General features: G+C 37.6%; 2 protein-coding genes across 4 annotated transcripts; both read left to right on the plus strand.

Moving 5' to 3' along the window:
- The first annotated feature begins 24,543 nt into the window (after positions 1-24,543).
- ZC3H15 (zinc finger CCCH-type containing 15) lies at positions 24,544-37,310 on the plus strand. The gene is made up of 10 exons (XM_030018603.2): positions 24,544-24,749; positions 27,233-27,334; positions 29,815-29,926; positions 31,688-31,840; positions 32,951-33,042; positions 34,107-34,289; positions 34,981-35,127; positions 35,318-35,422; positions 35,658-35,784; positions 36,511-37,310. The coding sequence occupies exons 1-10, from the start codon at positions 24,672-24,674 to the stop codon at positions 36,702-36,704; spliced, it is 1,293 nt and encodes a 430-aa protein (XP_029874463.1). The 5' UTR covers positions 24,544-24,671; the 3' UTR covers positions 36,705-37,310.
- Positions 37,311-37,592: 282 nt separating this feature from the next.
- On the plus strand, positions 37,593-103,491 carry ITGAV (integrin subunit alpha V). 3 transcript variants are annotated; one of them, XM_041124529.1, is made up of 30 exons: positions 37,593-38,292; positions 56,379-56,506; positions 68,702-68,793; positions 69,298-69,412; positions 70,702-70,763; positions 72,361-72,406; positions 73,923-74,048; positions 74,784-74,828; positions 75,019-75,062; positions 75,149-75,205; positions 75,692-75,744; positions 76,135-76,337; positions 78,430-78,621; positions 78,735-78,780; positions 79,374-79,475; positions 80,234-80,292; positions 81,343-81,497; positions 83,062-83,199; positions 83,922-83,989; positions 85,188-85,335; positions 86,524-86,616; positions 87,658-87,737; positions 89,952-90,032; positions 91,086-91,191; positions 92,135-92,293; positions 93,707-93,820; positions 95,394-95,507; positions 95,596-95,703; positions 96,737-96,859; positions 97,237-103,491. In XM_041124529.1, coding segments are annotated over exons 1-30 (2,955 nt in total). In that variant the 5' UTR covers positions 37,593-38,290; the 3' UTR covers positions 97,333-103,491. The 3 variants fall into 3 exon arrangements, with proteins under 3 accessions (XP_040980463.1, XP_029874882.1, XP_029874881.1); XM_030019022.2 differs by lacking the exon at positions 37,593-38,292 and adding an exon at positions 50,544-50,762; XM_030019021.2 differs by lacking the exon at positions 37,593-38,292 and adding an exon at positions 51,310-51,783.
- The last annotated feature ends 3,104 nt before the right edge of the window (positions 103,492-106,595 follow it).

The following is a 106,595-nucleotide window of genomic DNA, read 5'->3' on the forward strand; positions in this document are numbered from 1 at the left end:
ACACTTACTAAATACTAAGCACAAGAGGAATGCTGAAGAGGGTTTAAGAAGCTAATCTTAGGCCTTAGCAGTTCGCCCAGGACAAAGCATACAAACTACTGATCTTAAACAGGTAAATTCAGAGAACTTAAGAAGTGCTTCCTGCTCATGTGACTGAATGCTAGGAATTGTTTTCCTCCAAAATTTAAATAAGTGGAACCAAGCCTGGTACTAAACAAACAAGAAATACAAATTAAATTTACTTCATACAATTGAAGTCAAGGACAGGAAGGTGACTTTATTCACTAGAAGAACTCATATCAGAATCTTCTTGGCATCTTTACATCTAACAAGCAGATGACTAAATAACCCCACAAGCAATATGTAAGGCTGTGCAGGTTTCCTGGCAAACCATGGAAAGAGTTGACTAATTCCAGGAAGCAGACTTTAAAATTTATAAGTGGACTTTATGATCTACGTCTGTTTTGCAGGTGCTGAACTCTGGCTATTCAGTTCATAAACGAATGCCTCTCCACTGTCTTGTGTTTGCGTGAAGTTTGCACGCTCTTACTTTCTGTAATTGTTTAAACAATTGATTACGTGGCTCCTTATTCAAATGTCATTTTGATTTTAATTTCTTAAGACGTTAGGTGCACTTATAGTTACAGACTCATCTGAAGAGATGCATTTCAATTTCTACATATTCAAAAGACTTAGATGTGTTCTCTAAATAACTTGGGAAATTGCAGCATTTTTTCTGTCTGTATTTTCAATTATCAATTATTTCAATTATCATCTACTTGAGGAATTTCCCAATTTTCATACTGAGTTTGATACAGAATCATTCTATCTTCTTACATACTTTTCTGACCATGTTACAATTTCAATTAAGTGGATAAAAATGAAGAAATCAATTTGCAACATAATTAACCCAAGTCTCTTAATCATAGAGAGAAGAGTACTATAAAATATGGAGTATCTTCTTGATTGCTGATTATGAGTGATAAACAGAATCTAAATAAATTATTTTTTCAAATGTACTTCAATACTTCTCATATTTCTTAAAAGTACTCTTGTTTTCTGATCTCTAAATTATTTTTATGACCTGACATAATGATTAACTTTTAAATCATACTTTGTAGAAGTAGAGTCTGTTCAAGCAAAATAAAATGGAATAGTTATGCACAGAAAAATAATTTAAAAAGCTAACACATCATCATTGGCAAAAGAGAAATTTTTGTGCCACCTACCTCTCCATCTTTCTATCAGCCAATAGAGTCATACGTTCTTAAAAAAAAAAAAAAAAAAAAAAAAAAATCTGTTGTCCGTACACAATATGAGTGGGTCTGAAAAAGCGATACAGGTGTGCAGGCATCAGCATCTAGTGCTGTTGCGGCCAAGTCCTGTCTCACATTCACTTGCCAGTCCAGAGGCATGCAGGTCTCCTGAACTTTGTGCTCTATCTGCCAATTCCATGCAGATGTCTTGGATATCCTAGGGCTTCTCAAATGGCTGTAGACGGCAAAGACACCTCAGTTTTTCTTATAATCTTTAAAATGATGCTATTACATTTACCATTTAGTTCCTAGCACATTAATCTGACTCTTTGCCTAGTTATGTAAATCATGAGAATCTTAACTTTTTTATTGCTGCTATTTATAAAGATTACACCATTTCTGTTGATGGAAGAAGAGGCTTCCAACCTATTTTGCACAAAGATTTGCTCAATTTGACAAATGAAATAAGAATGCAGTTGGAAGTGTATACTATTTGTTAAGTACTTGGTGACAAAGCTCTATATTGTGAGGACATCTGGGTCTGTCAAAAATAGATGGAGGTTATATTGTTAGCAATACATAATTATTTTCCAACTTACAACAGCCATCTAACAGGACCAGACCTGAATTATTTGCACATCAAAAGTTTATCATCTGCAGGACAAGCTTTGGTATGGAACATATTCATGAGAAGACACCTTAGAAAAAGTGAGAATTTATTTTTTTTATTTAAGGGATATTTGAGTTCAAGATGATGCTTATCGAGAGTCTGCTCAGGTACCATTTGTGGGGGGATCAATAGAAGTTTCTTTGCTGGATCAGCTTTTTACAGCTCATTCTGTTCCCATGGAAGTGAATACAAATTTTGCCACTGACTCTCCTGTGAATATGATGAAGCACCAGAGGTAAGGGAGAACTGCTATTCTTTCTCAGTCATGAAACCAGCATCATTTCACCGTAAGGGCTGTACAAAGAAGAGGTATATAAAAAGAGAACAAAGTAGGATCAAATGTGCTATGAAATCCACATCTGGACAACTCCTAGTCCATTACAGTCTTTTCAACAGAGCTGTTTCTTCTTTGTCAAATCACAGAAAGCAGGAAATATTGCTGATGGATTGCAAACCCCCACAGCTTCTCCTGTATTTGGCATCAGTAGTGTTACAAAAGGATTTCAGAGAAAATTGAGATGGGGTGAGCAAAGTCACTACAGCCCAACTAATGTATAGCCTACCAAAAATCTTTTAACTGTAAAGCATTTGGTATTTGGCCCATGGTTCATAAACTATGGCCATGACTGTTGCCATTGCAGTATTTTAATGTATTTTTTCAAGATTTAATTAAAGAATATGATTGAGTTATTTACAAATTTTCCTTTCTAATGTCATGGAGCACAGTTAACCCATTATCAAGCAAGATACTGCTGTGTCATCATCATACCTATTCTATTACTCTTCAGTTTTTAAGTCATCCTTAATTTAAAAAGTTCTAAACAACAGTAATTAAGAAACAGAGAAGATAGGTGATAGGACTTTTTAGTTTTGATCCAATGAGAACTGTAAGGTTTACTCTAAAGGCTATGAATTATTCTGACTGCCTCCAAATAGACTACAGAATGATTCATACTGTGTATGATATTTCTTAAAAGTCAAAGGTAGGGAATATGCTTAGGCTTATAAAAATTTACAATCTTGCATCCATTATTTTTATGAACATGATTAGTTTACCAAGTGTCAACAGTACAAGTCCAAACTGAAATGAAACATATATTTTGCTTAACTAAAGTCTCATTACTCATCTAATTGCAATGGGCACAAGCTTGAAAGCTAGCAAAGGCCTCCAATTTCTACTAGCTTCACTAAATACTGCACCTTAACTCAGCTTTAGACAGGATAAGATCCTTAAGGAATGCTACAGTGTTTGACAGTTCTATGATCGCAGTCTTCCTTTTGAAAATATCTGAAGAACTGTGCTTTAATTGTTGTTTTCCACATGGCCTCATGCTACACAAATCACAAAGCAATCTTTTCATTCCCACTGGATACATGAAATGTTATCATTATCAGTTACTAAAATTAACTATTGGACACTATCATGTTCTTTAAAAAGGCTGAAAGTATGATCTTTGTTCCCCTTTAACTGCAATATTCTGAAGTGCAAAATTTAAACAAGAATCAAAGAAAAGCATTAGAGGAAAGGAGAGTAAACAAAGAGCTACTCTTATTGATGAATGAAAAATAGCTTGATTCACTATCGTAAGAGTGGTAACTATGAATGAATTGTGTTTACTTTACACTTACAAACTAGATGTGTTAATAGGACTTAGCCAAATAACACCTTAGATCAAAGCTTGCAACATCATACCTTTTAAATAGTTATGCTTGGTGGTTTTTTCTTTTTTATTCCTATCATCAATTATCTTTCTCCACAGTCCTCCTTCCACCTCTGACCATCATTCATTGCACACAGTCTTATACTCCATATGAAGTCCCCATAAGAGAAAACAGTGCATTCATCAGTGAATGATCACATTCCAAGTCCTCAATGAAGCTGAATTCTATAATACAAAAGCTTTTTTTAATGTTATAATTTGTCTGCTGTCATTACTCCCATGTCATGGAATCAACTTTTTTTATTTCAGCTTCCAGTTAATGAATTTATTTCCTAAGGTCTTCCATTGTTCTCCTAAGATTTGTTTTAAAGCTAGTTATCCCAAGTATTTTAGCAAACAAAACATCAAGACTGCGGTTTTAACTAAGTCATTATCTGAAAGCTAGCTAAAGAAAAGAGAAAGACATCCTTTCTTCTGTAACCAGCAGCATAGAAAGGAAAGTGCATGTGCTTTCCTCACTCCTCTCTTTGCAGTACCTCTGGTCTTGTCATCAAAATAAAGTTGTTCCTTTTCCTCTTCACTCACCATTTTCCCCAAAACCAACAACAGAATGAACATCATCCAGGTCAACTTTGCTTTGAGAACTGCAGTGACAGAAGATGGCTACCTGAGCCTTAAAAATGCATAGCTCGATCTTAATCCTATGCTAATCCTTCATGAGGACAGGTATATTCTTTCAGATACAAAATGGCAACCTGAACCACATTAAAAAAAAAAATATCTTTCATCTCTCTCCTTGAGTGTATAGCACCCAATATTTTGCTCTGCACTTTTTTGTTCAAGCAGTCAAACATCAAAACTTTCTCCTCTAGAAAATAAATGCAAAATACGAAATAAGAAAGAGGGCTGTGGGGAGCAATAAAAGGACAGAGTCCCCATTTCCCATCTAAGACATTCTCATTCTCTGATTATGCCTCAACACATTTTTATTTCATCCTCCCTTAAAAAGAGTGTTGGGGGGTTTTACTAGCCTGCATCATTAAGATGGGGGGGTGGGGGTGGTGTTTAAAGAAATGTGCTATATTTTACCATTAACTGATTTTAAAGGCACATCCTCTTCCAGCTTCCCCACCTTCAGTTTGATTTTGACAAACAAGATGGATCAAAGGAAAAAAAAAAAAGTCAACCCAAAACTTCCAAAACTGAATGTGACCTTTGCAGATAACATCCTGTTTTACCAGCTGCTTCATCAACACCTGTGCACCTAGGAGTATGGAAGTGTAAGACACTCTGAAGGACACATCTAATGCTACTTTTTATTCCACTATAGTAAAAATTCATTAAGAGATTAGAGAAAAAAAGACCGTGGGAAAAACAGTCTATAAACATTTGAGTGGTATTATGATACAGCACATTAATATCTTTAATGGGAAAAAATTAAACTGGGGCAATAAAAACCTTTTTATTCCCTCTGTAACACCTCTGCATGACTTGACCATCTGTACATTGATAAACAAGTAAAAATACATGAATGTGTTGTGCCAAGGGACTTACAGATTTGTAGTAGCTGACTACATCAGCACCATGTTGAGTACACCCCTTGGACATCCTTTAGCTGTGCACAAGCAGTCAAAGCTTAATATTTCTCCCTTCAACTCTTTCAGAGTCATACTGACTTAACCAACCAAAGAGTATGTGTATTTTCAAAAAAACATTTCTCTGACCTAAAACAAAACGTGAAAAGAAATCAGGATAGTTTGAGGAGAAAAGAATTTCAAATTATCTTTCCTCGCTAAAGATGCTACTACATGTCCAGTCAGCTCAAAACATGCAAACTTGTTAAGCATTTTTCTTTCACCTCTCCACTTTTTTTCCTTTGAATAAGCTATATGTACTCCTAAGAAAATAATTTGAAGATTACTGTTGTGTGCAAGATGTACTAGAAAACAACATGCTTTGTACATAAAATCTAAACCTTCAGATTTTGTCTAAGTTCATATTCCACTTTTAATATAACATTTCACATCCAGGTTCTCCAGCCTTGGAAGTATGGAATAAGATATCAAATATACTTTGCATCAGCACATGTAAAGGGAAATTTGGAAAATAGCATTCCATCTAAGACTTGTATTTATTTACCTTTGTCACAAGTGAGCCTCTTAAAAAATAGATTGCTATGGTCATTGGTGGCAGAACTGGAAAATTAAGCATATTACCAAAAGCTGAACCCTATGCTGAAGTCTATTTTGCACTCAAAATTTCACCTCTTGATGGACTGGAAGTTTGTGGGTTTTTTGGTTTTTTTTTTTGGAAAAACTGTATGACATTCTCTTCTCAGAACTCAAAGAAACTTCAATGGAAAATAAAGAGACCAAAAATGGAAAAATATTTATGAATATTTTAAATGGGTCTAAACCAGAAACTATAATAATTCCTTTTCTTCTAGATTCACAGCAGAATATTTTTACTAAGAAAACTATTTCTATACAGACTTGAACTGAGGCTTTTACCAATGCAGTGGTGAGAGATAGTTACTGTAAGTTAATGTTAAACCTTGGGCTGCATTATGCACTCCAGCAAACCGCAGGCTATCAGGAGCATCTCTAATCTCAATATTTTTCCCCATATAGTCCTTCTAGGATTTCATACTCATTCAGCATACAGTAAGGACTAGAGTCAAGCAGGGAAGATTCTCAATATCCTTTTTTGAAGGAGGAAGAAAGTGGCCCTTTTATGTCTTTACACAGTAGTCCTGTTTTTACTGGGCCTGAGTTACCCTATGTTGCCTAAAAATTTCTGACTTTACGGCTGAAATTAGAACTGCAAAATCCTGAAAACCAGGGGCACAGTGTGGCCTTAAGAATAGAGAAAAACATCAAAAGCTAGTACACTTTGTGCCAACTTAAAGGTTTCAAGTACAGAAATCTAACCACAGAAAAGTTAATCTATGCTAAAAAAACAACAACAACAAAAAAAATTAAGTGTATCCACAATCCAGGGGTTGAAAATTATTCGTTGAAGTAAGTCCCCAGCCCCTGAAACTGCTTTGGCTTTCTTCCCTTTTGATCTCAATGTGAAACAATTTATAACATCAAAATGGTGTTATATTTCAGAACTTTTTTTTTTTTTTAAGTGTAATGCCAGCATTCATAATAATTATAATTTGCTTTTCAAACAATCTTTGAGAAGAAAAGCATCTTAAAATTATCATAATAAATCCACTGGAGGATTATTGTTGCACTGCAATATCAAAGAATTTAGGATGCATTGAAGATTTATTGTCATATGAAACATCAAAGTGTTAATGATATTAATCTGAAACTGGGTGTTCTTCCTTTGATTAGATGCTATACATCAGTCTTAATACTTTCTGGTTAGACTGATAAACAAAATCAATTTTAAGTTACATTACTCAGTATGCCTGCTAGTTAATTTAGAAATAAAATTATTTCCTTATAAATTTTAAATGATAAACTATAGATACGTAAGCACAGCACAACTGTTCATTTTGCAGTGTACATTGTATTATGAAATGGGATTAAGAAATGTGTGCAACTCCGCCCCCCCAACAGGAGAAAATTATGGGAGTTATTCTTCTCAGCTGATGTTCCTCCTTCTAAGAAATATTTCAGTTCAAAGTGATCAAGACATTTAATATTTGAATAAGCTTACTGATTTAAGTAACAATAGTATTCATATGCTTACAGCCAGGCATATGTAGACCATATATGCCTTGCTGACTGAGCATGCAGGACTTGCAAGTCTACGATTATGCTGGAAAAAAAACCAAACCAAACCAAAACAAACCTTAAAACACATACCTAAGTGAGCTTTTCAGCACAGATGTAAAAAGATATGTACATTGTTGCTCCATCTGGTCTCTATTACCAGATGGGGCAATACAAAATTATAGAAGAAAACTCATCAAATCTTTTGCTCACATGGCTAACACTTACGACTGCAGCATTATTTAGACCTTGATGACCTTCAAAACTGAATTGTTTACCAGCAGCTTTATCTCATGCTTTTTAGCACTCAAAAACAGCAAAAACAATCACATCTGTTTTCAAAGATGAAGAGTCCTTGCTAATTCTTCATTTATCCTTGCTAAAAAACCTCGCAAACTAAGCTTTATATTGTAAATGGCTAAGCAAAAGGAGAGCACAAATTTTTCCTAAGAGCTATATGCAAATAAACCCACTTAATCCATTCCAGATTACTTCATGCATACCAAACCTGGCAAAGCAGGCATGAAAACGTTCATGCCTAGGCACAAAGTATTTGTACTAAGAAATGCAATCTTTCACTTACACATCAGTATAAGTTAATAAAAATCTTTCAACAGCTTCCTCAGTGTTTTTCAGTTTTCAGATATACATTTAAATAACTATCCATCAAGAATCCACATATACATAGATCAGACACAGCAATAGTAAATGAAAAACCGACTCTCTGAAGGAAACAATTTAGTTCAGACTATGCAAGATAATGCAAACAAAATTAAAACCAATAACTAGAAACAAGCATTATTTTCTCTTTTCATCAAGAGCCGATTACAATCCTTTTAAGAAACCAGCATGATCTACACAGGTTCCATTGTCCTATGTAAGACATAGTGGCATTCATGACTTGTGGGTTTGTGACCTGCTTGGACATGCTATGGCAGGCAGAACTGAGCAAGCGTGGGAGGTATCTGTAGCATCTGTTAAGTCATACATAGAACACATGCTCAAAATGTAAATTTTTGAAGGCAAATACACATTGTCACTGCAAGACCACACACGTTATTTATGTTTCCAACACATGTTTCTACACATGCTGTCATGCCGTGCAATTTGTACCAAAACAAAGAAAAGCTACAATCGGATGACTTCAGAGAATGATTGCTGATTTAAAAGGTTAATTAATCTACCATATCAGCATCTAGGCAGGTTAGTGAACTCTGATGCATCTTCCTTTCACTAATGGAATAGAATAACATGCTGACAGAACTGGTTGAGAATACTAATTTTTTCCCTCTTTCATAACGATATTTAATGTGACTTTTACATGACCCAACTGAGAAACGCAGTATGAAGTGAGGCATTCCTTCTCTAAAACTATGAAAAGGATAAGAAAAAAAAGTTGTTTAGAAAGCAACACACCCATAAACTATTAGCTTTTTGCCATCAGCCTTTGAAATTCCTATTGAACAGAGGACTAGTATCACAGAAAGAAAGAAGGCAGGCAATTCCATATTCAAAATTAAATCTAGGAAAACAAAGGAGGATCCAAAATTTGAGATTCATAAATTTTATGAAGTTCAATTCTCTAACAAAAAGATACAAGTTTTCTAAATCACTGTGAGGTAAGAAACGCATGTTCTAGGAGTTTCCCACCCCAAAGAAAAAATTGCAGTCCTGCCACATGCACTACTGCAGATCCTGTCTCCTGCAAATACCATGCCACAGTGGTATTAGATAGAACATGACAACAGCTAATGTTTGCATACATCCAAGAGTCCACAGGAAATGCCTTTGACTTCTGAGACTATGAACACCACGCTTCTTTGAACAGAATGACCAGCACGGTATTCTTAACTGTACAAGCAGGCAGCAGCAGCAAGAAGACAACCAGGAATGAAAGAAAATTCAAAACGCAGCCTCACAGAGAAGCTACCTGCCAGCTCTGTATTACTTTCATTAAAAGATGTCACAGACCAAGGCATTTGTTATGAGATGCTGTTCAGAAAAGTACTCCATATGTAAAATTCCATTTAAATGATTGCATGGAGAATCTGAATATACTGTAATTACAGTAGAAGTTTCCAATTACAGTAGAAAATTAGACATTTAGCAGTACTGAGCAAATGAAAAACTGTTTATCATATATAATATTTACAAGTATTTTTTTGTAATAGACTAGTATCACACTGCCCTGCTTCATCAGGCAAAAACCGAACAGTTCGGTATAACAATGTCTCATAGTATGCCTGCTCAACTCTGCAGCATAATACTAACTACAGAATTTTCTTTTAAAGTTGCCCTGGTTTTTGTTATTATCACTCTGATATCAGTCATTAACTGCAACTCATGGAAATCAAAATAAAGCTGCCTAAATTAACATTAATATTGCTTTAATGTTGGTTTAAGAAAAACAACTCCAAAGAACTTCACATACTCTGAATTCATGTTTAAGTGATAACAGCAGATCCTTTTTGCCAGTATGCAGATATAAAACTTGCCCGAATCTAGTTTATAATAATATAAACTAGTAATATACTTCTGTATGTGTAAAGTAATATACTTCTGTAAATGACATAACTTTGGGTATAGATAGGAACTTTTGTATCTAACTGTGCTGCCAAGAACTTATGGGAATTGCAGTGACTGAAGACCTTCTGCAACTGGACGAAGTCTGACAGTTTGCGTCCACCAAAAAGCCAGAGCCACAGAGGTGGACTTAACCTAACATGTCTGGCTTTAACAGGCTTAGCAACTCAACTTAGTGCTGCACCAACAGCAGCTCCTCAACTTCTGGTTCAGACCTGACCTCAAGCCAGCCACCTGGAAGCACCATGGGCAGGGGGAGGTTGCACACAGAAAACACCTTTAGATATCTACCAACATTTCCTGAATTGCTACGAGGAGGTCCAAATACCAAACCCAATACACATTTCTGGGGCTCTGCATGGTTTGGATGCCATCTATTGCTTTATGTTTCAAGACAAGTGTACCAGGAGCAGACTTTGCCTGAAAAAAAAATTTTGGCTTATATTTTCTAGAAACCACATGTTTCCCCGGCCTTCCTCAGAAGTTCTTCCATACTCCCAAATGCCACCAAAAGTGTGAGACATCTGAGCTACAGTTTGCTTATTCAGCAAGGCATGATAGATTTTTTCCAGATAACACATTCAAATAGTCTTTGCTGAATACAGTAGGATTTCTGACTACAATTACTCTTACTCACATGAAAAAAAGATAATATGTTGCAGATTTAGACATTATTGCAAGTTCTGTCTTTTAGGATCTCTTAGGATCAGAGTTTTCCCAAGAATGCCCAAGCATTCACCTGTAGCAACAGTCTTTTGAACTCCCTCTCACAGTCAGTTTGAATTGGCCTTGGTTCATCTTGGAACTAAACAAAACCCCTGGTAGCAAAAATGAAGACTAAATCAAAACCCACACTCTTCTTTTTCTGCTACCAACTTCCTCTGAATCTCTTCATTACTCTTTGGACACTCCTTTACCAACCTCATTTTCTTTTTCTGCATCAAGGAAAAAAGGGATGGATCCTCATTCAGTTGGAGTACCTTCAGACCTAATTTCAGTAGAACAACTCATGCTTTATTGTCACCTGTTTTATTTAATTCCAATAAGAGACAATGCAACTCACTTCAGAAAGTGGTTACTGAGTAAGTAGTTACTCTAATTCATACTCTCAAACAAGCTGGTTCTCACAAATGCTTCAAAATAAAACACATCTGAAATGAGAGTCTAGTGGCTTATTCCAGTGTTTAAAAGCATGCATGTGAAAAACTTCTGTTAGCATTAAGGAAAAAAAGTTTAAATACATTAAGGGAAAGTGTGCATATTTCCCTTTATTTTCCAATATAGTTCAGAATACGTATATATATACACACACAGCATGTACCTATATGTATCAAGTTATAACACACAAAATGCTGTAAACTGGATGAACCCATAGAAAGTGTACCAAAAGCAGACAGAATGACTAATGCTTTGATCTTAGATCTCAAGTCTTATTCTGAAAACACCCAGTCAACAATAGTATTTGATAACATGGTTCAAAAGTATATCAAAGTAAAATATATTCTTTTATTTCCTTTTAAATCAGTTACAAAAACATCCAGATTCATTCCAACTAGATATAATGCTTAAGAGATTGCAGAGTACTCAATGTGAATGTATGTCTATATTGTGTTACTGGAGACGCTGCTCTTTTTCTTAAATGAGACACACGTATTATAGGAACATCTCTAGGGTCAAGCAAAAAGTTCCCCTTATCTTTCTATGTATAAGAATTCATGCTAATCTTGAGCTTCATTCATGGATATACTTCTGTTTAATGGTATTTTTCTTCATTTAAAGTTAAAAGAATCATCTTAATTTCTATGAAGATCAGATCAATCTCAGATGCTATTTATGACACTGAAATTCTCATGACTACGTCACTCCCAAGTTACAGCAGTGTTTCTACAACAAATATCGAGCACCACCCTTTACAAAAGATACCCAAGAGGTCCTGATAAAGCTGTAATTTAGACATGCCCAGATGTACACAAAACTAGATTGTTTTAAAGGTAGAGCAGCATGGCATGGTCAATATTTCATTAGATATGAGACAAAACATCTTTTGTTGGTGTTCTGTTTGATCGGTCAGTTTTGTTGGTTTTGGGGTTTTTTTTATTGCATGCTCATCTGTTGCCCAGCTGGATGACAATGCACAAGTTACTTCAGCTTTCTGTACTTGTAGAATAGGGACATCTCTGCTGCCTTGTGTTGTAAAGTACTGGCAGATCAATTGATACTGTCTTAAAAATGGGTCTCACCTAAGAAACAGAGCATTGCCATGCTAAGATTTTCTCAGATGTAGACATTTTGTTATTATTACAATTCCTTAGCTTTTCTACTCCTGTAGCTACTAAATTGGAACTTAACCAAGGTAAACATAGAACACCTTAGGACACTATATATAGTCAGAGAGAGGATGTGTCACGTATGTCACTATGCATAGCAACAGAGAAAAATTCTACAGAGCATTTCAAGAAATATTTAAAGCATGGCCATGTCTGTATCCACAAATTCAGTTTTCATTCTTATATTACTGGTATCCTTATACTGACAGAATAAAGTAGACAGTAACTGCAGTATCATCTTGCACTAGCTCTAAACTTTTCTTTCACTTACAGAAAAGCTGTTTACTGCCATCTTCAGGAGTGCCTGTTTGTCCTAACCTACAACAGATTGTTCTTTACAGTATGGATAGAGCCATTACCAAAGATGGAGGGAATCAACTGTCCTCTACCAAAGGTACAATAGAAACAAAGCTAACAATGCCTTTTTTCTCCTTGCTAACTAGACCTAGGTGAAGCATTCTGATATAAAACCAAGATCAAACTTCATGGAATTACACCAAAGATTTTAAGAACTGAAAACATTTTTCATTTTGAAGTCAATTATACAGACACTATTATTTCCAATACAGTCAAAATACAGGAATGTCAGAAACTTCATAAGAAAGAGCACGGACTCCAGTACAGTACTTATGACATTTCTTAAGCCAGCCTGAACTCTAATACAGTTGAGATTCACTTTTTAAGACAATAAAACTTTGAACTTATATACAAAACAGCATCCTGCTCTGCAGAATTTTCTGACAGAAATTTAGTCCACAAACGTGCTGAAAAAGAAATCTCGAATACTTTCATTCTACATATGCAGTATGAAATATTTGTGCTGCACTAAAAAGAAAAAAAAAAAAATCATTAAAGAGAGCCACTTACACCATACAAGGTAAAGTAAAATCACATATAAGATTGCACCACATTTTTTCCCAGTTAGCATCTATACCATACAAGGGTTACCGAGTGCAGAAGGTGCATAGAAGTGGAGAACGAAGAATCCTTGCTTAATTGCAAGCAGTGTATCTTGCAAGAAAAATCAACAAAATGTTTTACTATTTGTTTTGTCATATCCTTTTAAAAGAAATGAAAAAAAGCTGCAAGTGACTAAGAAAATAAATCAAAGTAGAGGAAGGATGTCCTATTATATTTTTAGTAACTGCTAATAAGCTCAAATATAGGAGCTCCCCCAGGTCTCAATGTGAGACCAGCAGAATTCTAATTCCTATGGGCAATTATTAATTTATACTGGCAGCTAAGTGTGTATACGCTAATCACACATATAATTATACATTACATTTTATGCATTCCAATTAACAAATTAGTCTCCAGAATTCTGAAACATGTTTATGATTTCTTACTACTTTTTCTGAATGCTTTTAGAGGAAGTTTGGTGTCCAATATGGATGTCACCAATACAGGCATCAATAGCACAAGAGTGGGTTAATGCGACATAAAAAAATTCAAGTAAACTTAGTTGAACAACAGCAACTAAAGACAACTGCCTGAGCAAGTCCATATTGATGCACTCCAGATTTGTGACAGCTCACTTAGGCAGAGCTAAAAGAGGCACGGCTCTTGACTAATTTCTTGCTATGGCAAGAACAATTGCAGGAAGAACGCCAGGAACACAAATTCCTGTAATAAAGAAACAGAGTAACTACATAGATTACGGGTAAGAGTTAATGGCTGCACTGTACGCATTGGAGCTCATTTCAGGAGCCTGACAATCTGTAGGACAAAGTCTGGCTCCTAGGCTTACAAGTGATTCTCTGAGCTTTTGGCTAGGAAAAAAAAGCAATTAGCCTGTGATGTAAAGAATGTTATGCTAGTACAGTTTATTCCCATCTTGAATCCAAATAACTTGCATATAACTAACTTACAATTTCCCAAATGATATCCAGATTTAATGGAAAACAATTTACTGCATTTCTACTATAAATGTTATGTTTTTTTCCCAGCTGCACAATAGTTACAAATTGAGACTCTAATTTAGCTCCAATGTCCAGCGTTTTCAAAGTAGAGTTCCATTTAAACTCAGGATTTCCATCTTAGGTTTATACATAGGATGTAAAAATAAGTATATAATGCATTCAGTTCCCTTCATTTTTATATACTAAAATTAAAAAATAGACTCGAACTTTGTCACCATTGGAGATGTGCTCTTCAGAGAGTCACATTTCCTCCATTTCTTGACTGTTCACTCTCTCTCCCATTGATACTTTTCCCATTCTTTTCAAAATCCTTTTACAGTGATTTAACTATTTAATTGGGATGTCACCAATACTGGTATCAAATGTCCTCCCTGCTACAACTGAGTTCTTCTCTGCTTATGCATTTAGCATCACTTGGGTCATATTTGCCAAAGCGTCACACCAAATATTCATGTTGAATTTTTAAGTATTGCTCAGAAAGTAGCTTGTGACCAAAGAAAGCCATTTTTCATAACCAGTTTTCTTGTTTCCAAGAAAAAAATTATACTGGGCAGTAAGAAAACATTTTGTATTAGCACAGCTCACTAAATGGTGCAATTACTCTGCATAACTGCTTCATCTTTCTCATTTACCAAGCCATTTATTTTTGTCATCCATAATATTTATCATAAAGATGTTATATTTATTTCCAGTTCAACAATGAAAATATTCAGAGAGGTCCTCTGCTGGTCTTGGCAGATGATCGTGTTTCCCCACAGACACCTACTTTTGTGATCCCTTCTTAGTCAGTTCTTAACACCATTTAATAAAAGTATAGTAAAAGTACCAGAATAGTTTCAGCTTTGTAAATTAGAAATTCACATATTATTTAGACTCTAGGGAAATTTATGAAACAGTTTAACCTTTAAATATCAGAATTTTTTCCCCCTAAGTCCACCATGTTCATAAAACTCCCTTCTCTGCAACACCAAATGCTGCTACTATCTCTAATATTCATTAGCTTATAAAGGGTAGTCCTCCAAAGACCTTATAAACCCAATACCACTGACACTGGATCACCATAATTTTGAAAGCATTTGATTTTGCCATCTCAAATGACACTTAAACCAGATGTCTCAAAATCGCTATGGTATCAGGAGCTGACAAACGTAATTTGTAATACATGAACCTTAGACAACAGCTACCATTTAATTCTTAAAATTGATTCATATTTTAAACTCCTATTAAAAGTACCTCCTTAATTATTTATTCTTTCATGTTTAGGGAATGTTATCCTCTAATAGAATTTTGAATTTAATATACAATTCTGTAGAGAGATAATTTTCTAGGATTCTTCTACAGGGACAGTGCAAGCTCTGAGAATCCTAAAGAGAACACTTAGAATTCCACAGCCTTGGTTAGGAAAATGTACAAACATGAAAGACAAGGGTTACAGCATACTTCCCAGAGCACAAACCTCGGAAAGGCAACACCATCCAGTGCATAACATGGTTATTCCAGACATGGAGTTGATGCTAACCTAGTGCAAATCCAGAGAAAACAGTGCTGCTGCCTCTGGAGACACCTCCCCTCTCCTTCACATCCCTGTATTAGTACTGGTCATGTTGCCAGTACAATATATGTGGTTCCAAGATGAACACGAAAAAAAAAGAAGGAATAATGTGCAGGTTTACATCCCTTTGGATCTTTCCCACTAAACCTGTCTCTGAATCTTGCAGTCTTTGAGATTACTTTGTTGAATTCTCACTCCTTTTGTTATATAACAAGCAGCTATCCATTGTCATTTATTTTTGTCCCTCATTCCTGGTGTGAAAAGACCTTTTTTAAAAGGTAAAATTTACTTAAAGGATGAATATATCTATGGCAACCACATGACTTCTCGGGAATTTGACTTGCAACCTGTGAACCGTTGTAATTATTCTGTAAATGGCAGCAGAATTTGATGGTACAAGCTACACAGTTTTCTGGGCAATTTACTTTGAACATGGGGGAATTCTGACACCTTATGGCTGTTCTTGTATATGACCTATGATAAATCCTTAATAAGCACGGCCCCAGAGTTAGCAGAAGAAAAATGACCAGCTTAAATGCTACTTGGATTCCTGTAAGTTACTTTACATTGTCACACACTTGGCAGAGAGTCCCTTGATGCTCAGATAAAATTATCTCAGTGTCTTTCTGCTTAAGATGGAAGTTTTATGATCCTTTCTGTTCCCCTTCTTGATTCACCTATAACTGTCCTCATTCACTATTTCTAACACACCAGATTCACCAGCAGCAATGACAAACAGTGCCTTCTGTTAATTAGCACCTGTTTCATCACAGCCATTCCAAATCAAGTCAGCAGATATGGCGAGTGCATCTATAATACATGAGATCTAACCACATATCTGCACAAGGCATAAGCATCTCTCACTAGTACTTTAAATAATCATTGAGCATACTTTGCTAATTCTAAAGTCAATTGCTAGCACATGACCAATGGATACAGGATAGCTGACTTACCAGTTTTCCACCACAGAATTAAAACAGTGCTTCAGCCTATACTCACAATTCCAGCATCCTTTTCCATATCAACTTTTGCCTGATCTCACAGTGCTCATTGTGCAGGACTGTACTCTTCAGCAAAATGGCCAAAACTCCTCTGAAAACTTCTGAGGCTTCTTCTCCCCTCAGTTAGCTGCAATTACCTGGGGAAATGGAAATAAATGAACAAAGGGTTAGTGTGACACATGGTCCATTGTTGAAACAGAGTCATGTAGCCGTGCAGCTCCTCCCAGGAAAGCTGGCATACACTCAGTCCTGCTTCCAAAAAGGTCTAGATTTGTATATAAATGTAAAATAGTGCATTTCACCTAACAATACATGAATAAAGTATTTTTCATGGTAAAGGCCAATATGTTAACCTCACAGCTTTCCAGAACACCACATGGTCCTCATTTCTCCCATTTCATGGAGACAATGGACTAGATTGCTTGTAAAGGCAACTACCTGCTCCATGGATCATAAAAAAGTAAGCACTGAGAAAGTAAAAGACTTTCTAATGAAAAGCTGAAATGTAGGGGGAAAAAAAAAAACTTTTTAACATCACAAGGCATAGTTAATTTAAGCAGGTGTTTTGGGTTCTAAGACTTAGCTAAAAAGCACAACTGTTGATGGGACAGGTAAGAGGGCATCCCAACAGACAGAAGTTAGGGAAAAAAAAAATACTGTCACCTAGAGTTAAAGACAGGGGAATACTCTGACAGTATTTAATTGGAAGGCCTTGTGGATTTACGAGAGCCCATACTGAGAAATGGAGAGTACAAAGTAAACCCCAGGAGATGCAAATCTCTGTTTATAAAACCGTGCAAATGGGGATGTAAGTAGGTAACTCTAGGTGCTAAAGAAGAAATTTAGCTGCAAGTTCATAATCGGCATAAATTAGTCCAACCATAGGTTACTAACAGCGGAGTTATTTCTCCCTAATGCCTTCCCTTGAATTAGCTCCAGCAACTGCATGGTTGAGAAATGGCTGTTAGTAGACATAAAAATAATTCCATTACTTGTGTAGCAAGGCATGGTCTTTCCAACAGCATTTTGCTTAATAATGCAATTAGTATTGATACCATGAGATTACACCTTCCTAAAATGGATCCTGATTAACTAGGGAATAATGTCTTCCTGCCGTGATCTAGGTTCAGACTTTAGTACATATGTGACAAGCTATCACAAAACTTTCCAATAGGAAAATTCAGTGAAGAAAACCAGAGCTCATTTGATGTGAAGAAGGTACAAGCACAATATTTGGGGAAAAAATAATAATACTTATTCAAGCATACTTAAAGCCAGTGCATTTATAGACTTTTCATTTCTAGTGGGGCTTAATGAACAGAACCAGATGATTGCAAACAATGACAGACATAATACTAAAAATCTATATTTATACAAATGCTATGTCTTAACTGTGTGTTGCTGGAGACTCTTTAAGTGAGCCTATTGCATGTTTCAGAAATGAAATAAAAATAACAAATGCTATTAATTATCACACATCCTAGGCTGGAATGCACTCTTGACCAAAGTCAAGCTTATCTATACACAGCACCATCTTTTTACAGGATTTCATTCCAACTGAAAGACTACTTCCACTTTATTTCCACCTACAAGAAAGCTAAAAAAAAAACACTTCAGAAAAAAAATGTCGTTGAAGTACTTGAAATGTCATTTATAAAGTGCAATATACCATGAAAGCAATTTATTTCTATAACACTATTTTTCAGAGGTACACTCTTTGGTTATCTGCTATTGCAGTAAAAATAATATTGGTCTAACAATGAAGAAAGGAGGGTATTCTAACATGTATGGCTCATCGTAATGGTACAGCACTTTGGCATAATGTAGGAAAAGATGTTCTTTTAAGTCCTGACTCCAATTTCTAAAAATTTTGCTGTGGGGAAAATCAAAAATGCCATGATCTTGTCAAGTAATAGGATTTAAGAACAGGCCTGCAGTAAGAGAGACACCTGTTGATCTCAACTACTTCTCAGGCCTCTAATTCTCTTTTCCCTCACCCTCTTGTGCAAATGAATGTCTCTATTCAGCTGTGTAATTCTACACAAAAGGTGTTATTCTAACATAATAAACAAATGTAAGCACAGATGAAAATGACTTGTCTTGAAAAATCAGATGATTGGTATCTTTGTCTTAGGTTGTTTGTTTATAAATGCCTAATTGTGTGATACGATAACTGTAAGCCAGTTTCCCTCAAAACAACCAGTGAAGGGGCCTTCTCAGAGGAGAGTTGTTGACAACCTGCTTTCACAGCACTTCTCTCCAGGCTCAATGTCTCACCCTCACCAGGATTTCAATCTCAATATCCAGCAATCCCGTGGCAGTAGCCCAGCCCCAGAGAAGGCAAAGTTTCCCTCTTCCAGGCCACGCAGGAAACCAAATGCAAGCGAACAAGGACAAAGGCACAGCACAAGGGCACGCATACGCTTACCAGTGCACCCTGACTAACAGCTTTGCAGCCATGCTGCCCGCTCCGGCTCTGCGCTCCGCGCGGAGACGCCTGACAGCAGCTCTTGCTGAGCACAAGCCTCTCTCTACACAACGCGTTATTTTAAACCGAGCCAAGTCCAACACGCCCGAGGTGCAGCAGGACGGGGTTTTGCTACGTCTATTCCACTAACCTTGCTGGTGTGTGGCTCGCCCTTTTGTCACACCACCCTCTCGTTTTGAGATACTGAGAAATTGTTGGCGACCGTTTGCTTTCTTCCCTTTCCCTCTTCTTCCTGAAGAACCCAAGACTTGGGAACCCATTTCAGGAGAAATATCTGACCTTACTGGGAGAAACAGTCAACACTTTAAGGGTAGGAAGGTGGAAAGTATAGACTTAGGAGTTCTAAATTCTTGTTTGGTTACAGGATATAAGTAACTCACCCACTGCCAAAGCCCGGTTCGCAGAAGGAGCTCCTCTGGGGCAGCCCTTCCCACCAAGATGGTTTTGTACCTGAAGTGCCTCCTCAAGCCTTCCTTTGTACCACTGGAAGAGCACTCAGCAACAAGGCTGTTATGGCTAACTTCTAGCACAAGTGAATGGTAACAGGCTGTCACCCCCAAATATATCCAGGAGAGCTGTCTCCTGATGAGTGACATCACAAGAAAATGCCATAGTTGATCTATTATTACCACACTAACACAAATAAGCAGTCCCATCTGCCTAGCACCTCCACACACCCTTCACCCAGGGCTCGTATAAGTCCATCCCAGCCCCTCCTCACATTTCCAAATAAACAAAAATAGATTATACATAAATTACAATACAAAAAATCATAACTACTCACTTTTTACTCAATTTCTAGCAGGGATTCTAAACCACTTACTACTCCCCTCAAAATACTATATATATCCTGCCCTTCCCTCAGGATTTGAACTGATAGATAATATTATCCAAGTGGCTTTCACCATTAGCCAGAACATCTCCAGCTGACTTAACCAATTAAGTCAGGTTTTATCTTATAAAACCCTCCATGGGAGGCTGGTGAGGAAAGATGTGGTGTGGTGGTTTGAACAGGTCTCTGTCTCTGTTTTGGCTATGTTAGAGGAGGGTCTCTTAAAAGGAGAAGCGACAACATTTCTGTTGTCTTTGTCAGGCTCTTTCTGATGGCTTTAGAATCTATTACTTGGTTTCTATAAAGTCTGTTGGAGGGATAGAGGCTTAAGATGTTGTTTTAGCACAAATGTTGTGAAAATAGGTAGCTGGGAAGATCTAAGAGGATTAAATTAGTGTCTTTGCTGGGGGGGTGGATTATTCAAATGCAAAAGAAATACTCAGGTGAGCAGGAGTTACAAGTCCACAGCTACTTTTTGACAGAGAAGGAAAGATCTGAAAGCTGCTCCTTCTTCCAATTTGGATGCAAACTGTAGTTCTTTGGCTGTACTTTTCTAAGTTCATATTCACTTAACTTTCTCACTTAGAAACATGTGGTGGCAAGATTTGTATTTCTGTGGAAAGAACAGTACCATGTATTAAACTTGGCTTATTTTTTTAATTGTGAAAGATGCATGTATAATAGTGAAACAGAATAGTTAGTCAAGTACAATGGGCTCTTGGACTACCCATAAACACCTAAAGGTTAATTATTCACTTCTCATTCATTCAATTATTCATAAAGTGATTAATAAGAACTAGAGTAATGGTCTCGATTTTAAGGTACAGCAAAGAAAGTGGAAAAAATAAAGAAGCTCAAGTCATGTTAAGCCTGATATTTCTATTGTTTAGGATTTTTTAAATGAAATATTGTAGATAGTGCTGACTTGTATTTGCTTGTAACTCTAGCCTCAGCTAGTTCTAAATCTAATACTGGATGTAAACTAGAGCCAAGTTGCATGAATTCCTAGAAACAAAATACTGTTCTTCAGGCTTTGATAAATCCTGGATGGATAAATCTTTCAGTTATGTGTTATGAAGAAGTACAATCTCAACAAAGATTGCTCAAGATTGCCTGCTCAGCACTGAAAGTTCTGGATATGATTGGTTCCTACAATGTATTTTAGATCAATTTATACTTTTTTTTCCCCTCTCCAATATTTAGGACAAAGCAATTTTCTTTTTAATAGCATTTTTCAGACATTCAGCTGTCAATATACCAGATATCACTGGCAAGAAGTTCTTTCTGCTCTTCACATTTATCTGAAGAACCAGTTGGCACGTAGGGATCTGCGGCCTCTGCTAAAAAGGAACTTGCACCAAAATTTATGGCAGTTCTGTATATATTACTACTGATTTGAGCCTTAATGATTGTTAAGTTTTGGGGTTTTTTTCTTTGATTCTGAGTCTCAGAACTGGCTTAATTATTTCTTAGCTGAACAAGAGATCAAAATACAAAATTCATCATGTGAACTTGCAACAATGAAGGACATGAACTAATTAAATGAATGGTTGAATGTACTCAGACCACAAAGCAGGCTTTTATCATCTCTATCAAATAAAATATTGATGATAATCTTCATTTCCACTAATTCTTTCAGATCATGATGGGAATATTTTTTCCTTTAAGTTGGAAGATACAATGAATTTTGCTGCAAGTGCAATCCATTTCACAGGAGAGGAAAACATTATTGCCTGGCTCCTCATACAGTGGAATCGCAATGACGTTAGTGGGAGCTTGACTGACTTAACGCAGCAAGTTGTCCCAATAGCTCAAACAAAATACACTCATTACTAGACTGAAGTCCTTCTGCGTTAGGTTCCAATTATTGTGTGCTGCTATATATTTTCTGATGGATCAAGAAATCATTAGTTCTTACAAATCTTACCTGATATAATAAAGTTTGCATGTTAATCATTAGCCTGTTAGACCGTCCGCTGCCTCATGCTACTTTGTGATTCTGATATTAAAACCAAAATCTGAAATTGTTCTCCTGTATTTTTCAGGCTACGTACAACCAAAATTGTAGAACCAAAATATTCCATCCTTTCACAGCACAGAAGTAGTGACATGTGTAGCAAATGGCTGGTACAGTTATTTAGCTAAGCATTCTGAAAATTAAAATATTTTATTGGACTATTTGGATCTCTTGTGTTGTAGATCTGTAGGTGCTCAAAGTCTGGTAAGAACAGCTTGCTGTTTGCTTACAGAACAGCCTGTTTTGTTACCTCTGGCCCATGAGATCATTTTAAAAACATGCCTTGTTATTAAAATATTTTTTTGGACGTGCATTCTACCAGAAAGTACTAAACTTGGTGAGGAACAGCAGAATTTTTACTTACTATACAAATTATGAAAGGACATCATAGCAAGCCTTAGGTACCTTACTCAAAATGACAATGGAAATTTGTGCTAATAGTGGCTGAAACAGATGGATCTTAAAATCTGTTATCAGCAACTAGTATTTTGATATTGGAACATTTTTCAGAAATCGGAAGTTGGCAAATCTGGATAACATATGTCCCCCTATACATTCCACTTTTTTCAAAGCCTTTTTTTCTAGTTGTTTTAGAGGGAACAGGTACCACTCACAAACAGCAAAGGTAGTACCAAAGTTTTGCATTTCTTCCTGTTGCAGAAACTCTTCCACACGTGGGAAGGAAAGAGCTATGAAAGCCCATCTCGTGAAACCAACCTAAAAAGTACACTTGTGGTGCGGTCAGAGAACAGGCATGGAAGCCATAGCATGAGAAAGCAGCAGTACGTGTCAAGGCTAAGAAACTCCATGGGATTTATATACCAATGATCCTATTAGGCATTTGGATTCAATTTGGGATTGTTCCACCTTTTCTACGGAAAGATTTGTGCCATTTTTGGTGGAACCCAGACCCAACCTCGGCTCTTTGAATGAAAATGAAGAGGGTAAATGGGAAGTTTATCTTCCTTCAGGCAGACTACCATTGCTTCACATGCTCAAACCTGACCCACTTCTTGTAAAGTACAGCATACCTTCCGCAAACAGAGACTGCTTATTTACAAGGGATGGTTGATTAGCAGAGCTGCCCTGGGCAGTAGGCAGCTAATGTTCAAACAGCTGAGCCCTCTGCAGTACCAAATTCTCTCCCATTAATCCCTAGTGAGAATGTGTCAGCGCACCCGACACAGAATCAGAGTTCAGCACTGTAGTTGCTTTTTGGAGGAAGTCTTTAGAGAAAGATGTATTTGTCAAGTGGAACTCAGAGGGAAAAAGACGACCGTGCAAGCAGCTGACTTGAGTTATATTTATTATTTGACTGTTGAAGTAGCCTGGGAGAGTCTGTTTTTCTCCCTGACATTTGACTGTCTAGTTTGTAGGTTCTCTAGGACGCTATTTTGTAACTGATCCTAAGGAAATCATTGCCGTTAATAAGCAGCAGAATCTCCTGTGTCCTCATACGACAGTTGCTTTCCCTCCTCTGGCAAAGAGACCGCGGCAAAAAAATAACAGCTACGTACACACACAAATGCACTATCACCTTACCCATCCCCACTCCCTCCATAGAATACATATCCCATACGGGCCACCGGTGAGCCAGCGCGACCACCACCACCACCACAGCGGGTGCCGGCCGTCGTCCTACGCCCACCGCTCAGAAACGCGCTGGCAGGCTGTTCACCGCCCGCCGCCTCCCCAGCCGCTCCGGCCTTAGGAGGGCTGTGCAGGGGCACCCCTACGTAAGGCTGCCCGACCCCACAGTCCCGGGTTTTCCCTCACGCCTCTGCAGGTCACACGAAGGCGTCCCCAGCCGTCACTGCGCATCCCTTCAGGCAGCAGTTAAACCTGCTGCTTTCCGGACTGCTTCCTCGAAGCCTTGGAGCTGGCAGAGGCAGGAGCGGGCTGCCCAGAAGGACCGCCGGTGCCGAGCGGGGTTCGGGCCCTTCGGGGCAGGTCGCCTGCTCGCTGGCAGGCCGCCGTCTGCCAAGGGGGTGGCAGGAAGCTCACCTTCCCCCAGCCACCGCTCCGGAGGGGAACCGGCCACCCTTCCCGCTGGGGAACCCCGCCCTCACCGCCGAAAGCCGGCTTTCCCAGCGCCGGACACGGATTCGGCCGGGGAGCGCGCCCGGTGACCGCCGTCCCCCCTCACCCAACCGTTTCCCCGGCCGGCGAGGCACGACCCCCGCAGAGGGCGGGGACGGGGCGGGGGGCACGTCCGCGCCCCCGTTACTGCCGACAGCCGCCTCCCCAGCCCCGCCGGGCTCCGCAGGGACGCGGACTCCACGCAGCCCCGCCCACCGCCGGCCCCGCCCGCCGCGGGGAGGGGCCGCCCGCCGCGGGGCGGGGGGGGGGCAAGCCCGGTGAGCGTAGGCCCCGCCCCCGTGACGTCAGGCGGAGCGCCCGGACGTCGCTCCGCCGCGCGCTGCCTGCCGGGAGGCAATTGGGCCGTCGCGCGCTGTCCCGCTTCGAACGCGCGGCGCGCCCCGCGTTGCGTTCCCAGCGTGCCCCGCGGCCGGGATCCGTTGCGCCTCCCCGGCGGCGGCGGCGCTGTCCCGTCCCGCTCCGCTCCGCCCCGCCCCGCCCTCCCCGCGGCCCTGAGAGCCCCCGAGCGAGAGCCGAGGCCGCTCCGCCCTCCCCGCCATGCCCCCCAAGAAGCAGCAGCAGCCGGCGGGGGGCAGCAAGAAGGCGGACCAGAAGAAGAAGGAGAAGATCATCGAGGTGAGGCGAGCCGAGCGGGGCCGCGCCGGGCCCAGGGGGCCGCGGCCCACGCCGGGCGGGCCGCTCTCCCGCCGCGGCCTTGTCCCTGCCCCTGCTGGGGCCTGCCGTTTCCCTTCGCAGGCGGGCAGCTCCCTTTGCCGCCTCCCACGGCCGCGGGGGCACGGAAGGCCCGCCGTCACGGCCGGCGGGCCGCCTCTTCGGCTGAAGCGGCCGCCGAAGCGGTCATAAAGCCGAAAACTTTTGTGTGCGCCGAGGGGTGTGAGCACGCACGCCTGGTGGGTGCGGCGGCCCAGCCCGGAGCGCCGTTCCGGGGGACGTTGGTTCGTTCCCCTGGCGGCCCCGGCGCTGCCCAGATCTGTCAAATCACTGACCGTCGCCCTTTACGTTGTGCTGGTGGCCGCTGCGCTTTTTGGGCCGGGATTTGGGGCTTCAGCCTGGACGTTTTCAGGCCGGAGCTGTCTTTGAACTGGAGGTGATGTGTCAAGAGTGCTCTTCGTTTTTTTCTTTCTCACCCTTTCCTTTCTCCATTTCTGTGTTCTACGTGTACCTGTATTTTCTGAGTCCAGCTCTTTGGGGTGTAGGTTTGCGTTTCTCACTCTGTTTAAAACACGTGCGTGGTTTGTTTGGGGGTGGGGTTTTTTTTTTGATACAAATTGATCTGTGTGGCCGACGAGGCATTTCCTGGAATAACACCTTAGTAAATCTTTCGTTGAAGCTGAATGCGAAATAATTTGAAGATTAATCAGTTGTATCTCATATTCTATTTAAACTTCTGAGGCTCAATTCCATGATAAAACCAGACTTAAAAACACTGCTAGTGTTCTAATAGTAACACAACTAAGTTTAAGGTATACCTGAAATTATACCTGAAATTAAATTGTAGAAACTGGCTATCAGCAAAGTATAGTTGTACATTCCTTCTCCTTTTTTCTCTTTAATTCCCACCTAATCTAAGAAATAGTGAACAGTTAAAAATAAGAATAGTTGTTACTAATGTGTGTTTTAGTTATTAGGATAGTCATACAACTCTTCTGCTATATAAAACAGAAAAAAAGCTATGTTAGGAGTACAAGGAGAGAGCAGTTATACAAAATTAAGTGTTTGCCTGCATCTGTTCGGCATGAAAGATAATAGCTGCTCAGCTGTTTAGGCAGAGTATCTGTGTAATGCAGGTGTTCTTTTAAATCTAGGACTCCAGAATATTGTTTCTGTGTTCTTTGGAAACATTAGGTGAGACTGGTTGTTCTCACTCTCGGTTGGCCTCAGTATTTCTGATGTTCTTGCTGAATCCAGCTATATAGGAAAATTCTCCTTTTCATTACAAAAAAAATGTAGCTGAAAGGGGAAAAACTTGCATTGATTATTAACAATAATTTAATACATAATTCAAATACACAGAGGTTATGTGTTCCTGTGGCATTTGCCACAAAAATCAAGTGTGTGAATGATATATTTTCTTTCCCAACTAGTTATTTTGAGAAATTATAGATGTAACAGAGGACAAGTTGCTGTTGGTATGGGATACATTGTAAATGAAAATAGGGTGACTCAGGAAATTTGGAACTCTTTTATTTTATAATTCTTCTGTAATATATTTTTGTATTGTTAGGGTTTCTAAAAGTATGTTTGAACTGAGGTATTATCACTGGGTGAACATCTGGTACTTGTTCCTGGAAGGAAAAAAATGTTGGTATCAAATACAAGGCATGGATAGGTTTTTAATGTAGCTATTTCAGTTAAAAAAATAATTTCTGCTTCAGATACTTGTGTGAAAGTAAGCTTTTTTAAAATGAAATTTTTAATAGGTGTGGTATAGAAACCTGTCTCTAACAATAAAATTGGAGATGTAGAGGAAGAATTGGTTCGGGCAGTAAACAGAAACTTCTTGCAGTGGAGTTGAAGTACCAACATCTCTCTGGACTTGACAGGGAAAGAGTTCTCTTCAAAGTAATACGGTTAGAAAATGAAAAGCTTAAAATATTTGAAAATAAAAAGTAATATGTTACATATGGCAGTATTCATCTGCATAACAAATATATAACACATATATGAGTGCTTGAAGATAAAAGTAATAAGTGATTTCAGGTAGATAGGAAAAAAAAAAAAGCAATATTTATGGCTATTCATGCTGCATATTTTCTTCAGATGTTACTTGGATAGTCACCAAAAATATCTTGTCCTTTTGCCGTGGGAGGCCTCAAAACGCTTTGTGTATATGCTCACACTAATACTTGGACACAAATAGGTCTGGTGATAAAAGCAGCATTGAGTAGGTTCTTTTGAAACCCAAGTTTTAAAGACCGTGTGAGGGGTCTAAATATTATTGATAACTGTTTCTTGGATTGTTTGTGTTGCTAGAGGAAATAGTCTGTGTTTAACTGAAAACCTGAGAGGAGTGGCAGGTGGTTTGCTTTTCAGGGTTTTTTTTGGTAACAACTTAAACTTTTTTCAATTAATGTGGCTGTATTTATCTCTTGATTCAGGACAAAACATTTGGCCTGAAGAATAAAAAAGGTGCGAAACAACAGAAATTTATCAAGGCTGTGACTCACCAGGTAAAATTTGGTCAGCAAAATCCACGTCAGGTAAGCATTTATTCTGTAATGTTTCTCCACTGTATAGTCAAATCATCCTTCACCATATGTATAGATGTGTCACACGATACTGAAGTAAAAAAAAAGTTGAGGTGTTATTTGCCTAATGTATTGTGACCAGCACAGATTTAACTAACAGTCTTCTTGCAAAGCTTGTCTAGCTGAGAATTATGTAAAGGTAGTACAGAGTATGGGGTTTTGTTGTTTGGTTGTCTTTTTTTAAAAACAAGCAAACAAAAAAAACCCCAAACCCCCAACAACCCCACCCCCTTACCCCCACCCAAATCAAACTCAACTAATAAGGGTGGTTTTTTTGTTTACATAGTATTCTAATAGTAGAAATTAAATTGTAGAAACTGGCTATCAGCAAAGTATAGTTGTACATTCCTTCTCCTTTTTTCTCTTTAATTCCCACCTAATCTAAGAAATAGTGAACAGTTAAAAATAAGAATAGTTGTTACTAATCTAAAAACTGAACTTGGGGGAAGATTAAAAAAGTTTAAGCCCATAAGTGCTTGTTGTTCTACGTATGGTAGTACTTATTATAATTTAAAGTTGAAAAAAGTCTGACAAGTCTGCAGCTATTTGTTGAACTGGTCAAAGAAACTGAAATTTTGAACTAGTGTTGTCTACTATGCTCTTCTTTTGCATGATGAAGTAAAATGTGATGTGGCTGAGATACAATGTTTAGATTATACTTAATCAGAAAGCACTGATTGCCATTATAATAATATTTTCATGAAGTGAGCCAGGGTTCTTATTCCTACAGTGCTAGGGAAGCTAGTTAAGTATTTATACAGCTTCCTGTTCTGTGAATAAGCCTGTAAAATAATGACATTTGTGTTAGCTAAATTCATCATGTCATAATTTATGTTAAATTCTTTACATAACGTAAGGATGAACTAACAATAGTGAAGTACAACTTTACTTTTCAAGTTGCTATTTGCCTTATTAGATCTAATCTAATGATTTCTTGTAGTGGAAAGGGCTCCTTGATGTCACTTCAAAAACATTGGTGTTACAGTCCTTCTGAAATTTCTATATGAAATCCCTGAATCTGTACCATGTATAGGAATACCAGTATGCTAATTAGCCCACCTAAAATAATTTTTCTGAAATGCTTGTAGCTATTGACTGTTGGATGTCAGAAGCTAATTTTCAGACCTGATTATACCTTCCTTACCGTGTAAAATAGTTTTCAGTTAGGGTTGTCCCTGAGGAAGAAAGAACACTTAAAAGCAATTTTTCTTGTGTCCTGAGATACAAAAGGAAATGCTATCAAGGTTTTGTTGTTTGTTTTGGTTTTGTTGTTGGTTTTGGGGTGGGGGTTAGGGGGGTAGTTCTTGAGGTTTGGTGTGGGTTTTTTTGTTTTTGTTTTTTTTTGAAATGCATGCTTCATCTTCATGCTTTTAGAACCCTAGTACTACTTTTTGTAGTTGACACATGGGTCTGCATGTTATATAAAATAGGATTTGTGAACTTTCAGTATGAAAACTGACCGAACTAATCAATTCCCTTTTAAAACAATTTGGTGTATTTTTGCCAAATTCACCATAAGATCAAAGCTCCTTTTTCAATATTGCACTGCATTTTACCAGTGAAGTACCCCACCTATTTGTATAGTGGTGTTAGTCTCATTAGGTTGCTTTAAGGATAAGAGTCAAATAATCTAATAGTTTCTCCCACGTCCTCTTTCATCTGTCTTCATCCCTCTCTGCTACTCTGGTATAGATACAGGTCTTCTCTGGCTTATCCAAAAAGGATAAGCCAGAGTCGGGTGTGGCTTTTTTTTTTTTTTTTTTACACACAAACTTTTTGTTTCTTAGGTGAGCTTGGTTTTCAGTCCTTGGCCCCTAGTACCTATAAAATTAATGTTCTTGTCTTACAAACCACTGGTTATCGATGAAACATTGATATATTGAATTGTTATAAATTCAGACAAATAGTGTTCTAAAAGCAGTTCCCAACTTCTACAGACAGATTTTCCTGAATTGCTACCAGCATGTGTGAAGAGGAGGAGTAACGCAGCGTAGCATGTAGGGAACTAGAGTCAGAGAGGCTTTTGTGCAGATCTTGGAGTAACTGCATTGAATAGTTGCACTGCTAATGTAAGACAAAAGAGCAACTAACTTTTCTTCTCCTAGTCTCAATATCCTTCATTTGATTTCCTAGCCTGTAAAGGTGGAATTAGAGGAAACTGTCATCTAATGGTACCTACCAGCATCTTGCATTGCTGACAAATTGCATTTGAAATTCCTTCTGTTTGAAAGGTCAGTCAGTACCACTAGATGGCACTGGCTATGCACTCATGGGCAGGAATTCTGAGATATTCAGAAATTATTACTGGTTATTTCCCTCCTCCCCTTATAAACTAATTTAGAATGATTTGCTATTTCAGTGTACAGTTGATGTGAAGTGAGTAATGTCGTTATAATTTTATATTAATGACTTCAAATTTGGGGTCATTATAGGCTGCTCAAACAGAAAGTGAGAAGAAATTAAAAAAAGAAGATAAGAAAAAAGAATTACAAGAACTAAATGAACTCTTCAAGCCTGTGGTTGCTGCACAGAAAATTAGCAAAGGTATGAGTAACTGAATTCTCTTCATTTATGTTCTCTTATTCATATATCTACTTCAGGTAAAATAACACTTTAAAAACACCAATTCATTTTTTTAATAAAGCAGATACGTCTGTTTCCTTCTGTATCTAGTGTACCAAGTAGTTTGTCAGTAATGATTTGACATTTTTTTAGGAAGTCATCTGGGGTTACTAGATCATTAGAATATCAAAAGCTGCTTTGATACTGATGGGGCAGCTGTAGATACTTTGCTATATCCAGGTTCATTAATTAGATGCTTCTGGGTGAGTGGCTTGATTTTGTGTGTGTGTGTGTGTGTGTGTGTGTGAGATGGTATTTGTTTAAAGCAGCCTGCCTCCCCAGGGAAATGTGAACATCCAGGTATTACAAGGAACATAATGTGACAACTATTGTTTTCACAAAAAACCTGTATTCAAATTAGAACACTAAAAATTTTTGAATTACTTCTGTCCTACCTCACTATTAACAGTAGGACTTGGTTTTGGAAGTGTGGTCTTACTTGAACTCAAGTTATTCAACAAACTAGTTTTGTGATGAAGTGTAAGTTTGAGAGTGTTTGATACTTCTAGGAATTGGCTGCCATGTGGGAGAGAAAAAAAATCATCATACTTTTTGGAATGAACTAAATGTTATCAACTGTCTGCCTTATTAATCTTCTGGAACTACTGAGATTGCAATAATTTTTGACTAAACAAGTGTGGTTTCTGTGCATGTCTTTAAAGCAAACCTGATGTTTGCTCCTTGTGGCACTTAGCAGCAGCAAAAGCTGGTTTTCTGTTTATGATCTGCAGTGGTCAGCTTTCTCCAAATAAAGTAGCTCTTGACTTAAAGGTATTTCGGAAGACTAATAGTGTCCTAATTAAAGCTTTTGCTTTCTATTGAGATTGCCAACAAGGAGAGCTATATTACCTGAAGTTCTTTTAGGGATCCACTCACTGTTTAAAAACTAGATTTTTAGTTAAGATTTTAAACAGGTGTTTCTGTACATACTCTTAGTCACTGGTGACTTGCACCAAGCATAAAATCACAAGGCTAAAACTTGAGCTTAATCTTATATAAGCACTTAATGAATATTACAAGTAAAGTATTTCTGATTTAGTTGTGTCTCATAAATACGTTTCTATCTGCTTTCATTTCTTTTCTCACTTCCTAATGGTCAAATAATTCCTTTAGTGGGATGATACTTACTTAAACTGTAGTTAGGTTGAGTAGTTCATACTATAACAATAGTTGCTTATTTTGAGGGCTACCAGCAGCCATCTTATTTCTATTATTCAAGAAAGTGGTCTGAATGAGTGCAGCTTAGATTATTATAATTTATTCTAGTGTGTTATTCATCTGTTAAGGAAAGGCTGACATCTAGAAGATGCTTTGCTGTGTATTAGAGGCAAAAATAGCTTATTGTATAGGGAAGAACTTGCACAGAGAGATATCTTGTATGTATTATTATACGAATGAATAATTCACTCAGGCACACTTCTATCCATATTTCTTTAAATAGTCAAGTGCCAGCTTTGATACTTAATGCAAATACCATGCTATACAAAGTGAATATGACACGTTCAGGACGTGGAGCATTTACTTGTGATGAACTTCACATCAAATAACTTTAATTTTTAAAAATGTGTTTTCATTCTGTACAGGTCCTAAACATTGTGTGATCCTAGACATTGTTTTCAGAGCTTTTAATATACAGCTTTAGCTTAAAAATAGTATAAAAATATAAAAACTTTTTTCACTCAGGTGCTGACCCCAAATCTGTAGTTTGTGCTTTCTTCAAGCAAGGACAATGCACTAAAGGAGACAAGTGCAAGTTTTCTCATGATTTGTCTTTGGAAAGGAAGTGTGAAAAACGAAGTGTCTACATTGATGCAAGAGATGAAGACCTTGAAAAAGGTATAATACTTGTAGAAAATGACTGCTAAACTATTCTGATTCTGAAACAGGATTTTTAAGATTGAGTCTTCTTGTGTTGTGGTTAAGATCTTGAAAAGACTGGTCAATGACCAAGGCAACACATACCACCATTCAAAATTATGAACAACAGTGCAACTCACTTTAAAATGCATGCTCACAAGTATTCTTTAGACCTTGTTTAGAAAAAGAAGTATGACATAGTGATCTTGGATGGTGTTTTTTTTAATTCTGCTGTGTAATGTATTATGTCATACAAGTAGCAAGTTGTACAGTATTTTGTCTGTCTTAGAGTTGTTAGTTTCTTCCAAGTTCTACAAAATGGAAGTGCAAAAGGAGGAGGTGTAATGAGCAACCATACTTGCTTTCCAGAATTATTACTAGTGTTTACCCAAATGTGCACAGTTCTAGAATTCATGATACTTTGGAATTTCTTCTGTGACTTAATCTCCTTTCCCCAAATCATTTGTTGGCTGAGTACTCTGGATTTCACTTTTACTTAGCAGGGGTTAGAGTTTTTATAGTCAAAATAATTTCTTTTGTTTTTCCGCAATTCGTCACATCTCAGTCTTTATTGGAATTTTAGCCTCCGTCTTCCTAAATGAATATGATAGGATCCCATAGATTCACTACTACTGTTACCATTGGTGATCTTGCTTCTTTTGATGGAACCTTCTTTTAACTTTAACACCGAAAATTTGGTATTCTCTCTTTCAATCCTCCAGTTACATTATCTGTATTTCTGGACATTAGCCTCCAACCTTCTCTTTTACTCAGCCGTCTTCCTTTTCTTCTTTTCCCTTGTCTGTGCTCAGTAGTGTACAGATGGAATGACACATTTTTTAGTCTTTAACTGAAACACACTTTATGCATGTCAAAATACAAATTTCTAAGGCTTTTGAGGAAATTGTCTTGTGAGCAGCATAGGAGAGTTTGAAAACTTCATTATAAAAGCCTGAATTTATTTTCCATTCTATAAACTAACTAAAATGTAAGAATCGCGTATGAAAACTGTTACTAGGGAGAAAAGCAACTTGACAGCGTTGTTGAGTATTTGGAATTTTTGTGAAACCATCTGTTGTCTTTTTCTAGATACAATGGATAACTGGGATGAGAAGAAGCTGGAAGAAGTGGTGAACAAGAAGCATGGTGAGGCGGAAAAGAAAAAACCCAAAACTCAAATAGTATGTTTTTTTTTTCTTTTATTGAGCTGTAGTAGAGAGAATTAACTGGGGACTGGTATTAGATATGTTTATTGTTATCTAAAGATTTTAATGGAATATTATAACAACGTTCTGAGTATACAGTTGGGCTGATAGTATTTCTAATAATGTATTTAAAAAACCAAAAAAATCCCACCCTGAAGCTCTTTCAGTCATCATAAGGTATTTTCTCATGTGAAATACAAATGGATAGTAGATTAAGTGCTTTCAGAATAGAAATGCTGAAGGAATCAGTAATATATCTAATGCATCCTACTTGCTTAGGAGATTCAGGTATTGTGATTAGTTAGGTCTATCATCTCATTCTAGTGATTGCTGTATATCTTGGCTTATTTATGTACTGGGTGACATATAAGCATATCAGTTTAAATTTTCTCCTGTAAGCTGAAATTTACTAATTGAGTGTCAGTAGTAGTTCCTGATCTCTGACTTCAAGAGTATTCTTTAGTTTGTGCATTAAATGGTATAATATCTTAATCCCTTTTTCGTTCTTCAGAACTATTTCACCTTGTCTTCATTACCAAATAATTAAATATTCTATCGATACTGCCTAAATTTGCAAAAGTTCAACTTTGATATGGCTAAGTGTGAACAAGTTCCAGAATGGCATCTTTACCTAAGGATCATGAGCTGGAAGCTTTAACATCTGAGGCAGTTTCAATTTATTTTGATTAAAACTACACTGATGGTGGTGAGCAGGAAGAGAAAGACTGTCAGCATGCTTTTACATGTGCTGCTGGCTTTACAGTTGTACACAGTTGCCAGTCTTCTGAGTCATCCTGTCTTTTTTAAATTAGGATTATGTTAACGGGAAAATGCTGTTGACTACATAAGTTTTAGATAATTAGTTGCACTTTCTTTTGTCTACATTTTTAGTGGCAATGCATTTCACATGTTTCTTCAGTTTTGACTACAACTGGCTTTGAATTACTGTACTTCTGACGTAGTAGATACACATGTAGTGTAAATTGCTGGGGATGAAAAGAGAATGTAGTGCTAACAACCATTTTTTTTTTTTTATACAGGTCTGCAAATACTTCCTTGATGCTATTGAAAACAACAAATATGGATGGTTTTGGGTCTGTCCAGGCGGAGGAGACAACTGCATGTATCGCCATGCTCTCCCTCCAGGTTTTGTATTAAAAAAAGACAAAAAGAAGGAGGAAAAGCAAGATGAAATTTCTTTAGAAGATCTAATAGAAAAAGAGGTAAAGTTGTCAGACAGGTACCTTTTGGTGGTATTTGTTTTCATTACTCTGAAGGGACAGTTGTAAATAACTTCATAATGAAAAAGTATAAAATGGTTTTGGAGCTGTATGAGCTAGAGTGAAGGATGTGTAGTATTTGACTCATGTTTTTGTTTAGAAACTGTTACTTGGTGAATAGATTAAACTGTAGCTGCATACTTAGTGCAGGTGCTGCTAATCCTTTTTTAGGAGGCTTCTATTTCTTCCTGCTATTTTCGCTTTATCTATTACAACTGCTTCTGTGGGCCTTTCTCATCCCCAGCTCACTGCCTGCTTAGTTTTTGCAGAACTCTGTAATGAGGAAGCAACACCAAAAGAACGGGGCCTTCTGAAGCCATTACGTTGCTGCTGTGCTTATTTCTGTCACCATTGCCTGGCGGTGTCAATTTAAGGAGAACCTGAGCTTTTATCATTGGTTCCTTTCCTCCTCCACTTCTCATGTTAACTTTCATGTCGATTCACCTAACTAACTGGAATACCGTGTGTTGAGTCAAGCTTTAAGTTGATGGCACATGTGCGACAGTGGCAAGAGTGAAGAAGAAATTGGAAAGAAATGTTTTCAGTTAGTTTCTGGAAAAGAGTAATTAAATCTCTAATTTGTTATAGCCTTTGGAAACGATTTCTAGCATTAATCGGTCTCTTTACTTGACAGCGTGCTGCCTTAGGACCAAATGTTACCAAAATTACTCTAGAGTGTTTTATTGCATGGAAGAGAAGAAAAAGACAAGAAAAAATTGATAAGGCTGAGCAAGATATGGAGAGGAGGAAAGCAGATTTTAAAGCTGGCAAAGCATTAGTGGTATGTTTTACAGTCTTTTTCTTGATATAAGAAGAAAGAGTAAATAACTTTTTGTAATAAGGTAGCTGGCCTGGAATTGCTTTGCTTTTTCTTATTTTTTTTTCTTTCTGTTATTCTCTTTCTCTTTTTTTTTTTTCAGCAGTATAAATACTATGAAGTGATAAATTAAGATTTCTTTTTCTGTGACTAGATTAGTGGACGTGAAGTATTCGAGTTCCGACCAGAGTTGGTTGATGCAGATGATGAAGAAGCAGATGACACTCATTATATTCAAGGAACAGGAGATGATGATGAGGTAAAGAACAGTAACTCGAATAATATTTCAAGTTACATTCGAATTTGAAGACCTTTAATTTGAGAGCTCTTACAGTGCAATTAATAAGCTTGGTTCTTTAACACTGCTACAGACTGTGTTTTGTCAAAATTTTGATATGAAAAGGAAGACAAAAAAAACCCTTGTAGAAATCCTGCAGAAATGAGAATTTCTGTAGAGAAGAAATTCATGCAGAGCATCTTGGTTTATTTTTCAGATGGAAGACCCCGTGTGCATAAATGATGTCGATTTGAACCTCTATGTCCCAAAGGCTGTAGATGAGACTGGTATTACTGTGGCTAGTCCTGAGCGATTCAGCACATACAGTTCAATAGAAAAAGATGGTAAGCTCACTATTTAGGCATCGCTAATACGGGATTGAATTGTTAAGAGCTTCCAGAAAGGTAGATAGAAATGAATTATTGATCTGCTGAAAGTAAGTATTTAAAAAGGGTGGGGGAGTGAAATTACCATCTATGATACATGTAGTTACTAAAGAAAAAGCTTGTAGTAAATGCTATGCACTTCTTGTTTTCTTAAAGTTTAAATAAAAGATAGTGTTTATGGCCACTTCAAGTAAATCGTTAAGATGTTTTAGCAGATTCTTTTTTTTTTCCTTCAGATATAGTAAATGATTGAATGAATAATATCAACAAAACCGCAAGCTTTTCTTCATATGTTCTAGCTAACTTAAGTTAGCTTATAATTTCTTAGAGCGAAGTCTTGATGTTGGTGCGCTTGTGGAATGCATACCCTGATCTTTAAGACCCTGAGTCTTTTAAGTGCAGACATTGAGTAGGAGTAGCTCATTAAGTTTGACCCAGTTATGAAAATAGGAGTTTGAGGAGTTGGGAATTTGAGTTACTTTTTTCAAACCTGTTTTAATAACTAATGATTCAAACCTGCATATTAATCAGGTACATATAATTTAACCAATTAAGTCTACATAAATTTCAAATGAACTAACTTCTTTATAGTTTCAAAATTTTAAAGCCTGTTTACTAGGATTGTGAATTAGTGATTAAGAAACTTGTGACACTGAAATGTGTAAGAATTATTTTTATTTTCAGATAATAAATTAAATGAAGCTTCTGGTGGTGATATAAACAGCAGTGAGCAAAATGATTTAGAGGAAGATAATGATGGCGATGGGGAGTTGGAAAATGGCATAATTGATGCAGTTCCAGTTGATGAAAATCTTTTTACTGGAGAGGACTTGGATGAACTAGAAGAAGAACTAAACACTCTTGATTTAGAAGAATGAATTAAAACATCAAGTGAGGAGTTAAATCTATGTGACAAAGTGAAAACTGACTATGTTTTTTTTCTCCTTTTTGAATAGAATTCTTTAACAGGATGTTTATGGTTACCCAGCTGATTCTGATGGGCACATCATATACCAGGAATATTTTCCTTCAATCTCATCTACTCCAATCTTGACTATGCTCACAGTAAAATATTCAGAGTAGTTCAGAATTACCTGACAGCTGAATTTGCAGAAAATGAGATTATAACTTTCAACTAAAAGTAGGAAGTGTAACTGCTTTGCCAGTATGCAAGTATAAGTGGGCAATTGGATACCAGGTGCAGTAGATAAATCAAAGAAAGTATACATTCTTCACCAGAACTGCATTTTTATTAGTGATTGTGTTTAGAAACTGCCTGAAGTGTTTTTAGGCAGTATACTCTAATGGAGCTGATGCAGATTATGCTTCTTTAAGTGGTGATTAGCTTTATTTGATCAGCTGGATACTGAAGATTGTGAACTGATACATCATACAATACAATACGGTGCCCTCTGTTTAAAATGTTTTAAACTCCCACCGCCTTTTGCCAACAAAACTGTAAATAAAAACTATCAACTTTAAAATACCTGTGTTGATTTTTCTCTGTTAAGTTACGCTATCATACCAAACTGTTAATAACTTCATTTTCTAATACAGTTATAAATATTTTTCTCTCCAGTCCTGATACAGATGTGATGATGTCAGCTTCAGTTAAATTAGGGCTAACTGGAATTACAGGTTTTTTATACACTTCATGCAGTGTCAAATTCAGAGGAAGACTAAGAAAAAAAAAAACCACACTAACACCACCAAAAAACAACACCCCCCCCCCCCCCCCCCCCCCCCCCCCCCCCCCCCCCCCCCCCCCCCCCCCCCCCCCCCCACTGTTGTTATCTCCTACCCATCCTGATTTAATACATGCTATAAATTACTCATTGCTATTTGAGTCTCATTCTTTCCCCACTGTTTTGTATGTTAGTGAAGACTTCAAGCTCTGAAGAGCAGGGATGTTACGGTCCTAAAAAATGCCTGTCATATCTTCAGTGTTCTATAAATAACACAAAGTTATGCAGTAGTAAGTGGCCTCAAAGCAGAGCAGTCTTGTACCCTGCAGGGGGCACTTATTGTTAGGCTTAAATGAAGTCAACATGTCCTTTTAAAACTTACTGAATCTCTGCCATAAGGATTTCTCAGTAATGGTGCTTTTTCAAGGGGGCTGTAGGTTATGCCTCCTTGTGGTACCACTAATAGTATCTGCAACAGTATAGCCGTACTAATGATACTGTTTGTATCGATTTTTCTAAGGCTTTTAAATTAACTACTTGAAGACCATTACGATTCATGGCATTGTTAGTGAGCTTTACTTGAACTGCTTTTGGGTGGTAATAGTAGCTTTAATGGTTATTTCTGACACTGCTAAATTGACTCTTGTATCTTGAATGCTATTTCTAAAATAGCTGACTTAGACATTTTTTGCCTTTTTTTGGATCTTTGTGGAATTTTTCTCCTATAGGAACAAGAAGCAGTGTTTAAGAGAAAGAGGCCTACTGAAATTGACTTCTAAATGTAAGTGTTTAAGGAAAAGCTGCAATATCAGATATAAATATTTATTTATGGAGATTTTTCTCCTATGGCCATAAATAAACAGTATTGACAGATTATTGTATTATACTGGCCAGCGCAATAGGATACCTGGATATCAGGACACTTAAGAATGCAATTCATATTTGAATGTATGATGCATAATTTTTCAAAGTTGTATATTTTAAATGGGAATAAAAGTAATTTAATCATTATCAAGGATGACAATGGCTTTCTATATGTTGTCTCTTAGCGGCCGGTATATTGTATATAATACTGATTTATATGATACTGATCTGTTTCACTGATCTAAATAGGTCCCATCTTTGTCACAATTGTATTTATGTTAATTATTTGCATTTTACAGTGGAGGAATGACAGGGTAACATTAATTTCAGCTAATAAAACACCGAGATAGATGGGCAGAGAGTGCGTGTGTGCCCTTTTGGGTCTAAAGGGCTCAGCTGTGGTGCGTAACTGGTGTGCTTGCATCATTAAAACATTAGGACAGTTGTCTTGCATAGTACTTAAATATGTTGAATCTCTGTAAGTTAGTTGAACAACTTTTTTCATAGGCAGTAGTTATTGACAGATTACTTCACGTGGTCAGGAAACAGTAGTTGCTATCCTTTTTTGGTTTTCACCCTTTCCTTTCAACTTATGCTGGCACTCCTTCTGACTGGACTTGTTCTAGTTTCTTGGCTCAGTTGGTCTGTCTAGATTTCTAAGCATGAAAGCAGGGTGACTGCTTTTAAAGAAGTCTTTGTTAGTGTGGCATTCAGGCATACTTTTGAGGATTAGTAGCAATATGCTGCTATTTGTTCCTTCTGTCTGAAGATAGGCTTGAATATAACCTGTTAAAAGTTCTTCATCTTGTGAGTTAAAGAAGCCTAAATTTGCAGGTGATGGGGACTTTCAGTCAATAAATGCTCAATTAAAAAAGAATGCAAAGGCCTTACTTAGGGTAGATGAATTATTAATATTTTGGAAATGAGCACTGTGATAGCATGGAGTCCACCTGAATGTGACTTTACCACTGAGTTGTTCCTATTGATGCACATTTCCCCAAATTAATTTGATGTTAAGTGAATGAGTCACTTATGGAAAAATGAGATACAATCTGCATCCTAAAATAGCAGTATTTTCACTTCAGTGACCATCCAGTTTGTGTGGGTCAAAAATACAGGATTTCACTGTTACAGGAGCAGGAAGGCTTGGTCTGAGACACTTACTGGGTTGAGGTCAGGGTCTAAAGGATCATAAGCCACGGAAGAAACATCTCTGCAATAAACTTCTTTCCTGTTCCTTGCAGCCTGCCCCACTCTGTGTCATCTTGTTTTTCTCATAACTTAAATGAGTTCTGTGTGAGAAGTGTAATGTAGCTGTGGCTTTAACATTTCTTGAGGAAATACACTAGTGTAGCACTCTGCCTTCGCAGCACCTTTGTTACTGGACACCTGCGTGGACAAAACCAATTTAAAAAATGCTGCGGAAAACCCATGCCTTTCCTTCCTCGTGTTTGCTGTTGTGGGACTAGAGTATATGCTTGGCTTTAAGTTTTGTTGTATGTTGAAGTCCTGTTTCCATCACACAAAAACTGCTTGAACTGCTTCAACTGCCTTTAAATTCTCATAGGATTTTTTTTTTTTGAGCTGTGTGACTGAATTTTATGCTTGCCACTGCTTTGTTACTCAGAGCTCCGTACTTGTTTTGTAATGACCACTGTTGATAAAGGCTTGGAAAAAATCTGGAGAAAAATTAAATATTAAGACTGACCTTAAGTATTACATTATCTATTAGTTGTTTGTAACAGAAATGTTGCCATTTCTAAATGGACAGCGTTCCCCAACTGCTTTTTAGCAAGGGGAGGTTTTACTGTGGATAAACTTTGGACGAAGCAGTGGTACTTTTGGCAATTCAGTATTGTCATAATAGATTGTGTTCATTTAGCAAATTGTTTGTACAGAAAGAAGTTACACATACAAATTAGTATATTTTCATGAATATTTTCTTTCACAGATCTTTAGTCAGATGTGTAGAATAACAAGTGTCAAAAAAGTATGTCTCAGACTTTCTGAATGCTGATTTCTACTTATTTTGCAATGTTTATGCCCCTTTTTAAAAATTACCTGAATAAAATAAGCAATGCAGGCTTAAATATTTTGTAAGCTTATATATCTTGCAAATAATGTACTTGGAAGTTTCATAAACAGTATTTGTTGTTGTTCCATGTGCTGCTTTTTAATAACTTACTGAAACCATAGAGTGATTAAGTGACTAAACTAAAAATCTGACAAGGTTAGATCTTTGTTTCCCTCACAGTGAAATTATTACAGCCTGAAGGTGAGAGAATGAGATTGCTTTCATATGCAAATATCTCTCATATATATTCACCTGAAGTATTTCAGGAGAAATATCCCCTGAGTAACATCAGTAAGAATAGGAAGAGAATTGGAAAACTGAGGTCTGGGAAGGCCAGAGGAACCACAAAAAAACCCTGTAACAGTAGCCACGCTGCATCAGACCAAGAGACTGTTTATCACACTCTGAAAACCAGACACGTGGAGAAGAGAGAGGTAAGAAAAGGACAATCCCGTGTACTTCTCGGGAGCGCTCATCATATGTAGCTTCCAACAATTCTTAATCTAGGCGATTTCCTCTACTAGATGTAGCCCATGATGGCTTTGTCTTCCAAGTACATTCCCTGTTTCTCCCTTGAATCCCTATACATTTTTAGCCTGTTTTGGAAACCCAGCAGTTCCACAGCTCTGCCACATCTTGTTTTGAACATGACTCCTCCTAGCTTGTGTTATTACATCTCTAGGGAAAAATAGAGGAAGTGATATCCTATGCCTGCCTTTGCTTTGAATTGATGCCAAGTAGAGAAAGTGGATATAAAAAAAGGAGTTGATGTATTTCAGTTGTGAAGAACACAATCTCTTGACATATTTCAGTGCTAGAAACATTTTTTTTTTTTACAAAATTAGAAACTTTTATTTCTCTTAAGGTGCTTGATTCTTTGCTACGAATGGGCCTTAATCAGCAAAATCTTTAATGAAGCAAATAGTCTTTGTTTCCAGTTATGTACCAGATGTATTTTATGTAGCTATGATCACCTTAAGTGCTTTTATAGTGGTATCTGCAAATCACCCTTCTCTTTTTCCCCTCACACTAGTATTAGGGGCTTAGAAGTGACCTTGGCTTAGGCTGTTACTTTTAGTTCTTCCATTTCAATAGATGCTCTGTCTTTTTATGGAGAGTGGCTGTTGCTGGTATCAGCAATAAGGCCAAGATGTTTTATTCATTTATGATGTTATAGCCCTAATATGTGACCACAGTATGCTCCTTCATAGCACACTATTAAAATGAATGGCAAAAATAATCAGTTCTTTCAATCATAGAATAACAGCGTTTCATTTGTGTTTAGTGAAAGAGACTTCAGAGGTAATCTCTTTATTTTATGTTTTTGACTGAAAGTGTTTGCAGAGTGTTGTAATAAATTTGGACATAAATTTGAGCAACTCTGGCGTAAAACTGAAAAGGTGTTCCCAAAGTATACCAAACCAGACTTCAAAAATGGGATGGACTCCTAAGTTAAAGCAAGATGCAATGCAAAAGAAAGCATCATAGCTTTCTTTTTTTTTTTTTTTTTTTTTAAAAAAAAAAAAAGCGCAGCAGCATGGGAAGAAGCAGAAGCATTCCTGAAGGGAAGAGGAGCAAATTATTATAGGTTCACAAAGCAAAACAATATTCTTTGTGCAGTCAGCCATTAAGGAAATGCGTTCTACGGATGTTGTGTCCTTGGACTTGTGTTGCAATGAAACTGTCTTGTCAGCATATAAGACGGGTGTAGTGCATCTTTTGTAGCTGTAGAAAATCAGCTAAAACCTTATATTTTTCAGGTCTCTAATAAATTTGAACAGGCTTGCTGTTCTAGGAGACCTATTGTCCTGTTCATGTTTCATCTCCATTCCTGTTTTATTCCTTGGTTTACCTTCTGACATTGAGGCTGTCCGTTTTGTGCTCTGAACACTGCATGTGAAGACTGGATTGAAGGCACCACTTGGTAGCTTGGTCTCTATGCAATAATATGAATCCATTATAAGCTCTCAGTCAATGTTTTCTCCCAATCTTAGTCATGTTTGACGTGTCAAGTAGTTTAGTTGTCGTGGTTTGGGAACAGTAGACTACTTAAGAAAAAGATGAATTGACCTCCACTTGAAAAATTCTATAGCTGCAGCTTAATGCCTTCTTAAAATAGATAACGGTGAAGTTTCAAGTCAAGAAACCTTTAATTTTCACTCTTCATCACTTTCTTTTTGTTGTCTTCTCTCTCTTCTGAGTATAAATACTACATAAGGGAGGCTCTTCTGACTGACCCCTCTAATCCGTATCAACAAGTTTAACTGTCGTGTAAGCCCGCTGGCTGCCTTCTCCCTTTGGGCTCCCTCCATGGAGCACAGTATTGCCCAGCAGTGTCCTCTGCTAAGGTGGCTCTAAACACTCGAGGGTTTTGCTCATAAGATGGAGAGAAGAAGGATTAGTCAAGTTGGTCAGAGAGGATGTAGCAGAGATCTTATCTCTCCAAATGTCTGTCAGACTAGAGTCAAAATAAGAGGCGATAAACTATAAGGGATCAAAAGGAGTTTGTTCAACTGCTGTCGTCTCACCTTTGTGAACTGTTTCCTTGACTAAGAACCTAGTAGGTGTCAGAACTACACTTGGTGTCAGTAGTATCAGCCTGGCACCACAAGCTCTTCAGTCTTGTCAATACAAAAAGCTTGTATTCTTTAAATAGTGATTCTAGTTTTTGTCCCACACAGTGTCTTCCACAGAAATATCAAGTTACAGTTCTACATAATACTTGCTATACATAAATAATTGCCCATTCTTTGTATGTATGGGGAGGCAGGGAGAAGTGGAATGAGGAATCTTCCCCCAAGATAGCAAAAAGGAAAAAGCTTTTAAATGTGCTCTTTGTTCAAAGCACAGAAGTGTCTGCAATTTCTATCACTGATAACTGTTGTTAGCATTAACTGTCAGACTTCTTTTTGATAGATCTAAAAAAAGTTTTTTCACCAGCAGCACCCAACTAGGAGTCTATTGGAACAACCTGGCAATTGCATGCTAATGTCTTACAAGCAAACAATAAAAACTTTTAAAACAAAACAAACCCCCACCAAATGCCACCCCCCTGGCCAAACCCTCTGTTAGAATGGTTCAGGATCTGATTCTGTATTGATCCATTTTCTTTAGCTTTATTCCTTGACATAAACACTTATTCTTCAACCTAGCGAAGACATACGTCACCGGTATAATGTTTTGTAGATAACAACATGCTTTGGTTTAATATTCATGCCAGACAGGACAGTATTCCTTCGATCCCGAGGCTCAAAACATAATGGTTTTCAAAGTGAGGGTGAGTTGGGGCTCTTCGTTTGCTTTGGGAGAAAGGGGATTTTTTTTGCCTGGGGAAGAAGGAGGAAGTTTGAATTCTGGGGCATTCTGTAAGATAGTATCACGTTCTCTGAAGTCAAGAGGCTGGAGCTGATGGCTAAGCTGGTTTATCAAGGCCTGGGATGCCTGGGCTCAAACACTTGAAATGCTTTTTGAGAGGTGGAGGGACATAATATTTTTCCATGTCAGTTTGTCTTGCTGCAATCTTTTAGTGCTTTTGTATTTGAGTGTAAAAGAATATTCAGAGTATCAGATAGAAAGGAGCTTGGCTCTATTCCACTGGCTTTCAATTCTACTTGCTCTGCATCCTGTTGTTATTTTGCCCTATAATTCTTCAACGCATTTAGAGTCTGAACTCATTACCAAGCATGGAGCAGTCTGAAGAAATTTTTTCCCTATTGCTAACCAGGGAATTCTTTGTAGGTTTTAAACTTGGTTTTGTTCCAAATCCTTTAGCAGGAACATGCAAGTGTTACTGTAGTACAGGAGCACTAGAGGACAGATGCTTCAAGGCAAGACGAGGCATTATGTTTCTGGAGTAGTAAATGAAAAAGCAAAGATGACTGCTCTTTGAGACTGAGCTTTATTAGACTACTTTGAAAATCCATGATGAAAAAATCAGTGAAAAGTTCTCAAGAACTAGGAAATAGAAAGGAAGTTGTACATAAACTATCACACTCTTACTACATAGAAGATTATTTGCACTAAAGACAAGAATGGCAATATCTCTATAACAGGAAGCAGTGACCTCTGGTATTTCTGTATAACCAGAAGCAGGCAAGAATGTACGAAAACTAGAAAATGCGTCTTGTCTTCTGGAAATTCTCCATAAATGAAACTGACTACGAAGTGACCCCTGTCTTCTGTGCCTAGAGATCCTGACTGCAGGGAAGTGTTCTGTTTCTCTTTGCTCCTGGCAGAACAGTGTTTCACAAGTACTTCTGCCAGGCATTGCCACTTCCACTTTCTGAATAAAAACTGTGTGTGCGTTCTAGTAATGTCTGCTGTATGTGCTTGCTATGGCTGATGGACTCATCAGAAAGGACAGTACTTAAAATTGTATGAAAACAGTGACAGGCAAAAGAAAGGAAAGGTTTTTAGGAAAGAAATTTAGATGCAACTAAGAAAATAAGATGATGGACAAATAATGACTTCTTCCTCACCTCCGGGGAACTGCATAAAAGCAGTGTGTTCTAGAGCATCCTTTGTGACTGTAAAAAGGCAGAGTTAAATTCATGACATACAGTGAGCAATTTACTTTTGCTGGAGAGGAAGGAAAAAAGGTGGAGAAGAGAGTGGTGAAGAGATAGTAGGGATGATTCTTTCTTTATTCAAGAATAATATTACTACTCTTGTATTAATTGTGCCTGCTGTGTATTTACTAGCTCTGCAGGATAAAAACAGAAGGGTGGATTAGGGAGAAGCACAGGTTGAAGCACAGTTCTGTCTGACTGAATCGGCCTGTGAAGGAGCTGTGACGGCCTGTGAAGGAGCTGTGACGGCAGTAGTAACTAGCATAGGAAGCTGGAGCTTTTTCATCTAGCGGGCTACACAGATGCTATGCAAGGTCAGCCATTTCTGTAGGGTCAGAGAAGCAGAAACACCTCCTGTACACAATACGCATATTCCACACGAGATGAAAGAGCAAAGAAAGCCTGCGGTTTCGATGTTTCCTCTCACTTGTTTTCTTTTCCTACTCTCAAAGCAGAAAGCCAGCTCCATTACACACTCTAGATTAGTAAAGTCTCCCCATCCCCTTCGAGAAAGCTCTGCTGAGACCTTTCCCACCAGAAGATGGGAGAGTTCTGTCTCTCCCTGCCTGTCTCCTGAAAGCTCCTTCGCCATGGTTAGCTGAGGGCACCGTGCCAATTCGAGAGGTAGGTGCGGTGACTTCTCAGGCTTTCTTCCCCGGGCTGGTGTGTTCCCACACCCTGTCCCTTAATGGGGTACGGTGGTATTTAATTTCACTGTGTCTTACGTATGCCCAGATACTGTGAGAACATTTTTATTGAGATTGTGTAGACCATGTTAGAGAGGTTGGGTTTTTTCCCGATCCATTTCTCCTTTATTATGTTACTTCCAGTCCATCCTTTTCTCTAGAGTAAAAATACTGTTTAAAAATATCTTTTAAAAATATTTAAGTTTTGGGGGGCGTTACTGAGCAACATGAGGATATGTTTGTTAGATCTGCAGAAGTGAAGTGCTCTGTGAAGCAAAATCTGAGACACACACATGATTTTATAATGATGAATTTTGTCAGACTGAAGAAACGTGAATGTTTTTGTAAATCAAGCATAGCTGTCCCTGAATTTGATGCTGTAATATCCTAATGTAAAAAAAAGGCCTGGTGAGTAACGAGCATTCTATAAAACACAAAAAGGGGATGGCGGAAAGACACCGACTAATGCTGAAGTAATACAGCTATCAGTACTGAACAAATCAGAAAAAAATCCTGGTACGACTCACTTCCTTTTGAAGTGGAAGAATTCAAACTCTAGGCTGAGAGTTGTTCATCAGCTAGAAGCTTATTTTAAAAACATGGTCATACCCTCATTGTCCTAAAGAAAACATTGCCCTATAGCCTTGGGCGAAGGACAGCTTTTGCGTAACAACTGAATGAGATTTTTGCTAATGTGGTGAATTGCTCGTAGGAGCAATAAGGCAAATCAAGCTTTCAACATCGCTGTAGTGGTTTCGTGGTATTTCTCACCCGGTAATGCTTCCATAGTTTTCAGATTTAATGTTTCTTTCAGGAAAATGAACATTAAACATTAATATTAAACAAAATAGAAATAAAAGGCATCAACTGACCAAACCAAAATAATATGTACAGTCCATCTTTTTGGTCGAGTTAGGCTTGCTTCCTACTTTGTTAGAAATGGAGTTATTTCATAAAAGATCTGTCCAGGGCAGCCAAGCCTCTTTACAAGTCGAAACGTCTGGATGGCACAAGAGCACAATATGTACTAAAACTCTCATGTTGAGAAAGGCTTTTCTGGGAGACTAATAGTAGTACCGATGAACAAATTGGTGCTAATCCTTTTTTTTGCTCCAGATATTAATACTACTGCTACTGTAAAGCACTGTATCTGCTAAGAGGCTGAAGCTTATCGCTTATACGCAGGACACCTCGCTGAGCCTTTGAAGTAGGACCATGGTGGCTTGCACATTCGCAATTTCTACCAGATTACAGGACTTTGTCCATTTCTTGTTGATGAATGTCATGTCATGGGACGAGATGTAATTGCAAAGGAAAAATATTCTGGAATACTCCATCCATGTTATAGGCTGGAGACTCAGGAATAGCAAAAAAAGAGTGAGTACCTGTCTATCAAAAGTGCTTTGCATCTTGCAAAGTTTTATTTAGCTGTGTTAATAACTAGTTGTGTGAGTAAAAACTAACAAGACTAACAACTTGTAAGATGAAATTTACTTTTATCTATTGAATAATAGAAAGTGGTTCTTTAGTCTCTGAAGAAATTAAAAATAGTTTTATTCAATTATACAGACAGACAGAAATTTCAGTATCTTGTTAAAAGGAATCCCAGTCCTACTGCCCACTTCTTAGTGGTAAATTTTCACCATTGAGTATCTCAGTCTGTCAGTAGCCTGTACATTGAAAACTAGAGATAACAGCAGAGTCAATACAGAAACATGTAATTCATTTGTTTACATTCTGTAATATGATCTCAGTAGCTGTTGTTTATCTATTTGTTAGTCATGCTGAGAACTAAACAAGCTCATAAAGAAAAATCACATCTCCACTGGAAGGGTATTATCCTGTTTTACATTAAGAGCAAAGTCTGGTTTAGGCTTTCATTCCTCTGACCATGATTCGGTCGTAGTAGCTCAATGCAAGCAATGGAATCAGTCACTCGGCCTCTTCTGCAACTGAAAATCCTTTCCTTCATTTACAGTAAGCTTGGCTTCGATTAGAAGTAGAATCCCAAGCTGTACGTTTCAGTTTTTTCCCATGTTGAGGCTGGGGGGGTATAATACCATATAGGGAGATGTGGCTCTGCTCTCAGGCTGTCTAGACCGATTGACTGTGATTGTGCTCTGAATTAAGGCCAGACAGCAGTGACGCCACTGCTTCCGCTCGCAACTGGTGACTCAACTCGGTGGGAGCGGAGCAGGGTGCTCGGTGCTGAGTCAGGAAAATAACAGGCGGCTTCACCTTTCTCAGCCCAAATGATGGGAGAAAGCAGATATGCACAAAACAGCTGTTGAAAAAGCAATTACCTTCTTGAAGGAAGGAAACGGTTGGAAAAAAAGATTTCCTTAGGGATGAGTAACCTCTGACTCTATGTGAACTCTGGCTTATTCCTTTGGCCTGTCCTTCAGCGATTTGCTGACAACAAGGAGTAGTGCTGCACAACCAATCCTTAGGAAGCCAAAATGTATCATTTGGTAAAAGAATTCTAATACCTTATCCTTCACTGTTTGTCTAATGTTGTAAAGTTACACAATCAAGTAGAGAAAATAAATCCTCCTTTTCCCTAAGCTACTGAGTTACTGATCAAAGTACACATAAACCACTGTTTTCTTTTAGTTTATTGCCCTATTTGCTAGAATTCGGGAACTTATTAACTTATCTGCAGTTTTGCTTTGATCAGGTCTGTAGTACAATAGCTGTGAGAGAAGTCAGTAAATAACAATATCAGTTAATCTTTATTAATTTTTTTTTGTTTTGTTTTTTTAACCTATAAAGAGGCAGCGAAGTTAGGAAAATTAGCAACAAGGATCAAGTCTAGGTATAGGAACTCTCCTCCTTTTCTTGACAGAATAAGAATTTTTGAGTTGGCTTCCTTCAGGAATTATTATTATCACTTGGTAACAAGAACAAGTGACTGGAACACAGGATTACCTTGTTCTCTTTTCTGGCTCTGCCATGGATTTACTTGAACAAACCACTTATCTTCTACGTGCTGCTGTTTGTCAAGCTGTGATATGCTTTACTGCAGACAGAAGTTGGCATAATGACTCAATGGAAATGTTTGGCGGGGTTCTTCCTTTGTAGACCATGAGACTGCTGAAAAAACTATGTTTAAAATATACGTTTTTAAAAGTGTAAGTATGAAAAATATGTATTATTTACTGCTTACAGTGGAGCAACAGTGCTGCAGGGTTGCGCAAGTATTAAGGCAAGTATTTCTAGGTGGGAGGAAACAGGTCAGTCATAAAGCATTTTTAAAATCCCAAACTCTTAACTTACAATGCCTTTTCAATGAAAATAATTTATTGCAAAATCCTCTCTCGCTTTCTAGCCTTCATTTCTTTTTTTTCCCCTCATATTGGTAATTTTTCCAAATGAACTTGCAAAAAAATTTTAACAGTAGCTAAGTAGCAGTAGGCTTGTCCAGAATCCATGGTGTACGATACAGCTTACATATTTTACATCCAGCTTTTAAAAGGTTGCCATTGCTCAGCCTCTTTCTCTTAGTCTATTGTATTTTCTGTTGGTTTCAAGACTACTTAATTTAGCTTGCATGTTAACATAAAATCTGACTGGATTAAGATAGAACAACATTGAAGTTTTTAATTTAAAGCAACTTTCTTTATTCATTTAGTGAGAAATTGAAATGATCACCCAATATCAAAGTTCGGTTCTTCCCCTTGGAATCCTTTCTACATTACACTTTTTTTTCTTGTAAACCTAAATACCATGGTATCAGTGAACGTAGGCTGATTGGACACTGCTTAAAAAAAACAAAACAAAACCAAAAACCAACAGTGACTGTAAATTTGCACTCCAAGGGAAAACAGGAAACTGATACTGAGATGTGATTCATTAGTTGGTGATGAAGAAAGCACTTTTTTTTTTGTTGTTTTTGTGAAAGGCCCTTGGGTTATCTGAAGGAATAATTCATTAGAAGGGAGACACAGTGTTTAATACACCTAGTTCAAAGTTTTAATATACTACTTTATGTACACTGAATTAAGCCAACTGCATCAAAACTTCAGGAATACTTAATGATTATTAAATCATGTCTCTCTTCAGTAGGTTAACTAGAAGTTCGCTTGCAAACATTATGCTTCTGACTGTATTAAGCTGCCTGCCAGCATTTCCGATCATTTTAATTATTTTCTGCCATGATGACTGCTCTCCATTGAAAACATTCTCAATAAGCGGCTTCTAATTTTGCTCACTCTGAATCTTGTTGGCTCTACCTGAGGCACCTGATGTTTTTTAGAACTGAGCCTGTAAAAGTCCACTTACTGTCAATTTAACAGATTTCTAACTAAAATGATCTCTTGTAGAATCTAAGTCCAAAATTTCACCAGTTCAAAAGTTTGGGAGGGGAGTTATAGCAGTATTTTAGAAAGACACTCTAACTGATGTAATTTCTGTTCTTGAAATAAAACAAGCCCTTTAAGGCAGGATTTTTAAATTTTTTGTTGCAGCTATTGTGTTAGAATTCATCACTTATGTTCAAGAGGCCTCAGCATAATCTCTCTACAACCGGGTGTGTTTTCTGAGGCTTTTTCTTGTATAGCTTTGTGGGTTTTCATATGCTTATTTTATAAATGATTTTCTGTCAGGATTCTCTTACCTCTGAATCTCTCCCTTGGTAAGTACGTATGGGATATTTTTAACTTGTACTTAGGGTTTGAAACATCATTATTTGTTCCTTGACTTTCTGTCATGCTCACATGAGAAAACCAAAGCCAGAAGTTTAGACTTTTGGTGGCAACAGCATGAAACTGATTACATGCAAACAGTATTGGGTTTTATGAATTAATATTCTGAATTAATATGAAGTAATTCCACTTTATAGGTGCTCCAGCATGTTTGCTTTTTCCTGAAATGCTGCTATACTGAGCAGATGTTAAACTCTGCTGTAGGCTGATGCGGGCAAGGCTATGAGGGATTTGAGCCTACAACTGCCTGAGCTACCACCATGACAGTGCTAAAATCTCACGAGTGACAGACGATCCAAGGGCCGCGAACTGTGACCGAAGATGTCCAAGCCGGACGCCGGACACTCCTTCCCCAGATGGGTAATGCCGTGGTAAAACGGGGGGCGAGATCTCCATCAGGGAGGTTTTTACAGACCCAGCTCTTCGCAGCCCCGCACCTGCTGCTCGGCGTGCCTCTCGCTGGTGGAGGTGCTGCAGGGCTCCGCCGGGCCCCCGGGATTTCAAATTACTTCATTTAATATCGTATCACTTGGAAAATCGTTGGGTTTGTCCTCCGTGGATGGGCCCACACAGGCACTTACTTCCCTCCCTGCTTGTATGAGCAGCTTTCCTGAAACAGATCGTCCCCAAGACTCGGTGAGGAAGGCTTTACGGGGCACGTCTTACCAGGACGGACTCCGTAAGACCAAGCATGGATGTGCCCCCTCTTCTTATTTCTAGCGCTTCTCCATGGCACTTGACCTCTCCCAGCCTTCGCAACTGCTTCAAGACCCAGATGCCTTCACCCAAGGCAGACCGCAGGGCAAGTCCTCCCCCCGCATCCCCCGCCCTACCCCGCAGCTGAAATTTAATCGCCCTGAAGCTCCAGCCCCCCCGCCGCGGGGAGGGCCGCTCCCCCAGCGAGGCCGGGTCCGCCGGCTCCCGGCGGAAGGGAGCGGCGCGGCGGCGGCGGCCCGGTGCGGAGCAGGGCCCGCCTCCGGCACCACATGATGCCGCTTCTCCTTCCTGCCGCCCCTGTCCCGAGGAGAAAAGGGAACTGGGCGCAGGGCGGGAGGAAGTGATTCCGCTGCCCGCCCCGCCGCCGGCCGCGGGAAACGCGCGGCCCCTCCGCCCCCCCCCGCCTTCGCCGCCGCCGGGCAGCGCGGGGCCGGCCGCCTCCCAGGCAGAGCCGCGCGGCTGCGGGCGCCCCGCGGAGGCAGCGCGGCGCCGGGCGATGGCGCGGCTGTGGCCGTGGCCGTGGCTGCTGGTGCTGCTGGGCGGCGAGCTGGCGCCGGGCAGCGCCTTCAACCTGGACGTGGAGCACCCGGCCGTCTACTCGGGCCCGGAGGGCAGCTACTTCGGCTTCGCCGTGGACTTCTTCGCTCCCGACCCATCCTCGTAAGTGCCCCGCGGGGCCGCTCCCGTCCCGTCCCCGGTCCCGTCCCCGGGCGGCCGGCCGGCGTCTGCCGCGGCTGCCGCTCCCCGGGGCGGGGGGCCCGCGCTGGCGGCCCCTTGCCTGGCTCCGCTCCGCTTGTGGTGCGTGGGCGGCGGGGCCGTGGCCGAGGGCGGCGTTGTCCCGGCGAGGTGCGAGAGCCCGGCCGGCCCGGAGGAGGGTGAGGGCGAGGGCGAGGATGAGGAGGGTGAGGGCGAGGATGAGGAGGGCGGTGCGGGGACCGGGAGAAGCTCCCCCGCGTCAGCAGCCGAGCCGCTACCGCTGGCTCTCGGCGCGGGCTGGCGGGGAGAGCCGACGGCAGGGCGGCTCTCGGAAGGGAAGCGGTTAATCGGCGGGAGCCCTGTGCTCCGGTCCGGGAGCGCTGCGGTCGAGCCGAGCCGAGCCGCGCCTGCCCCCGGCCGGGCTGGCGGCCGCGGTGCCCGGCCCGCAGCTGGGCTCGCACCGAGGGCGGGTGTCTGCAGCGGGACCCCCCCGCTCCCCGGCGTGCGCGGGCACGGGTACCGCGGTCCCCTCCGGGGACGGCTCCGGCCGCTGGGACCCTTTCAGCGGGAAGCAAAACTTGGTTCTGTGCGGTGGGTAAGGGTCTCTTAACGCGGGATAAACTTTGCACCGCTGGGTTTTCTGAATAGCCTTGTCGGTCCGCGGTTTATGCAAATAATGGTGGTAATAAATACGGTGCAGCAAGGCGGAGGTGTGGTGGTTTGCTTCGTTCCGTCTCGCCTCGGAGGTTTTTGTCTCGTAAGTTCTGCTGTTCTCTTTTTTGGCTGCTCTCTGCAGAAGTGCTGCGTTTGACTTGCGCTGGTCTGTGCGGGTCACAAAGCTGCTGGGGAGTCTAGGGAGGAAAAAGTTCCGTGTAAATGCCCTCCACGACTGCTTCCTGAGTATGTTCTCATTTCATGTTAAACGAAAATTAAGCAATGTGCAGTAGCTGCTGCATTTCAGACTTTCGGATAGTCGTGTCCCTAACTTCAAAGTCGTGGTGTTGCCGTAATGAATTAGTCTGTGTTTCTCAAGTGTGGGCTACATTAAGACCTGGTTTTTGCCACTTTTTTTGCCTTCCTTTCCCACCTTAAGAAAGGGCTGTAAGGTTGGAAGAGCCGCTGGCCTTTGTCACGCTGAGGGGATTTTCTCTTTCTCTCTTTCTCATAGAACTTTATAAACAAATTCTACAGCTATTGAGCAACTCTTTTTGCAGTACATAAGCTAGCCTCGTTTGCATTTCTTTATTGCCTACAAATATTAGAAGTCATCCTGTCTTAACTTGTGCATGTTGCAACATCTTTCTGTGCTATCTTAATCTTGTAAGTCTCAGTACTAAAAGAAAAAAGGTTCTATTTGTGTTCCTCCCTTTATTTTTAAGTCGGCATGTGTGGATGCAAAGTTATCAGGAGGCTAGTAAATACATGTAGTAAACTTTCTTCCTTGCTTTCTGATAAGGAATAACGTGACCCAGCTCTCATTGAAATCACTGTTTGGAACCTTTCCGTTATTTTTAGAATAACTATTGACCAAAATGCACGTGGCTGTAAAAGAAAACAGTGTTGGCTTTTTTTTTTTAACTTTGAACACTAGTGGTTTTCAGACAGCATGGAAGATTCCTTCCTGTTTTTAAGGGAATGTTCTCAATTTTTTGGTGTGACTAGAAGTTAGTCTGTATCTGTGAAGCCAAACCCTAGTACTGCACTTCATCTTACATATAAGCTCATAGTTGAAACTAAGTGCCTATGCAACTTTCACAGGAACAGGTACTAGTAGTGTTAAATTTTGAATTTATGCCTATGGAGGCTGATATTTTGCCTCCTGAAATAGCCAGAGATACTTGTATGCCGTTTCCTCCAGGCACAGGCCCATGTCTTCCCCGTCCTTCAAGAAGGATCAATGCACACACCCCATAGACTTTAATGCCTGCAGGTGCCCTCAAGCTGTTGGAGGGGAGAGAAAGGTGGTGGTGAACAGCAGCGATGTCTGCAGTTAAATCTTAAGTAAAAAACTGAGTGAACTGTTTTGCAGCATGATTAGCAAAAGGCATTTAGTAAAATGAGCCTTGTTACATGGTTTCTATCGAGAGTCACGTGTGTCACTTGGTTCCTACACCTTTGTTGTTGCTCTGGTGAATTTTTATTTATCACCTGCTCTTTACGTGAGTAGTAGAGATTAAGTAAATTTAGTTGAGCTAAAGCTATTTGGATTGACTAGCCTGACAACAAAGGAGTGTTATTTATTCTTGAATGCTCAAGCTGCTGTTTCATAGTCTATTTTCACCTGCTGGATACCAAAATAAAGCATATTTAGAAGTCCAGTATGAAAGACCTATTCCAGGAGTCAAAGTGGTAGTCTTGTATCAGGGTGCTATGTGGCGCCTGACAGGGCATAACTATAATAAGTGACTGAACATAACTTCATAAAAACTGAAAAAAGGTTTCTCATGCGTGCCATGGTTTTAAAAGACTTGCATTTGATAGTCAGTCTTCCAGGAGACAAGTACATGGAAATACCAATTTCTCTTTATCGGCCCATGGCAAAGCACCGGCACGTGATTATTCCTGTAAGTACAGCTACCGAAGTTGAATTTCTGAGGATGTCAATACGCTCCCAGACTTGTCCACAGCATCGTGTTGGGGCAGATGCTTGCATCATGTAGAAGATGGGCATTATCAAAGCATAGATGGTGTATTCCCATGGAAATAACAATTTTCCCTGTACTCCCCCTTTCTCAAAGTATGTGGACTAGAGACTTTTTTTTATTTAGGTATTTTGTATGTTATTATCAGATCTATGACAAAATCTGCTCATTTGGTCTATGATGATAAAAATGCATTTTTTTGCTTTGGGAGAAGAGGTGACTAAACCTTTGTGGAGTCCCATATGATTCCTTTATTGGTAATCTTGTAAATAAATTTCATCACAAAGATTATCTTCAGAAAGATTTTAAATACATGAAAGAATGGGAATGATTTTTTTTTTTAAACAAGTATTTAATTTGGGGGGGCTTCTCAAAAGTTAGTGATGCAAGAGTGAAGTGGGAGGCAAGCTACCACTTGTTTAATAGATTGTGATTATAATAATTAATGTGTTTCTTTACTTGACATTATGGTGTTTATTTTTAAGCATTTCTGTTACGCCCAGAGAGAACGTTTTAAGTTGATTAAAGCGTTCCAAATTCTTGTTCTCAGAATCTAGAGAGTCTATGAATGGCAACTAAGGAAAACAAATAGATTGCCAACTAGCCTGGATTTTCTATCAGGGTCCACACCAGGAAATTTTTGAAGTTCTGGAAAGTCACATGAGTTGAACACTAGTAGCTTATGTTGGTCTTCATATGAATTGAGCATTGATGAGGTGTTACGTGTTTATACCTGGTATTTACATGTTAAGAAATACAAACTTAGCTCTGTACTAAAGTGAAGTCTGGAAGATGGCTGTGAAAACCAGAGCAAGTTTGGTAAGTCTGGGTCTGCCTACCTGTAGACATTCTTTCCAACCAGTCTTGCAGCTTCTTCAGCTAACCCGATTTCAAAACTAAATAACCATAATGCCTGATACGGGATGATAAGACTTGCTCTTGCAAGCTATATTCTCTCTTCAACAGTCTAAATGGAAACAACAGAGCAGATTCTGATGAAAGGAAGCATTTAGTCGTCTATATGTCTTTGTCTATACTTCAAATGGACTTCCTCGGGAAAGTGCTGATGAGTCAAGTGTGTCTCAGAGGTGTCAGAGTTCCTGGAAGATGTTAATAACCTTATTGGAAGTTGCTAAGAACCTTGTTTGGTCTGGCTTTTTATTCGGTCTGTTTCTTACTTTGCAACTTCTGAATTTTACCAGCTGCACAGGTGTAATCTTGTAGCAGTTTGTACTCAGAGTGCACTTAACGTGTTCATATGAGCAGAGATTTGTAAAAGCACAACAGATATTAGTAAGAAAATGATTACTGTGTAATGAATTTCAGTAAAGTTTCATTAATGTACAGACCTATGGTTGACACTCACTTGGGTACTTCGACATTCTTTTTAAAAGAACATTTGCTAATACTAGGCTGACTCACCGCTTGGTGCCTTCTGAGCTCAGAAACATACTGTTTTGTTTATGTATTGTTTCCATTTTTGACTGACTTCCTTGAATTACTCTGATGTACAAAATTAACCAGAAATTATGACAGCCGATGACTTTCCTAAATTACAGAAGTACATGATTTCCTGTTCTGCTGCATACATACGTATTTTTGAAAGGAAAAAAAAGACTATAAAAGGTATTTATCTCATTTTAAATATCTTTTTAAGTAGGACATAATTATTTTCTCTTATCTTCTTTTGTCTCTTCTTTTTGGTAAATGTGTTTTTTTGCCTGCTTTTGCTTGCAGAAAAGAGGGACTCAGGACTAAAACCTAATACAAATGTCTCTGAAACTCAAAGTAGTTCTAGTCAGATTTAGATTTGAATGGGCAAGGGTTTTGCTTTATTAACCCTTTGGACGTCATAAAGTAACAACGTCTGTGCCTTAGGTGGCGAAACCTTTGTTGTATTTCTTCTTTTTACTGCAGGATATTTCTTCTGGTGGGAGCTCCAAAGGCAAACACTACCCAGCACAACATCGTAGAAGGAGGCCAGGTGCTCAAATGTAACTGGAATTCAAACAGAAACTGCCAGCCGATTATTTTTGACTCCACAGGTAACATGTACTTCATGGTAAGGGGTGATGGGGTGTCCCTGCTCTAATCCTAGCGTGAGGAAGCAGAAGGGATTCAGATTCACTTGGGGTTTCTCGATGGTCGATGTGAATGCAGCTGGTTTTGGACTGGCAACTAGTCAAGGCTTGGTTTGCTGTGGTGTGTGGTTTTTTGGTTTTTTTCCCCTCTCTTTTAGAATTCTGTTGTCCTTGGTATGTGCTGAAAGCCTGAGTGAGCATACATTATTCTTCTTTTTTTTTAACCTATTTATATTTCTCTTCTGTACTTCCCAGCAATCCAGAAACATTTAGCAACCTAATTCCCAACAAACCTCAAAGGGTTTATTGCCTGTTAAGAACATGGCATGTGAGGAAAGATACTTTTTAATACCAGCAAAGGCGGTATAGGCAGGAATACTCAGAAGTTTAATCTAAAACTGGGAGTATAAACTTCAAACTGCGGAAGAAATTTCTTTTTTTATTTTTCCTCTTGGATGTAGCTTCACAGTATTTGTGACATTTATGATAGCAGCACTTAGGGTGCCTCAGGTCAGAGGCATTACTTACCCATTTCTGAAGTATACTAAGGTTGATCAGCGACAATGCTGACATTAAACATTTCACTCACTCTTCATGCTCTGATACACATAGTGATTTCCACAAGCTGTGGCAGGTCATATGAGAACGCGCTGCATGTGCTTTTCTGCTTGAGCCATTCAGTGTTGAATCCTGTTTTCCACAGCATGTTTCAGACCAGTGGAAAAACCTTTCCATGGCATGGGAGTGGATTAGCAAGACCCATGTGGTAGGGCAGAGGAAACACCTGTGCTTTTAAGGTCTGTTTGGTTATAATTCATTCTTGCCTCTGCTGGTATTTTGACTCAGCAGTCTAAAGGCTGTTAGGTTTATGCAGCCTTCGTAAATCACGTACGATACACTGGAGAAGCTCTTCTTCCAATTCCGTTGTCAAGGTATACCACAAAATGTTGTGGTGTTCACATTTCTGAAATCTCCGTATGTTTTTCTAAAAACTACTATGTTACCGGTTCTCTTGTGAAATAAAGAATGACGTACATAATGGTACACGCAAAACCCAAGTCATTATCAGTCTTCACATTATTACTTCACTCTACAGGAATGTTTCTGCCTGATTATTTAAGATCTCTAGTAAGCTGCAAAGTGTGACATTATGTCTGCGTCAGTGTAAGACAGCAAAAATTGTGGTGTGGTGGTTTTGGTTTTTTTTTTTGTTGTTTGTTTTTTTTACTTTGGGCTTATTGTTTACTAGAATACAAATGTGGTTTTTGTTTGTTTGGGTTTTTTTAAAAGAAAGAATCTAGATGTCCCTAATTAATAATCACCAGTAATATAATAGCCAAAAAACTTCCGGTAGGGAAAGCTGAGCCACCTGGGTAGGTTCTAGATGCATCTTCCAATGGGAATTGCAGTGCATTTATCTGTTTATACTGTGAACATTTGCAATAGGCTTTTCTGTATGCCAGGCAGCATAAATAGATACAGAGGCCGTGCTGCTATGCTGTGTGTCTGTGCTTAAGGTATGTGCTACTGGGCAAACAAATAGTGTTTTGCTTATAATTGGCCGTTAAGTAATGGGCGTGTTAATCGCTTGAAATTTAACAGTAGAAATAGCAGGATTTTTTTCAGGCACATTTTAACTCATCCTAGCTTTGTGGCAATGAATTGGGAAATAATGCTTTTGTCCATTATTCTCTGGGTGAAAAGGGGCATTGTATTTCAGCATAATAAAATAATAAATGCACTGAGACAAAATAAAATGTCTTTTTCTTTGTGCATAATACAATGGTTGATTCCCTATGTTACGATGACAATGTCTTACTGCCAACACAGTGTAACCCCCCCACTTCTGCCTGCCCCTACCTCATAAGATAGCAGGAGTTAGGGAAGACTTGTGATTCCCTTTGCAGGAAATAGGAAGCAGAAGATTTGACCACTGACTTGTGGTGCTAATGCGAAGGTGATTTTGTAGATGACTCAGCCTCTGCAAGAATTCAGATTCATCCATCGCTACTTCAACATTTGCATAAATATGATTTGTAACTCCAGGGGTATTGCTTAGCCCTGCAATTCAAGGCAGACTTTTATTCCTGCCCCCAAGATTGTTTAGCTGTTTTTTTTAATGGAAAAAGCAGCACAGGTTCTGCGTAATTAATTAGATGGGTTTCTTCAGAGTTCTTTTCTAACTGTTTACAGCTAGTGAGAAATCTGACCTGTGAAAATAATGAGAACATTTCTACTTGCGGCTTTTTTCTGTTTACCTGTTGGTGCCAAACTGCCTACGTGGGATTGCAAAGAAGTCATGCTCCTGTTCCTCCTCCTGCTTCCTTGTGCCGGGTAGCGTAGCTAGCAGATCCTGGACCAGGCCAAGCCACTGTGTCTTGCACGCAGCGTCTGAGAGCAAGGAGGAGGCCGTGTTTCTGTGCTGTGGATGTAGCAAGGGAATGGAGGAAAGAGGGAGTCTTGTTCTGACGGTGTGAGGTTGTGCTTGTCCGCTTGTCTCGTGGTTGTATCACTAATGAATTTGGGAGTAGCGTTTTACAGAGATCCACCAAGCAAGGTTTTTCTTCTCTCTCTATTATTATTATTTTTTCTTCTTAAACATGCCTTGGTTTTTAGTTAAGTTTTCCTCAAGTTTTTTGGGTCCTTTTTTTCTTCCCCATCCATACAAAGGCCACACTGAGCTCAGCTGCACAGCAGTGACTGCACAGAGTTGGGTTTTATTTTCTAACACTTGCTTTTGGCTTTAATGTCATATTAGCACAGAAGTGTGGTCATTTCCATGAGACAAATGCCACAGCTATTAGGTAGCCCAAGAGAGAAGGTACTAGCTGCTTTATGTTAATCTTTGCAGGAGGAGTCATTCAAGCCCGTACCTTATACCAGTATTGCTTGTTACTTGCATTTACCTTCACCCCAGCTACTCTGGAGGAAAGCGATAAGTTGTTAAGCTGATAGTTCCTGGTAGTACCAAATTTAGTGCTTTTGTTTATTCCTTCCTGTGCGTGACAACTTGGCTCTTTCAGGTGGGGAGCTGGGCAATAGCAGTCCATTCACGGAACTCGTATAGCTCTCATGCTGAAAATATATGTATTTCCCTCCCTTTCCTGCCCTCCCCACCATCCTGTAACATAAAAAACCCCCTTATTAAAGCGCATGTTACAATTTTTAAACTGCTGGCTGAAAAGAAATGTTCTTTCACTGTTCTTACACAGCGTATTTTCTCATTTAAAACAGCAATATATTTGCAAAGGAGAAGAGGGATCTCCCCTTGTCCTAGATCTCCCAGCACAATGGTTACACTCATGTCAAAATCCAGTAGAGAATATTCTGTATATATGTCTGTGTGCGTGTGTTTCTGTGCATATTATAATAATTGCTTTTGACGTTCTGGTATACATGGTGGCTTTGGAAGGGAAAATGTTTATATCGCACATTAACACTTCCCAAATGTAAAGATGCTTCGCTGTGGGGCTTCTGAGCATTTTAGCATTGACATCAGTTGGCTTTGATTTAACATGGTTATGACTATGTGAAAATTGCATAATAAACATGTGTGGTAGAAAATGCCCTCAAATTCAGGGGTGTGTATAGCTGTGCTGCATGTGCTTGTGCATACATGGCCAGAAAGTTAGGGTTTGTGTTTTTGTTTTTTTTTTTTTTTTTTTTTAAAGGCTTTCAAGTATCATTAGGCATGCATTTCTGGCTGGCTCGTGCTCTTAGAAGCACATAAAGGTTAAAGTTAAAAAGGAACCAACCACCAGAGCAAGCTTCCTCACATGCATGCTTTCATTGATTCTGTTGCAAAACTGAAATACGAAGCAGTGCTTGTATCTCTTACTTTAACAGGTTATCCTGCAAATCTAGATAGAAATAGATCTGATTAAAAAGTGCTATGTAAGTGATGAACTTTTTTTGCGTTATTCCTGTTTACCTTGTTAATTCAGTAGCTAAATGTGCCACTGTCACAAAACTGAAGTTTCTGGTATTTGTATTCTTGTATATCTTGACTTCTTACTACAGTTGCCACAGCATTACCACAATTTCGATTGAATTGTTACGAAAAATACTTGGGATTTTTTCCCCTCAGTTAACTTTCAGAGTTTCAGAAAGTGTAGGAGGCTGTAGTTTTTCAGGACAAGTACCAGGGGGAAGTTTACGTTCTCAAGATAATGTGTTCTTCAAAATTGTCATAAGCATAAACAATGTTAGTAAATCCTTTCCTTTGCAAGACATTTTACATTTCATGTTCAAATTACCAAAACCCACAAGTTATAGGTCAAGGTGGGTAAATATTTGTCTTCATTCTTATCCATTCTCCACACCAGATAATTTTGTGACTGAAAATTTAGTTGGGTTTTTTTTTCCCTCTAATCCATAACAATAGGGGAATATTCTGAATCTTACAAAGAAGAAAGAATCTGGGAAAGCAAATGGTGGAAAACCTGCTCTTACAGCTTGCTGAGCCCTAGTACTAGAGGTGGTTCCTCTCTTAGAACGCTTAACAGTTGGCTTCATCTGCCAGCTGCTTAGCAGCTTTTTCCAGGAAAAACATATTTCTTGTAGGTACACTGTGAAAGGAATGCATGTAATATAGCAGTCCATTTTCTGTTTCTGATCAGTTTTGAGACAAAGGTCCAAACCCATTTGTTTCAAAGACACATCTATTCTTCCTCTCCTTTTCTCCTTCTACAGCCTTCACAGACTAGCATAGCAAAGCTTGCATAGATAGTACCAAATATTACTGAAAGTATTTCCATAGTCTTGCTCAGGGAGAAGATTCTTGAAAAGTTTAAGTTTTTTCTGAGAGTTATATTTATTTTGTATAGTTGTCCATTTTTTGTATATAAAATTAAACATGTTTTTCTGTGCAGGAGGAGGATCAAAAGCTCACTTTTGAGACAGACAACAAAACCTGTGAGCAGAGGGGTGGTCAAACATGCTTTTTAGGAAAATCAGCAAGTGATCTTTATGTCTTTGTGTATTTTATAGTTTGGCATACATGGAATAGCAGGGTGGATGCACTTAGCTAATTGTCTGACATCTAGATAAATACCTCCATTATTTGGCCATGGAATTTTAGAGAGCAGGATCACTCTGAATTTCCATTCTGAAAAACAAAAAATTATTCAGGGATCCCTGTAACCAGTTGGAGTTAATCAGACTGTACACATGTGAGCAATATGTAGCAAATTCATGTAAACCAAGTGAGTTTCCTATGTGCTTGTTTTCCAAAAGGAAACAATCTTCATAATTATTCATATTATTTTACTTTTCATCTTTGTGGTCCTAGCTCTTCATCAGTCAAGAATAGTGGGAAACGGTTTGGTACAAATAGCATTTCTTCATGCTCCCATGGCTTTTCATAAAAATGTAACAAAACAGTTTTGTGATGATGAAGTTTCTCTTGCAAAAACCTGCCGTTTTTTAAAAGAAAACTTTAATTGAGAAACGTACTTGCTCCAGTACAGCATGCTTGAAAGTGCAGCTCTTTGTCAGCATCAAAAAGTGCAGTACTGAGAGTGTTTCAAGAGCTTCTGCATTTAGAATAATCTGATGAAATGCAGACAGCTCTATGAACTGTTACAAAGGAAAATATGCTCATAAAACAACTTTGAACTTCTATGCTAATGAATTGCAGATTTCTTGAGCAGATTTCATTTTTAGCACAGAAGGATCTGCTTGCTCAGACAATGTATTGTTTTGCTCTTCTGGTAAGTTGTCATTCCTTCTTTTGGTAAAAGCTTTCCCTACGGCTTTCGTTCTCTATATCAGATCTCAGAATTCAAGATTGGGGAAACTTACAGAAGCTGTTGAATACTAAAACCTAAGAGCATCTCAGATGTTTTCAGCTCTGTGTGGTGTGTTTTTATTGCTTTGGAAAAAGAAGTCAGTGTAGCCTCTGGCTGCAAAAAGTTTTGTCACTTTGACAGTTGTACTGTCCCTCCTTTTCTCCCCCTTCCCATGTGTTTTGACCATCAGAGTAATTTTAGAGAAATGGTTTGTTCTTAAATATTTTTGGATGAAATTCTTTTAAGACTGGTTATCTTGGTCTGTCCTAAAAGAGGAGAAAGAAGCTTTTGAAGAGGAAAATACTTATAAAAAAGCTCTCCCGATTCCTCCTTATGTTGCCACATTTGGTTTTTTTCTATCCCCAAGTGGGTGATTCTAGACAATAGGAGTCTTTGTTTGGAAGCCTAAACCACCGGTTTGGCATGGCTGTATCTATCTGTGACCTATTTAGTTTGAAGTGGGTATTTTTACTGCCTTGTGCAGCTTTGTGCTGTAGCATTGCCCAGCGTAAGATCTGCTGATGTTGGGACGTTATGACTGGAGTGGGTGTCATGAGTTTATGTTTGCCTTTTGGAGATTTTGATCATTGGTGCAAATAAGTCAATTGTTCATAACTCCATCCTTTCCACTTACAGAATAAGGAGACGGCTAAGGAAGCGTGGGATAGGTTGGTATTTTGTGCAAATAGCGTGCTTTAACAAAGTACTGTTTTATTTTTAGCTGATGGTTTTATTGGTATTAGGGTGCAATCTGTATGGGGATTTCAATCTCAAAGGCTATCAATTTAATCAACAATAAAGCAATAAATTGTGTGAAGACCATTCATTTTTTTGTAGTAAAATGGATTGATTTTTGTCTTGCGAAATCTGTCATTACCTCAGTCCCATTGAAGTTTGGTTGTTACCCTTATCGTGTGTGCTGGTGTAACTGAAGTCTGCGTTGGGCTCTGCGCACTGCTCGGAATACAAAGGAGGGCGGCAGAACGTGTAAGGCCTCCTCTGCGTGTTGTTATAGCTGACAGTGGAAAAATGCTCATGCTTTTGTGATTAGGTAGACTCCGGCACGAATACTGTTGGCTCTCTGCGTGTGTGTAGCTGGATCTCAACTGTATGACTAGTTGGGGGAAAAAAAAAGTGTCTTTCTTATGTTAGGCAAAGGGAAAAGATGCTTTTGTTCCAGCACTGCCTGGGTAAAGAAGCAGGATTCATACCTCAGAAGAGGGAAGGGGAATAGGGGGAACCTCTGTATTCCCGTCTCCCTGAGTCATTAACAAAACACTGTGGCTAAACCAAGGTTCCTAAACCATCATCTGCCTCACAGCATGGGGAGTTTCAAGTAAAGATAAGCTTGTACTCACTCTTGCCTCATTAACTGAGGTTGAAATTGCTGCGGTTTCGGGTGGAAGATGGCTAGCTTTATACTACATAAAGTTCTCATATTATAAAAACAGCGCTCTTATAAAATATATAAGTTTGTTTTCCTTTCGGCTAGCTGCATAAAGTTTTCCCTTTATCTGAAGGGGCAACATAATTTGTGTTGAATTGGCATAGTTACAAAGAGGTTTATTTTAATGGAAATTCTATGAATTGGGTGACTTGAAATTTTACAACTTCTTAAGTATTCATAGTATGACAACACTGAACGAGGCTTCATCAGTGCACTGCCTCTTGACTCATGATTATCTCAGTTAAGTCTGGCACTCAAGATCAGAGGCAAATGTTTTAGTTCAGTTTTCTCATTACCATGCAAACAGGCGGGCTGCAAGTTACAACTCGATCCACTTACTCAACTGCAATCATTTTGTAGTAACACCATTGTTTCTGTAACTGACAACATTTACATTGGAAAAAGAAGGCCCCAACTATCCCAAGCTGATAGCCAAAAGAAATCCAGCCCTGAAAGAACTTTTGATCTTTTTATTATACTTGGAAGATGGCTTAGACTATTTTGTTTTCTCCATTTTCTGCGATTTCTACTTAGCATCTCTCCTCGTTAATTTCTATTTATAAATTTAAATCCTATGTAACACAGTAAAGTGACAACGTTCCATTGGTACAGCAGCAACAACGCACCTATGTAATCGATTTTTAAAGCAATTCTGTCCCTGCCTTGACAACCCCATCCCCTCACTTGGAAAGTACTTTGTGAGACAAAGCACTGTTGACTCTCCATGTCAGCCCTTTTTCCCTAATTAAAGAGTTATGTAAAATCATCATCTGATGTCTACTACAATGCAAGGGAGCAAAGGAAAAACCACCTCATAAGCTGCCTTTACAGATACAAAATAATACTCTATGGTAAAATGACATAATCCTGGAATTAATGACCCATCGAGTCAAAGTCCCTGTAGCGGCTGCATTTTAGTCTGACAAATAGCATTGTGTAAAAACGCTGAATATTTTGTTGAGTAAGTCTAGTCAGAATATAGTTTGTATTGCCTAGATACATTTGTTTGAATGCCTTTTTTAAATGTACATCATTAGTTTAAAGACATTTCTAAGGTATTCTTGAGACAGTCTACAAGAATTTAGAAATACAAGAAAACCAGCAGTGGCTGTAAGAACCATTATAGTAGTATGGCTGACTATAATACATCAAAACGTCAGTCTGGATTTATAAATCCCTGTATGTTTAAATCCTACCTGTATTACAGTTTGCTTCATTTAATGTAGGTACTGTTTTTAAAGGGTGTGGGGGAAGGCTTTTTTTTTTTTTTTTTTAAATAACTACCACTGAAAAGTTATACCATGATAAAATAATAATAACGTCAGGCTCTTTATACTAAAACACAGAAATGCTGAAGTCAGTCCTATATCTTCCCATGACGAATCTACTTTATGGTATAGCTAAAACACCTTATTTAACTCTGATTTGCTTCAGTGGGTGCTCACATTTAAGTGTTCTTTATGTTTGTTTTCCCCAGTCAGGAACCCAAATGGTTTCTCATTTGAAGCAAGGGGATTTTTGATGACAGGGTGTTTTCCAGAGTTCCTCATAAAACTAGTTTTTCTTCTGGACCTGAGGGAAAGGCTCGTAATCTATTTACACAGCGTTTTCCTGGGCAGAATTTTGAATGAGTGTGAGTAAATAAAGGTTACTGTTATTCTTTAATGGAGAGTTAACATCAGATTTGGCCCGTATTGGGCGTTTGCAATTTTTTTATCTGAAAAGGCCGTTTTTCCAATGCACGTACTTTCTACTTGATATAGTTTTTGTGTCTTAACGCACTTCCTTGTGCTAAAGCCGGTCTCGAGCTGAACAGCAATCCCTTCTCCCCAAGACCCCCCACTTAGTTTTAGAGAACCTAAAGAAGCTTTGAATACAGGATAAACTCAATGTAAGGCATCTTCACGTTGTAGCAGATGTTGTTTTATGTAATGTGCATCTGCACTGACATTAGACAATTTGACCAAGATGTTTGTAAAATATTTTTGCAATAGTAGCATGCTATAAATAAAATTTATTTAACCGAATTGCCTAATGGAGCACATTTTACTATGTGGTGAGGTTTTTTTTTAAGCATTAGAATTCCTAATTTGTTACTTAGGCCTTCAGAAATTATTATGCTGGCTTCTGAAGTTATGACACTTGGAACATAATAAACTACATTTGGAACATAGTAAACTTGGGATTGTGTTCATTTGCTTTCTGATTTGGAGATTTTAGGGTTTTTTTATATGCTAGCGTCTGACTATATCTCAAAGCCTAGATGTTTACCTATTAAAATAAAACTGAAGAGTGGTTTCTAATACTACCCTCAATTGAGAGCTGAATCGGGTTTTTTTCAGTACTGTAGAAGAAATAATTTTGTCCCCTAAAGATCAAGGGAGAGGGAAGTTTTTGTAGCTGCTGTCCTGGACACTGATTCTTCCTTGAGGGGTGCAGTGCCTGCACCTCAAGAATGCCCAGGGAAAAGGCAGAGAGGAGCTGTTTTGGCAGCATGTGCTGGTTAAACTACTTGGTTCCCCTCTTCTTCTGTCCAATCAACATAGACTATGGGTAGATGGCACCAGTAACCAGTACTGCCTCTTTTTTTTTTTTTTTTTTTTTTTAATTTCTTTATGCTGTCTCAGCTGATGCGTTCAGCTGAAACTTGAAGGAACTGATTTCTTTAACGCCTGTGATAAAATCAGATTGGTGATAATGCTGAATTGCTGCCTGCCTGCTATTGCAACATGACCATTCCTTCTACTTGCTGCCTATTGTTTTAAACTTAAATGGGAAGTTTTTTCATCCTAGACACTTTTGTAGTACCCAGCACAATAGGATTCTGCTTTACGCTATAGAACTGCTGTACTATCTTTCATTTTAGTCATACATATATGGCTTTGTGTAAGTATCCAAGAGTAGAGAAAGGTGTAAAATGCCATGCCATAACTATTCTCAAGTTTCTTATTGTTTAAAGCTTTGTTTGGCAAGTAAAGCAGAGAGGTTTCTTTGTATTTGAGAGTAGCTGGACAAATAGCGGGTAGAAGCCAAATCTGTCTTTCTAGGCTGCGTAACCTTGGGTGTGGCTACAAGCAGAATAAACCAATTTTAGGTCCCTGATGCTGCCAAAAAAGATAATAGTTCCCAGTCATATGTTTCTGTCTTCTCCCCAGCAGGTTATCACTACTTTCCTCCCTGTGCAGTCAGTTGGGCTGGTCCCTGCTCCTGTTGGATATTTTTTGAGTAAGGTTTGTTTTTAGGTGGTTCATGTTGTGACTGACTATGTGACCAGAAGGTAATAGTACCAAGACAGAGGCTGGCAGCAGGAACATGTGGACAGGAGCCGATGGGAACTGCTACCCCTTTTGGTGGCAGCTTCATCTGAAACTAACTCAGTCATGTAACTGCATCCTTTGAGCAAAACTGTCCTTGGGTGGACTTACATGAATTAAAGGCAAGGAAGGGAAAAGATGGTGATAAAACAGGGATTTTTAGAAGTGTGCTAAGGAGAATTCCCTATTTGGAAAACATCTTGATCTGGGTTTGGTTTTCTGTACCATGAAGAGGTGACATGCAGATCTCCAAACTACATTTCTGTCTGTGCAAGGGTGATAGTATGAATGTTGAAGTGTACATAAATCTGCCCAGATGTGCTAATCATCAGGCCCTCCATGTATTTAGTACCTGTTCAATAAGAGAGTGGAGGAGGGGGTGACAGAAGGAAGTGGGTTTTTTTAATTGCCGTTGATGAAATTAGAAAAACCCACACTAGTTCTCTGGTGCTATGTGCTTGGCATTGATTTCTACATAGTTCTAATCTAAGAGCAAACATAGTCCAGATACTTGCGTGTTTTGGCTGACTCTGCAGATTAGAATCACATTTGTTCTCCCTTTTCATGGGATTTTCCTAATGGAAGTAACAGTCTCTTGAGACAGAACATTCTTTACAAGGTGTGAGACAAGCAAGGAAGTTTTGATTCAAGTGGTCACAGGTCTCTGATTCATAGCGGGGTTGGGTTTGGGGATTCCCCCCAGCAGCCTGTGGAAGTGATGTATGGCTGTTGACCTCAATGACTCCTTCAGCTTTAGGCACTATAAACCACCGATCTAGGTGACTTTTAAAAAGATACATTTTCCAGAGCGTTACATCCATTTTCTCATTAGGCTGGCAAAGTTTCCATTGTTGTTCCAGTGAAAGTACGTAAGAAACGTTAAATGATTTAAAGAATTCTAACTTTCACGCTTGCAGAAATACCACTCGTTGAGTTGCTTCCACCAACCTTCATCACCAAACAGTTAACACAGACAACAGTGCAGATTATCGTTAATTTAATTTACTCTTCTGCATGGAAAACTCTCTAACATTTTTGTTACTGAATACCCTTTCCCTTTACTTGTAAGCTTGTAAGCGTGCTAATTGCCATGCTTTGTACACTGCAGTGACATTCAGAATAGAGATGTTAACACTTGATAGAGTAGTGGAAGAATTTCTGTCCCAATTCTAGCCAAAGGCAAAACTCACATAATTTAATCAGGGCAATATTTCTTCTAGAAGCATTAGTCCTAACTTGGCTTTGGCACTGATTCTTGAGCAGTGCTGTAATCTGACTTGGAAGTCAAATATCTCAAGTATGAACTATTCACTGTGTTGCTGTCAAAGATGCTATAAACTTTGTGCTTTTACAAGGAATCAGTATTGTACAAATGCTTGGTATGTAAATATAGCTGTGTCAGGCCCCATATGTAATAATGAATAATAACAAAAAATCCTTTTTAAATCCTGTTTCCATGAAAGGGCGATATCCTCCAATGTTATTGTTTTCTGTTTTTCTCTGTATGCATCAAAACCAATGACTTAGGTTTTTTTGGTTTGTTTTTTTTTTTTAATTCTTACTGTATGGTTTCATGTGAAATTATGCTTCTTTTTCATTTTCTTTGTAGGCAACAGAGATTTTGCTCCTGATGATCCACTAGAATTTAAGTCTCATCAGTGGTTTGGAGCCTCTGTGAGATCCAAAAATGATAAAATTCTGGTAGGTTTTTGATGCCCTTCAAATACCTCAGTACTGGGATACCGTAGTGAAAAAAAAAGTGAAAAGATCTGCGTAACTCAGAATTTAAACACAAACCCAGTAATCAGTGTGGCTTGTGTTTTCTCAGAATTTATCGGCTAGCCTTTTTTAACTCTTTACAAACAAAGGTTGTAGCATTTTTGTCTGGTTTTGAGGAAAGGACTAGAAATAGTTTTCCTGAAGTTAGAATGTGTTATAAATTCTTGATGAGCTCTTGACAACTGTTGCTTCAAGAAATTATTATTTCTGAAATTCTTGTGATAAACCAGCTATTTCTAAAAATAGAAACTGGTGATACTTCCAGCCCAGTACTGATAGTATAACTCTTCTCTCATCACATGTGGTATATCCGCCAAAATTTTTTTCGGTTACTATTCTGTAGAAAATTGGCATTCCATATTATTATTCTATACCCCCCAGCATTCTGAAGAGGAGTTTTTCTCACTGCCATGTTTTCTTCCTTAGGCCTGTGCCCCGTTGTACCACTGGAGGACTGAAACAAAACAAGAGAGGGAGCCTGTAGGAACTTGTTACCTCCTTGCTGGATCTAAATCTGTGGAATATGCACCCTGCAGGTCAAGTAAGTGGAGAACATGTCGTTGCTTTTCTGTTTGGACTTTCCCTTGTGTTATATTTTTGTGTGTATTAGAAGCGGGATGTTTTACAGATATTTCCCCCTTCCATGTATAGGCTCATAGCAATTCGAAAAAAACCGAAGCTAGATCCAGACATCTGAATTCTCTTCTGGTTGATGTTCAGGATGCAGACCTTGCTTTCTCTACTGTAGGCCAGAGGAAAATCTTAGATCCAAGTATCACTGGAATTGAGGACTTCAGTTTTTGAAAGGACTACTTCTGTAGTAATCACTCGAGCAAAGTTATGTAGCAAGTGCTTTTTCAAAGACCAACTCTAGGATTTTCTGAAGCCTAATTATTGTTATTCAAGTAATTTAAAGAGAAAGCTCATTTTAGAAGACAAGGTTTTGTACAAGTAGGTTCTGATTTCCATGTACGTGTACGTACATAGTGATGCACTGTTTTAATTCATTGCTGAACATATTGAGTCTTATATTCCAAAAGCTTTGGATCCATATTGTGTAGTTGAGTTGGTAGATTATTCAGAGGCTTAATAACCTTTTCTAAAATACAGAAGCCTAAAAGTTGAACATTCAGGCTAGGATTTTTTTTTTATTTGCTGAAAATCATTGGTGAACAGCAGGAATGAAATCCAGTGTGTCCCAACATAAAAAGAAGTTAAATAAGCATGTATTAAACTAAAGCATGCTAGTTAAGTAGTCATACTTCCAGATAAGGGGGTCTCAACTTTTCTACTGTGGAGCTGTATGATCATAAGATTAACTCAGCCATAACAATTCTTGCTGGGGTGAGTCTCAGTACGTAGAGATTTTTTCAGCCAGGTATGCTGCTTTTTTTGTGTTTTAAGCCAATACTTGAAACAATTTCCGGTTATGTGCCTTCCAGATTTTTATTCCGTACCAAAACAAAAACTTACTCCCTAGTTTCCGGATACTTTATTTCCTGAAGAAAAATTGCAAGTGTTTTTCCCCAAAACTTAAATTAAGATTAAATACAAAGGACTATGGAGTTGCTGTTTACTTTGACTGTGTTAGGCCAGAGCATATGTTGATGTTATATGTATATTAGGCCAGCCCTAAAGTTGTTACAGCATTTGGTTGTGAGTTGTTAATGAAGAGAAAATACTGATTGAGGAGAAAAAAAATTTCAAAGTTCAAGTTCAGGAGTGCATGGTTACTTAGGAAGATGCATTGGAAAGTATCCACAGAATCATCTGATCTGGTACTGATAATATTTATTTATTTTTCTCTTTTCTATCCATTCTTTTTTGTAGCCACTATTGATGCAGATGGACAGGGATTTTGTCAAGGTGGATTTAGTATTGACTTTACAAAGGTATGTGAATCTTTTTCAATTCCTACGAGTCAGCAGACAGTTGCAAGTTGACAACAACCCTGATACAGACCACATACAAGCACAGCTATTATGAAACTAAATGTAAACTACCATTCCTTGGGGGGAAAAAACCCAACCAAACACATCCTTGTAAAAAACCAAAAATAACTTCAAACCACTCTGGTATTATAAACCTGTTTCTCCCTACATCTTCACAGTGGGATGCTTTCACCCCTTGTAGGAATCATGTCCTGAACAAATAATCTGCTTTCCCAGCCTCATGCCATAAACCTCTGCTGCAGCTGATCCTCAAGTGAAATAAACTGTAGTAGTCAGGTTTTTTGAGATAATTATTGTGAAGGCATGAGTGCATAGCTAGTGTTACTTCTTGAGGAAGAATAACTGCTAAAGGGAACTGGTAAACAATGTTCTTGTCAATTACGTTTTGTTGTTCTCATCAGACTTTTTTTGCGGTCTGTCTTGTGTTTCTTCTACCTTTATGTTCTCCCTGCCTTTTATAGTTCTTTTTTTTAATTTAAATTCACAATTACTTTTTAAATCTAAGCACAATAAAACTGTGCACAAATATGCAAACTAACTGTAGTTTTTTTATATTGTACATTTAAATTGTTTAGCATAGTCCGGACACGTTAAGACCATGCAAGTCCTTTTTGTGATGTGGCAATTTTTGGGGTTCTTCACATCTTAATGGTTGGGTCATAGCCCTTCACTCTTTGCCTGAGGAAACTCTTTGTTTTTCCTCCAGAGGAAACTGCAAAGTGCAGTATAGGACTGTAAGTGTTTGAGTTACTTTGCATGCACACCTGAAGCTTACTGTGCAGACTCTGGCCCCTGTTAAAACCAACCTTGGGCTCTAATCCAAAACCCTAGCAGAGTAGGCAAGCCTGGGTATAAGGTATCTTCAAACCGCTGACCTAGATTTTTCTGAATGGTGAATATGGGAGTTTTTAAGATAAAAACCTGAATAAGTGGCTTAATTATGCAGCAAAGCCTATGGCCCAGTTCACTACTTAGAAAGCAAATTCCCAGCACTGGGATAGCTAATGTGGTTAAAGTTTCATAAAATGGTTTGTGGATTGCAGTTGTACCAAGGAATACAGAGTGGGGGAATTACATCACAGCTTTTCTGAATTAAACTTTCCTAAAGATAAGTTACAGAAAGTGGCAGGGGCAGAAGATGAAACTAGTTTTGTGTACTGACCTAAAAACATGTTATGATTGCCTTATAGCAGTCTTAAGTTTTCTCCTAATTGTATTTCTGTTGTCTTAGATGTATGTGGGTAGAAGGGTCTCTTACAATAAAAGCACAATTCTGCCTAGAATTTTAAATGGGTGAAATAGAGAAGCAAGTCACTGAAGGCATATTGTTTGTTATCTTAGCATTTTACGGGATGCACTTTTAATTAATCATTCCTTCAAAAAATAAAATGTATTGGGGTATACCACAGTAGCTTCACTGACATGCATGGGATTACTTCCCATAAACATAGGACATGTTCTCTTGTTTTTAGATAGGCTTAATGTGTTTTTTCTTTTTCTTTCTCCCCATCCCTGTCCCATCCCGTCCCGCACCAAGGGAGACAGAGTGCTGCTTGGAGGACCTGGAAGTTTTTACTGGCAAGGTGAGATATATCTTTTAAGGCACAGAGAAGTTGACCTCTTTGATTTTTCTCTGTATCCTCTTGGTCATTTCTATCCACACTCCTCCAATTACGGTCAAAGTCTTCATCAGTGAGAAAACTAACAGAAGTAATTCTTCCTCCTCCTTCAAAGTATTTCCTGAATAATCAAGGCAACCACAGATTAAACCTGAAGTAATAATTGTATAGATGTGTCTTTTGTCTTTTAAATAACTCTGATTGTTTTAAAGGCATTTTCCCAGGAATGTGGAATTTGTTTCCACCAGCAGGCTAAGTTTCTTCTAGGAAATTTTGCTTGTTTCAAAACCTACATGCTTTGTAATTTCTGACACACATATGAAGCATGCATTTTTCAATGAGAAATGTACCCTGCAAAGAGAACTATCATTATTGCATTTGTTTATGTTGATCTGTTTTGTGCTGTTGTGCAGATTTTACCTCTTAACTGCGCTGTTTACACAGAACATTATGTATGTATTTTGCTGATGTGGGATTCAATCAGTATTTGTTTGCAGGATCATTCAGCATGTAGCTATAGCTTTCTGTTCAAAAGATGGTGCTGCTACAATCAGGACATAGCTGCCAAACTCTGCTGCCTGTTTTTGAATGTAAATACTGAAGTTTATGAAAGATTTTCAGTATCATGCCAGCCTACGTGTAGATGAAGCAGCACAGGAGGCTCGTTTCCAGTCCTGTGTTTTAAATTCTGAACAAAATGGAGTGATTGCAACTAAATTGCAGATACAGTATACTATAGATTATGTTTCTGTATTCATTTTGTTGCTTTTTGGCAAAAGTGACGTCTCATCTGCTGAAACAACCTTATTCTTCTCTACTACTACCAAAAAAAAAAAAAAAATCTTACCTCTGTATAGAAGACAATAGTATACTTCTAAAAACTAGATTTTTCACCCCAGAGTTTTATTCCACATTCTGAGATGCTGGAGGAGTAGTTTTCCCTATGCTTCATACATAGGTGAATTATGTGCTCTTCTGAAAAATTTTTTTTTGTGATTAAAGATTTAATTTATACTCAAAAGAATGTAATGAAGTCACCACCTAGTGGCTAGTGAAGTGAAAACAGAGAACACGGTAATACACTATGCTCATCTTAGTTTTTTGCCTGCCATATTAAGCTCTCATGTTACGGTATTTAGATAAGGAGCGATGACTCATTTCTGCAATATCATAAGCATATGCTTACTGTTAACCTAACTGAGCAGTCCCATTTAAGTCCTGGCTTACATGTAGAAGCAGCTTCTATTTTCAGGGAGAACTCTTTGTGTGCTTTTGATTAAATATGTGCATAATTATTTGCTGAAGTAGGATCCAAATTTTCACTTGTATCCTTTCTGGTGCTGCTGCTGTTGGCTGTTTTCTGGTCGGTATTGTGGAAGAGTTGTTGGTTTAGAAGCAAGCGTTCTTAGAGTCCTGTTGCTTACTGAATGAGTGCACACATATTTTATTTGTGGTTTTAAGCTGTTTTCTTTCTCTTTAGGCCAACTTATTTCTGATCGAGTGACAGAGATTGTGGCTAAATATGACTCCAAAGTCTACAGTACAAAGTATGATGACCAGCTAGCAACCAGACCTGCCAGTGCTGCTTTTGATGACAGCTACTTGGGTGCGTAGTTTGAAAAGGAAGAAAACCTAGCTGTACTTGAAAAACTCCCTTGCGCTATTCATGCCTAAGTCTAAGTCACACTACTAGTAATTCAACATTTGACAGATAACTAAAGAGCTACATGCTTGAAAATGCAGTAGTTTATGTATGATGGAAGCTTAGTTACCTTGCCATAGGCTTGATTCAAAAACTACCTGATGACAAAATAAATGGAAATATTTCCATGAATTTTTGTGCTCTGCGATTCAGGCCGAATATGGGAATGGCCAAGGTATGATTTTTATGTGAGAAGTTAGTTGCGTACCTATTTTTTTTAGAAAAGCAGCTGTTCCTAAATAATCTACCAAAACAAAACAAAATGTGGAAGAATCATGTTTGGGAAGAAAAGTAATGAAGAGAGCAAATAAAGAGAGTCCCTTAGAAGAGTGGGAAATCATCATCTAGCTTCATGCATGTCTAACCGTGTTCAGAAGAAAGCAAGGATAGACCATGACAGTTCCCAGGATGATAATTCTAAAATTTTTATCTTCTGATCTCAAATTCATGGATGCTGATGAATTACTGTCAACTCATGTAGCTGTTTATAGCGTAAGCTACTTAGAGGCAATATTTATTCCATTGCATTTTAAGATGAAGTGAGAGGACTGTGCTTAGAGACCTATGAAGAATGTAAAGAGAGGTGAAAGGTTTAATAAGGTTTTTAAAATTATTTACTAATTTTGTCTGTTGCATCAGGTTATTCGGTGGCTGTTGGAGACTTCAATGGTGATGGCATAGAAGGTAAGACCCTTGCTTCAGTAAAAAAATCATGTTAATAGGCCGGACAGGTCTTTCAAATAAATGGTATAGAACAAACGATACAGTGCACAAGAAAAATATGTAAAGCACTAGGAATGAGCTACTCTGTTCAAGCAAAGTCGCTGTGCTTTGGGACCTGAATGTTATCTGGGTGTCTTGCTTTATATTACAGACTTTGTATCAGGAGTCCCAAGAGCAGCAAGAACTCTGGGCATGGTAGGAAATTTGAAACATTAAACTCTACAATAAGTAAAATGATCAGTATTGTTGGTATGCTGTAATGTGTATTTCTTTGTGTGCAGGTGTCAATTTACAATGGGAAAAACATGTCTTCCATGTACAACTTCACAGGAGAGCAGGTATGTAGCTTTATTCAGTGTGATGGGTGACCAGGAGGCTATTCCTATAGAAAGATGACATGTTGAGACAGTATTTAGGGTACTAGAACATATAATATTCTGTATGTTACTAGCTTATGTGCCAAAGAAAAATTTTATACAGTCTGTAGGTATCCTAAAAATGTACGTTCTGTGAGTTCCAGTTTTGTAGTACTACTTAGAAAAACAATCTTATTTAAATGAAGGAAATGCTGCCTATTTTGAGAATTGGTAAAGAGGACTGGATCATGAAAGGGGGAATGGGGAAGGTAACTGATCAGTTTACTTCTCAACAGACTAAGGAAGAGAAAGGAAAATACAAGGAGAAAGGATCAAAAAATTTTGTGGTATACATTGTCATCTCTCTAATGTCTTTTCCATTAATGTCTTTTCCATACAGCTTTCTATAAACTTGTTTGTGTGTTTATAGTGCTACAACTCAAGTCTGGTTTGAATTTTGTTTTCCAGATGGCTGCCTATTTTGGGTATTCGGTGGCTGCCACAGATATCAATGGGGACAAGTAAGTGTCCTCCTCTCCCCACTGCCACCCAACTTGTTTCTAGAAAGAAAAAAAGCAGCTTTTATTAAAACCTCTTTCCTACAATATAGATTTCTGTCTTCATCACACTTTCTTGCTAGCACTCAACTTTTGTTTTAACAATTGTAGATTTGTTTTTGTGTTTATTTACATAAATACACGTGTGTATTTACATGCTTTAAACATGTTAAATTCTGCTATATTTATGCTTACTTTGTCAATAGATATTTGCCTTCAGTTGCAATTTAAAGATAGGTAACTTTCATCTTAATACTGACTTCAGTGCTGAGTTAGTCCGACTAACTGATGCTTAAGAGAATGAAACTGAATATTCATGCTGTTACTGAAGAACCTTATCCTTCTTTGTTCCAGTTACACAGATTTGTTTATCGGAGCCCCTCTTTTTATGGATCGAGGTTCTGATGGGAAACTTCAAGAGGTCGGCCAAGTTTCCATTTGCCTTCAACGAGCCTCTGGAGGGTTTCAGATCACAAAGCTGAATGGTTTTGAGATATTTGCAAGATTCAGCAGTTCTATTGCCCCTCTGGGGGATCTAGATCAGGATGGCTTCAATGGTAGGACATCATTTATTGATCAGCATTTTCTGTTTGTAGATGAAATCTAGACAGCACACTGAATGTGGATTCTGCACGCAAACATTAGGCATTCTAACCATGACTGAATGTTGGACACTAAGGTCTAGACTCCTTTCGATGCTTGTATGCTACTCCCAAGAATGCTAACAGGAGTTACATGGATGCATCGAGCAGAGACTATACCATTTAAACTACAGCATGGATTATTTTAGCTGTTACACTGGTCAGTTCATTACTTTCTAAGTGATAAGTACAGTAGAAACTTCAATGAAATATCTGACTCTCCACTGTGACTTGTTAGGACATCTTCAGTATAATTTTCCTGTTTCCATTGCTTAAAGCCAATTTTCCTCTCCAGAAACACAATGATGACCAAAAAGAAGGTTTTGTTTCACAGAGCTGGTTAAAAATGTTCTGATAGAAGAGATTTTCCTGAGAAAAGTCTAGGTTTTTTTTTTTTTTTTTTTTTAATTTCAAAATGGAAGAATCTGGTGAAAATATCCCATAACAATTACAGCCAACTGTACCAAGAGCTGAGTGTCTCGAGCAAGTATTTGGATGAGAAGTCCAAGTCTGATAGAACTGAAGCTGTGGACTCTCAAACCTGTTGCCAGTGCTTCTTGTTACTTTCATTTAGGAATGGAGAGCAATGTAACAGACAAGAATCATACAGTTTTGAGATGGAGACTTACAGGAATCCTAGGGAGAACATTTTGTTTTGCAAGTTGTACTCCAGTGTTTCCTAAAGAGTGGTAGGAATTTGAGTTCCATAAAAAATGCTCATTTTTGTTTTTTCCATTCTGCTTGCAAGCTAAGTATTTTCTGAAGGATCAAAAATTATAATAGGCTAATATTCCCAGGTAGCTCTAATTTTTTTTTTTAATGAAATCATAGAATCATAGAACAGTTTGGGCTGGAAGGGACATTTTTAGTTGCTAATAGTATACAGAATTAGTGTGAAGATGCAGTATCACTGCAACTATTTACAGAAGACATCAGAAAGGTTACAGCTAATAGCCAAAAATCCGGTCACTTGATGAGATGATCCAAAAATGTTTTGATTCCATCATATTTCTATCTGATATACACTGTAGATGAGAAAATTGTAGCAAAAGGTGCCTCTTCTTAATTACTTCGCCATTATTTAGTCTGGTTTTTTAGTCTTTTTTTTTTTTCCTGCTCTGTTTCATTTTGGGAGCGTTAATTAAAACGCTTTCCATCACAGTATAATGCAAGATTGGAATTTCTACTGCTTTCATAAAGTTTGTAAAGATGAGTCAAAAATACAAAATGGTAAACTTTCGAGTCCTTGTTCTTTTCATGAAACTTTCTGAAATTTAAGGAAAGAGGGGGGAATAGTGTAATTAATATCTGTAGCGTTTCATGTTTGGTCTTTGAACGAATTGGAGAAATGTTGAATTTAGATCATATGTACACTTCTAAAGCTGTCCTTAGAGATAGTCCAATTAGCATTTTGTTTATTACTGTTTTAGTCATTGATAATAAGTACTCTTAAATTTATTAAGCTTTAAAAGATAGCATAATTGCACTAACTGGAAGTTCTCCATAAAACATGTTGCCAAGCCATGATCAGGATAGACTGGAATTTGATGCCGTTGTTTTAGGCTGATTTAAATTTTCCAGAATTATTAAAATGTCACACCCTTTGGAGAAACATGAGTGTGTTAATGAAATGGACAGATAGTCCCACTTAGTTTTGTGATTTGGTGCCAACAGTGAGTAATTCTCGGTGTTTCATACTCTAAAAAGCATCTCAAATCCATATGATTTGGCTCCAAGTCAGTTACTGAAGGGCAGAAGTGTTTGCAGAACTATTCCTTTCTCTCCGCCCCCCCCATACACATCTATGATACATGTTCTTGTTAAGCATTTATACTTTCTACAAAAAGCAGCATCCATTTAAAAAACAAAGGTTGTTGATGAGGATTTTCAAGGCTGGTTCAGCATCTCCTCCCTACTGATACACATTGAAACCAATACCAGAAATTATTGATTGATGTTCTCCTAGTCTGTGTCTGGAGATGTTGACGATTGTTCTTTTGGTTTACAGATATTGCAGTTGCTGCACCATATGGTGGAGAAGACAAGAGAGGACTTGTCTATATCTATAATGGAAGAGCAAATGGTTTGAATGCAGTCCCATCTCAAATTCTTGAAGGGCGGTGGGCTGCTCGCGCTATGCCACCCAGTTTTGGGTACTCGCTGAAAGGAGCCACAGATGTGGACAAAAATGGATATCCAGGTCCTTTGCTCTAAATGTCACTTTAGAATAACTTAATAGTAGCCCCACCTCTGACTAACAGCATATTTAAAAAAAATAAATTGTAAGGTGTAATATTTCTCCTTTCTTCCTAGACTTGATTGTTGGAGCCTTTGGTGTTGACACAGCTGTTTTGTATAGGTAAGTATCCCTCTGTGGTTTTACGTAAGTGCAAGCAGAATGAAAGCTCAGTGGCATTCTTGAGTTACTAAAGAAAGCAGGGCCAGAGAAGTCTGAAATTCTGCTACTCCACCTTCCAAGCTGCTGGAGGTAAAAAAATGTTATGCTGCTGTTTTCACTGAGTAAATCTACAGTCTGCTATCTGTTATTTATCTTTCTCAATAATCTATAGTTAAGATATAAATAAGCTGTCTTCAAGACTTTCTGAGTGACAGTTTTCTAGGTTCAGACACATAGAGGGTGCTGCTAGCTATTGCTCTGCAATCCTGATATTCTCATCCAAACATGCTCATTTTGGGAAAATACCTTATTTCTCTGTGCTAGAAATAGATAGGACTTCCTCTTAACTCAGTTGTCCATGTTCTGACTCTGATGGTGATGAAAGAGCCCAGAAAAGCTTCCCGCTTTTCCTTAATCAGCACAGTGATTATTTGTTATTCTTGCAGTTTCACTAAATATTGTCTAAGTGTGTATGTGTATATTTCACAATTTGATGGGGAGGGTATTGTCTAACATGGTGTTGAATGCTGCTCAAGAGGGTGTTTTCTTTGCAGGGCTAGACCAGTTATTAGAGTAAATGCTGCCCTGGAAGTTAACCCAACCATTCTAAACCCAGAAAACAAAGCCTGTTCACTGTCAGATGTAAAAGTTTCTTGGTAAGCAGGGTATCTTTGTTTCCCTTTTGAGGGGAGGGACTTTTTTGGTTTTTATTTTTGAAAGCTTTCACTTTTGAAAGGATTCAGGAAGTCTAGTCAGCTAATTAAAAAAAGGCAATCAAACACAGATTTTTCTGAAAGAACACATAGTACAGAATAAGAACTCTTTGACAACAGTGGGAGGACCAACATTGTCTTCAATAGATGGTAGACTGACTCCTAAGTTACATCCTACCTGTAGAGATTGCCAGTTGTCAGTGTTGAGTAGAGCAAGATCTTCCCAAGATGGTAATGGATCACACAGCTTTTGCAATGTTTTTACCCATTAACTTGCTTTTTAGGTGGGCATATGGAAAACACTTGGGAAATTATCTGCTCTGCTCTGGTTTTGGTTCTTGTTCCTGGATAATTATCTAAACTCACTTTTCCTTTCTAGTGCTAACTTCCTTTTCAACTCACTATGCCAGTTCCTTCTAGCTTTAAAAATAAATGAGCCACATTTGATTTCACGAATAAACACTCTGCTTTATAGGTGACGACTACTACATGAATCAAGACTCCAAAGCTTTGCATTGCTTGCATTGCTGTCTACTTATTAATAGGTTATAGTTTCTCTCCCACCAGTAGAAAAAAGCTTTTGGGAGTGAGCTAGGGTCTCAAAAGAGAACACCTTTGAACTGAGAAAAACACTAAAGGATTTTAGAAGAAAATGAGAGAAAAAGTGTGTGAAATAAATATTTTCTTTTCCTCCACAACAGCTTCAAAGTAAAGTTCTGCTTAAAAGCTGATGGCAAAGGAAAGCTCCCTAATTCACTCAGTAAGTTCTGCTAGTTTAAAAACTTTAAAGTCTTTTTATATTGCTTGCAGACATGAGCACCGGTCACTGTTCTTTTTCATTATTGAAACAGTTGCCTACCCTTTACAGCACAACCTAACAGTTCAGTAACTGTCTACATGACTGTCTTCAGGTTTTTTTGCTGAAATTGTGTTGAAGTCAGTGGGATTTGAGCATACTTGGGGTTTAAGCATATGTTTAACCACTTGGTGAAACTAGTCTTGGAAAATCTTTGTATTTTACAGAATTGAGATCAACTCTTGTTGAAGGGAGTTCTAGACAAGAATATTCAAGTATGTGCATTGTTAGGCCTGAAAAATAAAGACAAGCCACAAGGGACTTGTCACATTTCTGTTAAAATCCTGACCTTCTGGTTGATATTACTGATTTTTTTTCATCAGATTCTTTGGATCAGAATGGGAAAAGATTGTTTCAAACAGGTTTTTAAGTTGTCTCTAAGGGATTTGCTAGTGTGGCAGACAGCCTGCTAGAATCAGGTTTTGTCTACTGATTATAAAAGCTTCTCCTTATTTTCTGTATGGCATGTATAGAGGTGGTATGATCTGGGAAGATTTGTATGGAGGTGCTATGATCTGGGAAGATTCATAAATAGCTGTTACATATGTTAATTTTCATTATATCAAATATTTGAAGTAATTAGATTAGCAATACAGTTAAATAATATAAGTGTTATGTGCAAGATTGTTTTACAATTTTCTAGGGGAAAAGAAATTTAACTTTCGTTCTTGCAGTTCTATAGCAATTATAAATTACAAATTTATCAGTGCTCTTCTATGTTTCCAGTTTATAAAGAAAAAGCAGAGTCCAATTAGGACAACAACAGTGCTCGTTACTAGTTTGAGAACTAATGTAGTAACAAATTTTGTATTGGAAGAACTGGAAGTTTTAAAAGTTCCAAGTACTAGGTTTTCATTATAGCTGAAACCAGTGTTCAGCTCCATTTCTGATGGGAATCTGCACTATGTTTAATTGAATGAAACATCCCTAACCTAAACGCTTTGGATTGGACAGATTTCCAAGTGGAGCTGCTGTTGGATAAACTTAAGCAGAAAGGAGCTATAAGGAGAGCTCTCTTTCTCCACAGCAAACAGCCTAGCCACTCTAAGAACATGACTATTACAAAGGGGGGCAAAATGAATTGTGAAGAACTTGATGCCTTTTTGAGGGTAAGTAGCCATTTATGTTTTAGGCAAATAATTTTTGGTGCATTGTCTATTACAAGTTCCCTGTGTTAGGCGTTTTAAAAAAAAAAATAGAAAAAAGAAATGCTAGGGAAACTTCATGCCGAATGGATAGACCTAAAGTTACTAAAACCATATGTCTGTCCTGGGATATCACTGCTGTCAGAGGATGAATGATGGATATTATTGTGACTAAGGTTCTGGTCACTAAATGGATTGGAAATTCAATTCTGAACTTTGTTATGGACTTCTTGGACAAGACATCTAGGCACAAAATGAGTTACAATTTCCAAGGAACATGACAGTCAATAAGCAGAGGTTGTGCTTCTACTTTGGAGGTAAAAGAATAAAGAAGAATACGGGTCTGCAACTAAAAAGCAAAGATCAGCAAATAACAGAGGAGATGGAGAAGGCTGAAATATTAAGTTTTCTTTTTCTCAGTCTTTTTGTTTTAGTCCCCACAAATGTGGGCAGATGCTAACACAATTAAAAAGCATAACCTAGTAGAAGAAACACTGGCTGAAATGAAGACAGACATGTGAAAATGTAGCTATGTAAGTTAGATGCAGCTGAGATCTATCTCTGAGTACTTATAAATCAAACATAAACAACACTTACTCCGCTCTCCAAAAAAAACCCCAACCCAATAAAACCACTAGTAATCATTAAGGTTTCATAGAGGATAGGTAATACTTTTCTTTGACTGACCTTGTGAGTGGGAACTATATGGAAATAGACATCCCAGATCTCAGTATTAGTAAAGCTTTAACACTTTTCCACCCAACATTCTCATAAAGAAAGTACTGACAGATGACCTACATGAAATTACCTTAAATTAGATGCAGAACCAGTTAAAACTAAGTTATCAATAGGTTTCTGCCCACAGGAGATAACTTCTGAAGAAAGATCCTGCAATGAGCTGTTCTAGATTCAGTAATTTCCATTATTCTCAGAAATTAGAATAATGAAGCAGAGTTTACGTTGATAAAATCTGTGGCTAACGTAAAGCTAAGAGGTGGTTTGCAAGTACTCTGAAAGGCAGGATTTACATATGATAAACAGAATGATTTGAAATGAACAATATGAAAGTCAGCAACTCCAAGTAGTAATTTTCGGAAGGAAAAATCACAAGTCCAAAGATGAGTATCTATGAGGGATCTTAGAAGCATACTGAATTTTGTCTGACAGGAAAGAGTGGAATTGTATAGCCCTTAAGGCTTCTCGCTATTTTAGTTCTATGACTTAATACTTCCATATGCTCCAGTTTTCCATTTGTAAAACAGGCATGTTGCTACTAAAATTGTCCATCTTCAAAGTCTACACTGCAGGTTTTCTGAAAAGAGATCATCTAGTTTGAAAAGAGCTCAGAAGTTTTAATGGTGTTTTGGCTTCCTCATTCCTACTGCAGCGTGAACAATAAAAAAAAATACTGCTTAGTATTGCTCTTGGGGATGACTGTTTGTTGCCTATAGAGACTTTTGAAGGACATATTTTTGTTGTTGTTTTCTTCACATGTTTTAATTGTAATTCAAATCTTTGGTTTCCTCAGGATGAATCTGAATTTAGAGACAAACTAACTCCTATTACTATTTTTATGGAATATCGTCTGGATTACAGAACAGCTGCAGATGCAACAGGGTTGCACCCTATCCTCAACCAGTTCACTCCTGCTAATATGAGCAGACAGGTACACTTCTTACACTATCTGTGATGAGAGAACCCAGAATGTATTTTCAGCTTTCAGTACTTATTCAATACTTATGTTCATCTTGGGACTTCTGAAAAATTAAGATACCAAAATATACATGTAGGTTTTAGTCTTTGAATTATGGAAATATTAATGGTTATTGTATGTTTGTCTTCTCTTTTTTTCCTTCTCTGTCAAATTTCTTTTTTGACATGTTATTCCTTAGTGCCGGACTTCCTTTTCATGCATACTAATTAACTGGAGAAAAGCAGTTAGAGTAGTATTGAAGGTGTTAATCTCAAAGGATTGGTGTGTTACATCCTTTGCTCATACTATGCTGCTCTATGTATATTATATTTTTCCCTATAGTTCTCTTAAGGTAATAAACATAGTTTTTCTATTTCTGCCCTTAATACAAATTTTTACACTTGTTTGTAAAGAGGGTAGTGGAGATGCAACTCAAGATGAACAGATTATTCAGAGTATGGAAGGAGGATTATGATATGTAGACATCAGTCCTAGAATTGCAGTGTGGCAGGATGAGCACAGTGCCCTCCATATATAAAAATTCATTTGTTCTCTTCTGAGACTAATGAGATGAAGGTACCTCATAACGAGCTATTTAGAAAACTTTTATTTGGTGATGAAACAGTATTATTGGAAATGTATGATAGAACAGATGCAGGAATTATTACAACAATATGCATTTGACTTTTGCATAGGCACATATTCTGCTGGATTGTGGTGATGATAATGTCTGCAAACCAAAACTGGAGGTTTCAGTAGAAAGGTAAATACATGAGAGAAATGCTACAGGGAAAAGTAACTTCCCTACTTGAATTCTGAACTTCAAGAGCTTGTAAAACTTTTGTTAAGAGGATTGAAGTAAGTAGGACTCCTCCATGTATACAATCTAAACTCATGCTTATTTGTTGTAAGGAAAACCCATTTTCTGCTTTGTAACCTAATGTCTTCAGCAGGTAATACAGGGAGAGCACATGCCACCACCCCCATCCCAGCCCCCACTATAAGTATACAGTATTTGTTTGTATGTTTGCTAGGCTGGACATGCATAGCAAGCATAAAACAGTGTTAGTTGCAATTGTACCACTGTTCAGTTATTTAATACTAGATAGACACATGAAGATGTGAACAGGCATGATGTAATCCAGCAAGGGGTGGAGTAGGACTCTGTTGTCACACGTATGAAAAAAAAATTGTTGATATTGGTAATATCTCTTAGTAAACCTGGAAAAAAGAAACAATTTTTAACTTGTAATTATTCCATGAGTCTGGGCTTTTTGTGCTTTGTATGCCTGAAAGCCATTCTTAGTGTATTATCTTTACTCATAAATGTCATCTGTTTGGTTTTTTTTTTATGCCCTTAGTGCAGAGGTATAGCATATGCACATGTATGTAGGTAGTACAGTTCACAAGCATACTAATTCATGCAGATGCTTCCAGAAACATTTTACATCAGTACAGGCACAGTTTGGTATCCTTGTAGTTGGTGAAATGAAAATACATTGTTTGGAAAGATACTCTTTTTGTATCTGGAACAAATGTATTACAGAGGTCTTGGCTGTATTCTGTAGTTGAGTCTTCCATCAAGTTTTGTTTCAAATGTATGCTTGTACCTCTGCTAAGCAGGCATGTAATTAAAAATGTACACAGTTATTTAGCTGTTCATAGTTTGTTGTTCTTTGTAAAAAAAAAAAAAGTGTCAGTGGTTTTGTGGTTTATTGTAAGTTTTATAAAAAAGATTCTTAGAAAACAACGTGTAATATTTGCTCCATTTTTGTGATTATAGACACGATTTTGTTTTAAACACAGTGTAAAGCTCTCCTGATATTCCTGAAGCGTAGGTACTGCCTCTAGATTTCTCTGATGTCTTTGTGCAATTTCAAAATGTCTCCTGTTTCTCTAACCAGTTCAATACACTTCAAAACCTGAATGCAGAGTTCATTTTTTACACTTGTTTTTTGTAGTGATCAGAAGCAGATCTATATTGGTGATGACAATCCCTTGACACTAATTGTCAGTGCTCAGAATCAAGGGGAAGGAGCCTATGAAGCAGAACTCTTTGTCATCGTTCCACCCCAAGCAGATTTCATCGGTGTTGTTCGTAACAATGAGGTAAAATTCCAACTATCTATCTTCTTTGAGAAGTCATATTTCAGGTACTGCTATGGAAGTCTGTGGGAGAGGGTCTGTCAGTGGTGCTTTTTATGCTTCAATCTTAAAGCACAGCACTGAAAAAATTAAAAGGTTCTTCCAAGCCCTAAAGCTATATAACACCTTGCTGAATGGTTCCAGTTTGAGCGTACTTCTAGCAACAGAGGAGAATCATCTGTGTGATGGAGGTTGACACACGGAGTTTATCTGCTACAAGTCTTTATTTGAACAGTGCCTTTGTTAATTTATTTAAATTTAGACTTAGCATGTGATATGCTAGGTAAAGAGCTGGGCATCTGTGAGGCAAAAAGTGATGTTGGGTATTATTATTCTCTTCCTAAATACATACCTAAGTATGTAGAAAGTCTGGGGTGTCAGTTATCCTGACTACACAGAACATTAAATTTATTTCCTGACTTTCCCTTGTATTATAAAATGTCTGTATAAGTTGTGTTTCTTTGAAGACATGTTGGTATAGTCCAAATTTTGTTTTAGCCCATTATAGCTATATATAAGTAACATACTTTCAGATTTTCTTCATCCTTGTTTTTATTTGGTATAATCTATGATCAGTCAATATATCTGTAAAGTTGCAGAATGTTAAGGTGAAAACTATTTTCCCCCTATATCAAAGAATTCCAACTTTGATACCACATCCTTCATACGCATTGGACTGTGCCTCGGTTTCGTTCTCCAGTTTGCCCCTGCTACTCTAGAGCTTTGTGTTGTGGCTTTATCCAAAATCTGATAGCTCCTCTGAGACCTCTTTTTAAGTAAGCTAGTAAATATTCATGTTATTTTGCTTTCCAATCTTTATCTTCCTATGGAGAGTTTGCCCAATTGCCAAAGTTTCCTCACATAAGTTTTAAAGAATCAGGTGAAGAAATGCTTTAGGTCACAAAAATCATCAACGCTATGAGTGTCTTTTTTTATAACCTTGGAAAGAGCTTCTATCTTATATCAAAAATACTTGTCTCCATGGAGACTTTTATACTCAGATTTTATTTAATTGTAGTGCTTGACTGTGTTAGGACTGAGAAATTATATTAAAATTAATGCCGCATATCTAGAACTTTTCTCCAGACTTTCATCCAGGTGTCCAAATGTGAAGAATGACATTCCTTAATATTGCTTTCTGGTTTACTGCAGGCTTTAGCAAGACTGTCATGTGCATTTAAAACAGAGAATCAAACTCGCATGGTAGTTTGTGACTTGGGAAATCCCATGAAAGCAGGAACTAAGGTAAGGCTTGGTCCAACAGGTGTCTGGTAGCTGAAACAGGAGTGCAGTTGGCATTTTTCTTAATCACAGCAGTGTTTGGGCAGGATTTCACTCACAGGAATTTAAGATTAGATCTAGCTCACATATAGCTGCCCACGTTTAGTTAGCTCAGTGGTAATTGGTTTCAACTTTTCAGCTAAATCAAAGGCTGAAAGGAGTGTTCATGAGGTTTATGATGCAACTCAAAAGGAGTAGTTCATTAAACAATGGAATTAATGAACTCTGGTCCCTCATGAGTTGGTCTTTAGGTTTATCTGATATTTATTTTTTAGTATATAATAAAGAGCTAGCTCATAACACACCTTTCTCTTAGTGGAAACCTAATAGTCCTTCTGTATTCTGCCTAGTTTTGTGAAGTTTGAGAGTTTTGTCTAATTCAGACCCCTGCAATTCCACCAAACGTAGCTGAAATTGGAAGAATTAAAAAACTCTTAGTGGGACCTGGCAGTTACTAAGATGGTTTGACATAATAAGTCTTTTTTTCTGAGGAAATAAAGTGAAAATCAGTCACAGTTACAGACACTTTGATGGTGCTTTTCTTCCAAGAGACTTCTTGTATAGATGAATAAATCTTATTTCCAAAGTCTTTTGAAGTCTGTCAAGCTGAACTATACAGATGTCGAAGCAACTATCATGCACTGACTTAGAAGAAACCTTGGGAACTGAATTTAGAATCATTAAAGCGTGCCCTGTTCCTTAGACTACAGTACTTTTTGCAACACATAGGGAGGCTTAGTTACGTGTAAAAATGGCTGAAGCAAAAGGGGTTAGCATGACAACCTTACATTTCTATTTTGTGGCAGTGATGCATCAGCTGAAATCTACAGAGAGCGCAGTACATTTATAGTCTTGATGAACTGGACAAGTTTTATTTGACGATTCTCTGTGTGTGTTCTCTTATGACCACAAGCCTCAAGCAATTTTCTTGTATTATAATAGTATTAAGAAGCTGTTATGTGTTTTATTGTGCTTCCACTGAACCACGATGATTTTTTTCTAAAGCTATTAGCTGGCCTGCGTTTCAGTGTGCACCAGCAGTCTGAAATGGATACCTCTGTGAAGTTTGACTTGCAAATCCGAAGGTACGGAAATCTATGAGTATGTACCTCACCTGGTAGATAACATGCTGAGTAAATAGACTGTGAACTTAGCAGTTAGTTTCACTCTGGACTAATTCTCTGGTATTTGCCTCGTAATTGTTTAAAAAATAAACGCATCTTTTTAATGAATTATGTTTTCTAAAATAGAGGAAAAAAATGTAAAACACAGTTTTCTGTTTGAATGCAGTTTCTTTTACTTACAGCTTTTACATAGGCCATGCCACAAGTGAAACACTAATGAGGAACAAAACCATTTATAATGTTTCAAGAAAAACTTTGTGGCTTTGTACCTTCATACCGTTGTGATCTCCTGACACTTGTGTAGTGCCACAGAATGACTTGTGTCTTTGGGTTTCTAGCCCTGTTTTAAAACTGATGTTTGAATTCATGAATTCCTTCTGATGTAAAGCCAGAATTTCAAATTTCATGTGTTTTGAGGATGAGAGTTGTAAGTCTTTCAGAAAAGGCAATGCATGTGATGGTCTGAGCAGAAGCAACATGCAGTGAACCATTTTAAGTGTTTTACAGTAGCCAGCATAAGAGAGCCTAAAAATTAAATGGAACAAAACATTAGTGTTCCTGTTAATTATAAGATGAACACAGTGCTTTCATATAAATATGATATATAAATCTGAATTTATACCTTTTGGAGGTGATATTTAAGAGTTTGATATGTGATCAATAGGACTCTCTTTACCCAATACAGTTTTATGTTGCTTAATGGACAGTACAAATACAGCTGCCGTTTTTTTTTTTTTTTGACCCATGGTGAATCAGAAGCGCTTTTTTTTTTTTTGCCATTTAAGGGCTTCATTTTTTTTAATGCAGTGAATAAATTATTCTCATCCACATATGCGTTTTCCATCTACAAGAGTTAAATAAGTTTAAACCTGCCTTTCTATTTTAATGTTACAGTGGTTTGCCATACTGATCAAAGGCCTTGGCAGCATTAATATCTCTTTGATCTCACATTGCTGTCTGTTCAATTTTTTTCCCTTTTCTCCATCAGTTAGTAAGCAATGCCAGTGGCATGTGACTCCAGTTCTTTGCAGAAAGTGATCTGGGGCGTCTGTCATCTTCCTTGGGCTAGCAGCAGTCACTAACTACCTTTCACTGGGAGAAAAAACAGTCAGTGAGGTTGCTTAAGTCATGGTTCTCTTCAGATGGAAGAGTAAGGAAGTTCCTGTAACGTTTTACATGTTTTATGGAAGGAATTTCCTTATATGACTACTGAATGCAAGAACAGTGATGCAATTGGACATGGTAATCACAGTTCATCATGACAGGCATTATCAAAGTAGTATCTTTAAAAGGTTTTAAATATCACATTAGTTATCTTTAAACTCACAAAGTTAGATTTCCAAAGCTGGCACAATTCCTATCAGAACAGCTCTAGTCTCTGAAAGAATGAGGTATTTACAGGTTGGGAAGAAAACACTGTTGGATGTATTTTTTGATTACAGTAGCAGTGAAGAATAATTGGAGGATTTAAGGAGATCTTTCTGAAGGAAATTGTTTAGTAAGGTAGACAGAATAATCAGATGTGTCTGAGGAGATCAGAATACTGTTCCCAGCTCCACTTTGAGGGGAATAGGAGTGGTCTCTGTATTTCTATTTCTCTGTTTACAAAGAAAGTCTGAAGAAATTTTTTGTATGAATGACTCTACATGCCTTAATATCTGTCATCTCTTGGTGTATCTGAAGTGTAGGAATCAGATGTTAACTGCATTTATTTACTGGTTTAAACACTGTGAAGAGGGGTAAGGAAGAGTAGTCCTAGCATACTTCTCTACCCTGGGACTAGTTTGAAGCCAACAAGTCCCTGAGCAAAACAGATGTCCTAAAGTGGAATTCAGGGCTCTGCTAGCTATATAGTTGATGTTATCCCACAGCACTGGCATTTGAATTTTCTTACATGTGGCAGCTAAGGAACAGTCAGCATTAGCTTTGTGTCCTTTATTGACTTCTCCCTGCCGAGGGACCTCCAAACTGCACTGAGGGTGGGACGGTCATGCATTTAAGTGAGAACTTGCTGGAATCTGCTCCTTATTTTTTAGCAATTATGCTTTCCTGCAGTGGCTCAGGAGTCATGCTATGATGTTACATTACAATTATTTTAAGGTGTGGGTTGTTTTGGGTTTTTTTTTTTTTAATACTTAGCTTATTTCATTTAAGAAATTAACATTTTCTTTGCAGTTCCAACCTGTATGACAATCTCAGTCCAGTAGCATTCTATCAGGCTGACCTTGCTATTTTAGCAGCTGTTGAAATCAGAGGGTAAGCATTGATACTATTTTAATAAACGTCTTTCTCAAATGAGCTTTGAATGTTTGCTTCTTTATATTCACCGAACTTTCTTTCAGGTCTGCATAAGTTTTCAGGAAGCCTTAGGGAATTTTTAATCTTAAAGAAAATATGGTTCTCTCTAGCCACCCTTTGGGCTTTCAGATCTTAAATAATTCTAAATAATTACAAAATGAATTCCAAAAAGGAATGTTGTGCCTCTATTACTAATGGGTTTTTTTAGAATAATTTAAAAAAAAAAATAGACTCTTATTTTTGCAGTTGCACACATTTCTCCATGTCACTTTCCTCCTCCACAACTGACTGGGTTTTCATCTGAAAACCCCTGAAACCTTTTCTAAAACCAAAGTTGAAAAACCTATTGAAGATAATGCCCTACAATGCCTTCACCTTCTTCAGTCTTAAGCATAGTATTAATATTGTAATGACTCCATTACCTCTATTACTTTTGCTTACCAGAAATCTATATTTCACACCTAAAAGCTGTACAATCCTTTTGCTTAGACAGTTAACTCAGATTCCTGAGTCATAATTTTTTAAAATTCCCACTACGTTCATTATTGTGATCTAATTTTGTTGATATCTGAGAGGTGGGGGATGGTACAACTGAAAAGCATTACTGCTAGCTTCACTGTTTTCAGTGCATGCTGAATTATTCTTATGACTGTACTGATAAGTCTCTACATGATCAATATTTCTCATTATCAAAGTATTTCATACTTGTGGTTTTTGGATTATATGTATGTATCTTAATTCTCTTAATGGTTTACTGGATGTTGTAGGATGAATCCAAAGTTTAGGACAGGAAAAAAATGTTTCTAAATACAAGGTTCATCTTCTCATGTACAGAAGAAAATTGAACATTTAATATGTAAGCCACTCGACCTCTGTTCTTTCTGTTTTTATATACAGAGGTTGAAAAATTGAAGATTGTATTTTAAGCGTGTTGATTTTTTGAGATATTCTAGAGAATTACATTTGTCATTTCATACTTTATAATAATGACTTGTTTGCTCCGCTGTTTAGTGTGTCGTCTCCTGATCACATATTCCTTCCTATTGCAAATTGGCAGCCGAAGGAGAATCCAGAAACGGAAGATGATATTGGGCCTCTAGTGCAGCATATCTATGAGGTATGCGATTACTACTCATTTCAATGACACAGTTCTGTGATAAATGAAAAGAAATCATTTGGTGTAGCTTTTGTGTGGAGTAAATTACAATTTTTTTTCTCCATTTTGTTCTTGCATGGAAACAAAGGTTGTTTTGTTTTGGTTTGGTTTTTTTTAATGCTGCGTCAATAACTGGTATCTGCAAGAGGAGTCGGAATACCTGCAATTAGTGTAACAGGAGTGGCCAAATAGAAGCATCTCAATTTTACATCATTACACATATTTTATTTTCTAGCCCTTCGAGATCTAGATAAAACATTTGAAGTAACTTGAACTGAGAAAAAGACTCATGGCTGTAAATTATTCGCATCCTCATTTGTATTCCAGCTGTTCTGAATCATTATTGTAAAGTCTTTTGCCTTGAAAAATTTTAAGTATTTAAAGTTGCCTTAAAAGAATGATCACAGCTTTAATCTAGATTGCTTAATTAAATAAAACTTTACCGAGAGAGCTTTGTGAGTAAGAATAGTTGAAAGATGTTCTAGAACTTAAGAGACCATTTATCTAATGAAATTGATGGGTGTATGTATCTGTGCTCAGAGTACCTTGGCTGAGTCAAGTACAGTGGCTGTGACTCATGCAATAGACTACCAAAAAACCCCAATTTTTTCAAGGAAAAAAGTTACGTTTCTTCAAGGCAAAAAACCTAATGCCATATAGCTTTTCTTTGAAGTAAAGTAATTTTTATCAGATTACAGAATTGTAAGTTTTGCCTGTTGGGGCTTGAAGTTTAGCTACCATTTTTAGGTAAAGTTGTTGATGCTATTACCATAAGTGGTTGGGGGTAAGGGTAGCGGCAGTATCATTTATGGCTGAAATGTAAAATAACAACTATATGCACATTAACAAAGAAGGTGGCATTGTTTGGGGTTTTTTTACATGTTAACTTTACTTTCATAATCAGCTGAGAAACAATGGTCCAAGTGCTTTCAGCAAGGTGATGATGACTCTGCAATGGCCTTACAAATATAAAAACTACACACTGTTGTATATTGTTCAGTATGAAATTGATGGTCCCATGAACTGCACTTCTGATATGGAAATCAATCCATTGAAAATTAAGGTAAGCAGGACTTTCCTTTTGTTTAAGTGGAATGTTCTGGAAACACTCAAAATACCCAAATCCCTGAGAATATCTAACACTGAGTTAAGTTTTCATCTGTTGCTGAGGAACAAGACTGCACTGTTTGATAGTACTTGTCAATGTGTATAGCAGGTGAAATAAAATGTAGACAATAGATTGTCAACCCAAAGTTAAATTTGTCTTGTTTCTTTTTGTTGTGGGTTTTTTTTTTTTTTTTTCCTCTTGAAGATTGTACTGTATGATTTCTAAGTCCAAAGCAATGGAATTATATTGAATGTGGTCATAAACAAAAACATTCCAGATGCTTCTGGGCTGTTTATGTAAATTTTCTGGGTTTTATTTCTTGGAAGAAAATGGCACTGTTTTTTCTATTACTAGCTTATTTATCTAGGCCCTCATCCAAATGCCACAGAGGTCAGAAAGGGTGCTTCAGTGGTGCTTAAAAGTATGCTACAACTGCCAGCAAAACATGCAGTTTGGAGAGCACAGAGCAGAAGGAATTCCTTTTTCCTAGGCTGGACTAGACAAAGAAACACCAGATAAAAACCAGCAAGTTTGAGAGTAGAGAGCTGAATTCTAGGACAATTTAGAACAAGTAGTAAAAATCAGTATATTGGTTCTAGAAGATTTTAAGCAAACATATGTATGAAAAGAATAAGGGAAGATATTCAATGTATAGAACAACAAAGAATACTCATGTATCTGATAATCAGAAAGAACTTTAGTGAATATATAAATACAAATTTCCTGTGCTTTTGCTATACCATTTGTAATAATATATTTTTCACAACTCTCTTGTAAGTTTCCTCATATAAATTTGTTATGTAGAGGACAAATAGCATGGCTCTGTCTAGTACCCTATGTAAACTTGCAAGTTTACATTGGGAATTTCTAAGGGATTACCGAAATAACTTATTAAACCTACTGTGTACTTTTTCAAGCCCCTCCTAAAAAAGTTGTTTTGTGTACGTCTGGATATGTGTACGCATGTACAGTGGTATGTGGTACACCAGTACCATACTAGTGCTGCTTTTTCAGAGTTAAAAACTGAAATGTTGAGGAAAAACTTTAATAAAAGATTGCAAAACTGAATTATTTATTGCAGTCTAAGAGTATTTCTTTTTCTATGCATGAAAAAGTTTTGAGTTGAAGAATTAAGATACTCAAGGCTCTATGTTCGTTCTTAGTAGAAATTTGCATCAGTGATCTAGAAAAGGCAGGAGTAACATTTTAATTACACCTGTAGGTAAAGCTAGGTTCTGAAGAATAGCTAGTGGGGAGAGAGAAAGGGAAACCTGATCAGTTACATATTTTCTTGACCTTAACTTTGAAGACTGCAAATATCTAAATGTGAGAATTATTTATTGTTTGGGTTTCTTTATTGTATCCTAGATTTCTGCTTCTAAAGATGATGATAAGAATGAAACACTTAGCAGGGAAGATAATCGGGATCATCGTATCAGTCGAAGGGATATAACAGCCATTGAAGGAGATGTGCATACTTTGGTAAGCTCTCAGCATTGATATGTTGGTAATATTTTTGTTTTTTTTTAATGAAGATGGAGATGAAAGCTCCAGGAGATGAAGAATCATTTCAGAAAGCCGTGTTCTGTATTTAAATGGTTAACAGATAAAAGAGCCATATGCTCTGCAGCTGTTTTGTTTTGGTTTTCCAATGTGCATCAGTTTTCTTCAGGGTGGTCAGTCAGTGAGGCGTATGCTTACAGTTTTGTGCTGTTATGGCTTAAGTCCTTAAAAACAAAGGTCAAGTTGGGCACTTTCTGTCAGTCTTCTATATTGTGCTATTCTTTGAATTTGAAAAATCAGTACTTTATAGGAGGAAGGCTGGTAAAATAGGATAACTGAGAGGAAGCAGGCGAGTGCTGCAGTCATCATCTTTGCTACAAATTACAGTTGATTTCACCTGATGTGTTTCATAGCTCATCAGTGGACTTTCTGCAATCAGACACATGAAGGACCTGTCCTTTCTAAACAAGATTGGAAATAATCTGTAATATGAAGTAAATATAGTACTGTATCACTGTCTTTGTAACTGCGCTTGCAGACATGCACCTGTCCCTGCTTTGGGCAAGGCAGGACAGGCAGGCAGCTGAGGGAAATGCTTGGGAGTTTAGGGTGGACCAACAGGACTAAGGCAGTACACCCCAATGCCAGAAATGTTTAGACTTTGGAGAGGACAAAAAAAGGGCTGAGCAAAGAAAGTGAAAATAGGAATTAATTTCTTATTTTATGGGGAGAAAAGTTACTTTATTTTTTTAAATATAAGCTACAAATATTCTTTAGTATCTATAAATGCAGTTCTGAATGTTGGGTTTGTGGTTTGTATTTTTTTTTTTTTTTAAAGGCTTGGGTTTTGCCAGATCTTCCCAATGACTTAGCAGGATTTCACCCCAGAGACTAATGTCCAGTATTCTTAATAATTTCACTGAGTCGTACTCACACTGGCAGATGTACCTACACTGTACAGTGCTTTTATCTATAGTACAGCTAAAATCACAATTATAAAATGAAACCTTGTTTTGCTCTGCTTTCTTCTTGAAATACTGATGGTTTAGCATCAATATTGTCTGATGGATTTTAATGGAAATGTGCTTGAGAGGCCAGTTGAACTTCTGTAGTCCTAAGTATGGCTTATAGATTAGGTCAGTCAAGTTTGAAGACTTCCGTTGAATGCAACAACATGTATTTTGTTGGCACCGAGTACAGTTAATTGCCATGAGTTTTCCTATCAAAAAACATGCGTGTAATGTGAATTGACCGAAACTGCCCCCCCCCCAACATTTTTTCCTGCATATGTAGATAAAGTACATACCTTAAAGCTACTGCCAGCTGTTTCACTTTTGAGATCCAAGTGGCTCACGTAATATTTTTCTCAGTGCACACTTATGGAACACTATAAGTAATTATTCAATATTGGGGGTTATTTGTACATTTGAATAGTTTATTGTGCTTTGCCAGGAAAAGAGGACAATAAAGTATGTATATGAGTAAAGTAATGCCATTAACGACTTTTCAAATATGTTCGTATTTGGAATATCCTTCCTACTTTTATATGCAGGGCTGTGGAACTGCTGACTGTTTAAAGATAGTCTGTCAAGTTGGCCATCTGGAAAGGGGAAAGAGTGCAATATTGTATTTAAAATCACGCCTTTGGACCCAAACTTTCATGAATGTGAGTGTGAATATTATGTCCCTGCTTCTGAAACATAGAGTGATTTTGGTATCCACATGCAATACTAAATTTGTTTTTTCTTACACAGAAAGAAAATCAGAATCACTCCTATTCTCTCAAATCGTCTGCTTCTTTCAATGTTATAGAGTTCCCTTATAAGAACCTTTCCTTTGAAGATATCCACAATTCTACAGTAGTAAGTCATTTACATCCAGCTTGAGTTACCATACATAGTTACTTTGAAATTAATACAAAACCAATGATTGTTGAGTAGCTTTTTTGTGGCTTGCTATAATTATAGTTTTATTAAATATTTGATTCATGTATTAATTTCAGTTATACACATACAATTGAGGATAAAACAAAAATTTTTGTCCTACAACTAGAGTTAACAGTATTTGTAGCTTTAAAGACTTAACTGAAAATGAAAAAAAAAAAGATGGTGAACAGTCCTAATGTTCTTGTTAATGCCATTGTTGTTAGAGAAATAATTTACTTGAAAATTATCTTCTACTGTAGTAGCACTTAGAGCTTGAGTAATGGACCTTTATTATATTATATGCAGTATTGTGTGAATGTGGAACAAAAAGATCATCTGTGCCCTAGAGGGTTTCAAAGAGAAAGGAGACAGGGTGCAAACAGAAAGGAAGATATAGGGCATTTATTTGGGCTGCCCAATTAAAAGTTTTTGGTAGGCACTATAGCATAAAAGATCTTAAGAAAGGGGTTGAAAAGGATTGTGATTGATTTGTTTTGAATATGGTTTCTAATGGCTATTATTAACTGTTTTTTCTCTCCTAAACCTTGTGGAGTTGATATTTTTTTCAAGGAATACTGCCTTTTAAGAAAAAAAAGCAAAAGCCCTCAATTATTTTTCTCTAATTCCAAAATATTTCCAAATTCCTACAGTTTTACTGAAAATCATCAAGCATTACAGAATACTTATTGCCATGGTACCACTGATTGCAAAAAACCAAAACCAACCAACCAAAAAACCCCAAACCCCTGTTTTTATTTAAATTTAAAATCCTATTAAATTTAGGTCAGTGAAGCCTTTATGTCACTATTCATCTGTAGCTGTTTACTGACACTGGAGAGAATAAGTAATTTATGCTGGGTTAAGATTACTTTACGTGCTATGGAATAAAGATATACAAGACTTAAACTGCATGAATGAACTTGGTATGTCACTGCTGTGCAAAGTGTGATTTATTGTGTTTTTCTATTAGGTTACTACAAATATTACATGGGGCATTCAACCACAGCCTATGCCTGTGCCGGTGTGGGTTATAATTTTGGCTGTTCTAGCAGGATTATTGCTCTTGGCTGTTCTAGTGTTTGTTATGTACAGGGTAAGTACTGTATTTGGGGTTTTTTGTATCATTTTCTTTTCCTTACTAGTGATGTATTACTTCAAATAGTACCAGCAGTTTGCAGAAATACTTTGGTCCCCTAATCATCTGAATCAGTTAAGTTTTTGGATAACTGTAAAAACTTTTCAGCTTTGTCAGGAGGAAGTTGAATAAAAGAGGATGTCTGTGATTGTGCTGAATTACTCAGTTCAATTTTTCAGCTGGTATTTATTGGATTTTGAAGTCAAAAATAAGGAAAAAGAGAGGAGGGGAAAAAAACCCTAATCAGTTAAGATCTCATCAAGAAGGAGAGAGAAAGGATGTGTGTATGTTTTGAAGATCACAATGCAATTTCTTTATTGTTCTCTGAATCACAGATGGGCTTTTTCAAACGTGTGAGACCACCTCAGGAAGAACAAGAAAGAGAACAACTGCAACCGCATGAGAACGGGGAAGGAACATCAGAAGCTTAAGCAGAGTTTTATCTGTAAGACATTCTGAAATTTTAGAATGCCTTCATCTTGGTTACGAATATTGGCTTCCCCCTTAAGCAAAAAACACTCATGACTGCAAAGCTGCTGGTCTCAGAAGGTATCAGCATGTACAAAATAAGAGCAATATATTTAAATCCTCCTTTTTGTATTAATTATGTTCATACATGTGACTAACGCATCTGCACTGATTTGTGTGTGAAAAAATTAAGTAATATGTAGTGCTGTGATTTTGCTTATTGGGATACAGGAGACATCTTTTTTTGATTCACGGACCGACTTTATATGAATTGCTACACAGATTCTCTGTTTGCTCTTGAGGCCAACAGCCTGCATAGATATTTGCTGGATTACACGTTTAGTTTCAATTGATTTTTGTTGGAGTACACTACATTTCATTTCCTAGCTCTTGAAAGCTAGTTGTACAAAAAAATGAACATGGCTGGTTTTACAAAACTGAAGAATATTCTTTGACCCATTAACTCTGCTGATGATTTTCCTTCTGCTCAAAAAAATATGGAAGAGATTATTTGGTGGAATCATTCACATCTGATAGCTACTCTGCATGCCTGTTCCCCTTCCTGCTCACTCATCTGTCCAGTGGTTTCCCTCTACACTTTATAAATATTTGTTCTCCAGGCCCTAAATCTCTTACTGTAGGGACTGAGTCTACAGAAATGGAAATGAATGGTAGAAAGCTGGGGATTATGTACTTTCTATGGGACATAGTGACAAGATTGAGGGCAAGATCCAAAGACTCTGGCGTGTATTTCCATGGAGCAGGATCCAGGTGTTCCACAGAATTCCTGGCAGCATGGATCCATTCAGGTACTGCCAGGGACAAGGCGTTGGACTGTGGCTGCCAACAGACATGTCTGCTGAGAAAAGCCATAGCCTGTATGTTCACAAGTCAAACCTCCACAGGGTTTGAAGTTAAGGCTGCATACTACCCGGGCTGAATTTCAGTTTCTGGCAAAACAATGGAGGGAATACTTTGTGACAGGTTACCTGAAGTATTGTAAGGAAGCTCTTGTTAATTCTCACATTCTGTGGTTGACTATGTCCAAGTGCAGGATGGAGTAATATAGGGACTGTTTAAACTGGACTATCTGCCAGACAAATGTATCTAGATTACATCAGTACTTTAACCACACTCATGTCTGCCTTGCCACTTGCCCTAAGAGAACAGTGAGTTTATCAAATGAAGCAGAGTATAGCTGGCAATGCAAAAAGGTTTGAAAAGAGAAGGTTGATTTGGCTTGTTTCATTTCATTGCACAAGACATTTCATTATGTTCAATACATTTCATTACCAGAAAAGACACTAAATATTTTGTTTCATTGTTGTTTTTTAAACATACCAAAAGTTCAGTGGTTTAAAGCCATGGGTTTATGTCATTCTTATTTCCCTCAGCATTGGTGTGGCAAAATGAAGCTTCTTATTCTTACAAGAGAACAAAAGAACATTGTCTATATGCATTTCAGTAGACACGTAACTGCAAATTAGGAGGTTATTTGGCTTGCAACCACGTGTAGCTGTGTTGCACAAATCTTAGAGTGGACATACTTAAACTATTACAAAGGTGCCTTATATGAGATTTGTTTATTCCGAAAAGGGAATAAATTACACTATAAACTCCCTGTGTGCAGCCACATACAGAAAGGAAGACTTCTACTGTAACTATACCAGTGAGATTTCTATGCAGACAAGCTCTTAAAAGGACAAAATCTCTGGTTTGGTTTGGTTTTGTATCTTGGGGTTTTTGTTCAAAGCTGCATCTCCCCCATAAATACTGCAATGCCCAGTAAACCCAGAAGTATCTGAAATTAACAGTTTAACTCTCATTTCTGCATCCTTTCTGAGATTTAAAATTCACAAAAGGCTTTCGTTGTTAAGTCCATTCTTACTCACTGAACCGTGATGGCATTTGAGTCATTAAGAGAGCACAAAGTCTGTGGGGGCCAGTATGTATATCAGATATAGGCTTGCATATTTATCCATTTACATGTTTTTGTTTTAGACAATTTGTTTAGATATAATTAGTTTATATGAGAGGTCATAGGGCAAAATTCCGCTTTCACTGAATTTTCAATGTCTTCAGTGTGGCCAACGTCCTATTTTTGTCTTTACTTCTAGTGTTGTTACTAGTAGTGTAGTAAAGAATCAGGAGTCAGGCTTTGATCCTGGCCTCAGAATGTGACTTCTGTAAAACAGTTTCAGTTACTTATGCAGGTTTCTAGTTCACACACTTTGTCAGCTGATTATCTCTATGCAAGGAGATTGTTTTTACCCAGTCTTAATCTTAGTAGGTTAAGAGGTTTAAGAGACTGTCAGACAGATTATAGCTCTAATTCTTACATGTGTGCTTTCATTACATGTACACACTGTGTTGACTTGAAATTTATTAGACTACTTGCATGTCTAAGCATTATGAAGAGATGAAAATTTATTAAAAAAAAAAAAGCACGATCAAGATCTCTTCAACTCACGTGGAAGGGATACCAATGTCAGTGCTAAATGCATCTTAATTTTACTGTGGCAACTGGAAACTCTCATTTTGCTGATTTTCAGGATGAAAAGGTACATTTTATTGGTACAACTACTGTAGCTATGGAAAGTTTCTTCCATTTATTGAAGTTACATAAAGTAAGACTTATTTAAGTGATTTTTATTTTCTTGCATTCTCCTGGAGAATAAAAGCAAATAGTTGCTTCTCCCATGTCCACTAATTTCCAGTTTGGTTAAAAAAAAAACACAAACCAAAACAAAAAAAAAACCCAAACCCCAAACCAGTAGCATATGTAAATGGAGTATACAGGTTACTTAGTGAACATAGATATAACACCCCAGATTCAGTTTAAAGTACCATTGTATTTCAGGAAGATTCTGAACAGGATGTTATCCTGAATGGGGGTGCAGGAGACATTTGATATCACATTCTAGATTCAGCAATAAGATTACAGGTTATGTATGTACTTGTGCCAGTATAAATTTCATACTGACTTACAGGCATTGATGTATTCTTCTGGCAAATATTGTAGAATGATGCTAAAACTTTTAAAGAAGTTTCCAAAAAAATGTATTTTGGAATGAAATTAATGCCCTTCAGTCAAAATTGATGTGCATAAAATGCGTACTGCAAGCACTAAAAAAATACAAGTACATTAACAGAGAATTAGTCCTCTTTCGAGAGTTATGTTTCAGAAGCGTATTTTTTATAAGTATAAAATCAACAGCTATGTAATTATTTAAAAAGTTTTCATTGTCTAAAAGAGCTGTATCTTTTATATTGAAATATGAAATTCTCTAAGTACTCCAGTTTGCAATTATTGCAGCATCTCATGATCAATATCAAAAAGTGAATTACATTACAAAATGCATATTAACTATTACTGTATTTGACAATATTTAGAAAACGTAAAGCAAGGAACCTAATTTATAGGTTTACATTTCTTTCAAGAAACTATCAAATTGTGGAGATAGCTTTTGTTGTTTAAGCATGACTGCAAAGCCAAATATGGGATACGTTTCAACATAAGTTGAAATCTTTGAGGAAATGTTCGCAGCTATTGGTGTCAAGTTTGTAATTTTATTTGTCCCATTTTTCTGTTTTAAATTTTGATTTACACGTTGACCTTTGATTCACATAATGCTTGCAGAAACTTTACAAAAGTTTATTATATATGCTCTTCCTTTATAAAACATTTATTTGAAGCAAAGATTTTTAATATTTAGTTGTTTCTAAACTTGTGTCTATGCTTAAATAGTCTTTAATGTAAACTTTCACGGGTATTTTTGAAAATACTTCGGCTATAATCAGCATGTTCTTGGTGATTTGAAGGATTCATGTTGCACTTAAATTTTTGCAATGTTCAATTTTGCTGTTGGTTACCCTGGCATAGGCCCTGCAGTATTTTTTCCTACACCCTCACAAATAGTCACAGAGCAGCATTACCCTGGTGGAAATCTAGTCAGTTTTTGTCTTCAGTCCAGACTAAGGCCTATTCCACAGTCTAGTGCAGTCACAGAAAACCTGACATTCATTGCAACTGGCTTTGAATGTGACCCGTTGTGTTCAATGCTGCTGGCTGTTAATGAGAAAAAAAAAAAAGAAAAATAGGATTTTATAAAAGGAAAATGGAAATCCAAAAAATAAAAAGGTGGTGGCAGACCACAGATGAGCCTTAAAGCAGAGATGATTTTTTTGTTCGCTTTTCTATTTCTGAGATGGGAAGAACCCATTAGTTCTCTGTTAGCAGTGGCCTTCTATCACAAACAAATCCCACAGTTTGGATCATGATTATATGCTGAGCTCTAATAACTCTCATTGACTTGAGTGGGATCTGAACTCTTAGGTACTGAATCTCTAGCTTCTAATTCCCAAGTGCAATATAACATGATCAGGTCTAGTTCACTGCCAAGTTGTCTGTTTATTTTTGTTTGCCTAAGAAGGGATGTAGCATTTGTTGACTTGCAGTGGTCAATATTTTTAAGGACATTAACAAAACCAGTGTGTTAAATTGAGGTGATAAATGAATGGTATAGAAAGTTTTTGATCACCCACATTGGGTGAAACGATGTATTATTCTAAAGTGTATCCATTACGAACTCTTGAGTTATTGAGAATTGGTACAATATTCTTTAAGTCCACTGTGGAAAATTTGAGTAGAGACTATACAATAATGGGTTTGAGTCTGTAGTACTACTACTGTTTCATGTGATTATGGTATTTAGTATTTTGGTCTATTTTTTTCCAGTGTGTAGAATTTTAATATAACACAGGAAATCTAACCTTTCATGCAATGACCTTCTCCAGATATGCTGCATTGAGGTTGAATAACTTGACCCTTGGCTTTTGCAAAGTAAATGAAGATTTAATGTAGTATTTGAATCTTCAAAAAACTTTTACAGGTTTAGGTGGATCTTTCTAGTCCATGAAGGAAACCTGTATTTGCTATGATACAAATATGTTGAAAATGTAACATTTTATTTCTTCGTAATATAATGTTTTTGCCTTTTTTGTTTTTGCTCATGCATTAAATCAGTAGAGCATTGTTCGCATGAGCAGAAAATTAACGTACTAATGGGAGTGCTGCATTTTGGGTTTCTTAGTCATGTAGTAAATACTTGTAACATAAATGGGAATATTTTCAGTAACTGAACTTGTTTCAAAGGTCTTCGGTACATATAAGGAAAGCAATATACATTTGAAGTCACCTTATTTTTAATAAATTATAGATCTTGCAAAAAAATGGGTATTGTGGCACAGTAATTTTGTACTGATAACAAATATATAGCTGTTAAGCTATGGTTTTCTTTTCAACTCATTCTTTTCATCCTAATTCAAATCTGATTGATTTTATTAGGTTGTATTTTTCTATATATGTATACAATTTCAAAATATTATGATTGGATAAACTGAAAAACGTAAGTATTGAGTTGATTCTGATACTTAGAATTTTGGAATAAAATACCTCTTAGTTAACAGGAATTCTGGGGTGGTTTTTTTTTTTTTTTTTTTAATCCTGTGGCTATTTTTTAAAATGCATTTAATTCACCTGAAAATATGTCATTGTATATGTTTGTAATCCACAGCTATCAACTAAATATGAAACGGTCACATTTACACAACTTTTACATTCTTGGCTAAAGTGACACATATTAAACCTTGAGTCAAAAAATTTTGTTATCGCAAGCAAGAAAGAGGATCTAGTCACAAATTATATTCTGTCACCAGAAAACTGATATCCTACAAAAAATTTTGTGTAACAACAATAGTATTTCAGATTTTATAGGTGCCACATCACTGTAGAAAATGAATTCTTGTCCTTTGGTTAGGAAAATTCTCAGAGATGTGGTGTTGTTGTTTTTCTTGTTGTATTATTAGACTAATTTTATCTTAGTATTACATTTTTCCTGATTAACAGTCATACTCATCTTTGCGAGTGTGGTGACAGTAAATATTTGTGTCACAGTAAAGGCATACACGTTTATTTTACACTGCTAGAACACCTATTTAGAAATTAATGTTGGTCCTTGTAAACCCTTTAGAAAAACTCTGAACTACTGAGTTCCCTGGATTGCTAGTGAAGAATGTGTTACCCTAAAGAAAATAATAAAAAAAGGACACTGAAAAGATGAGAAACTGATATGTGTTCTAATTAACAGCTTTCACTGACCTCACAGTAGCTACACCTAATGTGCATAAGAAACATCACAGAAGCAGTCAAAATGTGACTCTGACCATTTGTTCCATACACACTGCAGCCAGCACAGGCTTAGTTTTTGTTATATAAGATACCTTCACTTAGTTATCAGCACAGTGATCACTACATCTTTTTAGCAGTTGCAAATTAATGCATTATTGAGAAATTAGTGACAACAGCTGTCTCATTACAGCAACAAGGCAACAGAGTGTTTTTTCAAATTCCCATCTTATGCCATAATCAGCTTAAACAAAATAATGGTCCATGTCTTGAGGTTATTTACATCAACACAGCTCCACTGCCTCCACTTGAGTTATGCTGCTTTACATTGTCTTCGTTTCAGACTCTTTGCATACATGTATGATATTTTAATGTATGCTTTTATCATTAGTGAGTTTGTAAATTAATTACTAATACATTAATATTTTATTACATATTAGTACATTAATATATTTTTAAATTGCCAGTTCAAGTAATTTTAAGAACATGGTGAAAAACTGAAGAGGTGTTTTTTTTTTTAAGTATTTGTATGAAAATCTCATAAATATTTTCTCATACACATAAAGAATTAGGGTTAGTGCTGTCAGCAGCCCATCTTCTCACAAGGTGTTTTACAATCAGTCTGTTTTACTGCATCTTTCTGATAAACCTTCTAAAAGTTTGGTGCTGAATCAGTACCTGTCTTGACAGACATACAGGATGTGCTAAGACTAAGCTTGCGGGACAGAAATGCACAACACGCTCCTGCCAAATGTGAGAAGCAAAAAAAAAAAAAAAAGACAGTAAAATACCACATTACTAGTCTTTACAATTCACATGCAGACCATGTCTGTGTTACTGTTTTCAGAGAGTTTTGCAGAATCTATCTACATTTATATTTTTGTTGTTTGTGTACATGCTTTTGAGTCCCCGATAAAATATCGGATGCCATGTGTTACATACCTTTGGTGGTTAATGACGATGGTTGTAACTTGTTTTAAGTTCGAAGAGTGTGTGAGCAACTGCAGGAGTTACTGCTAGACATATTTCTTCTAGTAAATACTCAGGTAGTTGAAATAAATTACTTATTATCAGCTTTCATCTCTTTTCAAAGAAAACTTGGTTAAGAAAACATAATCCTGATTATGATTTTTTTTTTTTTTCTGAAATGGATGTTATTGTGTACTCTAATCAATTCCCAGTAACTTCTCTAAATGCAGTACAAACAATTCAAAACACGCGTTATTCCCCTTTTGGAGCCGTTTTCAGTAAAACTTTTATCACACATTTAACAGATTTGTTTCAGAACTTTATAAATAAGTAATTGTGCATATTCACATCATCAACATTAATTTAAAATGTTGCAGCTGCCAAGTTGGTTCAATTATTCCTCCCCAAATAAACTTGATTTGTATCTTTCTAAAAGCCCAAGTCTACAAACATTTGGAAATGAACATGTATGTGATCCACACTTCCTCAATACCACATACTCATTGATCAGACAGATTCATTAACAAAGGAAGCAAATTGCTTAAAGCATTAACTAGCTTTTTGTACACCCCTTTCTTCCACCTGAGAACACACAGTATTGCAGGGATTCCAAAATAAATTCAACTCTTAACAGAGGCTGTGCAGAAGCAGCCTCTTTTTCTTTGCAGTGCCCGAATAAAAGGTTGAAATAGGAAGCTGGGTGAGAAGATGTTAACTAGGCAAGTAGGCACTGAACACATCTTTTCTAAACAAAAGAGAGAATCTTTCCTCCTTGTGAGTTGCTGGAGGAGAGTTCCACATCAAGTAAATGATTATTTGTCTGGGTTTTTGGTGCTCTTTTGCTTACTTAAAAGAAAGGTCCTGTCAAATGAAATAACGTTTTCATGGCATGGGGTTTTTTTTGGAGCTGATGAAGAAGACGGAGACTGACAAACCATTCTCAAGAAAAGTATTGAAGAGTACCTGCTGAGGAGAGTGTATGTTTCTCACTGCACCATTATTCGGCAGGCACCGATCATTCATAATGCATGAGTGGGTAAAGTCAGTCCATTCTTGGGCGGTCCCAAAAGGTGCCAACCAACTATCAGCAACTGTGACAAAAGTAAATTGTATTTTCTATGCCAATCCAAAATCTATTTGAAGTCATTGTTAATGGCAATGAATTAATTACATTGGTCTGTATGGAATGACATTAAATCAAAAGGAAAAATATATTGGATTTTCTTTAGATTTTATAAGAGATCTGTTGAAAATGTGCACTGTAATCTAGCAGTTCCTCATTTCAGTATGGGAAAATTTCTACTCCTCTATAGTTTGTAACTCTATTTCTTTCCTTTTCCCCTTGCATTGAAGACATTTTCTGAGATCTGAAAACTACAGGATTTGGCCTAATATGTTGTTATGTCTTAAGTAAAGATTTTTATTTGGCTCATCTTTATTTTATTAAAAGGCAAATAAAGTGTTTTTATACTTTTCAAAGAAATTTATATTCACTACTCAAACATACCTTGCAAATGTAGTATCATCCAGTTCTGAAAGTCCTTATGACACAAGATGGTTTACATCTTGTGTTAAGAAAAGAACACAGTGGCTTTGTTATATTGACTAGTGGTGGATAAGAAATCCTGTATGTTGCAAAATGTATAAGAGATCAGAGAAAATGACTTCTGGCTGACCTTGCAATTTCCCTGAGAAGATAAAAACCTTAGGCCTTTTTCAGATAACTTAGCTTAGAGTGTCAATATGGTTTGCAACAAAAGAATGTAAATCAAGAAAAGATAGGGTAGTAGAGTTACTAACGAACATTCTTTAGGATAAGTTGTATCAAACATGTAATGTGTCTCACTGGGTAGAATCACTAGAACAGGGTCAACTAGCGGACAAGTGAGGAAGACTATCAAAGACCACCTGAGGACCCCCTGAAGACCACCAACAATCTCGATCTCGAGTGTGCCTGTGTCAAGGACATTTATATATATTAATGAGATCCTGGAATTCAGATGAATATGTTAATTATTTCCAGGAAAAATAATGAATATGTATATCCATTTTGTATATAATCTCAGCTGT

This window comes from Aquila chrysaetos, chromosome 6 (assembly GCF_900496995.4).
Source record: "Aquila chrysaetos chrysaetos chromosome 6, bAquChr1.4, whole genome shotgun sequence".
NCBI lineage: Eukaryota > Metazoa > Chordata > Aves > Accipitriformes > Accipitridae > Aquila > Aquila chrysaetos.

Excerpts from the sequence above, each read along its gene's own strand:
- ITGAV (XM_030019021.2), top strand. The coding sequence starts at position 51,620 with ATGGCGCGGCTGTGGCCGTGGCCGTGGCTGCTGGTGCTGCTGGGCGGC. Across the intron at positions 76,338-78,429 it reads AGATCAGGATGGCTTCAATG|ATATTGCAGTTGCTGCACCA; the intron begins GTAGGACATCAT and ends TTTGGTTTACAG. Across the intron at positions 79,476-80,233 it reads TCAGATGTAAAAGTTTCTTG|CTTCAAAGTAAAGTTCTGCT; the intron begins GTAAGCAGGGTA and ends CCTCCACAACAG.
- ZC3H15 (XM_030018603.2), top strand. The coding sequence starts at position 24,672 with ATGCCCCCCAAGAAGCAGCAGCAGCCGGCGGGGGGCAGCAAGAAGGCG. Across the intron at positions 31,841-32,950 it reads AGATGAAGACCTTGAAAAAG|ATACAATGGATAACTGGGAT; the intron begins GTATAATACTTG and ends GTCTTTTTCTAG. Across the intron at positions 35,785-36,510 it reads CAGTTCAATAGAAAAAGATG|ATAATAAATTAAATGAAGCT; the intron begins GTAAGCTCACTA and ends TTTTATTTTCAG.